We start from the raw sequence: 144,179 nt of genomic DNA, 5'->3' as shown, positions 1-144,179 counted from the left end.
CCACTGGGTTCTGATGGATATCTGGAGGGCGCACCACCCCACATCTAGGGACTATTCGTACTTCTCGAGCCTCCATGAGCTGCATGTCAGACTGGACGGATTTCTGGGATCGCCCGAACTGGTTTCGGCAGCGGTCCGATCTGAGTACCTGTCCAGAACCATTTCAGACCACAACCCCCTCCTGCTGGACCTTCGCTGGTTCTCCGGGACGCCGGCGGTGCCCACCTGGAAGCTACGACCCGAGATTCTTGAGGACAGTGCTTTCAGAGCGGACCTGGGGGATAAGGTATCGGAATATTTTGCGTCCAACGGCGGCACCGCGAGTACAAGGGCGTTAGAGTGGGACGCTTTTAAGGTAGTGGTGAGGGGTTACTGCATCTCTAAAAAGGTGGGCATGAGGCGAGTTATCCTAGCTGACCTAGATGCAGCGGACCGGAAACTCCGCGAGCTGGAACTTAGCCGCCCCGGGCGCCCGGAATTACAGGTACTCACGGCGGAGGCGAGGGAGAAGGTTGCGGCAGAGGTCGAACAGCTTCGCTGTTTTGACTACAAGGCCTATACGGTCCGGTCCATCGCGGAGGGGGACAGATCGAGCGCGTTGCTGGCATGGCTGGCCAACCCTACGCGCCAATCCTCATTGACGACAAGCATGCGTAAGGCAGACGGAACCGAGGTATACACTCAACCGGAGATTCTCAGCTGCTTCCGGCATTATTACGAACGTTTGTACCGCAGTCGCTCCGCAAGAGACCCTGACCGGCTCGATAATTATCTGCGCCCACTGGAGCTCCGAACAGTGGAGCAAGAAGTGGCGAAAGCCCTGGGGTCTGACATAGACTTGGGGGAGATCCGCGGTGCCATTAAACGGATGGCGAGAAATAAGACCCCGGGCCTGGACGGCCTGCCCGTGGAGTTTTATGCAGCTTATGCTGACCTCCTAGCCCCTAGGTTGTTGGTGGTCTACAAGGAGGCGAAGAGGCTGGGGCGACTCCCGAGCTCGATGTGTGAGGCGTTGGTGGTTCCTCTCCTCAAACCAGGAAGGGACTCGTCCGACCCGGGGTCTTACCGTCCCTTATCGATGCTGACGGTGGGCTATAAAATACTGAGCAGTATCTTGGCCTCGAGGCTGCTGGGACACATGAGTTCCCTGGTACATGAGGACCAAGCTGGTTTTATCCCAAGGCGTAACACGACTATGAACATTCGCAGGTTGTTCCGTTTGCTAGGGGAACCGTTTGTGGATGCCCCTTCCCCGGTTGTCTTATCGGTGGACCTAGAGAAGGCTTTTGATAGCCTGGAGTGGGACTACCTCTGCAAGGTGCTGCGGAGATTCGGCCTCGGTGAGGGCTTCATCAGATGGACCGCGGTTCTATATGCCTCTGCATCGGCCAGGGTTCGGGCGGGGCCACTGATTTCCTCACAATATCCAGTAGAACGAGGCACGAGGCAGGGGTGTTCGTTGTCCCCACTTCTTTTTGCGCTGGCGGTGGAGCCACTCGCGCTGCACCTTCGATCGGGAGCCCACTATATGGGCCTGTGGACGCCTTCGGGCCCGCACTACGTTTCGCTGTATGCAGACGACCTGTTGCTCTTCCTAGAGGACCCGCTCGACGCTTTACATGGAGCGGCGATGGCGCTCACGGAGTTTGGGGAGGTTTCGGGCCTCCGGGTGAATTGGTCCAAGACCTGTCTTTTCCCGGTTCGTAAGGGCGCCCCCGCCCCTCCTCTGAGTAGGGAGATTAGATGGGAACCCGACTGCTTTAAGTACCTGGGGGTATTCGTCTATCACGACCCATCCGACCTCCTGGATGGGAACATTGCCCGCAGCACTCGAGCCCTTCGAGGCTGCATGGACTTTTGGGCCACGCTGCCGCTCTCGGTGGCGGGACGGATCGCTCTGCTTAAAATGGTGGCGCTTCCCCGACTATTGTATTACTTCCGGACACTACCGATCTGGGTCCCACCGGCCACGTTCCGATTATTACGATCTATGATTGTCGGATTCCTCTGGGGCTCGGGCCGCCGTCGGGTGGCCCTCAGGACCCTGATGAGGCCGAAAGATGAGGGGGGGCTCGCGGTGCCGGACTTTGAAAAGTATTACCTGGCAGCGCAGCTCCAGACCTTCACCCAGGAGATCGCCCGGGAATTCCGGGGCCCGGAAGACAGAAGGGGGACGGGCATGGCCAGGCACGTTCTCTCCTTCATAGCGTTGCGACAACGTTTGACCCTGCGGGATTTATCGCTGGAGGAGCGGACTATCCGCCTGTGTTGGAATCGGGCCCACGCCCGAGGCCATCTGAAAATACCGTATGCGCCCGAAATACCTTTGGGGATGCTGACGGCCCTCCCCCATGGAGGCGATTGGTCACGATTGGCGGCCTGGGAGGACACCGGCTTACAGCTAGTTGGGGATCTGTATGAGGACGGGGCGCTCTTGTCCTTCCAGGATCTTATTGATCGCTTCGAGATCCCCCGAGGTGACTTTTTGTTGCACTCGGCCATTGTCCGAGCGATCCAGGCACACTGGAAGAGCGGGCAGGAGGAACCCGCCTTATCTCCGGTGTGCCAATACGTGATGATGTCTGCGGGCACGGTGAAGGCGGTCACTTGCCTTTACGGTAGATTGCTCAACGAAGGGTTGGCTCCTCTCACTACTTTGAGAAACCGCTGGGAGGAGGACATCGGCAGGGAGATCCCGGAGACGACCTGGTCCCAATTGGTGCGGCGAGCCTGGAAGGGCACACGCCACGCCCGATTTCAGCTGGTCCACTATTACGTTCTCCATAGAGCATATCTGACCCCAGTAAAAATTAAGCGATATTTTGCCACGAATTCGGCGGATTGCCCTAGGTGCCCAGCTCAGGAGGCGGACCTCCTCCACATGTTATGGGCCTGCCCGGGATTATCATCCTACTGGGTGGAAGTGGAGAAAACCCTGGAGGAGGTGACGGGGAGATCCTTATCATTTGATGCGGCGGTGGGACTCCTACACTGGTTCCCTCATACCCCCAAGAATAAAATTTCCAGCAAATTTATCGACCTAGGGCTCCTCCTTGCTAAGCGAGAGGTGACCAGGAACTGGAAGGCACAAGTTGGTCCGACAGGGAGCAGATGGCACAGCGAGCTCTTGAAGTGGGCGGCGGGGGAGAGCACACTGAGATACCAACTGGCTTGGAGGCAGCGTAATGAGAAGGCGCAGGAGGCAGCGTTGGAGTGGGAAATGTTAGTGCAGGCCCTCAGGGATTATTGCGCCCCCAGTGACTCTGAAGGTGAAGAAGCGACTCGCCCCGAGTCCCGATAAACATTTGCACTATTAGGTCTGTTGCTTTCCCCGTGGGTCCCATAGCAGATCCTGTTGCGGTTGCTCCCAGGCGCTGATGGCGGGGTTGGGTGGGGTTTACCTTGGTTAGTAGTATTTTGAGGGTGGGGGTTTTTCTTTTGGGTTTATAGGCTTGTTTGGAAAAGCAGATGACGGACAGTGGATTATCCGGACCAGCTCTTACATCCTGCTGAGCCCCCATTGAATTTCGCCGCCCGACCCCAGGGTTGTGGGCCGGATGGCTGTGTACGAACCTTACGGTGCGGGGACAGAGGGTTATATTTCGCTGATACTGCTTGTGATACAATGCTGGTCGATTTTGTAACGATTTACTAATTCCTGCAATAAAAATATATTTAAAAAAAAAAAAAAAAGGAGCTTAACGCAAAAGTGGAATTTCCGATTAACAAGGACACGTTACTCAGCCCCCCATGCTAGCCTCGCCCCGCCAAATCTACCCGATCAACAATCCCACTTCCCCTAATTGCACCAGGATGCCTCCGGCCATGCGTTTAGACAGGCAGCCCTGCCCGTCACAGAAACACCTTTCCCCTCTTGGACAGAACACCTACACCATACCATAACATTCTCACACAGACTCTCCTTCAAAGCTAAAAAACGCTTTAAACAGAATCTAATTAGGCAACACCCCGAAACACTTATTGTAGACACCTACCATTGCTCATCGAGAGGGCAAAGAAAAATGGACTTCATCTTTCACACCTCAAGACCTGACTTATGGATTACCATCTTTAACTCACTTCTCCCTGTCTCAAAAACCACCCTCAAAGAACACAACCAGAAACTAATTATCTCCCCCCTTAACCAACAGTCTCTGTCCGGAGATATCACCATCACCATTTTCCTGAATGGCACCATTCTAATTCAGGCGAAAGATGAAAACCTAGAGCTCTTCGACTCCCTCTTCCCCACTCTAAAGTCGGCTACTGCTCACTACCTTCACCAGCCACACTCCCCCCCCCCCCCAGTGGCTCCCCTCAAACCCCTAAGCCGCAGATCAGGCTTCCTCCACCTCAACGATCCCCTCCCCCCATTCTTAATCACGTCTCCAGTCATTCGCCCCCCCCCAGCCCCAGCCCCCAATTCCTTACTTGCCCCGGCCTTCTCCGCTTCCTCCCAACCTCCCTGATCTCTGCCCCCCACCCATCCAACTCCCAACCCTCCACTCCGCCAAGCACAAAACACCCCAGGTCCACAATCTACTGCCCACAGAGATCCTAGACCTTCTAGCAACTCCGAGTCACAGCCCCCTGCGCCAGTGAATCCCTGAATTCAGCCAGAAATTGCACAGTATGCAGGAAATCAATACATCGAATCCTGAAATGGCAGCCACTATTTACATTAACCGACTCCGGAATATATTGGACGATACGGTTCCTACCAAAAAAAGATCTACAAATAGAAGATCCGACTCAGCCCCCTGGTTTAACGAAAGTCTTAGACTAGAGAAACAAAGCTGTAGACGGCAGGAACGTAAGTGGCGCAAAAATTATGACCCTGATGAAAAAACCTGCTATAAAGAAAAATTAAGTAAATACAAACAAATGATCATTTTTCATAAAAGTATTTATTACAATAACCAAATTCTCCTTTCCAGCAAAAATAGTGGAAAAGATCATGAATACCCACGTTTCTGATTTCATAGATCTAAACAACTGCCTTGATGATTCATAGTTCGGATTCAGAAAGGGTCACGGCACAGAGACCGCCTTGATTAAGGCATCTGACGAAATTAGAATGATCATGGACCGAGGAGACGCCGCGGTGCTTATATTACTCGATCTCTACGCAGCCTTTGACAGGGTCCATCATACTATTTTGATCGACCGTGTCAAAGAAACTGGAATATCTAAAAATGCCATCTCCCTTCTCTCTTCCTTTCTTGCCAACCGGGAACAATCTGTGGCCTTGGGCAGTTATTCGTCTTCCCCATTTGCTCTTCCCTGTAGTGTCCCACAAGGATCCTCGCTAAGTCCAACGCTTTTTAACATCTATGTAGCAGACTTGGTGAGGATCATTAAAACCCATCGTCTAGCAGTAACATCTTACGCTGACAACACTCAGCTCGTTCTGGCAATTTACAACAATGGACTGGAAGTAGCCACAAACTTCCAGCAGGGAATGCTTGCCATCAGCAAATGGATGAACGAAAATTGCTTAAAGTTTAACTCGGACAAAACCGAGGTCATGATTTTCGTCAATCTTACCCCTACATGGTCCCCTATTTGGTAGCCACAAGATCTTGGACCTCCACCCATTCCAACTTTCAAAGTCAGAAACCTAAGGGTAATCTTTGACAATAAACTATCATTTCAACAGCACGTAAACACAATAGTCTCTGCATCATTCTTTACAATAAGAATGATTAAGAAACTTATGCCCTATCTCCCCACAAACACAATAAAAAACTTGGTCAGTACCCTGGTAATGTCCCGAGTTGATTATTGTAACGCCCTTTTGATCAATGCTCAAGAAAAGGTTTTAAATAAACTCCAGCTAATACAAAATGCCGCTGCCAGACTCATAACTGGAATACCCAAATTCAAGCCAATATCAAAAACTATTCGACAACTTCATTGGTTACCAGTGAGACAGAGAATCAAATTTAAGGCTTTATGCATAGCTTTCAAATCCATCTATGCAAAAGAACCAACGTTCTTAAAACACTCCCTCTGCCCCTACAGACCATCACGTACATTATGATCCTCTTTGGCTAATCTCCTTGAGATTACAAAAACCAGGTAATCAACATGGGGCGACAGATCCTTTGCAATTGCCACTGCCAAATTGTGGACTTCACTGCCAAACCAAATAAAAAAACACTGCAACTTTAAAATCCTTTCGTAAACAAATACAAACATGGCTGTCCAATCAATAAATTCCTACTCAGTGATTACTTTATCCATGCGCCAAGACACCTTCGGGTATTCGCGCGCTTAACAAGTTCTATTAAATAAATAAATAAATAAATAAACCCCCAATCCACTAGCTCACACCATCCCACTCATTGAAGATAACCACCTCTTCCAAAGGGGCCGCAACCCTCCTCCCTCTCGATTCCTTGGCCTCCTGATCTCGAAACCCGAACCTGATCCTCCCACCCCTAGTATCCCCCGAACAATAACTCACCACAAAGCCCCTCCCCCTCACTAGCCCTCACCCATCCAAACTCCAATCCCGAATCAGACCCTCCCTCCTCCATTATCCCTCCTAACAGCAACTCGCCTCAATACCTCTCTCCATCTCTAGTCCCCGCTAAAACGGATCCGGACCCTCCAACTTCTACTCTCCCCCCTATCAAGGTCTTGCCCTTTGCCCCTCTCACTCAAGGCCCAGTTCCACCCCCCCCTCTCCCCAGCTCTCATGACGACACTTCTAGAAGCCCAGATCGCCACGATGATCCTCGGACTGAAAGATACCCTTTCCTCCCTAGAGAAACTCCAGCTACCCCCCTCACGTCTCACCTCCCCACCTCCAGCAACCTCCCATCAGGAATGACTCCCTCCCCCCTAACAGGTCCCTGTCCCCCCCAGGCTCCCGGCCTACTCTCACTAAACCTCGGACTGAATCACAAGTTGACAGTCCCAGAAGAACTTCTCCCTCCCTCTCCCCCAGGAAGTGAGCTCCCTCGTCGAATCCTACAAACCCCCTCCCAACCAGCCAGCCCACGCACTACCCCCACACCCCTCACCCCTTTCTTCGATCCAAGTCATCGCTGGAATGAGGAGAGACCCTCCCCACCGAAAAGCCGCCGGACCTCCAGCCTATCTCTCCTCTTTACCCAAAGCGAATTCTGTCAGCCCAAACTCGAATACAGGCCCCCCCATTAACTGCATGCTTATCAACTGCAGATCCGCCGTCAAACATGCAACGGAATTAGCCAAAACCATCCTCTCCCATGACCTAGATGTAGCCTTCATCACTGAAACTTGGCTGAAAACTTTATCCCCTCCCATCTTGGACACGCTGGTGCCGCCCGGCTTCTCACTTATCCACAAAGACAGGCCCAAATGCGAAGGAGGTGGAATAGCAATTATCCACAAAAGTGACCGCTCCGTCACTGAATCCCCCTCCTTCCGTTATAACTCTTTTGAATGCCTTTCGGTCAACCTCAATTCGCCCTACCATAGCCCACTTCAATGACTTCTCCTTTACCACCCTCAAGGCAACGCTATTGAATTTGGCGATCAGCTGTTGGATCTGATCACTCAAACCGCTCTTAATAGCGACTTCAGAATAATTCTGGGCGACCTCAACCTAAGATGGAATGAAACTAAAAACCCGCTCATCCAATCTCTCACCTCCCTTCTACAAGATCATGATATGATCCAACACTGTTCAGAGGAAACCCACCACAGAGGAGCGATCCTAGACGTAATCATTGCAGACAAAAAGACAATATCGATTGACCACATCATCCCAGTGGACTGGTCAGACCATCACGCCATCCTCTTTCATATCAACCATCCGGCTCTATCCCTCCCACCCACCTAAACCTTCTCCAAGTGAGTCAGAAACATATCGAGAGTCCCCCCTGACAAGCTAGAAGATGCTCTTAGCTTACTCCTCCCGAACTCGACGGAGCTCCTCTCAACCACGGAACTCACCTCGCTCTATCATTCCAACCTGGAGCGCGTCCTGGATCAGCTGGCACCTAGAAAACTAAGAAAACCCAGAAGCATCCCCTCCAGGTCTTGGTTCTCCACTGACATCAACGAAGAGCGAAGACTCCTAAGAGCTGTGGAAAGAACTTGGAGGAACAGCCCCACCACCCTCAACCGGGCCCAACTCAAGGCAACTCGCAAAACCTACTTTAATCATATCAAGAGCAAAAAATCATCCTTCTTCTGCTCTGCTCTAGACAAGGCTAAAAAACGCCCTAAAGAACTCTTCAATATCATCAGGAACCATACCTCCATTCCTATGATAGACAGCTTAGCAGCGTCCAAATCCCAATGTGATGACTTTGCTAGCTTCTTCAACGAAAAAATTGCCTCAATTGACCGATCTTTCAGCGACTTGCCCACAGCCCGCACAGAGTCGCTTCCCACTGCGACTACCCACTTAAGGCCAGCAACCGCAGCCACTCGCTGGTCTTCCTTCCGACCTATCCAAATTAAAGCGATAAGTGATCTCATTGCCACCGCTAATCCCTCGTCGCACTCCCTTGATCAGCTTCCCTCGAGACTGACCAAAGACCTGAAGCTCACTCTAGCCCTTATCTGGGCCAATATCATCAACAGCTCTCTAAGCGATGGCTCCATTCCTGACTGCCTTAAACTAGGTCAAGTCACGCCACTCCTAAAAAAGCCCGGCCTTGACCCTAAGGTCATGAACAACTTCAGACCAGTTTCGAACCTTCCGCTCTTATCGAAAACTCTGGAAAAATGTGTGCTATCTCAGCTAACCCATCACCTAGAAAACACAAATCTTCTTGACCCACACCAATCAGGGTGCAGAAAGGGCTGCAGCACAGAAACCGCAATCCTCAATGTGATGGATGATCTACACATGTCGCTCGACTCCAACCAATGTAGCCTTCTCATCCTCTTAGACCTCTCGGCGGCGTTTGATACAGTGGATCATACCCTGCTACTTAATGTCCTCCAGAAGAGAGCGGGTTTGGAAAAGACAGTTCTCAAATGGTTTGCCTCCTTTCTCAACAACCGCCACAAATAATCTAAATGAAAAGCTTCGAATCGGACCCCCTCCCCATTACTAGAGGAGTCCCACAGGGGTCAGTACTCTCTCCACAACTTTTCAGCATCTACATGGAGCCCCTAATTGCAATTCTAAGGAACTCCAACATCCCCTTTTACCTCAACGCAGACGACACACAACTCTACCTGGAAACCACTTCGATCGCAAACATCCACAGACTGAACGGCACACTCACAGAGGTCCAACATTGGTTCTCATCCAACCACCTCAAACTTAATGAAGAAAAGACAGAAGTGCTCCTCATCTCAAATAAGGATGAAAACCCCCAAATACTTGATTGGCTCAAAGCCTTAAATGCCCTTAATGTTCCTCTTATACCTACAACCTCCGTCAAATCACTGGGGATCACTCTTGACCGCAAACTGTACATGAAAGAACACATCTCTAAAACTGCCAAAGGTGCTTTCCTTAACCTGAAACTTCTCTTAAAACTGGAACCCTTCCTCCCCACGAAAGACCTGAAACAGGCCACTCAGGCACTGGTACTCCAGAATTGACTATGGCATTGCTACTCTGACTGGAACAGCCAAATCACACCTGGGACCTCTGACCACTACCCTCAACGCCGCAGCGAGAATGGTCATGGGAACAAAGAAATATGAGCACATCACTCCGGCTCCTAATGCTAATGTTAATGTTAATGTTAAAAATTTGTTAAAGCGCAAAACAGCTGCCCCAGCAACGGAGCGTCCCGGCGCTGAACCTAGACAGTACCTGAGGGGAGGGGGAAGACCGCAGGAGAGTTAGATTACGGAGAACAGATGGGTTTTAAGTTCCTTTCGAAAGGTAGTCAGGTTGGTCAGGGTACGGATATGCAGAGGCAAGGAGTTCCAAAGTTTTGCCCCTAAAACTTTGAAAGAACGGCCGCCCATTCTGCAGAGCTTGGTTCGAGGAACCGTCACCAGGTGCTGTCCTAGCGAGCGCAGGGTGCGCTGGGAAGTGTAGGGGGCTAGAAGCGGACGTAGGAGTTCAGGACCGTCTGATTTAAGAATTTTGAATGCAGAGGTGAGAGTTTTGATCTGAGGTGGCTCCCTATTGACCAACGAGCCAGCTTCCACACAGCTTGCCTCACACACAAAGCCCTGCATACAGGTAAACCAGAATATCTGGCCGACAAACTCAAAAGAGCCGGTCAGTCTAGGAACCTCAGAAGCTCCAACATGCTCCTACTCATTCCTCTGAAATCACAGAAACATAAAACATCTAGTAAGTCCTTTGCGGGTAATGCTCCCAAGATATGGAACTCCATCCCCCCCACATCAGAATGACCGCCTCCTTCCCGAAATTCAAGATGCTACTCAAAGCCCTCTTTCTTGAGCGGGCTGGATCGTAACAAGAACCCCCCGTTTGACTTTGATAGATCTCTATCTCTATGCTCCCAGAGAGAGCCGGAAGACTCACCCGTAATCTCCGCCACGTTGTGCACTCATGTTACTTTTGTACAGACTTTTCTTCCCCCTGTGCTCCCTGCCCTGCTTACGTACAACTTGTCAATTTGATGCTTATTTGTATTTGGTGTGAAGCGCTCTGATACCCCCGGGTCCAGCTAGCGCTATCCTAAACTTAAATAAATAAGTAAAAAAAGACACTATTTTAGAGGGCGGCATTTCAAACAGTAGCCCACAGTCAGGAGGGTCTTGTGCCTTTACCAACAGTGGACAGAGTACAACAGAAGGAACTTGTAAAGAAGATATCTTCAATCCAGGATATATAGTTGAAGTAAGTCTTTATTAGTCAGAAGTGAAGAGACCTCCAGCTCCTTCCACAGCTTCCTCTGTACTGTCTGCTATTCACATCATAACATTCTAACCTCCTAGCAACATCCCCACAATTCCAAGAAGCATAGATCCCAACACATCTCCCCCCATTACAATATCAAAAGAAATGTACAAATGAAATATATAAAGAAAAATAAAGCATACAGGAACAAATAAAAGTCTATGGAGCATTACACTTTGCAACATTGCCACAGCTCCAAGCAGAACCATCATTTAGAATGAGAACATTTTTCTTCACAAACTTTACTTGTTTAGGTTGAGAATATTTGCTTTCACCTTTAGTTACAATACCACATTTCTTCGTCACTACCCAATCACCAACACATATATTCGGATCTTTCACCCTCATTCTGAGATTGTATGAATCTGTAGAATTACGCTGCCTACGGACAACACAATCTTTCACACTAGATCGGTCAACCCACACACATTCTTTGTTCTTCAGCCAACCCGGAACTTCCTTCAAACCAGGCTCACGCCCTATTAGGGAGACAAAAGGAGAGATACCGGTGACTGAATGTGGAGTTATTCTATAAGACAAGACCATTTTCTTAAGCTCCTCAGCCCACACCAAACCATTCGCTAATGACAACTGAATGTTCTCCATCAATAATCTATTGATCCTTTCCACAAGGCCATTGGCCTGTGGCCTAAACAATGCAATCTTCTCATGACAAATCCCCATGCCATCCAAAAACTTCTTCATCTGTCTTGATACCAGCTGCACACCATTATCTGATACCAAAGTTTTTGGAATACCTTCATTTAAAAATGTTCTTTCCAAAAAGTTTATCACTCTCTTAGTGTCAATACTTTCAGTGGACTCCATTACAAACCACTTAGAATGATAGTCCACAAGAACCATTATGAATCTATTCCGAGTACCTAATTTAGAAATTGGTCCCAAGAAATCAATCGCTAATTTCTCCCAGGGCCTTACCGGAAATTCAACACAGGAGAGAGAAGGCTGCCTAATGACTTTCGTTTTATCGCTAGCAGCACACGCATGACAATTCCTGACTAACTCATCAATCTCACCATCCATCCCTGGCCACCAATAGGATTCGCGAATCCTTCTCTTGGTCATGTTCCTTCCCAAATGACCTTCATGAGCAATATTCATGATCTTTGATCTAAGATTACACGGTGGCACCAAACGGGTTCTCCTCCACAACTTGCCCCCAGATACACTCAATTCACCTTCCACATTAGAATAACCCTTCAAGCGAGTGTCATTGGAGGATTCCTTAGACCACCCCCCAGAGACAAGTTTCATAACCAAAGGAATTATTTGATCATCAGCCATGGCAGATTCCCAATCACTTTTATCAAAAGCAAGAATCTCATCACAACTAATTGCAGGGTCTTCAACTTCTACCAGATCTACTAAGTCCACAGGCATCCTGGACAAACAATCCGCAATAAAATTTTTCTCTCCTTTCACATATTCCATCTGAAAATTATAATCAAGTACTGATAAAATCCATTTCGGTATCCTAGGGGTGACATTACCCTCCAAGCCTCTACCTCCTTTAAATAAATGTACAAGAGGCTTATGATCTGTACGCACTTTGAAGGGCAAACCCCAAAGAAAATATCTAAAGTGCTTAATTCCCCATGTGCAAGCAAGAGCCTCCCTCTCAATCACCGAGTAAGACACTTCTGCACCCTGTAACCTCCTAGATGCAAAACCTATAATCCTTTCCACACCATCAGATACCTGAGAGAGTACAGCCCCAAGTCCCACAGCACTAGCATCAGTGGTAACCAAAGTTTTGGCCTTAACGTCAAAATGACCTAAAGTAGGTGCATGAATAATTCCTACTTTCACGCGCTTGAAAGAATTCTCACATTCTTGATCCCATTCAAAAACCACACCATTCTTCATTAAACGCCTCAAAGGCTCAACCACATCTGAAAAATTCCTAATAAACTTAGAACAATATTCAGCTAACCCCAAAAAAGATCTTAGCTGATCTTTAGTTGTTGGCGTAGGAGCATCATTAATAGCAGAAATTATGCTTTTTTTTGGTTTAATACCTAAACCTGATATCTCATGACCTAGATACGTCACACAATCTCTCTTCAATTGACATTTTTCCTTTTTTATGGTCAGACCATTAACCTCCATACGCTCCAGAACTTGTGTTAAAATTTTATCATGATGTTGACAATCCTTTCCAACTACTAATACGTCATCCTGAAAACATACTACATTCTCAATACCTCCTAAGACTCTTTCCATCACTCTCTGAAACACCGCTGACGCTGAAGCCAACCCAAATGGCATCCTGCAGTAGCGAAATGCCCCCAGTGGAGTTACAAACGAGGTAAGGTGTCTTGATTTCTCGTCTAAGTCAATTTGGTGATAGGCTGCAGACATGTCAATTACACTGAATATCACACCACCACCCATGGCACTTAACATTTCAGAAATATTAGGCAATGGTTGCCTATCGACCCATATATTCTTATTTAGATCGCGTAAGTCTACACAGAGACGAATTTTGGTCCCACCATCCTTGGGCGCGACCACAATGGGGGCGAGCCACTCAGATGCCTCAATAGGTTCTATAATCTTCAGATCTAATAATTTATCCAATTCTACTTTCAGGGGTTCTCTCATCAAGTGTGGTAAATTTCTTACTTTATGAACCACAGCTACCGCATTTTTCTTAAGAATGATCTTATGAGAAAATCCTTTCGATTTTCCTAACTTTTCCGTAAAAACATTAGGAAACTTCTTCATCACATCTGTCTCAAAAGTATCAACATTAAGAACAGAGAATGAAGAAACAGGTTCAGGAGCATTGGGATTTAGTACAATTCCTAGATCTTTCTGGTGACGCCAACCAAGCAAGTTAGACCCTTGCTTAGTGAGATACACTCTCCCCCCAAAAATTTTTTATTTTGAAATGTGATTACCATCCATTTGAGACCTAAGATGTCAATGGTCTTTCCACCATATCCCACAGCTCTTATATCCGGAGAGGTCCAAGAGTTGAGATCCACATCACCATCCCAAATTTCTACATACATATCTTTGGACAACAGGGTATAAAGGCTTCCTGAATCTACCAGCATGTTAACATTTCTAGTTTGAGCATGCATAGGATCTCTAGAATCAAAATTGATTAAACAATGTGGCTTGTCAAGCTTATCAGTACTCTCCGTAGCCACATCAACAAGACAAATAGGGTCTTGTACGCTAGGACAATTTTCACTTAAAACCAGCCCATCTATACACAGCATTAAATTCTCAATATTTTCGCAAGAGTCATCAATTTCATTAACATATTGAGTCTTAGCATTGCAAGCTTTAACTACGTGACCCCTCTTTCTACATCCTCTGCAAATAGCATTTCTAGCTGTACAACGAGGACTCGATGCAATGTGTCCTGGAGATCCGCATCTCCAGGACACAAGAACTTATGGAGGATGGTAGTTAGACAACTTATTGCTTTTAGAATCAAACTTCTTAACAACTTTAGTTTCATCAACAAATGCTTGTGTTTGAGATTTTACACTAGACTCTGATTCCTTTGTCACACTATCTTTAGATATAGAACCAGAACATTTATCCATTTCTTTTATCCATAAGTCAGTATTTTCTATAGCTTTAACGATCTCAATAGCTTCTTCTAAGTTACAATCTTTACTAAGTAACTTCTCTCGCACCCTTTTATTATTAGTGCACCTGACGATCTGATCACGGATCAGAGAATCTGTCAAATCTTTAAACTGACAATTAAGTGACAATCCCCGCAAGGCTGCCACATAAGTTGCAACATCTTCATCTGCTTTTTGAACCCGACCAAAGAACTTATGCCTTTCTAAAAGAGTATTAATTTTTGTGATGAACCTTTTCTCTAGCATCAACATACTCATGTCATAGACATTAGCAGCATGACCATCTCCCACACCTAAAGATATCTCGGGCAAATCTTCGTATAATCTTCTACCTTCCACCCCCAAATTATGAAGAAGAATGGCTTGTTTGCGAACAGGACCATATTTGTCCGCACCAGATGCTAAAACATATGTGAGGAACAGTTTCTTCCATTCTTTCCAAGGTATTGGGGGTTCACCAGGAGTAGGGAGGAAGGAAGGGGGAGTAGAAAAGGTTTGATCGCCCATGGTAAATAATCAATAGCACCTTTGTAAATAATCAATAGCACCTTTGTAAACAATTAACAGCACCTTTTTCCCTTCTTTTTTTTTAAATCAAAGAAGATTAATACAGTAAATAAGTAAATACTCAAAGTAGAAGTAATTGCAATCCAATCAGGGAAGAAATCGACAGTTCAGCAGTATTGCAATCCAATCAGGGAAGAAATCGGCAGTTCAGCAGTCTAAATTTAGTTCAATCGGCAAGCAGGACGATAACGCGCTAAAGGGAAAACAGTCTCAAATATTAGACAGCACATAAACACATCTCTTGCGAAGAATCCCAAACAAAGATGGCCGCCACGTTGGATTACGTAAATGACGTCTTCAACATCACGGAGGTACGTAATCAAGCTGGTGATGTCCACAGGTTCGGAAGCGACAGCGGGTTCTGAAGCTTCTTAAGGCGGCGGTTTTGAAATCGCGCGAGCAAGTAAGCAGGCACAAGTTGAAAGATGCGATTTGAGAAAAATGTAGAAATCTTTAAAATCTTCCTTAAACATTCAGCGTTACCAACATAGAGATGAAAAACGCTTTAGCAATGTTCAAAAATAAAGCGCAAAGGTGGCAAGATAATGAAATGAAAATCTTGTCGCACAGCTGCCAGTCAAAGAATTCGAAATTTGAATAAAACTCAATCTATCTATCTACTTCCAGGATTTAGATAGAGAGCAGTATATAGGGTAAAATGTACATACCACAAGGTTGCTGCTGCCTTGAGAAGAAAAGTAAGAAACAAAGTTGGAGGAGTAAATTGTATACCACAGTCCAATCCAGTTGCAGTATCATCCAGGGGTGGAGGTCAATTCCAATCTCTGCCCCTGCCAGAGTATAGGGTTCCCTCGTCGCCAATGTAAAGAAGATATCTTCAATCCAGGATATATAGTTGAAGTAAGTCTTTATTAGTCAGAAGTGAAGAGACCTCCAGCTCCTTCCACAGCTTCCTCTGTACTGTCTGCTATTCACATCATAACATTCTAACCTCCTAGCAACATCCCCACAATTCCAAGAAGCATAGATCCCAACAGAACTGCTCTTTGTTGTTGAGGCAGAACAACAGAAGTGCAAGCCGCACCGGCTGGTGCTGGTCTATCTCTGAGCCTGCCTGTCATAGGCAGAGATTTCTGGGAGTGCGGTGACCCTATTTCTGCACTCCCCCAGAAGGAGGAGTTAGGGCTTGATGCTGTTTTTAATCAAGTTTCTAGGTGTCTGGCAGGTAGCCCATACGTTTTGATATCAGGTTGTACTGAATGGACGAAAAACAAAGCTCACATTTCCCCACTTTTTGCCCCATTACCGTACAAACCAAAACATGTTGTAAATGTTGAACTAGTTGCCACAGTAAGATTTCACCTGCCCCTTTCTCTTTGCTTGGCAACTCGGTTTCAAATACAGGCTCACAGGCAGTTAGTATTTTTGATTTCTAGGTTAACCATAAAAAAAACGATCGAGAAATCCTTGACACACAAAGCTCGGAAATTAAGGAAGGTCAAGGCGGTGTGGTTTGATGACCATTGTGCTCAGTCACTAAAAAGGCTGAAAACTTCACATGATGCTACACCAAGAGACGCTAGTAAGATCAGGGAAGAGCGCCACAACTACAAAACTGCACTCTCCACCAGGAAGAAGGAATTGCAGGATAAGGCATGGGCGAAATTAAATCTGGCCGCAGATACCAAAGATCATAAACTTTTTTGGGACACTGTTAATAGTCCGTTCTTGAAGAATGACAACATTCTTGAACTAACTTCGCATGTCAGCTGCCGGGCTTGGATAGCACACTTCACAGGGATTTTTAACTCTGATTTTACCTCTGGTTTTACTTCTGTTTCTAATTCCAATGTTTTAACTGATACATCAACCTGTTTTAAATGGGAGACATTATTGTTTTCTGTGACATTAAGCGAGGTGATTGAGGCAATTGAGAAGAGTAAGGGGGGGAAAGCCCCGGGACCAGATGGGGTCCCTGTGGACTTTTACAAATAAGAGATTACCCTATGGGCCCCCATTCTGACCCGCTACTTTAATGCTGCAATTGAAGATAAGTTACCAACTTCATGGGGTCAATCTATTATAGTGCCACTCTTCAAAAAGGGCTCTAGGGCAGAAGCACGAAATTATCGCCCAATTTCACTTTTGGACTCGTCATTAAAGATTCTGAGTCGAGTACTCTTGGTGAGATTAGAGTCCTGGGCAGAAGACAATAATATTCTTTCGCCTATTCAGTATGGGTTCCGAAGGGGTTTAGGTACTATGGAGCAGTGCGTGAACCTAGAACTTATTATCGGCAAGTACACAAAAGCCAAGGAAGGGAATTTGTTTATGTGCTTCGCCGATCTAAGTTCCGCATTTTATTTGGTGGAACACGCACTGCTCTGGCCAACACTACTTGCCATGGGCGCACCGCCCGAAATCATCCACCTCCTGGCTAGAATGTACAGTAATCTCTCAAGTAAGGTCAGATTCGGAACAGACGGTGAAGGTACCCCCTTTTTTAAAATTGGCAGAGGGATCCGACAAGGGTGCGTGCTTGCCCCTCTTTTATTCTCCCTCTTTATCAATCAGGTTGACCAATTTTTACAAGAATCTCATGCTGACGCCCCTATCATCAATGGAAAGCAAATACCCGTCCTTCTATACGCGGACGACGGGGTCCTGATTTCCAGGACCGCGAACGGGCTGCAGAAGTTAATTGAGAAGTTCCATATTTTTATTCAGGGCAGAAAGCTCAAAATTAACAAGGGCAAGACAATGACTATGACCTGTGGAAAGAAAATGAAGAAAAACAAGACATTCTTTTTAGATGGGGATAAACTCGAGGCTGTCCAATATTTCTGCTATTTAGGTATTACCTTTTCAGGAGATGGGAGATGGGTAAACGAGCAATCCTGTGTTGGTCTGAAGATGACTAGAAATGTAAATTGCATCTTCAGATTTGCCTCTAAACTGTGGGGCCGTAGAATTCGAGAGATGATCTCCATCTATAATTCAAGGTGTATGTCCTCTGCCCTGTATGGAGCAGGGATATGGGGATATAATCCTCAGATTGCCCTGTCCATCCAGCAGGAGGAAAACAAGTACCTAAAACGACTATTATGCCTCCCTGTTTCTGCCTCAAACGAGATTACTCACAGAGAGTCAGGCATAAATTATGTTACAGATCTGATTGCATTGCGTCCCCTGTCCCTATGGCGGTCCATATGGGCCAAAGAAGAAACCAGGTTCACCCAGGAAGTAATCATGGATTGTATTAAACTTGATCATCACTCGAAAATCCCCTGGCTAAAACATATTCAATCCTGGTATAAGACCCTCTTTGGGCAGGACATTTTTAAAGATATATTAACAGAATCAGTTTTAACAAAGCGTGACCTCAAATCCACTTACTTGGACCATGTAAAAGGGACCAGAATGAAGGAGTATGCAATGCAAAGTACGTTCAAATTATACATGGAGTACAACCTTAGTACAGGTCTCCCCTCCTATCTTACATTTGTCAGTATTAATTCCCATCGCTTTGTTCTAGCTCGCCTGAGGCTGGGAATAGTTCACCATCTAGTGGCTTTCCCTACAGTAAAAAAACCTGGGTTATGTCTGTGTCCATGTGATGGGAAATCCAAACAGAGCATCTGCCACTTTTTACTTTTGTGTAATTTTTATACTGGTTTTAGAAAGTTTTATCTGAAGCAATTATTTTTAGAACATAACATGTGCAATACAAGAGCCGCAATGCAATTGTTGTTTAACTTGGCCTCCCCGGATGTGTGTTATCGCGTGGCCACTTATATCTTAAAATGCATCTGGCATAGGAAATCAATTATCATATGACTCCTTTCCCCCCGTTTACTCCTTGGCTGTTACATTTCATGTCACGAATGTGTCTTATTCTATCTAATGACTTATCGTTTGAGTTACATTGTTTACACGTGTATCTATTTATATGCACTTTATATTTATTCTGCATATTTGCACCTGCCGAAAGTACCTTATGGTAATGACTGTCTTCCGGTTCTTGCATTTTTGCACTGGCGTTTTGCACAAACCTTTATTGTAAACAAATTGTTGCTAAAATGTTTAAAGCGATCAAACAGACGTTGCACTTTATCTTTAATACTGCATATTTGCACATGTCAATAGCACTTTATGCATATAACAGGTCTTTCCGATTTTGCACTTTAGATTGGCGTTTTTTTGCACTAACTTTTTCTATAACAACTGCTGCTAAAACGTATATAATGACCAAATCTAACTTGTACTCAAATGAGACATACCTTATTGAACTAAAATAAGATTGGCATGGATATCGATGTAATTTTAATTGTTTCATTATCTAACTTACATAAATATGATTTGAAACTGTACTTATGTATGTTGCTATATGGTTGTACTTGTACAAACCGAATAAAGCATTTTGAAACTTGAAACTTGAACTTGATTTCTAGGTTAACCAACAGGCGCTGAAGCCACACTGTCTGTCCACAAGTAGGGCTTTCCTCCTCGTATTCATGACTTCGTATGTTTAGCGCAGGTTTGTATTTTAAAGCAGCACAAACCATATATTCGAACTTTTGGGGCCTCCTTCGTATAATTGCTAGAGGTACGAAGCACTGGCTAGTCATAAATCAGCCACCAATAGGCAAGTCGTTTTGCAGCCAAAACCAGGAACATGAGGAATGGATGGTGGGCCTATTACTTTTGTGCCCAGCTGTCAAGTGCCAATCAGTGGCGTAATGAAAGTTGAGGGGGCCGCCCTGCAGGATACGTGGAAGGGGCCCCTCCGGTCTCAATCAGGAGCTCTCCAACCAAGGTATTGTGCTGATGGGGCCTTTGGAGTCCCCTTCCCGCACCATGGGTGGTACGGGTGCATATATTACGCCACTGGTTGGTGCTCCTGCTGCCTTCTCCTTTACAGTCGCTGCTGCTTGGTCTCTGCCCTTGGAGCCAAACATGGCTTCAATTCAGTAGCGCCTGGTTACCTTGTCTCTTCTTGTGACACTATACTTCTAGCAGGAACCCAGGCATTTCTAAATGCTTCTGCTGGCACAATGCAGGCCTTGTATTGCTATTTTCTTACACTCTAAGCTACGGCTGATTTGGATGGAGAGGGCATGTAGGAAGCTGGCTCTGTATATACTATACAAAAGTGAGGTATAGTGTGCACAGAGATGCTAGTAGAACCCCCAAGGTAGGCAGAGGTAAAGTTAGATAGCATTGTACTCTCTATTTGTGGTAGTGTGGTCGAGCAGTTAGGATTTATCAGAGAACAATGTTAAGCATTTGTTGTACACAGCATGTGATTTTACACATACAAAGAATGAACTTCATACCAATTGTTTTGTATAAAAATATTATTTTAGTTATTTTATTTTCTAGAACCAAACAAGCCTGGCACAGGTAAGCAATAAATACTTTACAGTAGTAATGCGGTTTGTAAATAGTTTGAATTTAAATTGTATATGCACTTTGTTTTGACATACAGTATTGTCACTGAGAAATGCATTGCTTTGTAGAATACAGTACATATACTTTGAATGGGCTTTTTAGTACAATTACAGGTAAGTTACTTTTGAGATTACTTTTCTTACACAGTGTAGTATACCTGGATACTACACTGGGACATTTGTTGAAAACAGGAATTTCTTTAGATTTACCAACTCCACACTTAAAAACTTTTCATTGAAAAACAGTTCATTTTATCCTATTGAGGAAAATAGTATTAATGGTTCATAAGTAAGTACTCTATTGTGGGAGTTGGTGTTCTGGGGTTAGACTCAGGGGTTCCCCAGGGTCAAGGATGCACTCACGTTGCACCCTCAGCAGCACTAGGGCGGCCAGGTGCAGAATGATGAGGCCCAATATTATCCAATGGGGGATAGGGGACCTACGGTTGGTGGCTGCAGACGAGCAGGCCACTGGGTTGTGGGAGCAAAGCTCCTGGACTTAAGCTCAGGGCAAATGGTGGGTTAGGTCAGCACAAAAGATGCACCCTCATCAGCACCGAGGTGCAGAGTGCTCTTTTGGTGTCAGAAGCCATGTAGCTTTCAATGGGGAGTCTCCAGTTTGCAAAAGCACTGCAGGCTCGGGAAGAAGGTCTCCTGGGTAGGACCACCACTTTGAGAGGTAAGCCGGGTGCAGGAGTGCCTTTATGTTCGGATCTTCCTACCATTTCCTGGTCGCAGTTGTGGGCACTTTACAGATTTAGGCTGGAGGCGTCAGCTGGAGACTTGAGGTAGGTCAGGGGGTCACCGGATCTCGGATCAGGATCGCCGGGGAGACCTCCTCGTGGTGTTTGCCCACTCGAGCTCGGACCATGGATGGCGAGTGCAGAGTGGTGCGGATTCGCGGTTTCCGACCAGGGCCAGAGGTTGGAGATGAACAAACCTGGTGTTCATGGTAGACACAGCCTTTGTGGTTGAAGGCAGGCAGGTCCTTTGGGATTTTCGGGGTAGCTGGCTGCGGGACACACAGGGATTTCGCAGGACCAGGTTCGAGGTGGAGCCAGGCCGGTAGGGCTGGGACAAGTCAGTAGGTGTCTTCCTCTGGTTAGCTTGGGCGCTACTGTTTGGTCCTTCTTCTTTTCTTGTAGTTGGTTCTTGTCTAAGGAGGTAAGGTTCAGGGGTGCCCCTGAATACTAGATTTTGGGGCGTTATAGGTAGGTAAAAGGTTGGGACCAATGGATCCCTTCCCTGGGGTAGGTACACCCCCTATTATGCCACCCTCCAATGGGAGGGGGCATAAGCAATTATGAAATTATGGTTACGTTACGTTACGTTAAAAATATTTATATAGCGCACGTTCACCAACGGTTTCATGGCGCTCTTGACGTAACGGCAGCTAGGGTGGAGGAGTTACTCGGGGATTGACTGGAAGAGGAAGGTCTTCAGGAGTTTTCGAAAGTGATCGTAAGTGGGACAGAGGCGGAGTGTGTTGGGGAGAGAATTCCAGGTGGCAGGTGCCATGGCAGAAAAGCTGAGGCCTCTGTGCTTTTTCCGCCTGGTTTTAGGGATAACCAGGAGGTTGTGAGTAGCAGAGCGGAGGTCTCTATGAGGGACGTAGCGTGTCAAGCAGGACGAGATGAAAACTGGGGCTGAGTCTGAAAGGGCTTTGAAGATGACACAGCCGAGTTTAAAGATGCAGCGTTTAGTGATGGGGAGCCAGTGGAGACTACGCAGAAGAGGAGTGACATGCTGGTATTTCGGCTGGCGAAAAATCAGGCGGGCTGCCTGATTTTGGACAAGTTGTAGCCGGTGGAGGTGGATAGATGGAATTCCGACATACAACGTGTTAGCGTAGTCGAGCCTGGAGGTGATCAATGCTAGGATGACCAGGATCAGAGCATCTCTAGTGAGGAACCTTCTGATCTTACGGATCCGCCTAAGATGGAAAAAGCAGGATGAGGTAACTGCATTAATTTGAGGCCTCATGGAAAGGTCCTCAGAAATGATCACCCCCAGACTCTTCACCGTGCTAACTGGGTTAGGTGGAGTCCCCAGAGAGGAGGGCCAAAAGGTGGAATTCCACGGGTTTGTGGAGCCTCCAGCTAGTACCAGCTCAGTTTTTGTAGGGTTCAGTTTTAGCTGACTGTGGAGCATCCACTCAGCAATGTTGAGCATGGTCTCTGTCTCACTGCCTGGGACCCACCGGCCGCCTCACGAGCAGGTCACGCTGCGCATGACAATACTGGCCTGCCTTGCCCCCACCCTATGCCTCACTTAAAGGTAAAGAATGATGCAAAATTGTTCATAATTTAAGGTGCACCTTGACTGGTTTTAAAATTGAATTTCAGATAAGAGAAGGTGGCAATTTCTAGACTAATGTTAGTTAATTTTCGTAACTTGCTGTTAAGTGAGTTGGGAATCTGTACAGTAAACCTGTAGTAGAAAATAACAGGCTTGTTTTATCTCTGTAAATCTGTTATAGACAGATACTGCAGTTAAAGCACAGTTTATTTTGTAGTAAATTGTTGTAAGTGAATCGTTCACAAATTTCGGCAGCCACATAGGCTGCCAGTTGACGTTTGTGCTTGTGTGCAGAGGTGTTTTTAATTAGGTGAAATTTTTTTAAAAAAAAATAAAGCATAGACGTTCCCTTGGTGTATTTCTGTTAAACCTAATACATGCTATTTACTACTAGTACAGTTATTCACCAACTTAGTGTATCAGTTGTCTCAAACTGAACTAATAGCATTCATCAACATTTGTTCCATGCATGGGTATAAGTAGAACCACAAACCCTAAAAGAGATGTTCAAATGTACAACATCAAATGTCTGTTTTATGTTCAGTTTATTAAAATTATTTAAACTCATATAATTAGTCAATATGAGCACAGTCTTTTTTGCCTGTATTCTCAAGCAGCTCATTCATTAACTATAACACATTTTACACATATAACACATTTGTAAATTCTATAAAGTAAGGTACCAAAGTCTTCTGCACCGTTAAAAACAATTACAAAACAATTATTAAAAACCACAAAGGTTAGTTGTCGACGCGTTTCGGTGGATTCTGCTGTGTGCACCACCTTCCTCAGGACAGTTAAAAAACCAACATAAACATCTGTAAATACAAAAAAGTTCTTTAAGAATCACTACGGTACATTTGGGATGACAATATATACATACATTATTGCGCTACTTCATCTCTTTTTTCACTATAATATTTGTAGTCCCACTTATATCACTTCATACATTCACCCTTCAAGGTAACTCCTCCACTTCCGGCTCACCCTGATTGTATAATCCTCCAACCACTGACCCACTCCAGAGTCTCTTTATGTGGCGCTCTGTTTTGTTGTCTCTTCCCCCCTTATTTTTCTTACTATACATGTTGTCTAGATAGTGTGTTTTCTATCTATCTTGACATCGTTCTCCATCATGCCTTCATCCTTGGGTATATACTGGCATGAATGCTGCTCTGCCTGTAGCTATGTTTACTGTTGTTTTAATTGTTTCATTCACACATATTGTCACAGGTGTTCGTAGGGAGTTAAGATTGTTTATACCTTTCTTAATTTCCACTTTAAGCAGAGAATTTCTTTACTCTTGCTCTATCATTATATCGTATGAGCTTCTGGGGTTTCGCTGCATCAGTTTTAGGTTTGATCACTAAAAATATAAAGCGTACACATATTCAAGCCACTATGCTGTTTATTTCATCATTCGCTCGAATGTTCAGCATAATTGGCCCTTCTGACCCTTCTTAGTTAAAACCAGAACCGCACTACGATTTCCTACGTTCTTCAGTCCATTAATAGATACCTCACATTCATGCCTATACTTCAGACGTCACCTATTGAGGAATAGTAAATTCTGTTCGGTTCTCATCTACCATGCTCCACATTATTCCTAACTATATGTGCTACACGTTTGCTCACCTTTCTTTATGATGCCTTTAAGTAATTTATTTCTTCAATCTTAAAGTTACACCCCGTCTGGGCTTCTTGTGTGAGGTATCTTGATTTCGACAGGAATTTTTTAATTATGCCGCGTCTTTAGGTGAATGCAAATTGTGTTGCTTTTCAGAATATGATAACACAAGAAGTGTACAGCAATTGTAAACTAAATAGGGGTAGAGAAAACAAACATAGGCGATAATGTAAACGCACAGTTTATTTTGTAGTAAATTGTTGTAAGTGAATCGTTCACAAATTTCGGCAGCCATATAGGCTGCCAGTTGACGTTTGTGCTTGTGTGCAGAGGTGTTTTAATTAGGTGAATGCAAATTGTGTTCCTTTTCAGAAGTGTACAGCAGTTGCAAACTAATAAGGGTAGAGAAAACAAAACATAGGTGATAATGTAAATACAAAAAACAAAATCATAGTGCTTCTGCCCGTTAAATTATTTCACTTGAAATCTATTTTAGAGTTACATAGAGTTGAGCTGATGCTGTGGTTGAAAGACTGTTTAAGCCTTACCTAAAATATCGTTGCGTTTTCAAAGTTTGCTTAAACTTTGATTGTTTGACAATACAAGAGATAAAAAATGGGTGAATGAAAGATACATAGGGCCAGATGTAGGTATCCAAATACCGGTCGGTAATGGCCGAAAATACTGATTTTCGGCCGTTACCGACCGGTATTTGGATACTGAGACGTAGGGCATCTGAAAATACAGATTCGGTAATTTTACCGAAGCGGTAATTATACTGAATCGGTAAATTTACCGATTTGATAAAATTACCGATTCAGTAAAATTACCGAATCTGTATTTTCAGATGCAGGTGGCACTGTTTACTGGGCTTTAAGGATTCGTTATTCACCACCAACTATTAGTTGGAGGTAAATAACGAATACCTGTGTATATGCAAATCTGTGCATGTACACCTCTGCCATTAGGGCATGTATGTGTGCCACATGGCACAGGTGTACATGCACAGATTTGCATATACACAGGTATTCGTTATTTACCACCAACTAATAGTTGGTGGTGAATAACGAATCCTTAAAGCCCAGTAAACATGCCCCTAAGGGAATGTATGTGTGCCACATGGCACACAAGCCCTAATCAGGGGTGCAACAGGGTGTCAAAGTGACACCCTGCCAGCCTTGAATTATTCGGTATTTATAGAATCGGTAATTACCGATTCGGTAATTGACATTCATTCCTATGGGCCTCCAGGCATTTCCCTTTTAAAAAGTAGACATTTACATGCCTACAGCCTGCTTCCTGGGTCACATGACTCGATGCAGCTGGCAGTTGGTCTATGTGTATTGCTCCCAGACAGTGAGATAATGGGGAATAGGTGTTGGCAGGATAGGTCATCTCTGACTCGATGAGGATGAGGACCTGTCACCTGCCACAATTGCACATTACAAAGGCCCTGTCGGAGAGCACTTACAAGAGGTTTGACATAAGTCTGTTGTGACACCAGACAAGCTGGAGCCAGGGCAGGGAGGCAAGACATTCCAAACACATCTGGGGGTGAAACCTTCAAACCTGCTCCTGCTTCAAAGTGTGTAGGATAAACAGGAGAAAACCCATAGACCGAGTTGGGATGGGTATATACTGTAAATAAGAACAATTCCCAACAGGTGTCAATTGGAAGACAATTTCAACAAGTGTATGCAATATGCATTACAAAGGAAAGAAATTAAGGAGTCACTGCAGTTTTTGAAAAAAGGCGGGTATTATTCACCACTTAAAGAGCATGGCGGGTCTGTTGCAAAGTTATACAGTTAAACAGCACTGTACACATCAAATGGGGTGACAACCCGGTGGCACTTGGTGAGGGTGATATATACATAAATATATACAGTGAATAGTGGTGATAGTGCAAGTGCTGGGGTGAAACAGCGTGGTCGGCGCGTAGTGACAATAGGTGAAATATACAGAGTAATGGCTCCAGGGATCAAGTTGTAATCACTTAAAACAAGAATGAGTCAATTTCCAGGAGTACAAAACAAGAAGGGCGCCATAAAATTAAGCTGTGTGGTCGACGGCGTTTCGATCCCCGTCAGTCGGGATCATCATCAGGACTGGGTTGTCGAGGGAACAGTGCTGTAGGGTAAGAGAAAGGCTAATCAATGGGGGTGGAGGTGGCCGTATTTGATTAAGGGCGCGCTAGTGGCTCGCAGTTAGGAAAGCAGCTGGGAGAGTAGGGCTGACCCTGTGCGTAAGATAAGCGCAGGTGGCATGCAGGTAACAGACAAGTAACTATGGAGTTAGCTACGGTGTCTGAAAAAAGCAGACACCTAGAAAAGCAGGCAGGTAACTGGCAATTAAAAGGTCTATTAAAGGTGCCAGACGGCTTGAATTACAGGCCGGGCCTAGCGCTGATGGACAGGCGCAGGGGCTGTATAAAAGTAAGAGCATATGGCAGTTAAATGGCGCAAGGGTAAACCACATGTTGGTAAGGGTAGTGAACTTACATGTCCGCCAATGGCAATTTCATGCGGATGGAGGGGCTGGTGTGTGAGATCCAATGCTGCACAGAGAGGGAGGCTTTAGTTAGAAACACGAGGGGCAAAGGAGTGAAAAGGCATATCCCCGATGGGTAACAAATAATTACCTGGATAGCGATTTGGACGGCTTGAGGCAGCGGGGGTGATCGGCGTCTGAGAGAGGGTAAAAGGGGCAATAATGAATAAGGTGCCGCCGGGCTGGCCGAGTCAAAGAAAGGGTCGCACAGGTTGTGCGAGTGGCTTACCTGAATAAATCAGGACATCGGGTCGGCTCATACGAAGAGCAGCTTCTGGCAATGAAGGCGGGAGCTGAGCGCGGTCCGGTGGCAGCGTTTAGAAAAGAAGCCGGGGGAGGGGGGCGGGGTGAGCGACGAGGCACTGCGCGCGCACTATGGAAAGGGGCGGGGTTAGGGGAGTGACTGTCGGTTGCGGTAGCAACCTGCATAAACAGGAAGAGCAAGTGGCGCGCGCTCTCTAGACAGAGGCGGAGCGGGGGGTGTGTGTGGCTGTAAGTTATGATGGCAACCACAGATACAGAAACAGACCAGGGTGTGCGTCAATGCCGGGTTTAAGTGCTAATGGACACGGGTCGGGGCAGGTCATAGTCAAAGGCGAGGCACCCGGGTAAAAAAGATGTTATTCAACACCCTCGAACACAGAGGTAAAGGTGCATGAATATAATAAAAATAACAACCTCAAATTAGGTAAATCAGACATTAATACTTATGTACATCAGACAAGGTGCATTAATGATTTACAATTAAACGCGGTGTTCAGCAATGTAAATGAGGGTACAATTGTTTCTACTATATAAGGCATCAAGTCTAAAAAGTAAGGGAAGACAAGGTCAACAATGTTACTAGACCTAGATTGGCATCGTCATATTATGTAAGTACGGGGTGGGCTTGCAAGACTAACATTGGTATGGGATACCTTAGTATGCAATGTCAGAGGCGAGAAAGGCTAAAGCAGGGCAACTAGCAGTGGACATGGAGATTTTGCAAGGATGCACTTCAGACAGTGATGGTATTGTTCCACTCATCAAAAGTGTTCAGCCCATGGTTGACTGAGTCCACTCGTGAAATCCATTTACATTCTGCTCTGTTGAGGAGGGCGGTCATGTTCCCACCTCTGATGGGTAGTGTGGGTTTTTCAATGACCGTCCATCTTAGATCTGTGTCCGCATGTGATTTATCCAGAAAGTGTGCAACTAGGGGAGCTAACAGTCTGAAGTGCATCCTTGCAAAATCTCCATGTCCACTGCTAGTTGCCTTGTTTTAGCCTTTCTCGCCTCTGACATTGCATACTAAGGTATCCCATACCAATGTTAGTCTTGCAAGCCCACTCCGTACTTACATAATATGACGATGCCAATCTAGGTCTAGTAACATTGTTGACCTTGTCTTCCCTTACTTTTTAGACTTGATGCCTTATATAGTAGAAACAATTGTACCCTCATTTACATTGCTGAACACCGCGTTTCATTGTAAATCATTAATGCACCTTGTCTGATGTACATAAGTATTAATGTCTGATTTACCTAATTTGAGGTTGTTATTTTTATTATATTCATGCACCTTTACCTCTGTGTTCGAGGGTGTTGAATAACATCTTTTTTACCCGGGTGCCTCGCCTTTGACTATGACCTGCCCCGACCCGTGTCCATTAGCACTTAAACCCGGCATTGACGCACACCCTGGTCTGTTTCTGTATCTGTGGTTGCCATCATAACTTACAGCCACACACACCCCCCGCTCCGCCTCTGTCTAGAGAGCGCGCGCCACTTGCTCTTCCTGTTTATGCAGGTTGCTACCGCAACCGACAGTCACTCCCCTAACCCCGCCCCTTTCCATAGTGCGCGCGCAGTGCCTCGTCGCTCACCCCGCCCCCCTCCCCCGGCTTCTTTTCTAAACGCTGCCACCGGACCGCGCTCAGCTCCCGCCTTCATTGCCAGAAGCTGCTCTTCGTATGAGCCGACCCGACGTCCTGATTTATTCAGGTAAGCCACTCGCACAACCTGTGCGACCCTTTCTTTGACTCGGCCAGCCCGGCGGCACCTTATTCATTATTGCCCCTTTTACCCTCTCTCAGACGCCGATCACCCCCGCTGCCTCAAGCCGTCCAAATCGCTATCCAGGTAATTATTTGTTACCCATCGGGGATATGCCTTTTCACTCCTTTGCCCCTCGTGTTTCTAACTAAAGCCTCCCTCTCTGTGCAGCATTGGATCTCACACACCAGCCCCTCCATCCGCATGAAATTGCCATTGGCGGACATGTAAGTTCACTACCCTTACCAACATGTGGTTTACCCTTGCGCCATTTAACTGCCATATGCTCTCACTTATATACAGCCCCTGCGCCTGTCCATCAGCACTAGGCCCGGCCTGTAATTCAAGCCGTCTGGCACCTTTAATAGACCTTTTAATTGCCAGTTACCTGCCTGCTTTTCTAGGTGTCTGCTTTTTTCAGACACCGTAGCTAACTCCATAGTTACTTGTCTGTTACCTGCATGCCACCTGCGCTTATCTTACGCACAGGGTCAGCCCTACTCTCCCAGCTGCTTTCCTAACTGCGAGCCACTAGCGCGCCCTTAATCAAATACGGCCACCTCCACCCCCATTGATTAGCCTTTCTCTTACCCTACAGCACTGTTCCCTCGACAACCCAGTCCTGATGATGATCCCGACTGACGGGGATCGAAACGCCGTCGACCACACAGCTTAATTTTATGGCGCCCTTCTTGTTTTGTACTCCTGGAAATTGACTCATTCTTGTTTTAAGTGATTACAACTTGATCCCTGGAGCCATTACTCTGTATATTTCACCTATTGTCACTACGCGCCGACCACGCTGTTTCACCCCAGCACTTGCACTATCACCACTATTCACTGTATATATTTATGTATATATCACCCTCACCAAGTGCCACCGGGTTGTCACCCCATTTGATGTGTACAGTGCTGTTTAACTGTATAACTTTGCAACAGACCCGCCATGCTCTTTAAGTGGTGAATAATACCCGCCTTTTTTCAAAAACTGCAGTGACTCCTTAATTTCTTTCCTTTGTAATGCATATTGCATACACTTGTTGAAATTGTCTTCCAATTGACACCTGTTGGGAATTGTTCTTATTTACCTGCTTCAAAGTGGGCACTAGGTATAAATAATGAACCCTCAGCTCCAACTCTTCAGTGCACCTCTGGAACTGTGGAAGACTCAGAAGAACTGCTGTGCTGCTCTGCAGGAAGGACTGCTACTCCATTAACTTGCTGCCATGTTGTGCTGCTACCCTGTTGCATTAGTGGAAGGGCTGGACCTGCATCTTAATCCCAGGATTACTAGTTTGACTCCAGGGCTAGTTAGCTGGCCTCCAGATCAGAGCCTAAGGTGCAGAAAAAGCTCCAACAACATTTAACCTAGTGACTGGACTATGTTTGCTGGCTGAGAGTCTTACCCAACAAGTGGTGTAACCCAAGTCATGAACCCTTGGAATTGGGCCTGAAGGTGGTCTGCCAGCCCAGCTGTGGTCGGAACTGATGCAGTGCGACTCATGTTCTCGCAGCTCCATTTCGGAACCATTGCAGCACAACACATCCCCAATGCCGGACGTCACAACCCAGGCTGCAGGCTTATCGATACCGCTGCTGCATAATGCAGGTCTTCGCATCTCAAGACCCTCATCAACAACATCCTCAACAGTGACGCAGGACTCCGCATTGCAGCCCCTCAGCTTCTACAGAACAGTCAGTGGACGACACATCTTCCACCAAGACTTTGCATCGTAAGCCCCTCATTGACAGCATCATCAACAATGACAAAAAAATCACATTGCTGCCTCGCAGCTCCGCAGAACTGCCACTGCATAACACATCCTTGACGCTGGATGTCGCAACGCTTTGCAGCTAGGATTTGAGGTACTTTGTTCAGCGGACTTATCTTGGTCCCTGTATCTGGTCCGCACTCCATTGCAGTTGGCCTAAACTTGTGACTTTGTCTTGGTTTGGCGTGTCAAGCTATCCACAGTTGGAGCTTTGTGCGTCTAGGCATTATTTTTACCTAATGCTTTGAAATGAATAATCTCGATTACTACTGATTGGATTGATTTTATTTTGGTCTAACATAATTTACTACATTTAACTCTGAATTGGTGTTTTTTTCCCCTTTTTTGTGTCTTCTCTTTATTACTGTTTTAAGTGCTGCATAAACACTTTTCACATTGCCTCTAAGGCCCTCTTTATAAAGTCGGTTGGACAGCAACCAACGGCCTGCCGGTTACGCTCTGACAATCTAGTGCTGTGGTCCGATGCGTGGCAGTCGGAGGCAACATGCGGAGGCACCAACCGACGATTCCGATGGGCTACATGAGCCTGTACGACCATTGGTTGGAATGTAATTCCCTAAAATGGGGAGGTGCCTGCTCAGGCACTGCCATAGGGATTATGATGTCTCTTTTAAACAGCCTTTCAATTACAGTTAGACTGCCATTGTAAGGCTGACAGAAACAGACTATGGTGACCCCTACCGTGGCGCCCGTACGGAAATTATGGTAACTCCTTCAGTAGAGTTTCACCTGCCTCAACCAGTAACCAATTTCCTACACACAGATAGTGCTATGTAAGAAATATCTAAAGCAAGAAGAGAGCTATCTTAGAAAGGCAAGTTCTCTTATATGCATTAGCAAATAAGTCGTCAGGTGGGTTTTTACAAAGCAGAAAAGTTATTCTTGTTTTTTTTTTTAAAGCAGCACAAGTCTTGTTTATCATTCACAAAGTCATGTTAAATCCAACTTCTTTGGACATGTTGATGCATGTTTCGTTTAACCAAAGTTTATGTGGGTCAACTTCTTCAGGTGGATGAGATTTACAGCATTAGCTTGTTTAACCACAATTCTGGCCCTGAATCACAATAGGACCAAGTAAGAAACAGAGAATAGTTCTTGGCTTCATCATTTACGCCAGCTGATCTGAATTCATAGCATCACACACACACCTGATGTACCCCCTGACCAACTCTCTCAAAGTACATGAAAACACAAGATACGAACTTTATACCAGTAATTCTTGCATGATCTAAGATGTACCCAACAGTCATATGAATGATGTGCAATTCTTTCATCATGAAATTCGAGTGTAACATTCACAAAAAAAAACTTCGTTCTCATATTAATTCACATATTACATCAAACATTAAAACAGAGGTGGATTCCAGGTTGAAACAAAGGTACTCAATATTCTGCCATTCTCAGGAAAATCCATAGGTCCATGTGGCGGTTAAACAACTTAATTCTCCAAATAAATCAGCATGGTGCGTGATAAACACAGAGGCCGGCAAGTTGATAAAATATCACATTCAACGGAGGAAATAAAAATCTCTCATCTAGCATTACCTTGCAAACTAGAATTTGCTGTTAGCATATATCTAATACCAGTGGCGGCTCCTCCGCTAAGGTGAAGGAACACCGCCCCACTGCCAGGAGCAGCAAAGCAAGGAAAAATAAAAAATTACGGAAATTTATTATCATTTTCTTTTGTCCTGCTGCTGCAGCGGAGCGTGAGGGGGCAGGGCGGACCTGCAGAGGATTAGTCGTAGACACTCCTGGGTGCAATGAGTGTTTGGTCGGCCCACTCGGGCCACCGAAAACAGTCCTGCACACTCCCCTGTTCTCCATGCAGGCTGCATTACAGTCTGCATGGAGAATATGTCCACCCCTACAGCCCCTAGCTGAGCACTGTGTCACAGCACTTAGACCAATCACACACTCCATTGGAGGACTGTGATTGGCTTAGTGGTGGGAGCTAGGCTGCTAGCTACCTGTTCTGACCTGAAGTTGGACACAGGCGAGCAGGAGAGAAGACGTGGGACCCGGCGGCGGCAAGGTTTTTAAAAAAATAATTATTTTTTGATTTCTGTCATTTTTTATTGTAGAAAAATATATATTTACATAACTAGCAGCTCGCAAGCCTCCCACCCTCCCAACCACACCCACCCTCCCATCTTTGAACCATGCTGGCCGCTCCTGTCTAATACATACTATTTTGCTTGGGGACACTACTGTAAAGACCAACATTGTGGTTGCCCATCTGCTTTGTGACATTATGGTCTATTCACGATCTGTTTTACTTACAGGCGCCTCTTAATCCCCTTGATCAAATGAAACCATGAGTCCTGTGCTAGGCTGCTCTCAAGTTCATGTGTAAATACAGATCAGGAAAATAACTTTGCTCTTTAAAAGTTATTTTAGTGAGGGCATATGGTGCCCACAATACATGACCCCTTGCTCAATCAAAATCTCAAACATGGCCACTTGCCCAATCAAAATCTCAAACATGGCCCCTTGCCCAGTCAAAATATAAAACATGGCCCCTGGCCCAATCAAAATATCAACTTTACTTCAATTCTCTGTGATCGTCACTCAAGTCCATGCATCTAGGTAGAAGGCTATTGTTACACATATGTTGAAGTCATAAATCCACATTTTATTTCTATAGCTGCATCTCACCACAATACACTGGGATCCCCAGCTCCCTAATTTATTTCAAAACGTGTCTTTGAAATTGTTCCTCGTCTTTTCACTCAATTGTTAATATTGAAATCCTGTATTCTGGCTCTACTATAAAATTTGCTCTATGTCTACATGTAAGTCAATGAGCAGATTCTGCCAATGACCTCTCAATCAATTGTAGAGCTTTCTGGTGCCATGAGATTTGACCTCTTCTGCCTCTGGAGTTCATCCACAGAATCTCAACCACTTTAAACGAAAGGGCGCTTCCATTAAATAACTAATAATACCATGGACAGAATGTGCATTGCGCATTTTGTTCCGTTTCAAACACTTTAGCACAGAAACTCAACATTCGCAGCACATCTGCAGCCTGGCTGTCTATTAACCAATACCTAGATGTTCAAGTTAAATGTCATTCTTCACAAAGATCTTGCCCCACACCCACGCGCACCAAAAATGAAAAGCAATCATTTGACAAACGTGATGATGAACGGCTAGACCAGCCTCCTCCCAGCCAGTCTTCAGCAGACCAACATGCCTGCTTCAGCAGAGAAAACATGAACTTACCTGAAACTCCGTCAGCTACCATGACACCACAATGAGCTTGCCTAAGACTGATTTCTACTCCCTTAAATCTTACACGCTGGTGAGAATACTTTAGGGCAATGCTACTGCACTACAATGGCCATTAAAATGCCATATTCCTGCAAAAGGCACTGCAGGGCAACAGCAGTTTTCATGTAAATTGTAGCAATGCTGCATCAGTAGGGTTTTCAGTGTGGCAGCCTTTTTAAACAATTGCCCCTACTGCCATCTCACCAATCCCAGAAATATGTCTTAGCACTGAATCCTCTCCTTTGTTTTTGTGCCCGATCAGACCTAAAACGCAGGGCAATCTTCTCCAAATCATCCAGTTGTACTTGTCAAGTAATCCCTGTGAAAACAAGACTTTTCCACAAACAGGAGTTCATCCACGTAAAGGTTAGCCTTCTCATAACCCCAACTTTCTGTAAAATGCCCACTGAAGATAAACACTAAAGGTCGCAAAATCACACACAAGCCTGAAGAGCACATGGGCCTGGCTTTGCTGACAAAACTCTCACCCCCAAATCACTTTACTAGTATGTAAAACATATTCGGTGCTCTTGTAGAAACAGAAAACTGACATGTTGCACCCTCCCCAGTTCCCGCACTTCCTTCACAGTCCCTCATGAGCCCAACCACTGTGTCTATGTTATAACACACAATGCAGCAATCCTGCTTCATGGAATTCCTAAGAGACAAACCCTTCAGGCTGCTCCTGATGGTGAATTAAACAAATGCCCTCTTGCAGCTCTTGGGAACAGTCCTAATTGTAGACATAAGCAGCTTTTTCAGTTTCGGGCGTGTCCCTGGCCAAGCAAGTGGCTTCGGACCACAGAACAGTATCTTGAACTCTCCCTTGACACCTGCCATTAGCAAGGCTGCCTCATCAAGGTCAGGCTACTGGGCTAGAAAATGGTTTATCTTATCAGTCCGTCCCATTTATTTGCAGGCACTGCCGCTTTTCTGTAGCAAACTGCACCACGAGGCGCTTCTCTTCATATCTCAAAAAATCCCTGCTTAAACGTACATGCAGGAATCACCGTACTAAGGATGAACTGGAAGTCTCTAATCAGTAGGGGCCGGCATTGCTCGTTGGTGGGGGATTGGGCACAAGGGGTCTCAGGGGGTTGGACTCGCAGGAGGTGTCACGGGGGTTGCGGTCAACTTACCTTTCCGCCACGCCGGGTCCCCTTCTTTTCAGCTCCTGCTCTCCTACCTCCAAGAGGATAAGCAAACAGGCAGCCAGGCACACTCCTCTAGGCCAAACACAACAGTGGAAGCAGCATTGTGATTAGTCGGGATGCCACCCAACCAGGGGCTAATGGGGTGGCCATGTTAAGCACAGTGCGCATGACTGGTTTGGGTGGCCCGAGAGGGCCGACCAGTCTTTGCACACTCAGGAGTGGTTAAACCACTCCTCCCCTGCCCTGCTCAAAGAACTGAGCATCCCCGTACATCCGCCTGCCCGAAATACTCAAAGAAAACATAAAATGATAATAACTCTAAGTTATTACCATTTTATGATTTGGCTTTCATGCACTGCGAGAAAGCAGTGGGGTGATGCTCCTCCGCTCTAGCGGAGGAGCCCCCCAGGTCTAATCAAAGGTCCATGTCAAGCTCTCACCAAATCATGTTACAGTCCTGCTCGTCGTTATCAACACCCACACCAGGTGGCTCTAGAGATCATGTTTGTCCTACAAATCAGATCAATGAACTTAAACAAAGAGAACCTTCCTAAGGGAAATCTATTGAGATGATGCTCACACAAATAGGCACGGATCAGATGCGCAGTTATCAAAATTCATCACTCAGATTCTTTTTTTTCTTTTAGATAAGACCCCAATCATGCTGAAATGTTCATAAATGGCAACCTCTTTGCTGGGGTTACTGCATGCTTTTCCCACCCTGCTGAACTACCTTAGTGGTATTTTTTAGTGTGATCTGTAGCAGGAATAATGGCAGTGACTGGCAATTCTGTAGTGATTCTGTAGTGGTTCATGAATTCTGCAGTGATTTCCTTACGGTCTACAATTCAAGGCGTTTCTGGATTGATATTTGGACTCACCACAAATCTCCTACCATAGGTTGATTATTAAATGACTGCTGTGTATATGATGATGTTTGAACTGTTAGCAGATCCTGTATTTGTTGTATTATTCTGAAATATTGTTTATGCAATATTATTTAGGGCTGTTAGACCTGTCCCTTTTTGCAGGGCTATCCCCAAATGTTTTGCCTTCCTCCTTACTTTTTTCTGACCTTCATTTTGGTGGTTTTAGGACTATGGGCACTTTACCACTGCTGACAAGTGCTAAAGTGCATAAGATATGATTGGTTACCACTGTTTGACATATTTGACTTGCAAGACCCTTGTAAAGTGGTATATCATAGACCCAGGGCCTGTAAATGAAATGCTACTAGTGGGCCTGGAGCATTGCTTGTGCCACCCACAGAAGTGGCCTTTCAAACCTGTCTCAGTCCTGCCACTACAAGGTATGTGTGTGCAGTTTACTGCCACTTTGACTTGACATTTAAAACTACTTGTCAAGCCTTAAAATACACTTTTATTAAGCATAGGTCACACTTTAGGTAAGATCTTGTTAGGCCTATGGGAAGGGTGCTTTGTAAGGAAAAGGTAGGGCATGTACCTTTATGTTTTGCATGTCTTGGTACTGACAGTATTTTTCATTGTTCACTGCAAAAAGGTCTTCTCTTTTCATAGGCTAGCACTGGGAAGTCCTGTATATACTTTTAAGTGGCAGTTCATGGTCACAAAGGAGTGGTGTTGCAATGTTTGGTATGTTTAGAATAGTAGTGATAACCCCTACCACCATGTATAGTTGGATTTTGCATTCATAATTTAGAAATGCCACTTTTAGAAGTGGACATTTCTCTGTTCTTCAATCAATCAATCAATCAGCGAATTTGTATCGCTCGCTACTCACCCGTTAGGGTCTCAAGGCGCTGGGTGGAGGGGGAGTCGCTACTGTTTGAACAGCCAGGTCTTGAGTTGTTTCCTGAAGGTGAGATGGTCCTGGGTCAGCCGAAGGTGGTCGGGGAGGGAGTTCCATATCTTGGCCGCCAGGTAGGAGAAGGATCTTCCTCCTGCGGTGGTTCTGCGAATTCGTGGGACGGTGGCGAGGGCAAAGCTGGCGAATCGGAGCTGGCGGGTGGGTGTATAGAAAGTGAGGCAGCTGTTGAGGTATTTGGGGCCCGTGCCATGGAGAGCCTTGCTGAGGAGTCTGAGCGTGATCCTCTTGCTGATGGGGAGCCAGTGCAGGTCTCTCAGATGGTCAGAGATGTGGCCGTGACTGGGGATGTCCAGGATGAGTCATGTAGAGGCGTTCTGTATCCGTTGTAGTTTTCTATGGAGTTTGGCAGTGGTACCAACGTAGAGGGTGTTCCCGTAGTCCAGTCGGCTGGTGACGAGGGCCTGGGTGACCATCTTCCTGGTTTCCGTGGGGATCCATCGGAAGATCTTTCGGAGCATGAGCAGGGTGTTGAAACAGGATGACGAGACGGCGTTGACTTGCTTGGTCATTGTGAGGGAGGAGTCCCAGATGAAGCCCAGGTTGCGTGCGTGGTCCGTTGGCTTGGGGGCGGTACCCAGGGCAGGGGTCACCAGGTGTTGTCCCAGGCCGAGGGGAATGGTCCCAGGATGAGGACTTCCGTCTTGTCTGAGTTCAGTTTCAGACGGCTGAGCTTCATCCATTCCGCGACGTTTTTCATTCCTTCCTGGAGGCTGGCTCTGGCGGTGGCGGGGTCATTGGTGAGGGAGAGGATCAGCTGGGTGTCGTCAGTGTAGGAAATGATGTTTAGGTTGTGTTGCCGTGCGATGGCTGCGAGGGGGCTCATGTAGACATTGAAAAGGGTGGGGCTGAGTGAGGATCCTTGTGGAACACTGCAGATGTCTTCGGTGTCTGTGGAGCGGAACGGGGGGAGGCGGACTCTCTGGGTTCTTCCGGCGAGGAACGAGATGATCCGCTCCAGGGCCTTTCCTTGGATTCCGGTGTTGCTGAGGCGCTGTGTCAGGGTGCGGTGGCATACGGTGTCGAAGGGTACTGAGAGGTCCAGGAGGATGAGGGCAGCTGTTTCCCCGTTGTCGAGCAGGGACTTGAAGTCATCGGTGGCTGCGATGAGGGCGGTCTCGGTGCTGTGGTTTGCTCGGAATCCAGACTGGGAGGGGTCGAGGGACCCGTTTGTCTCGGGGAAGGCGGAGAGCTGTTTGTTGATGGTCTTCTCGATGACTTTGGCAGGAAAAGGGAGGAGCGAGATGGGGCGGAAGTTCTTGAGGTCCGTGGGGTCCGCGGTGGGTTTCTTCAGGAGGGCGCTGAGCTCGGCATGTTTCCAGCTCTCTGGGAAGGTGGTGGAAGCAAAAGAGCTGTTAATGATGTCCCGGAGTTGGGGTGCGATGATGGAGTCGGCTTTGTTGAAGATATGGTGTGGACAGGGGTCGGTTGGGGAGCCGGAGTGGATGGTGTTCATCGTGTGGGTGGTGTCTTCGGTGCTGACCGGGATCCAGGCGCATAGAGTTGTGGTGGGGGGCGCGGGTTCGGAGGTTGGGTGCGTGGTCTGTGCGCCGATGCTGTTGTGTATGTCGGCGATCTTACGGTGACAGAACAAGGCGAGTGAGTCGCAGAGGTCTTGCGAGGGTGTGATGTCGTTGTTGCAGGCGCTGGGGTTGGAGAGCTCTTTAACGATGTTGAAGAGTTCCTTGCTGTTGTGGGTGTTGTCCAGTCGTTCTTTGAATGTTGTCCTTTTGGTGGTGCGGATCAGCTGGTGGTGTTTGCGGGTGGCGTTCTTGAGGGCTGTCATGTTTTCTGTTGTCTGGTCATGGCGCCAGGCTTTCTCGAGGGTGCGGCAGGTTTTCTTGGAGTTTTTGAGGTCATTGGTGAACCATGAGGCTTTCTTGCTGCCGGGTCCGCTGGGAGGGTTCTTCAGTGGTGCAAGTTGATCGGCGCAGTTGGTGAGCCACTGTGTGAAGTTGCGGGCTGCTTCGTTGAGGTCCCTCGTGTTGGTTGGAGGGTTCTGGCTAAGGGTGGTGGTGAGTTGGTCGGTGGTGATCTTGCTCCAGCTTCTTCCGGGAACCTGTTGCGGGTGGTGGTGAGTCGTGGTTCTCCTGAAGTTGAAGTGGACGCAGCTGTGATCTGTCCAGTGTAGTCTGGTGGAGTGGCTGAAGGAGATGTGCTTGCTGGAGGAGAAGAAGGGGTCTAGCGTGTGGCCGGCATAGTAGGTGGGGGTGTCCACCAGTTGCTTGAGTCCGAGGTTGGTGAAGTTGTCCAGCAGGGTGGTGGTGTTGCTGTCATTGTTGTTCTCCAGGTGGAAGTTGAGGTCCCCTAGGAGGATGTAGTCTGAGGAGGTTAGGGCGTGTTGGCTGACGAATTCTGTGATGGCTTCGCTGAATTGTGTGCGTGGTCCGGGGGTCTGTAGATGAGGGTGCCTCTGAGGGTGGTCTTGGGGTCGGTGTGTATCTTGGAGTGAAGGTGCTCGGCGGCGGTGAGGGTGTCGTTGGAGTTGGTCGTGATTCGGGTGGTGTTTCTGTGGACGATGGCGACGCCTCCTCAGGTTTGGTTGACGTGGTCCCCCCGATGATCTTGTAGCCATCCGGGCTTCATGTGACTCTTTTTGCTTTGCAGCCTATCTCCAATACATTATTGTGCTGGGTGACAGCTATGCTTTGTGCATTCTCTCTCCAGACAGCCACAACACAGGAAGGGGTAGGAGTGACAGGGTAAACATCTGCATTCATCTGCGCACTGATAGTCTTCCTGGACAGGGAGAGGAAGAGGTGGTTCACAATTACATGTCAATAGATTGTATCCTGCCCCCACACAAATGGCTGATGTATCCCCTGCTGGTTGCCAGGAACCGGAGCTGGGCTGAAAGGGATTGTTGTGCACTTCTGAAGGTTTGTTTGGAGTCACCCCCTACATCAAAGGCGTTTTAGAGTATAAGTACTGGGGCTCTTGTACCCGTGTTTTTGGACACTGTGGGACTTGTAACCAGATGCTGCTGGCTCTACATCTGCACATTGCTAATAGAACTGCTGTGATGCCAGGAGATACTGCCATTCTTGCTACTTACTTTGTTGTGCTGGCCTGCTTATTGACTGCTGGGCTGCAGGAGGTACTGCCACTTTGCAAACTGCCCTAAAGAGCTGGGCTGCTGCCTTCTTCTTGTTTATTCCCCAAATGTTCTCCAAGGGCTTATTGGCTTGCTCCCTGTTAGTCTCAGGATCACAAAAGACTGTGATGTGCTACTGTGATGAGACCAGCGGCCTAACAAGGGTCAAAGTAGGTTCATTTAAGTTTAAAAAACATATATATAGTACAAGGAGGCCAATAAAATGTTAAAATCGCAAAGTGACAATACTTAAAAAATACTTTTTTTATAACTGACGATAAATGGTGTAATTTCGAGCACATTTCTGTTTATGATGCAAAATACAAAGACTAAAATTGTAGACAATTGAGAGCGCTGGCTTTTTCTTATTTCCTTAGATTTAAAAACATAAATTTGAATATGAATGATGCCAGAAAAAGTTGCTATAGAATTCATAGAAGAATACAGTAGAAATTGAAATGTAAGCTAAGATAATCAAGTTCACAATAGCTTTGATTTGTACTCATTAAAGTGCCTGCATCAAGATATAACATTTGGCCAATCTTCATAGCACTACATTTATTTACTATTACCACAACAGTGAAAATAAGGTGTTTGACAATACCTTATTAGGGAGAGCAAAAGTGATGAAATTTTTGTCTATTTAGAATGTTTACCATAAAATCTTCCAGTGTCTCATTTAGTGCAGCCTTATAATAAAATAAAGTGCAGAGATGTGTTTGCATTCTTGCTTAAGGCATGGAAGGATTTTAGACAAGATTCAGCTGAATAACACAATTAAAAAAGCTTACTAGTTACACATGATGTCTCCACACTTATGTATTGCAGATCCAATGAGCAAAGAACAGTATAGCAGATAAAGTCAACTGAGGTATAGGTTAGTTTAAAGTGCCGTCTTGCCCTTGCATTTCCACCTTGTTTCCAGACTAAAGTGCAAACGTGTGTGCGCAAAATCAGCTGACGTGCATGAGGGTTTGGACAAAACTCCTCAAGAGAATAGTATAATTCAATTGACTTGGGTAAGTAATGCCTTGGCATCCGTGGGTTATAATTCCCTTGACAAGTGCCCAGATGTAATCAATGTTGTTACAAATTTATTCAAAGTGTCACTGTGCCATTCAATTCCCATAGTAGAACCAGACTGCAGACATATTGATTCCGGTTAATTTATTGAAGAACTAAGTGGCGGTCATTTGGTTTTTGCTGACAATAGCTGGTCAGCTTGAGAATACATTTTTGTAAAGGTTGCTATTATTTGTGGAGATTCACCTTTCAGCCAAAAAATTTAAACATGCTAATAAGTTATACTACTGTGTTTATTAAAGATTATTGTCAGTAGTGTCTTATGTTCGGCTAACAGGGTGTATTTAAGTGTTTGACATAGACCACAGGACAGATGAAGTAGCTTATTTTTGTAGAAAGATCTGAGTAGAGTTGTTAAATATAGCTGTGGACAAGGCAGCTTATAGGAGTCGATGATCATCCATGTGTGACTTATTTTGCTGAGCTCCTCTTTGTCTTTGTGCCTTGACAACCTACTTATTTGTTTATGTATTGTGCTCTTAAAAGAGTTGTGGGGTAGTGGCAAATCCCACAGCTCTATTGCTTTAAGGTCCTTCTGCGCCAGCTCAAGGGCCCAGGGCAGGTATTTGAATTTGTTTGAGGATCAGTTTGAATTTCTTTCCACATCAGAGCCCGTAATGTGGCTTCACCTGAGGCCCTTTAAAGCAACATATATTTGAGTAATGAGCCCTTTTGTGTTAGATCTTAGCTGTTCAGGTCGAATCTGAGAAGGTGATGCTTTCTTGGGAAGATGGAACAGGAGATCGAATACCTTGTTTTATGCAGAGATAAGTTAAGCCTAGAACTTTCCTGGAAAGGCTTCTGTCCCATATCAAGGTATTTATTACTGTGAGTAGTGGCAGGAAGGTCAGACTTTGTAGTTATCGATGTATTAATTGAAATGCTGAAATAATGGTAGCAGTACTTAGTTTCAGTGAGTTAAGATGGAGTTGGTACGACAGCCGATCTTGTAGCCAGATGCCAAGATATTTATATACCAAGCCTCGAAGAATTGATTGCCACCCAAGGACCAACTTGTCTTCTCGTTGATCATTCTGCCAAAAGCTGAAACCTGAGTTTTTGTGAGGTTGATAGTCATTTCGATTTTGAGGCAGTAACATTTAAGATGGTTAATTAACCTTTGTAGCTCAATCCTAGTCAGGTTCATCAGGACTAAGTCATCAGCATATTGTAGTGAGGACACTTTTCAAGTACCCAGGCTTTGAGGAAGGAAATTGGCTGCGGCTATGTATCTAACAAGGGTCAGTCGTGCCTGACCTCTAAAAGCAACTCCTGTTGGATTCTCAGCGTGTCCTGAGAAGCACTGAGGCACTTTTGCTTTCGTCAGAACCAGATGCCTTGAGTTGTGAAATTAACACGGACATGCCGATGGAAGTTTGCTAGCAGTTGCCCACCCTGTGACAACATGGGATTACGAGGGCAGGGAAGTTAACAACCGGGCTTATGCAGTCCGCTTTCTTTCTCACTCTAAAGGGCCCACGTTTCACTTGCTGAACACGGTAGGGCCCAGAATAACGACAGCACACTGCTGTCAATCATGATTGTCTGACACTGAGGGGTTGCCAGGAGGACTTCATGCCCCGCCCTCTGTGACGAGAGGCAACTACAGCGCTACCCATATAGTGTGCAATGTATCTCCTTCACGTGTCTGTGGGAGGGGTCTCTCCCCTGCGGAAGCCTGTGCTCGTCGCACCAGAAGTAAGACTCTAAGCCCCAAGAAAGAAGCGCTGCACTCATGGCCAGCGATGAAAGAACTGCTCTCCACTGGAGAAGGGCACTGTAATTAATAGTAACTACACTTGTAAGCAGCTGGATTTAACCCTAATGTGGTTATGATCCGTTTTCCTGTCGACGACCTGGGGGAATTGTTCTTTCCCTGCTACAAGGTGAGGGAAGTCCGCTTGGTTGATCCCTGTCTGGGAACTCTCACAAAAATCTACCATATTCAAATAGAAGTGCAGGTGCTTCTGGGCTTTGTTGGACCCGGCCTCATGGCGTGGTCACCCCTGACCCAGGCAGCTCCCCAAGACCCTGAAGCACCCGACCCTTCCCGCCATGACATACATCCCCGACACTGGGCTTCCCGTCCTCGTCCCCCATTTTCCTGGTAACCAAAGCCGAGGCCCATTTCCCTGCACCTAAGATGGCCGCCCCGGCCCCAGCCCGACCTCGGCCGACGGCACCATCCCTAGCCAGGGGGTAGAGCACTCCCTGTGAGCGAGAGAGGGAGGAGTAGCTTGGTCATACCTTCCACCTCCCCTCGAGAGATGAGTTTCGATCACCCATCCGGCCTCCCTGAGGCTGGCTCCAGGCCTGCTGAGTGTCTGGGATCCCTCCAGACCCAACTTGAAAGGATGACAGGCGCCGCCGAGGCGGAACCCCCATCAACCAGCCCCCAGGTGCTAAGACCTCCGCCTGCGAGGACTCCGGACATCAAAGGAGGGGAGTCCTATATCAAGGGTGGCTCTGGAACGATCAGGCAGTTGTATCCTGGACTACGAGAGCCCTGCTGACCTTGTCACGGCTCCTTTGCAACCAAAGAGACTACCAAGCCCTGCTTACTTCGTCGCGGCTCTCCTACAATCGGAAGAACTATCTGAGCCCTGCTGACGCTGTCGCGGCTCCTCTGCAACCGAGAAGATCTGAGCCCTGCTGACGCTGTCGCGGCTCCTCTGCAACCGAGAAGATCTGAGCCCTGCTGACGCTGACGCGGCTCCTCTGCAACCAAGACGATCACCGAGCCCTGCTGACGCTGTCGCGGCTCCCCTGCTACCTTGAGAACTCTTGAGCGCTGCTGATCTGATCGCGGCTCTCCGAAACCGTAAGACTACGACCTCCTTGCTCGAGCCCTGCTGATTCGATCGCAGCTCGAGGACTATTCTGGTCCGGCTGGACCCAAGATCACAACGTATCCCCCAGCTCGAGGATTGAGAGCTGGGCGCCGGATACTTTAACCTTTGAGACCGTCCCGCTACCCTACCACTACCAAGACTCTTTGAGCCCTTGCTCGCCTGTACTTGAGAAACTGCGGATCATAAAGATCCATTTTTACTTGAAGAGATAAAGAATACGTTCTCTTAACCTCTGTTGTGGTGTCTCTTTGTTGAGTGGTGCTAGTGCAGCGCGTACGATTCTAGATTCGGGATCCTCACCCTGAGGGTCTCCCGCCAGTGCTCGGCTGTGTTCCTAGGAGAAGTGGGTCCCAGGGTGGTCAGTTGCAAAATCTGCCCTCCCCTGAGATCGCCCTTCTAACAGGCCTGATATTTATGGGGTGAATTTTCATGTATTCTGTTTTCAACCTACATATTGGGAAAAATATTTTCAGTATTGCTATTATTCTGACCTTACAACGAGGGATATATTTAAAAGCGCATTCACCGTGATACTTGACAATTGCATAATTTGCAAGGTTCTTATTGATAAATGTAATTTTCGTCCTGTCTTATACATAATATTGAAATCTATTTTTACATAATCCTGTGTGTAGTCTCTTTTGTAGTGTTTTCATTGTGTTGCTGTGTGAGTGTGTTGCACAAATGCTTTACACATTAACTCTGATGATAGGCCTGCCTGCTCTTCACCAAGCTACCAGAGGGTGAGCATAGGTTATCTTGTGTGTATCTGACTTGCCCTGATTAGAGTGGTGGGTTCTGCCAAGCTTAGGTGTATACCTGAGTCAACCAGAAATCCCATTTCTAACAATGACTATTTACGGTTCAAGGTGAGAGGGACAGGTCTCACTTCTCTTTTGCAAGTCCTTTGCCCACAATTCTTCCCAACAGTCCTCTCCAGTCTCCCACGTGATGGGGTACAACCTCCTAGTGGGGGGCACCAAAGGATGGAAGAACCTATTACCAAAACCTGGTGGTGGCACGTTTATTCAGCACATCATTTTTAATGACCCAAACTCAAGAAAGGTAATCCTCATTGGTCCTTTCATCCCTGGGATAAGAGGAACATGAGAGGTTTGACCTGACACATATTATTATTACAACTAAAATCCCCAACCAACAAAGCTGAAATTAGAAGTTATTTAGGGCCTCTTGTCCCCATGACTGGAAAACTACATCCCAAAAGAGAGCTCTGATTGGGGGGGGGGGGGGGGGGGGGGGGGTTGTATTTTCGAAAAGATGTCACATGCCTGACAATTCTCTGAATTTCGTTTGAGTTTCATGATGTTTTTAATCAATAAGAACCCAGGTCTGTCTTCAAAAGATGGTGCCTTTTTCAACAGAAAAATGTGCGGAATAACAAGAGGCTGCTTGCCTCTTGAGAAGCATCAGTAGAGTTAAACAGCAATGTGTGTAGTTCCTCTCACAGAGGAAGTTAAGATTTAATGGTAAACTATGCCGTCTCCTCCAATCCAAACAGAATTTGTTCAGTGATAACCCTACTAGAGTATACACAAACACTGGAAGAAGGATACATTAAGAAGGGGTTGCAGAGGATCCGAAAAGTCTTGAGATTATCTCTGTGCATAATGTCTGGCAAGTCACTGCATAGCAGACCTTCTACCTCTCATCACTCTTCTGCTGTTGGACTAAAAAAGTGTACCTTTGGGAGGCTGCAATGTAGGGATGCAAATTGCAAAATGTTGGCAAGACACCAGTCTTTGAATTTAGTTTGACTAATCTTTGTTATAAACAAGACTGGTTCAATTGTTCCACTGAATCAAAGGTTGTATCTCCCCGAATACAATGATGTGTGGAATGAAAGCTCTGAATAGAAGACTTGGGTCCTCATTGAGCTTAGGTAGACCAACTCATTTAAAGAATCTCACTGTGTTTGTAGACACCTCCCCACTAAACAGCTGCTGTGAAAAATATAATCTGTAAAGGCAGGACCACCACATGCAATGGTGGAATTTTTACCACTTATAATATTCTGGAAGGTAGCTGCACATAACAAGCCACCATTATCAGGATAAATAAAAGCAATGGTCTTGATGCTCTGTATTTTCTCCTGGCATGTGGGTGGCATTTTAAATATTTATCTGGCGAGGGACCACGTGCCAGTTGCACCATCACCACCCTTCTGTAAATTAGGTCTTTTGTGTACTACTGACATGGAGCGATTGGCGCTCCTAGTTGAAAATGGACGAAGTGTGGTTATGCCCATAGTATGGTAGAGTTGTTAATGGAATTCATGTGAAACAGGGAGTTTTACTGGGCGGTGAGGAGCAGGCAGTTGTGCGATGCTGATAAACAGGTGCTGGTGTCCACAGATTAGGATGCACTTGAGAACAGGCTGGGGTAGGGGACCAAAGCGATACAAAAGGGGGTGGTGATGGACAGAGCATCTGAATCAATCAAGCACTCACACCCAGTCAATAGATCTGGCTTTGATCCATCACCGTTCTTTAGCCCACTCTGCCACCCCAGTTCAGACATGGCCATATGCAAATCAGTCTGACCCTGTGCCTCATGGGAACAGTCCAGCCCGAACTGCCAAGCCATGCCTTCCCTGGACCGGAAACAAGCTTCCGAGGACCAGTTTCTGGCATTTCAACCGTCTTCAACCCGGCTTGCTTGAATCCAGTGGCAAAAGTGAGCAAGGGACTCACGCCTGAGCATACCCTGCCAACTTATGGCGAACAAAGCGGTACTGGGGTAGGGGACCCACAGGTGAGTGACAGTGTACCTTTCCTGATTTCAGCTGAACCAGGGAATGAGGGTTGTTCTTCTGTGGAGCGTTAGGTAGAGTTGGGTTTATCAGGGATGCAGCGAGATTATTTTCACCTGCCCACACAGATGTGCATTAACTGCCCACGTGGCACACCCACCTTTCAGCATGTGAGCAGCAGTCGTTCACGGCACCACCGTAACTGGCAGGGGCGATTTCGTCACAGATGGGCACTCTGTGGCGAGACAAGCCCTGCATTCAAGCGACAATTTGCCCACTCTAATTAAACCAATTATATGAAGCGTATTTCTTAATTGGTCTGTGCTTTCGATAATTGTTGTCTACGCCTTACCAAGTGCTGAAGGTTTGCAACTTAATATTTTCCCGTTTCTGGTACATTCAGTTCTTGCATTTAATGGAAAGAACATTAAAACGTGTCCGCATTCTCACACCTTTCCCTCTCCCTTTCCGTCTTTCTCACTTACGAGCCTTGTATTTGCATACTTTAAACAGAAGGAACAGCATTGGTGACATTTGATCACTTAATCACACATCCGAATGCTGTCTGACAAACTACAATTATGAAAGCACATTTATTTATAGAAGTCTGCTCAGAAGATTTTCCTGCCACAAAGGACTGATCCCTCAAGACATTTAGAAATCCGTCTTCAGGTTCAGCTCTCATGCCCTTGACTGTCAATCTCCTATGCGTTAGTCTAACTCACACGTTGTTCTAGTTTAGGCGTGATGAGCTCACACACTTCTGTTTTGTCTCTTCACTGAGGCAAGAGTTTGGCTAACACTAGTGGTACAGTTCCCCCTATCATCAGCATTATTAATCCTACTGCATCACTGGTAACATTAGTTATACAGAGATGCTCCCTTTGGTATTCTTACCTGTTGGAACACCTGCAGGCATATGTACAAGCTCCTATCGCCATGGGAATGTCACTTTTTGTGACGTTTCCGTTGCAATATGGGCTTTGCCATATTTACAAGGCAGCGATAAGAAGCCACTTAACGTGGCTTAGCGCTGCCTTGTAAATAAGGCACCCTTTAGCGTGAAAGGAGGGGGCAGTTGGTGTTGCGCTGGGCGTTTCACCGTAACTCCTATTGATGTTGACGCTGTCCCTATTTACAAGGGCAGCGTAAATAGGAGGCAGCACCAAAATTAATACCAGGGATAACCTGGTATTACTTTGACGAAATGAGTAGAAATGCTTTATTTCTCCTTGTTTTTGCCTTTTTCATGTGTGCTTCCCTGCGCAGCACACATGGAATAAGCAAAATGCCTTGGATTGTTTATGTGTAGGAAGGTGACCCTTCCTGCACATAAACTACCCTTAAATAAAATTTGACATTTTGTAACTTCCATGTGTGCTGCATTAAGCATCACATATAGAAGTGACAAAACGGCATTTGAAGATTGTTTATGTGCAGGAAGGGACAAACTTCCCTTGCACGCAGACACCCTTGCACTATGGTGCAAGGGTGCCTGCGTTGGCGCTACACTGCTAAGTGTAGCGCCAGCGCAGGGAGAAATGCAAGGCTGCACCAAATCCTTGTAAATATGGTGCAGCCTTGTGTTTCTGAAGTGGCGGAGTGAGGCATTAAGCCAGAACAGCTAACGCCTCACTCCGCCACTTGCTTGTACATATGTCCCTAAATATTTTGTTCATTGTTAATCCTACCACCATCGCCATGTATACCTCTCATTATTTGGTGCATTATGGTATATTTTCATGATTTGTATCTGGTGCCACACGACACACTCAATGGCCGAGGAGCTTAAAGGGAAAGTTGATGACAGAAAGTGGCTTCGTAAGGTAATTAATAAATTATTGGTCCATTTTTAGAAATAGGTTCTCTTTCGAACTCATCAGCAGTCTTAGTATCTACCCTACTGATAACCATACACCATCCTCATTAGGTGAACACATGTTTATTTACAATTAGAAAGCTGAGATACCCCTACCTTTAGGCTGTCCACCCCCTTTGTGAAGCCTGGTATGCTGGTAACTTTGGAACAGTATAACATCAGCGTCAATATCTCCCCCAAGCCAAAGAGATGGGTGCAGAGTTCTATGACAGGGTGCGGTCTAGTAAATGTATGTAAATGTATTCCGACTTAGATAGCGCACGTATCACCCGAAGGCATCAAGGCGCTTGCCTTGGGAACCCGTCCTGGCTTTTCCCTGTGAGATAACCCATACTGGGCATCCCCAAGATGAAAGCCAGGCATCCCGCAGAAGGTGGGCCGCCGTAGTGGAGATTAAGCAAGCTATTGCCCAGAGTTTCAGCGTGGGACCCCATGATTAGAGTAGGCACAGAGGCGAGAATTATCGAGTCCGTGGACATTTTTGTGCTGAGGACCCTGCTGCGTCGGGAATTGAACCCTGGTCCCGGGCCAGACCTCTGCATCAGGGTCTGCCGCTCTAATCAGTGAGCCACACTCCTCCACTGGTGTTTCCAGCCACACTTTCTGTGTGAAATAACACTGTTCTATTGTGGCCTGTTGTGGAGAGCAGGTGGTGCTGTACTCATATGCTAATAGTCGGTTACTTATCAGCAATCGTACTGATGGAGCGTGGATAGCTAAACCGCAATCTCTTAGTGAAATTATCAAATTCCCCCACCGGTAGTATGGACCTATAACAGTCGTCTTGAAGCGTTCAGATGGAGCTAGCATCATAAATACATTTCTATCTCTGCAAGGCCAATGCGGATTCACAATGAAGACCAAGAATCAGGTATCTCAATCATGGTTTATTTTAAAACATTAATCCAGCCAGTGTATTTCCAAAGCAGGAACAGCTTTAAAAGGTATAAAAATAGTGTGGGTAGAACCGAAATGCTCCGGTAAGTTAAGTCGCAATAAAATGAGATAGCAAATAGTGACAGCTACTATGCACAGAAGACAGTTTGACGCGATCAGGTTTTCCATAAAGAAACCTTTACTTTCTAGACTAAGGAACTCTAAAGTGGATTTCTAAAGGGTGAGCATAAAAGGTAACACCATGAGTTCGACCTTCAGTAGAAGTTCAAAGAAAATGGAAGACTGTTCAGCATGAGGCTGAAAGTTTGTCAGTGATCGAGGACAATTATATATAGATTGGTGGGGAATAGTGCTGTATCAACTCGTTTTGGTTGGATTGACTGTAGGTGGTGGTAATATCTTGACAGTCTCAATTCCTCAAACAGTTACTCTTAGATTTTGGCTGATCTTTGACGCATAGGAGGCGCAAATATATGTGTGTGTGTTTTAGTAGTGATTGTGCGGTTTGGGTGTGATTGAGTGGGTGAAGATGCCGTGTTTCAGTAAGCTACGGTGCCTCGGGTGCTGCTGCCGCGCCTCGGACGCTAGATTGGCTGAGAGCCAACCTGCCCTGGTGGAGGGCTCACCTAATTTCGAGATGTATGTTAAGCATGGATTGACCCCAATTTTGTTCAACACTTTGTGGCATAAATATACGAAAAGTAATGTAGATTTGCAATGGCCGTTGACTGGTTCTTTTGATGTGGCAAAATTAGATTATTTGCAGGACAGATTATTTGCTAGGCGTAGCCGCCAGAGTATGTTCGATTCTTTGAGAGTATAGCAAAAGGAAGTAAGGGAACGACAGATGAGGGAGGAGAAGGTGGCTCAGAAGAGAGCAGCGCAGACGATGGCACAAAAGTCGAGAGAACACACTAAGAAAGAGAACGACACGCAGATTGAGCGCGCAGACAGACTCCATAGACTGCAAACGGATAAATGTTACGTAGCATCACTCTGCTGAGTTATGGTGAGCTCGCACCAGTCGTGAGCCAACCGAATCTCTTCATCCTTGCGTGCCGCCATTTTGCAGTGGTCACGTCTTATGTGTTCTTCCCTTTACATTGCCATCCACGTTTTTTAAAATTTTACCAGCACCTCAATAAAGTTATGTGCAGCGTTGTTTTCATCCTGACATACTACAGCTGCAGCTACTTATTTCTGATTCTGCTCACTGTTGCGACTGCAAGTTACTGTGTCTCTGTCCTATGCTGTCGCAGTGACATCCTTTCTTGCTTTTGTCAGCAACAGCTGGTGTTTTCATTGCCATTTCCCAGTGGTTTTATTTGAAAGTGATGTTCTGCATTTAGTGGGAGCTGAATGAAACGACGCCTTTGAAGATTGATATAACAGAGTTATGCTGTTTCTGGTGTCAACGATCGTTTCATGCAAGTCAGTACTATTCCTTTTGTTCATTAGTGAATGCAACGTTTGACTTTCAACTTTCTACAGCACTGATCCTTTGGTTCTTCTATTATCCAGATGACTACGGTGACTACTTTATCTATTTTAATTTGTTCTTTTATATTTTATGACTTGTAATTTTCTGTGTATTCAATTTCTGGGTAATTCTTTTTGGATTATGCTGTAATATGAGCATGCTATTTGCTTTTTTAGTGTGTGTAACTCTTCATAGATATAAGCCTGTTTAAGGTTATTTTCTGGTTTGTTCTTTCGCATATTGATACAACGGTACATTTTTCTTCTTTCAAAAGTATTTATTATTACATTGCTGCCCTTAATTCTTTTGTTTTGCAATGTGTGGCATGCTTTACTTTTGGTCTTCGGGTGTGTGTACCCTTTATAATTCTTAGGGGGAGGTTACTTACTTTTTACCGGTTCTGTGATTTATTACTTTCACCTCCTTTTCTTATATGTGTACCGCTCTTTTATATTCTTCTGTTTCTGTTTTCTTGGGGTTTACTTGCTTGAATTCATACGTACATTCTTTCTTCGTGTAATGTTTACATTCTTCTGTTTTAGGCCTAGTTTCTGATAGTCTTGTTTTTATTCGGTCTGTTGTTCATATTTAATTTCCACAGACAGTTATTCTACTTTTCTTCTTACCCTTTATTTTGGGGTGTGTGTAGGCGTTCAGCTGTTCTCTTATGATATTCTTGAGGGTTGCATCCTTGCTTCTTTACACGCACGTTCATTTTCTATCATACGTTTTTGTGTTTTGGTACTTCTCTGTTTGCAGCGCTTGTTAGCTGTTTTCACCTTTTCACTTAAACGTAGGGTTGCCTTGACATCAGGCGTTCTGGTTTTGTGCCTATTTTTCTTTTTTTGTCTTATTGTTTTCTATGATATCCTGTGTGCTTCCTGTTTCTTTTGATTTGTAATATTTTTTTCTTGTGTCCTTTCTTTGGCATACACTTTATCTTCCTTTCTCTTTCCTTGTGAGAATAGGGGATGGGTGTGATTCTCGTTACATTGTTACATCATATTTTGGATCATTCTGCTTTTGATCTTTTACTGCATTTATTTGTCAAGTGTTGTATTCATTTCTTGGTTCATCTTCTTTCATTGTTTTTTTTAAGTGTAAAGAAAGAGGATATGTAGTAGGGTTAATGCTCCTCTCTTTCTTCCCCTTGCTGTTCAGCCAGAGTATGTGTGGAATGTTGTGTATGTCATGGAATGTTGAATGGGTGAAGTGAGTCAGTTGGTGTCTGCAGGCTGAGCAGTTAGAAGGCTGCTCATGGTGGGGCGTACTTACAGGGTTACATACATGCCCACATATTATTCTGGCTACAACATCAAACTTCTGTAACCTGTACCTGAATAAAACTTCTTGGAACCACAACCTGGCCGCCTGGGGACTTTCATACTATGACAGATTGCAGTCTTGAAAGTGTTAGAACTTTTGACATTGGCCTTCATCATAATTCTATAGCCAAGTCTCTTTTTACAGTCAATTAGAATTGACCAAAAGATTTCTGGAACTTCACCCAGTTTTGCTATTATCGCATAGTAATTGCACGGATCTCCTGGTTTAGACCCCTCTCCGGGGAGTCTATCACATCTTCCCCTATTAAGCACATTCTTTTGACAATTGATGCAATGTTTGCAACGTCACACATTATCAAAGTTTGTCCATCTGTTTTTGTTGACTGCGTTATTAGTGCAGTAGCCGTAATATCTAGATTCCTACACATTGTATTCATAATTGCAAGGATTGTCTGAGTCAGCGGGGTCTCAGGTCTCTCTTGCCTAGAATGACTAGGAGATTTGTTGCTTGACAGTACATTTGTGCAACCAGAGGTACGTACTTTTTCGTCCAATACAAAAGATTGAGGTGTTTGAAGTGAAATATTATTGTCAGGAGATCATCTTGGATTTGAACTTTAACTTGAAGTATAGTGCTTATTGGCACAGGCCACGGGCTGTTCCCATCATAAAGGCATTGTGAGCTACTGTTACTGAGGACAGCCTATAGATTCTTCTCCAGTATCTCCGCCTCGCTATTGATTGGTACTGACGTAATGATGTTGATGCCCCATTTTACTGAATTTGTGAGCAACTAATGGCAGGCTTGAAATTTCACCATAGGTGCATTGACAGGCTCCTGTTAATTGAGCAGTGTACTGTTCATTACCATCCTCGAGGTCCTCGAGGATGGTAATGATCCGTGAGTTTCAATCAGAAACAGATCGCCGCTGGCACCAACTTTTGATGAGGGCAGCCTGGTGTGAAGTATACACATATATGGATTCCCGACCTGGATCATTTCCATCCTGTTTTCATCATTTACCTACTTAAGGTTTATTTTCATTGGCTACCTGTATCCTCAAGGACCAGCCCTTTATTTCAAAGTTGTTATTTTTTTCGCCACAACATAAGGTTTATCTTTGGGTGATTTCTGAATTACACATCACCAGAACGGAAATGTGGACCCGTTTTTTTCTTCTGTTGATGTTGCCACTTATCATTGGCTTCACAACTTTGTGGATTACATTTGATTCCTGTTGCCTTGAGATACGTCTCCCTTGCGCAATCCAGCGCTGTAGTTTTTAAACAATTTTAGAATCTTCAAGTGGCTCTCCAGAAGAAGGCGTGTCATATGCTGAAACACGCGTGGAGATCAACATCTAACCCATTTTGTTGTTTAAATTTTTTGTATTGTATTTTACCATTAAATGCGTATCTAATCTTTATAATTGTTTTTTATCATGTTATGCCCAACATGATTTGGCATATATTGTGATCATTTATATGTTTGATAGCAAGATTGTTTTTTATTTTGCTTCTCTTATGTATATTTTTGTCATAATAATAAATGAATAATAATTTTCTATATATTTTGTTGTTATTAGTTTAGTACACTGTAGTTTCTGTTATTATCTTTTGTGCTGTTGTATTTGTCAATATTGTAAACATGTCAGAAGTCTGAGACTTAATGGGGTACAACAGACACATTTTACACAGTTTACCCAGCTAAGAAATTTCACTGTATGTCATAATAACAATATAGAATGCCCTATTCTAATGATATAACATGGGAGCACAAACAACTCATATTTAATGGAGGACTTCTTATAGAAACAGAGTTGTTTCATAATATTGAAGGACAAATATTTCAGTACTCTACTACATGGCATAAGCATTAACGTGTGATTGACCTTAGCTATTCACATGCATCGTATACAATAATTAGATCTCCTCACAATAAAATCTTGACGTTGTCATATGTCTACATAATAAAATGCATTTTAAGCATGTTTACTCAGAAACTCAGAAACTTAAGGGGTTCATATAATCATTAACTATGAATTAATAGCAATAACGTTTTTTTAAATAATCAACATATTAGCTCATTCCAAAATGGCGCTAGCGCTATCAGTAATCTCGCGAGAGCACGAGATATCCTGACACTTAATTGCATATAAATATCGCTACAAGGTCATGTGTCCACACAATAAAATGTAATATAAGCATGTTCGTTTTATTATAATGAAGCCCTAATCACAAGGGAAAGGGGTTTACTATATCTTTAACAACTAAGCAATATGATTACAATTCTTTTAAAATCTTATACATACTAGCTCATTTTAAAATGGCGCACACGCTAGTAATATTCTCGTGAGAACACGCGATATGTCAACTTTTAAACACATTAAATTAACGGGTCCCCCACATCAACTACGTGCATAGAAACAAAGTTGGAAAATAAACCAATAATAGGTAAGACGGGGTAAATAGGGAAATGGATATTGTATTCTCCCGCAGATGAGGTTGTGTAGTAAACAGGTGCATCGTTTTTTTCATAGGAATTAGACACAGTAAAGAATCGAGAAGAAGGTATATTTTCACCTATCCGCTGTTTTACGATAACAGAAACACAGACAACTGTATCATTAGGAAAGAGCAGAGATTGAGTATTACATTATTTTCAAATTATCCCAAAGGAGGGCTGCTCCTAATTGGATATTGTGTATGTGATATAGGGGACGAATATTGACCACGACCAACATACCCTCGTGAGAACATACACACTCCTACAGTTGGAGATATAACAGTACGCCACATGGTAAGGCTTGTGGTAATAGATTATTAACAGCACTTATTAAATAACTCTAGTGTTGTGACTGTCAGCGTATATTTTATACAGGGTTCTAGGAATAAATTTAAAAGGAGTCACGCGAGCCTACAACACAGCAGTAAGAAGTATTCAATATTTGAACAACATCACAAGTCAACAAAATTACCCAAAACAATAGTTATGCTTAAACTCCATTTACGTTTCCCGACCATAATACTGTCATTCAATAGAAAGTTGCCAAAAGCACAGCACTTAGTAAGACATAGTCTTTACAGTAGTTCCCTCTATCGTTCGAGAATTATTTGATGCATATCTTTATACAAGGGCCACAGAATTAATCACAAGGATTCTTTCATGATGATCAATGACTTCTGACATGTATCACTCACTGTAAAAGAAACAATGAATAAGTGACAGAGGAATTGAATTTTGTAGAATGAATATAATCTTGCATCTGATGTACGTTGAGTAAGGAAATAACCAAATTGAAAAAAATGCATTTTAATATAAAGATGGTTCTGTAAATGTATTTCGACAAGCTCGACATAGAATTTAATGTATTTATTTATTCACAGGTTTTCCCCTGACGAAGGGACCATAAGTCCCAAAATGCATTGGGCTGAACACAGAACCCTCACGTCGTATACAAAATATTATGTTTTTTTAAATATAATGATAAATCGAACAATGGACATGTAGAAAAAACACTGTTGTTATAATACAAATTATGCAATGATGAATAAATTGTTAATAATGCAATAGAAATATCAAACTGTCTAATAGGTTATTAATTAATGGACAACTAGAAAACTCAGTTAGTATTTAACTACACTGCAGCGCACATTCGAGATCAGGTCACTCGAGTGGGATTTGACCACTTTAAAATTTTAATGAAAGAAGCATATTTGTCCTCTCTCTGGTGGCCATCATGACTTCCAATTGCAATGGCATATGGATAGTAGCTATAGGCTGCACTAGGGTCATTTTCGCTGGGAATGAGGGCTCTCTGCCCTCACCCCTTCCGCTAACCACTAATGCAGGCAACTTGGGTTAACTGCTTAACCACCTATAGTCACAACACTAGGGTGCCCGAAGAGGAGCTCAGGCAAAAGCAATACCACACCCCGGGGCACAAGCATACCCCATCACTCTTGTAGTGTAGGACTACGACAGTACTGCTGCCTCAATGGTCAAGCAGGCAACATCTCCTCCAGAGCCATAATTCATGCCAGCAATCTCGGAGGTATACACTACTCCCTTTGGCTTCACTTCCTCAATCCCTCGAAGTCTTTGTGGTTCAATAGGATTAACGTGTTAATGGCAGCAGCACAGGTCAGTATTTCAAGTCAATGTTCAATATTTACCTTGCCTGTGTGCTTCCACTACAATAAATGCCGCTCAAGGCTGCAACAACTAGCGACAATAAGCACAGACATCTGGTGTTGCAAAGAGGCTAAAAACTTGAAAGGGGTTACACCGGCTCCCCTTGTGGTGTAGGAGCAGCAGCATCTCTGTGATCAGTGCTTTAAATGGAACTATAGAAGTACAGGTACTCGCTATTTAGAGTGCCTGCTTGCTCCTGACAAGTGCCGGTACTCCCCCATTAAATGTTTTGTAGAACTACTGAGAAGTGCCAGTACTCTCCCTTTCAAATGAAAAAAGTGCAGGTACTCAGTAACGGACAGTACATGCCCATTTGATCACTGGCTGTGATGGTTAGTGCAAAACAGCCGACAGGCGTGGCCGTAGTAGAGTGACAGGATTTTTAAAACCGGGACATTTAGCAAAAGTACAAGAAGGACTACAATTTGGCATTAACCAAGCGCACAGAATGGCGGTGCTCATCAGCATAGAATTACGCAAGAGGCACTAAGAAAATAGATGAAATACATTTTTTAAAGGCAGCGCCATACTCTCTAAATTGCTTTCTTATAACAGCTGATTATTATCCCTGCTTTGGAAACCATAAAAATGCACATTCCACTGTTTTCAGTCGACTCTCTCTAAAAACCAGTATATGAGATCAATTACCTGAAGTCTGCTGGGACAGCTGATGGGAAACCAGGACTGTAGGAAAGAGGAAAATGGTGTGATGACAAGAGAGCTGGAGGGACAAAGAGGAAGCAGTGAAGCACAAGCCACACACCAGTACCCAGCAGCCACCTCCACGCCGGCGCTCACCTCCTGCAGCCCTAGTGGTATCTGTCACACAGAGGCATGCACGTGAAGCTCAGTAAGCAGGCACAGCATACAGAGGGAAAGGAGGGGCAGGTGCAAGAGCAACATTAGGGGCAAAAGGGGCAGGACTGCCTTGAGGCCATCCGGGTCTGGGGCACTGGCAGAAAATAGCAGAATCTCCTACCTGTGCCGACTACGCTGACTCTGCTCTGGCCCCTGCTTCGCTCTTCTACATCTCCACCTCTGACCGCCCGAGGTCTGACTCTAGCTCAGCTACGCTCTGCCTCCAGGGCCGGACTGAGAACCAAAACCGGCCCTGGCAAAGTGCTCGGCCGGCCCACTGGGGGTGCGACCGAGCTCTTTGTCGGGTCGGTTTTCGTCCGATTTTGTTACAGGGTCGCTTTAGCAGCTATGCTGCAAAGACGGCCCTTTAACAAAAATGGCCCCCTGGGCCCAAAACCGGCCCCCACCCTTGTGGGGCACCGGGGATTGCCCGGTGCCTGCAACAGCCAGTCTGGGCCTGTCTGCTTCAGAAGACCTGCTCCTGCCGGCAGCGGAGGCCAGAACAGTATGGGGGTGGTGTGGCAAGGGGCAGATTTGCAGTGGGTTAGGATGGGGTTTTGAAAAATAATTTAATTCACTTACCTGTTCTCGCTACGTCCCTCTTCTGCCTCTACTCGTGTCTCTTCCAGGAAGCACCCAGGCTTTCCTGAACCAATCACAATTCTGCAATGCCGCACTATGATTGGTCTGAGTGCTGTGACAGGGGCTGAGGGCTTGGGCTTGTACTCCACACAGGCTGTAATACAGGATGGATAACATGCAAAGTGCTCATGGCGCGTTGGCCGGCCTGAAATGGCAGGCCAAAGCATCATGCGCACTTTAGAGTGCAGTAACAACTCCTCCTACCCGACGTCACGGGAGCCAAGCCCCACCCGAGACAATACTACAAATAAAATGATAATAACATTAGTTATTATACTTTAACTTTTTTTCTTTTACACTGCTCCGTGATTATTGGGGCAACACACCTCTCCCTTAGCGTTCTCCTGCCCTTCATCCTGATGACTCTGGCATCTACTGCGACTCACGTCTCTGAGTACAGTGGCTGTTGTCGAACATGATGTAAGATTGAATGCTGTACATGACATAATGGAATAGCTTGGATTAACCCTAAAAAGTTCAAATGAAAGTTTGTTAAAGATCTGGGTCATCACATATCAAAAATAAATGTAGAACCGAAATTTTATTTTGCAAAAGCAAAGAAAGAGGTTTCTTCTCACACAAGATTGACCAAACAAGGTAGTTTCTGGGACCAGCTAAATACGGAACCAGTGTTCAAACCTCACTTTGCCCGTGAAACTCCATCCTTGTGTAAGTTTGGTAAAAAGGAGTGTTGTTGTATTGCTACGAGGAGACATAATGGATGTGAGGAGATTGCAGCATTTGCATCTGTGGCTTTTTGAGGGGGACAGCCCACTTATTCCACAATAGAGAGGGAAGCACTTGTCATGTAGTGGAATGTGCAGTATTTTAATCAGAAGCCCAAAAGCAAAGCTAGTTTGACCCAAAAGGCTAATGCTTTATTGCATGTCAGTGGTAAATGTGGTAGAAAACTGATCAAACGAATGTTGCAGGCCTAGGAAACCAAAGCACTGGCAGCTGTCCTCTACCGTGCCGAGCTCTGGGGATGGATCAAGGCTACTAGAATTCTGACAATGGAAAAAAAAATGCGTCTCAAATTGCAGCGTGGTCCTGGGACCCCGAAGCCCGAAGTGTCCTAAGGTATGAACTGGGCACGAACAATGCTGTGCTCAACCCCCTTTTGCAATGGCATGATTGAAAATGGACTGAACCAAAGCCTGCAATTTATCAAAGCAGTAATTCAAATATTGTACCATGGTTTACTCATATTTCAAGAACTTGAACCAGCTTAGAATGTTATATATTATGGACCAATCCAGAGACCATCTCTCCTCGACTAGGAAAATAACCCAAGACAGACAAGTATTGGTCACGAATCTTTAACAAGCATGGAGGTAAGCTTTTTACAATGTTTCAGGAGATTAAACCTCCCTCATGTTACAAGAAATATGTAGATCATTTCAAAGACAGTTATTGATAAAAGGTCTGGTTAAGTTAACTTCCTGCCTCTACCTTGATGTTTGTGCTAAACGCTCCTTTCATTTGCAACCTGCTCAGCAAGAAGTTCCTAAACCCACTTAATCACCCTAGAAGTTCCTTATTTCTTCACTACTCTATTTTATTCTCTTATCGCTTGTTGGACTTGGCCCTTAAGGCAGGTTCACCCCTAATCTTTTTGCTTTAGATCTGTGATCTGTATGGATGATTTTCTGGTCTGTGCGCACTTTTTCCCTGTGTCCCAGAGTAAAGTGCGTGCATGTAGTTAGGCTGGCCTGCTCTCCCATAGGAATGCATGGGGAATGTCTGTGTCCCTAGTAGTTCCTGATGCGTGGGGAGTGCATGCTCGAATTTGGTATGTGCGAGCTCGGGAGAATGAATGCTTCGCAATGGTGTAGGTGGCATGTGTGTGTCATGTGTAGAAATGCCACTTCTAGGACTTGGCATATTAATGTAAAATATGCCTGCCGTGTGATTGGCTGGAGCTGGCTGGTGAGCCTGGCTCCAGGAAGGCTGGATGGGTCTGCCCGGTGGTGAGTGTGAGATTAGCATGTTGATGGCTTGGGAGGAGTGCAACTGGTCCCTGATGGGCCTGGACTTTCCCCACACAATGCTGGCTCCACCCCCTGTAGTGCGACTGATGTCCCTAGCCCTGCCAGTGAATGAAATGGGTGGTTGAGCTATCAAGGGTACTTCAAAACCAGCTGCGACTGGTTTTCCCCCACCCTGCACCTACAGACAAAGGGATTTTACAGTATAAGAAGGGGCTGTGTCCCCATACAATTTATCTTTGGTTCTTCTTGTGGATCCTTGCCAGAGGGGGCTGCTGCTGCTGCTGGGGCCAGGAGGACCGCCACTTGGATTGTCTCCCTGCCTGGAGACCCAGTGAGCTGGCTCTGGCCCTGCCTTGCCCCCCTGCCTGCCTAAGAGACTTTGTGCTTGACTTTGTGCTGAGAGAGCGCTGCTCTCTGTCCTTCAGCGCTGGGGAGCGCTGGAATCCCTTGCCTAGCGCTTGAGAGCGCTTTATTTGGCTCCGAGTGTTGTGAGCCCTTTATTTTTGTCCTGTGGCGCTTTGGAGCGCCTGTCCTTCATTGCAAGCGCTTAGAAGCGCTTTGTGTGCCGCCGGTGCCCACCCGGCATCTGCCTGTAGTATTTTGTGAGTTACAAGCCGGTGCCCACCCGGCATTGCCCCGTGATCACCGCCGCAGCCCAGGAGCATCCAAAACTGTTGCCGGGCCGCTGCCTAGTGCGACCCGGAAGTCCCGCCTCCTGACCCCCAGGGCTGCGCTGCCATTGGCGGCCCCCGAGGAAGTCGGGCGGATTGCAGCGGGACGGCGCCAGGCCAAAGAAGCAGGAAGCGACCAGCGCGTCTTCCCGAGGCTCCCGAGTGAGAGGAGAGCCCCGGAGTGGCAGAAGAGCCGAGAGACCGCAGCGGAGCCCGCCCGCCTCCAGCACAGCCCGGAGCAAGAGAGCCGGTGAGTGGAGCGCGAGTGCAGAACCTGGGAGGAGGGCGTTGGGGCACATTGCCGGTGCCCGCCCCTCCCCGTCGGTGTAAAGAGCCGGCGAGGCTCTTGGGGGCATTTCTGTTTACGAGCCTTGAGAGGCTCTGGGGGCATTGTCTGTTTCTGAGTCCCCCGTGAGGGACTCCAACGACCGCCCTGATTACAGTTACGAGCCCCGAGGCTCGAGGGGGCAGTTGTTTTACGAGCCCAGAGAGGCTCCTTGGCCACATCGATTTAGAGCCCTGAGAGAGGCTCTGGGGGCATTTCATTTGTTTAGAGCGCTGAAGCTCTAAAGTGCCTATTTGCTTTGCGAGCCCCTGAGAGGCTCCTTGTCCACCTGTGTTCTTGAGCCCCCGTGGCTCCAACGTGTGCCCAGCATTAGTTACAACTGTCCAGCACTTAGTGGACAGTTGCTACGTTTATGCTTGTGGTTTGTGCTGCCTGCGCAGACCCCCTGACACTGAGACTCAGGGCATTCAGCCCCTTGCGAGGCCAGTTGGCCTGAGGGACAAGTTTGAGTGTTGTGCTATGTGCACCCTCCACATTGTAAGTTACTGATATATGTGATTCTTGCGCAAATGTTCTAACCTGCACCTCTGAATGTGTTTAATGCCTCATGTGCAATTGTTGATGTCCCATTTTATGTTTATCTCCTTTGCTGACCTGCTTAGGTGATTGTTTAGGTTTCCTTCCCTTTGCTAAAAGTGACCTGCTTAGGTGTTGGTATTCCTTCCTTAGGTCCTGATGATAAGGTCCTAGTTCCCTGCGTGATTTTCCTACAGTGTTTTAGGGTTGCGTAGGAGGTATTTACTCTTAACCAGTGATTACTGGTTGTGTGCTGCATTTACTATTTTTGTGCTAATCATTATATGTTTATGTGCTAAGTGTATACCTACAAGTATTATTTCTAACAAGTGCCTTCCCCTGACAGTGGTCCATGTGGCCCTGTCCTGTACATAATCCCTTGTAAATTCTGCCCGTGCCTCTGGCACATTGTAAAGTTTGTTTGTGTTATCTAATGTGTTTTTTACTATAATACAAAGGCTATTTTTTATATAACCTTGTGTGGAGTTTCCTTTGTGGTGGGCCTTGGGTGTTGTTGCTGGGGTGCGTGCGCAAATACTTAACTCATACCGCCTCCAAGTTTAGCCTTGCTGCTCGCGCCATGTTACCTAGAGGGTGAGCAGGGGTTATCTTGGCGTGTAACTCCCTTGCCCTGACTTAGGAGTCGTGGTCTCTGACTGACTTTGGCGTGAGCCCTGGCCAGCCAGGGACCCCGTTTCTAACATCGCTACATTGTTTTATACCTGCAATCACTGTACTTATTCTGTTTAATTTTGAAACCTGTTTTTATCATACTTCTTTTTATTGCTTTTTGACATGCTATTATATTCGATTGTTATTGTTTAATTTGTGATCTGCTTTTGTACTCTGTATTGGCACCATGCTTTTCCTTAATCAAATTTTCTTGAACTTAAGTTAACTTCCTGTAACATATTTTGTCTGGGAATTGGTCAAACAAGTACCAGTCTACTATTTGCAACTTCAGGCAAGCTGGTGATATATTGGTCTTGCACTTTATACAGGCATGCACTTTTTCTCTGTCAGCTAGGAGGTTATACCTACGCCCCCTTTTAAAGAAATATTTTAAGACATTTTAATGCTGCTAGGATCTATGCCTCCGAACTAACTGTTGATCCATCTTTAACCCAATGGCTTTCTATATTTGTGCAGCTTGGAAAGCATTGCGATTATCAGCTCATCAACGGACTGATATTGGACTATAGCGTCCATACTGTGACTCTTAAAGTTAATTTCGTTAGTCAGCTTTGAGTTACTGCTTGTGGCTTACATACATCTGGCGGATATCATAATATTGTTAGCAGTAATTCACTATAACGCAAGTATTTTGAATCATATGGGAACCTGCATCACACATACAAAGATGACTGAAATGCAGAATTTTCACAAAATGTACTGAAGGGAATTATTCTTAGATAATAAATTGTTCTGTATATTATAGGATACATTTAGTAACTTGAAACCTTTTTAAAGAGCTAGGCATAACTCCAGTGTTTTATTTGTATAGTAAAAGAACTTTAGTCAAGCACATTTGCACGTTAGGAGGAAAGAAAGTAAGATAAGTCTAGCTGTGGAGTGCTTCTGTTCAATCTATAAATCAATGTGTGTGAATGCCCATTACAAGGTCCTAACCATACCAAGGTAAAAAAGGTGTGTGTTCTTACATTATAGGTTGTCTACATATATTTGCTGTCTAGTTTAATGGGCTTTGGTGCCAAGTGGTGTTCTGCTATTGGGCTACTTTGAATTGTTGAGTTCATGTTTCAATACATTATCAAGAGAAATAAAATATAAATAAAAGTAAAAAAGACTTACCTGCTCCCTGCTGCTCCGCTCCTGTCAGCTCCCCTCCCCTCCGCCCTGCCTGCCTCCCTGCTTCTTACCTCGTCTGGAAGGGGATGGGTCCTCTACACCAGCATCACCGATAAACAGCTCAAGATACTACAGAACCTCCAAAATGCTGTAGCCAGACTGATCCTCGACATCCCCCGGCACCGCCACATCACACAACACCTCCAACAACTCCAATGCCTCCCAGTCAACAAGAAAATCACCTACAAGATCCTTATTCATGCCTACAAAGCTCTCCACGACGTAGGACCAGCAGACCTGAACCACCGCCTCATATTCCACGTGCCTTCCATACATCTCTGTTCCGCCCAGCTCTTTGAGACTCTCATGGGTGAGTAGCAGCACTTTATATGCCCCTGATAAGATTGATTGATTGAGGGTACAGGCACTACACCCAATCCAGATGCTGCTCTCACATGAGAGCAGCACCAGAATTTCTCTGAGCAGGCTTGTTTGCCGCTCAGAAAGTGCATTGGAGACTGTGCCTTTTCTCCAACCCGGCTGTATAACACAGCTGGGTTGGAGAAACTTAAGTGGGCATGGGTGTTTGGCCAGCTTAGGATGGCTGGCCAAACACACATGCCCAACTATAAGTGCACTCTACTCCTCCCTGACATTGCCGGCCTGGCCCGGCTCCATACTTATTGCGAGGCACAGACAGCATAAATAAGATTATGATAACTTTGTGCTATTATCATATTATTTAGCGTCTGCTGGCACGAGCCGTGGAGCGACGCTCCCAGTGCTTAATTTGTGCTGGTGCTTTCTGGTGCATAGCACAGGCACTTAATTATCAGGGCCTGGTCTTCACGCATTGCTGCAGATAACTGTTGAACTTGTGTTTAACTACTTCTTGTCCAGGCTCCGCAGTACTGTCTTCTGCTGCTCGTCGACGTCGTCCGTTTTCCGACTGAGTTCAGAGTCACAAGTCAGTCTTTCTGACTTCTTCTCAATGATCTCTAAGTTGATATGTTGATGAAGTGGCACTGGTAGCCCTTAGTTCAGTGTTTCCCGCCCAGAGGGCGGGACAATCAGTTGGGCTAATTTTGGTTCTCTGAACGGGTTGGGCTGTGCGTGGCAGCAGTCAGAGTGCGCAGTTTTTTTCAGATTGTAGATAGTGCACGCATTCGCCACATTGCCTCATTGCCTCATCGTGGTTCCGGTGTTCACTGTTTTCAATTACCCAGCGGACATTGGCGTTGAGCCTTTAGTAGCAGCCAGTGAGTACTGGTAACAGCTGCACCAGGTGAGACAGGGCTTGGTAGGCCTAATCAGTTACGTTACTTAAGCTGCGCAAGTGCGCAGCAGCCTAAGACAGTGAGTCACTCAGTCCAGATCCCACGTCCCACTCAATGTACTAGTCCCATTCCACTCCCAGTGAAGTGTGTTACGGGCGTGCCTGTGAGACTCAGCCTGCCTGGCCTGCCCTGGTGAAGCCAAGAGGCTTATTCTCACTGATATGTTTATGGCGTGACGGCCGTTAGTTCGGTGTTGCCGGCCCGGGCTCAGACTGGATTTGGTTCTACAAATCTGCGGGGATGGGGGTCACTCTTAAAATCCAGAGGAGGCTCGCATTGGTTGCAGATGCTTCTGGAAGCGCACCGCTGGCACTTTCTTGGTGCAGCTGGCGGCATTCTAGGAAAGAATTTCATCCTCCAGTTTGTCCTAGGCCCACAGGATGTGGCTGCCCCATAGTCATAAGTTTGGCTCAGGGTAAGTTTTGCTGGTTCACTTGATGCTCTGCATTTAATTTTTTTCTTTTTCATCATGCATTGTTTTCCTGCCTTTCAAATACTGTTAATCATGAAGTAGATTAAAGAATACTTTAGCGATTATTGCAGGCTTGTCTCACTCTTTCGTCTGCCCTGACAAAGTAATTTAGGGGCATATTACCAAGCAATAGCGATAATTATCGCTATTGCTTGGTTAGAGACAAACATTTACCGCAGCGCTGCGGCGATTTTTACCGCAAATAAACCTTGGTATTACCAAGGTTTAACGCAAATGCGGTAAAAATCGCCGCAAAGCATGAATATCGCTGAAAAGTCAGCGATATTCATGCATTAGCGAGCTAATGCTCTTAGCCATGTTATCCACCTCCCATTGGATAACATGGCTAAGAACTGCTCAGGGCAGGTGTTAGCTTTTGGAGATATTCCCGCTTAGCGAGAATATCTCCAAAAGTTGGTAATAGGAGATAGCGATGTTAGCGACTGTTTTCAGTCTCTAACATCTTGGCACGCCCACTTTGCATCTCATTAGTGATAAATATCACTGACATGCAAAGTGGGGCCCAAGATGGTCGCTATCTCCTACTAGCTGTCGCTAACTGGTGTTAGCGGCAGCTAGGTAATAGGGAGATAATTTTATCTCCGCTTTCTTGGCTTTTAAAGCCAAAAAAGCAGAGATAAACCCCCTTGATAATATGCCCCTTAGTTTTTAACACCAACGTGTTTATTATGTATCATAAAGACAGTGCTACCCTTTGCAAAGGTGACTCTCCAATCCAAGAACTTTTCATTTTGAGGGGTACACGTACACCCAAACGTTTATTCAGGCGCATAGATTGTATACTAACCTGACATGATATTCTTTCATGGGTCAGTGAAGTGAAAGCCAAAAATTGCAGAGCAGAAAAAGAGGGGGACACATAATCTGATTTACAAAATGGTGTAATTCCGATGGCGATAATCTTCCGAAACTCAGGGGTCAAATTGATGGACATCAGAAGTCTTCACACACGTGGGTGTGGCATAGAACTTTCTAGAGGTGAGACAGGCTGGGTTGGTAAATCGAGTGAGAGAGAGAGAGGTGATGGATTATCTATTTTTGGAGACACTGATGTGGATAGATATGATGATGGGGCTTTATCGATCAGTCAATTCTGAGGTTGGGGGGAATTACACATAGATTGATTACTTATGGACAAGCATTTGTTGTAGTTTGCTGTCCTACTCGTCCACCAAGCTCCTCTATTCCATTACACTGTTATTAGGAAGGGGGTATAGGTTGTTGATAATTGGAGGGACAGACCGAGGTAGCAGGCAGGGGGGCGGTTTGAGTCAACTGACGTAGTGCCTTGAAGGGCTTCAGGTTCAGCACATCCGGCCACCGGGAGGCAACGTTCACTCCATCAGCTAGTATGCACTGCCGCCTCTAAGTTCGACATTTTCCTCTGGCTTCCGTCTTGAACATTGTACCATTAATACCTGCATTTGAGGAGGTCACTGGCATATCCAGGTTGTCATGGGTTAGCAAAACGCTAAATTCAGTGGGGTCGGTTGGGCCTGTTACATTCCTTGGCCTATTTACCGCCACACCTGCTGCACTAATGATGATGGCACCCCAAGCCTCCCTCCTACAGGCACTTAATTCCTTAAAACTGTTGGGCCCTGTACCCTCCCTCTCTTAGAACTCTGGCCCACCTTGCATTAGTGTTTTTAAGGGTGCCATGGACCCTAATGGAAGCAAGCAAAATGGCTCCTGTATCCCCTCTTTGGTAGTAAAACAGCCACAAGTGGTGTGCATTGGTGCCATCACACTGGCGTCTGGCTCCTCTGACACTAACGTAGAACCAGGGACCCTAAGCTTGGGCTGTGCCTCTGACGCCTCTTGTACTTTGTCTGGTGCTTTTATGAGGCCGGACCCTTCCCACAAAAGAGCCATAATGCCCGTTTGCAGTTCAGCTGCTTCTTTCACTTAGCACTGACTATTTATTGAAAAATGGTAACATGATTTCCTTTGTTCATGTAACGTTTGGATTGTTCTACATTGTAGCACATGTCACGGAGCTCCTGATTTTGGCCATGTGTGTCATTTTAGAGGGTATCCAGGCCCTTGGGCAGGTGTGTAGGTGTGAGGTCCTTGAGGTGCTTATGTGGAGAACTAGATCTTCAGCTTCTTGCGGACCTCAAGAAGTGAGGAGATAGCTCTAATGTGTTTAGGCTTGTGGGTGTGGCTGGGGCTAATAAAGGAAGTGGGTGGAGCCTCTGGAGGTTGTGGGCAGAGTAAAGTGAGTGTGGCCTCCTAAGAAAACTTGAGCACCTGCACTTCATATTTTACAAATTAAGCACTGGACTCTCCTCCTCAATTTTGGAGGAGCCACTCCTGAACCTGTTATTATTTAGTTAGCACACATATTTGTGGAAAAGACACAGCATGTAGTAACAACCACTTAGACACCAAAATCAACCACACACATGTAGGAATAGCCAAAAGTAAGGAGTGATAACTAGCTTATTTTCCAAAGGTACAACAATCAACAAAAGTGGTACAGCAAGGTATAAAGCATTCCTTGGAGTAGACATAGTAGCCCATTTACTTACCTCTGCCATGGCCTCTCCCCGTGTCTGTTCATGTGTGGAACACTTCATCTTACTGTCTTGTTTACTGTCCAATTACCATGGCACAAAGAACCACAGGTATTGCTGTCATGTGTCTATGGGGGACTTCTGGTCCTGATGTTCCCATCCTACAACTGATTTCACATATTACTTGAGCCTTCCTTCATAAATTTCAGAAGGCAACCTAAGTGTTGACTTTTATTGCTTGAGCTAGCCGGCCTCACCACCTCTGACAGTGAAACACTTTTCTGAGTAACAAAGTCCATAATTATAAGGGTGTGGATAAACTGTCACAATCCATTTTAGTAGTGCTGACAAAGTAGTATCCTGGTGCTGAATGACAATAAAGTAGAATGAATGAAAGGTAGAGTGAATAAAGTAACTAAGTGAACCCAGAGTTTTTAGAGGATTCTATGGGCGTTTGAAAGGAAGACAATGTGAGGTAATCATTTTTTATTACATTTTGTGTTTGCTGTCATAGTATTTATTTATTTATAAAGTTTTATATAGCACGAACATGATCCCAAGGGATAACAGAGCGCTTTACAATATGATGAGAGGAAGGACAAAAGCAACATCTATATCAATATCCATTAAGAAGAAGGGAGAAAAAAAATACAGTACAAAATATAACCAGGAGGGTAAAACAGTAAACAGGTGTAGGCGGGCAGCAAGGGTGAGACATAGTGTACAATAAGGGGGAGCTGTATCAAATGGAAGAACAAAGGCAGTAGGAGCAATGTTAACAGGTCCGTGAGTCTAACCCTATTAGGGTACGAATTTGTTCATTAGGAATATTTTGGCTTCCACTTTGAACGCCGTCGATGAGGAGAATCTGCGAAATTCCGGTGTGAGAGAGTTCCAAATCTTAGGGGCAGCTCCGGAGAAAGCTTGGTGACTACTTCTCTTTTTATTAAGGATGAGTGGTTTCAGGAGGTGAGTTGAGACACTTCTTAAAGCTCTTACACCACAGGATAGTTTAGGTTTTTTGCGCAAGGTACGTAGGAGTGTTGAGGTGAAGGGCTTTGTCTGTAAGAACAGAAATCTGTAATTGAATTTGTGCTTCGAAGGGCAACCAATTGAGGGATTTTAGGACTGGGAATTATGATCTTTTTGCTTGGTATCTGTAACCAGTCTAGCAGCCACGTTAAGTCAAGCCCTTAGTGGAGCCAGGGTGTATTTGGGAAGGCCACAGAGGGTAGCACTGCTGTATTCTTACCTCGGCAAGACTAGCGCTTGGACCACTTGCTTGAAATCAGTTAGAAGAAGGAAAGGTTTGATATTTCTGCATGACCTCATCAAGTGGTTAGCTCCTTTGCATACATTGCTGATTTATTTATTTATTTATTTAGTATTTTGTAGAGCACACAGCTACCTCCGATGGAGGTGTCCCGGCGCTGAAAACATTATCTCAGAAGGATCGGGGGAGAAGGAATAAGGAGGGTTTAGATCTGGGAAAAGAACCAAGTCTTTAATTTTTTCTGGAAAAGAGGTTCTGAAGTCGTAAATCCTAGCTCTGTGGGCAGCTGATTCCAGAGTTTGGAAGTGACAACGGCAAGAGCCCTTCCTCCCGTACGCGCAAGACGATAACGGGGGATATCATGAGGCGTAGATGATTGGATCTGAGGTTACATTGTGACTGTGAGAACTTCATTCTGCGCAGTAGGTATGTGGGGCCTCGGTCATTAAGGGCTCTGAAAGCCAAGGTTCAGGCTTTGAATTGGATCCGCAGTCTTTTTGGGAGCCAATGGAGTTTGATAAGATGGGGTGAGATGGAGTGACGATACGGAATATTGTTAATCAGCCTGGCTGCAGCGTTCTGAACTCTCTGTAGCTGGTTAATGAGGTAGGATGGAGCACCTATATACAGGCTATTCGCGTAGTCTAGATGGGAGGTTATCAGGGCATGAACTACTGTTTTTCGCGAGTCTAGTGGTAAGTAGGGAATGATTTTTTTTAACATTCGTAGCTTCCCGAAGCAGGCAGAGGTGACTTTGCTGATTTGGGTTTTATAGGAGAGGGAAGTGTCGAATTGAAATCCTAGGTTTTGGGCTGCTAGGACAGGTACTGGGGGAAGGGTATAGTTCGGTCGGCCACCAGATATTAGGGGGTAAGGGTGATTTCTGATTAAAAAATAGGACTTCAGTCTTATCTGTGTTGAGCTTTAAATTGTTCTCAGACATCCATGAGGCGATCTTTAGCATGCAATGGCGAAAGTTGTCGAAAGATTTTTCAGAATGGTCTTTGAAGGAGAACACCAGTTGGGTGTAGTCGGCGTAGAAGGTCACTTTGACACCACATGATTCGACAATCTTCGCCAAAGGTTTAAGGTACACTTTGAAGAGGAGCGGGCTTAGGGCGGAGCCCTGTGGGACTCCCCAGATCAGCGGTTTTTTGGCAGAGAGAAAGGATCCCAGCATCACTTGTTGGGTTCTGTTTTTTAGAAATGATTTTACCCATAGCAGGGGAGGACCGCCGATCCCTGTCTCTTGTAAGCGAGTAATTAGTTTGTCGTGCGAGATGGTATCGAATGCAGAGGATAGGTCGAGGAGGACCAACATGGCCTCCTCTCCCCTGTCCATGCATTCCCTAATTGACTCGGAGACTTTAAGTAGCGCTGACTCGGTGCTATAGTCCGGTCTGAAGCCAGACTGGGTGTCATGAAACAAGGAGTTTGATTCCAAGTAACTCGATAGTTGTAGTTGGACAGCTTTCTCTAGTACTTTGGCGGGTTGGGGCAGAAGTGAAATCGGACGGTAATTGCTTAGACAAAGAGGGTCTATGCCTACTTTTTTTTTAATTGGGATTAGCAATGCGTGTTTCCAGGCAGCAGGGACAACACTGGTAGATAGGGAGGAGTTCCAGATTTCGAGTAGGGGGTTGATGATTAAGGGGGCAATTTCATTCAGGATTAAGGCTGGGGCAGGGTCTAAAGGTGAGCCTGATTTGCAATTCAGAAATAATTTCGTAGCTTGTTCCTTAGTGAGGGGTTGAAATGCTGTAAAGGCAAAGTTATAGTTCGAACCAGGGACTTCAGTACTGATGGGGCCGCTCTGATGGATGGTTGCTGCAATGTTAATAATTTTCTCTTCAAAAAAGTTTGATAGATTATCACTCAGTGTTTGAGACATGGGAACTGGAGCAGTAAGTGCATTGGGTTGAGTGAAGTCTTTCACTACATTGAAAAGGGTCTTAGTGGAATTTTTTGCTTTGGCAATGGTGTCAGAGAAGTAAGTGCTCATGGAGTGATGTTTGAGTTTACGGAACTCTTTAAGGCCTAGTCTGTAGAGTGCCTTGGCTACTGGGTCATAGTTCTGTCTCCAAAGTCGTTCCAGTTTTTTGCACTTGCTTCTATTTGCCCTGAGTTCTTGTGTGAACCATGGAGCAGAAGGTTTTTGTCCGTGGGAGGTAAGGGTATGTAATGGGGCAATTTTCTCTATTGCAGATGTAAGGTCATTGTTCAGAGTATGTACGGCTGCGTCTAGGTCGTCCGGAAACGGGTTGAGACTGTTGAGGTATGTTTGCTCTAAGGCAGTTAGAGAGAGTTTGTGCCATTTTCTGCCTTGAGTTCTTATGGCAGATTCCTGTTTATTAATATGGGATAGAGAAACCTCAAAAGGTATTAAGTAGTGGTCAGACCAAGTGAGAGGTAAAGGGGAAAGGATTTTAAGTTTCTCATGGTTTGAAAATATAAGGTCAAGAGTATGCCCGGCGGTATGAGTGGGGCCAGTTACCCTTTGTGATAGATTTAGATTTTGCATTGATTCCAGGAGTTGAGCAGCGCGGTTGCAGTTGCTAACATCCACATGATGGTTGAAGTCCCCCAATACCATGAAGTGGGGGTGTTTAAGGGAGAGATCTGCAATAACTGCCAGTAGCTCTAGGATGGCAGGTTGGGGAGTGTTACGGGGAATGTAGGCCAACATCCCGGAGGAGATGGCAGTGGTGGAATCTGTGATAGAGAAGTATAAAGCTTCTATAGGTTTGATGTTAGCAATTTTCCTTGTGGTTATTTTTAGGTGATTCTTTAGAATCACCGCGATTCCTCCACCTGGTTTGGAGCCTTCGCGGTTGAGACCGGTAAATCTGTAACCAGTAGGAATCGCTAGGGCGATGTCAGGGTTGGAAGAGTCTTTGATCCAGGTCTCAGTTAAGAATAGTGTGTCCCAGGGTGTAGAGGATATGACCTTTCATGTTCATAGTAGTCTTTCATATTACTTTGGTTCCTTTTGACATCTGATAAAACGTTATCATATTCAATAATTTCATTACTAGCATTTTTTTTCTTCCAACCATTCAGGAATCAGAGCAATCTTGATTTTCTGTTTCTTAATAAAACATACGGAGAAACGAAGTAGTGCTGTGTGGTATATTATGATATGCAAACATTTTGTTCCTCAAAAACTGTACAATATTTACTCCACTAGGTATCAGATTGAATAACTTATTTCATCATTTTGTTGACTCTCACCGTAGCACTACTGGATTGTAGACTATAAAGAGGTACAGTGTAATGTTTGATACCCCTACCCTCCAAACATTTCAACATTGTGTATGAAATTAACTTCATACCATTGTTCGTGACAAGATCAACTGGAAGCCCTTCCAGGGCAAATAACTTATCCAAAAAGTCTGTTGCCACCTGAGTAGTCATCTCTTCTACAAATTCATAGTAAACCCACTTGGAAAAATAATAAGTAAGTACTGTAAGATAGCTCATGTATCTTGGTAATTTGTGTCATGGGTCCATCAAAGTCTAAAATAAGCTCAGAAATGGAATATGGGTGAGAGGAACATTCATTAACTTCCAATGCTTGTTAGACAACAAACAACTTTCATACATGTGAACCGTTTTGTCAACCATTCTCTCCATACTCGGCTACTAAAAAGATTGTCTCAAAATTTCCTTCGTGAAAGTAGCACCTAAATGTCCACAATACACCAGACAAACAAACTAAGATCTCAAACTAATAGGAGGAACAAACCTAGAGCCTCTTAACACTGCACCATTTTGAACAGTTAATTTAAGAGAAACATGAAAGAAATGTAAAAGATCCCCGTTGAGACTTTTTACACATGGCTAACCGTAACATAAATATTGGAACACATTCTTCATAACTGAATTGCTCACACTGGCTTCTGCCCACTCTCCTTCTGAAATGGTTCCCTGATAATGTTTAACTATGTCAACCATAGCAATAACACACTTGCGTCAACAGAATCAAAATCCTCACACACATCCTACAAACAGCAGCGGTCCGTGCATGTGACAGCCATGGGGCGGTGGGGCTGCGTGCGGGGGGATTTGGAGGGACGATGCTGAGGGGAGATTAATTATTTATTTAATTTTCCCTCTGCATCGTTCCTTGAAATCCCCCCCCTCCACGCAACCCCACAGCCCCACTGCCCCACCGATGATGCTGCACAGATCGCGGCTGCCTGCAAACAAGACAAGCAATAAGCTTGCACATTCGTACCGCCAGGCAAAGTATGAGTGTCAAAACTGTATTCCTGTAATTTTGGTAAAAAACAGATATATCTTGAATAAGCTGAACCAAAATCATTCTCACTCAACAAATAAGGTCAAAGATTTGTGATCAGTACACAATGCACATTTTATACCCCATAGGTATGTTTTAAACTTCTGCATGCCCACAACCCACGCCAAAGCTTCTCATTCAATTGTGCTGTATCTCTTTGTAGCATCCTTGAGCATCCTTGATGTGATTACAGTGCTATTCTCAGATCGACCAACTGTTTGAGATAAAACAGCATCAATACCCACCCCACTGGCATCAACAGTGAATATACACTCATGTCCGAATCCATACATCTTGAGTGAAGGAACACTCATAAGAATGTTTGTTATATTTTCAAAAACACCCTGTTCCTTGTCAGATCACAAGAATCTTTCTTTTTTCCTGAAAATATTTTGAGAGGTTCCATAATGGTGATATAGCCCTGTGCAAAGTGAGAATCAAAGTCAATAAGACCCATGAAATACTTTAGCTGGTCTTTGTCCTTTAGACATAGTGCTTTCATCAAAGCCCTAATAAGATCAGATTAAGGTTTGATACCATCAGATGAAATTCTATTACCCAGATAATCAAACGATTCAGTAAAACAATTACATTTTTCTCAAGAACCGGTCAAACCCTATAGTTTTCAAATGAATAATATCAGAATGGAATTGTGTTCCTGAACACTGAGTGCAAAACTAAGAAGATAATTTTATAAAGCATGTACACAAAGTACATGCTTAAACAAATAGTACATTAATTTCTGGGAAGCACTAGTCGCGGAAGCCAAACCAGATGGTAATATCAAATATTTGTACACACCAAATAATGCTATAAACGTGGTTAATTTAGTATAATAGTCAACTCAATATTTCCAATTAGTACTCTACAAATGGGACCTTTATTTACAACCAAACCCTTACCTCCATCCACTAGTCCAGTGAACATCACATTCTCTTCTCTGACAACATTTTCTGGTTTCCTTTCACTAGGAACATAATCACCTACTACATTTTCTGCTCATTTCTTTCCTTAAGCTGGACAACTACTGGAATTACCAATGTAGGTAGAAACCCCACATCTAAAACAGGATGTACTACAGAAAAATAACTTTGTGTTCTTCGAAATTACATTCAATGTATTGTTAACAGCATTAATAGTTTTGCATTCCATGTCGGCTGTTTCATCTGAAATAACAAGCACCGAATCTGCAGATCGATCGATACCTTTAGCGAATCTAACTCTTTTATAGAGTGTGGGATTAGCACAGTACAGGGAAAGCTCCTGCACCTTTTTTGATGCACAATTCAAAACAATCTGATCACATATGCACTGATCGATAACGTTTTCAAATTTGCAAGTGCTTGCCAAACTGCACAATGAAGTAACATATTGCTCAATGTTTTCACAATGTGTGTGCCTGTGAGAACAAAAATTAAATCTTTCAACTACCACGTACGCTTCTTCAGAATTAGGCTTAGCCTATTCATTTCATTTCATTTCATTTCATGAAGCTTTATTCGGTGCATTAAAAGAACAATGACAATAAAAGCACATAAGCAAAATGATTACATAATTTTACAGATAAACAGGATTAAAAAATCATGCTTTTCCTAAGCTGCATTGACTTACAAAAAAACGTGGCAATATAAAAACATTTGTCCGGAGAATTCAATTCATAAATCAATTTCATAGCATCATCAACATTAAAAATGGCATATTTTTAAAAAATTTGTTTTAGATAAACAATCCTCAAGTTCATATAGAGAGTACAAATTAGCATAACGTGCAGGGTGCTCTGTTTCGAGTGACCATCGCATGGACATGGTCCAACTTGATGCTTTTTTAATTGTGGGAAAGCCACCAATCCATGGGCCAACCCAAGTCTAAGTCTAGTCAGAACAAATCTATGTGCGTAGCTTATTCATAAACATAACATGAGTATTTGCACGTTCACCCAAGGGTATCTAGGTGCTGAATAACAGATGTTTATTGTTACCCAACTCAATGGTACTAATGTTATCGATCTCACAAGGATGAAAAGACCCCTGGGATTTATTTGAACCTGTGACCACGAGGTCGAGCACAAGCCACTAAAGAGGGCACATTAATCCACTAAACCAGCAGACCCCGCTAAACATTCCATCCATCCCTTTCATCGACAGATAAAATGGCTAGTTTAAGAGGAGGTGAATGACTTACTGCATAAGTTATAATAAAAAAATCTAGAAGATATGAAGCCAGTGTTTTCATTGCTGCAGGGGTTTCCCTGGATTCTGTAGGAAAGGCGGTGGCTGTTGAAAATGACCACTTGCCATGCTGTTATAAAGCGGAGTTGCTCGCCTTGCTCCAGACTCACAAATGTAGAACATGATTAAACCAGTCTTGTAGCAACTAAACCAAGACGTGGGCACTACTAGATTACCTCGAGTAAGACTAGATATGAAAAATGCCAAGTGTGCCCAAAAACAAATAGTTTTTTTAAGCGCCCTTACCCCATTATGGGTAACCCAGACTAAAAACAACACCTCATCCTGAAGAAGGCAGCAGGGACCTTATGGGACAAGGGTGCACGCTAACAGATAATACCAACACAATAAGGTAAGTACATAGTATAGCAAAAACTCTGTAGTGCAGCAAAACTGGAATACAACAGCGTATACTTGGACCTAAATCCAGAATACAAAACAATAACTGTGTTTTACATGTGATCCCTAAAGGAACTTAAGAAACTTAAAAAAACTAATTGATAAATTACTGACAATTGATTAACTGATTTAGGTATTCATGCAGTCTGCGATTACCCAGGACTATTGTTTAACCCTCGTTAGTGATGCAAACCAAATAACCTAAATCAAAATGTTCGCCGTTGTGCTGCATTTATGTTCTGTCTATATGGATAAGCAAATGTGTGTTGTATTTACATTTTAGCAATGCCCTTCGACAAACCCCTGCCTGGGTTTTGGTCCAGCAATCAGCAGGTTATGGTCTTGCTGACAACAAAATATGCCGTGCCCCCTTAGAAAAAGTATAGGATGGATTTACAACCACAGGTTTCCTAAAGACCTCCCTCCATAGGAATAACCGTGCGGTAAAAATGTTGTCACTTTTGAAACATCAATCTGTTGTCAAAGTGCATCATCTAACTCCACTTCCTGACACCATGGAAAAACATAAATGCATCTTAATAAGGACATTCATTCACAAGATCCTAATAAAAATGTTATTTATACGCAAACAATTATTATAATTTGCTTGAAAGCACAGAAACATCATTCTTTGTGCCTCCGAGAATTAATCAATAATTATAAAACCTACAATATTGTACTCAGCAGAACTGAAGCCTGTGTGTATAGTTTTTTATAATACAAACTCTGGATTTTTTCTTTTACATGTCCCAGATATTATTTTAGTTCTGGTATTCAGTTTTGGTTTTATTCTTTGGTCTCACTAGTCACTATGAGCTTCTGGAAGCACCTACGTCTATTAAGCAACAGCTCTGTAGAACTGTATTTTATGTCACAAATGTATAATGTATTTAGGATGCACTTACCAATTTCAGACATCAGACTGTAAAAGGAGAGACAAAATGTTTGAGATTTTTCTGTTCTCTCATTACCCTCTGGAGGTAACTGCTGTTCGACAAGTGTCCTCATTGTAAAATTAATTTGCATGAAATATGGAACAAACATTTTTCACAACAAAGAACTCATTATTTGCAGCCTGTTTGAGTTACATTTAAATTTTATGAATTTTGGATGGTTCAGGAAAAAGCCTTCCCTAGTTCACCCATTGTATGCATGTATGCATGTGGTACTTGTATAGGGCAAACCTAATTTAAACAAAAGTTTACTTGTTCACTGAACGGAAGCCGGAAGCCGGAAGCCTTTTACTTGGCGTAGGGGTGGTTCGCTTCACAGCTCCCACAGGCTAGCAGGGATCTCTTAAATAGGGCAAGGGGTCCAGCACCAGGGTGGAAGAGACCATGCCCTCTGTCCCCGGGCAAAGTGGCAGCCCGCCAGAGTTTAAATGGCCTTTAAAATCTTTCGATCAATGCACAAAAAGGGATATTGCCAAACACTGGAACTCAAGGACTCCGCTAACCCCCACGGAGTAGAAACTTGCCATAGACTGGTGTGCAAAAATGGAGGAACCCATAAATGTGGCAAGGCGTTGCTCTCGAAAACACGTGAAAATATGGGGGAAATGGTGGGACTAGTGTGGTCTATCTTAATGAATGCACTGCTTTACACAATACGAATGCAGTGTCTGCTGTGTTATGTTCTTGTTTCAAAATCAATTACATTTTGATCATAATGGGGATTTGGGGGGGGTGGCCGACCAACGGGAGGCTCGCCCCCCCGGGGAAGTTTGGGGCACCAGGGGAGGGGGGGGGGGAAGCTTGGCGCAGGGGGCTCGCCGTAGCGGCGTTCTTTGGGCTGGTTGGGCTGGTTGGGTGGTTTTGGGCTTCTTTTGGGCTGGGGCACTACAAAACCGGCCATTTTGTGTCACCGCACACTGTTTGTGGTGCGGTGACACAGCAGCAAGGTCGTAGGCATTTTGGTGTCCCTCCCTCCCTCCCTTTAGACGGGTTTTTATTGCATGGTCCCGGGGTTTTCCTTGTCTGGGGGGGGGTCTGGGACATGGTTTCGAGGGGTTTTGTTGGTTGATGGTGCACTGGTTAGGGTTACAGTTGTGTTTTTGTCGCTGGAACCGGTGCGTTGTTGGGGCGCTGTCCTAAGGAGATAGGGTGGTGTTGCTGGAGGCCTGGGACTGTATGGTAGCGGTGGTGGGGTCATGGAGGTCATTAGGGGCATTTAGTAGAGGGGAGGTTGATGAGCGGATGTTGTTGTATTGCTGTTGCATTGTTCGGGTTTACATTTAGGGGTGGGGGGCTGTCAGGCAGTTGTTATTTAGTGAGCAGTAGTTTTGTTCGGCACAGGCCAAGGGGGACGTGTTATATGTGCACCTGATTCCAATAAAGCGGCCTTTTTCACACACTTCTGGTGTCAGTGTCTCTGCTTCCCCCCCCTCACCTACCGGTGTGCCCCAAATCTTTTTTTCATACATCTGCACATTATTCGACAAATTGTGAATTTCGTGAAAAGTGGAGCTAATTCAATAATCATGCAGAAAATGCTGCAGCTGCGTGATCACATAATTTTAATGACCCTCTGTATATCATATATGATAACTCAGTTTGCTGACCATCTAACATTGAAAAACTGTAACTCCATCTCCTTGTTAGCCAAGCAAAGCAACAGTTTTATTGCAGCACATTGGCAAACACCATGCATATAGTGCTCAGAGCGGGGAGTAGAGTAGGAGTTAGGATGTGAAGATACTAGCACATTTCAGCAAAAAGTACACCGACATTGGGGCCTGGGGTCAAAAAGACTAGGCAGAAGTACACTAAACTTGCGAAGGGAATATTCCAGCATTTGAACAGGAAAACATATACTGGCCAACATCGGGAGTGGCCCACAGTTTTCATGCTCTTCTGTGTGCACATTGCATACCCCTTAGAGTAGTTGCCAGGTGGGTACTCCAGTCTGATTTATATTCCCTATATCCTAATTGCTCAAGAGTGGTGTGTGCATTATTTGGCTGCACAATGCGTACCAGGTTTGACCTGGCAAACATAGTGTGTGTCAAAAACCCCTGTTGTGCGCAATTTGTGCCAGGGTTATAATTCTGATTCGTGTACAAATGGGAGTTTGTGCCAGAATCAGGATCAGTGCCCGACTAAGAATTAAAGCCACTGTGTGTCAGGAAATACAGTGTCACCCTGCCAAGTAAGACATTGACAAAGGCGTGGGAATGGAAAGTGGCAGGAGCTTGAAGTGTTTAATGCAAAGTTCCAATAGGAATCACAGTTAACCGCAATTTGCAAATATCGCACAACACTGTGCGACTTAATGCACGTGCAAGTAGTGCAAATCCTTGTGCCAAATGAAAACTGATGCAACAGGCAGGAAAAACGTGAGGTGTTTATGAAAGCCACATAGAAACCTAACACACTTTGCCCTGACCAACAAAAATGTAGACCGCAATACACCAACACAGAATGCCTAAATTGGCTTAAAAATTAATTCGAAAAGCTGCAGAGGGAAAAAATATGTCATGATGACCCTGCTTGGGTTACCAGAGGACGCAATCAACCAAAATTACAGCCCTAGCAGCTCAAAACCTCCTTGAAGAACCAGCATCATTCCTTGTGACAACAACAGACAGGTCGAATTGAATACGAGCACGCAGGAAAGCATTCATAGAATTATAATCATGATTCTTACATAGCCAGGCAGACTGCCATCATTGAATGCTTTAACAGTGGAGAGAACATACATGCCCTTATGGTATGTGAGAGAGCCCAAATTTGAATAAGAATTATGTATAGGCCATATTTACAAGCATATCATGAAACGTAGGAATGAAATGTATATCGTAACATGAAGTTGACACTTATAGTATAAAAGTCAACGGAAAGTGACAACATGGTATAGGAAATGTATAACTGTATTCATATTAGAATGTATTAGATCTAGAAGGCCGTATACGTAGTGGACTAATGTAGAAATGCCTACGAACAGTAGAACGTGCAGAGTAGAATTCAAATACGTGTGTAACTTTAAATGCAGAAACGGCGAGAAATGTAACATGGAGAAATGTGCAAGGAGCATACACATAACGATGTAACCAATGAGAATATAAAGTTATGTTCCATGTATAGGGTTTATATTCTATGTATGAGATTATATTCTGTGTGAACTTTATATTCTATGTAAAATCGTATTCGTTTAGAAGAAACGTATTTGCTAAAAGCGTTCACATATAAATGTATGTTAAAGGTTATACTGTGTAGAAGAAGTTTGTAGGAATGCTGGAAGAGTTAGGTCATTTGTGATTGTAACTTGACTAACCAAGAGTTCGCAGGAGCATAGTCCAATGTATGTAATTTAGTGGACTCGCAGGAGTCGTGAATAGTCTTCACTTGAAGGTGCGAGCCGAAGAGTCTAGCATTTGTTAGATTTAAGGTGACAAATGTCGAACGAAGTTTATTGCCTAAACATGAGAGGAGGCGATTGGAATTTGAGCTTTGTTTTTGAATGACCATTCACAGGATCTAGTAAGGTCAAAGAAATAATTGTAAGTTAAAGTCTTGTTTAAGTTCATATGACTTTTTGATCTGAAAGTGTCAAACTAAAGTCGCCAACAAGAAGATGAAGATGACATCTAAGGAGAAGGGTCAACCTAACGGACGACGCGAAGAGATGAAGCAATGGAAAGAGCCAGAAACTGACATCATCGGGGAAAGTCCGTGGTGGGCGTCAAGGGGCGTTCCACCCACACTGTGATTGTGTATTTTAGGGACAGCACCCCGGGGATAAGATAGCGAAGAGCTCAGAGAGAGAACAGCGAGAGGCAAGTTAGAAGGGTAGATGCCTTGAGCAGATGCGCTGAGAGAGATCAGAGCGCAAGGGAGCAGTAGGCCGAGGACCCTTAGAAGAGCGGATGGGTAGGCAGAGAGGGTACTGCTTCTTAAACTTAAGTTACCTTTAGAGGCTAAGAGAGTTGAACTTCTTTGGAAGTCAAACTGCTGACACCTTTTTTTAGGGAAGAAACTTGCGAAATAGGGATGTCACCTAGTATAGAGTAGGGACAGATTTAACTTGATTATTTTTCTCTTTCTGTAGATGACGCAAAGGAACCACTTTACATCGAAGCTTTAAATTGCTGAGTTTGGAATTGATTTTGTATTCTTTGTATACTTTGAGATTTATCCTGAGAGGATTGTAATTTGCATTCAAATTCGATTTTATATAAACCTTTAAAAACTTTATCAGTTGTAAGTGGTTCTTCAGAGTGGCGTCATTTAATGGGGCGGAACTAAACCTGTGTGGGGGTGGTCTTTTACTCAATGACAGATACTAGCGGTCCAAAAATTACGAATGAGATAAACTATTAAATTGATTATAAATTGATACCAAAATCTCATTCCCCGCAGTTGGTAGCAGAGTAATGATGGTTATCTTCTTGAGGAAGACGACCTAGGCCAGGTTTAGTTTACCCCAAGGTCCCTAGTCATCGACGACCAGAAGAAGAATCCCTGCCGAAGAAGGTGCTGACGGTGCGTCGAGAGAAAAGCAGCAGAATCGGTTGAGAGTGAGTATAAGGGTCATGCGTTGTAAGATTGCGGTGTTTTATGTTGTACCTGTGTTGTAATGTCAAGCGGAGTTGAATGCCTGTAGTGTGATTGAGGGAAGGTTGTGAGCGCGCGCAACCGGATAAAATCTTATGTCCAGAGGGCTTAAGTGGTTCGGGTGTATCGAACACCCAGAGTAATTTGTCTACCATTTAATGGGGGTCATGAGGTACCATTGATCGCCCGCAGACCGATGATAGGGGGAGCGTTTGAGTGAGTGTATGAGTAAACGCATGCTGGTCGTACGTTTACTGTGTGTAAGTAACCTATCAGTTGAGGCAAGCGTCCGACCGTAAGAGGAAAGACGTCTCGCCAGTTGAGGTGGCAATTACAGTTAGACTGTGGCCGTACAGTCAGAGAAAAGTGATCGCTTGGACGGAAGTAGTCATTTTTCGGCGTATGAATGAAACGCATGTGAGACCACGAGACGAGTTGAGAAACGACGGAAACTGCTGTAGAGGGAACAAGTGACGTCAGCGTAGAGCCGCGCTGAGATTGGTCGGTTAGCGTAGAACCGCACTGGGATAGGCTGATTAGCGAGAGTCGCACAGGGATTGGTGGTTGTCATCAGGACGTAAATAAGGAAGAGAATTAATAAGAGGAAAATCGTAGATCATCAAAAATGAAGTGCTTTAAGGGTTTAAGAAAGATCTTTAGGAAGAATAGAAGAAACTTATATGCCGGAGAAGAAGCTCCACCAGAAGGCACACCAGCTTATCATATGGCAGTAAAAGTAGGCTTACACTCAATAATGTGGATCTCTGAGTGGAATAGGCTAACAGAAGGGGAAAAGGAACTGATGTTTCCGAGATTCGGAACGTTTAAACTAGACGTGTTGAACCAACTGAAAGCAGTAATGCTTGCGACAAGACCTCTACCGAGGCCAACACAATTCGAAGCTCTTAGTGCATGGTTTAGAGCAGCGCACGAGAAGAGTTTAAAGAGACGCCAAGAAAGAGTGAGACGATCAGTAAAGGCAGTACAGGATGCCAAATGGGATGAGGAAGCTAAGAAGTGGAGAGTGCAAAAGATAGAAGCAGACAAACTGTTCACCATGATAGAAGCCACAGGAGAAAGGAAACCTCTAGAGGAGGAAGATGAGGAAAGCGAGACGGAGGAGGATGTGATAGAGAGGCTATTAACGGATAGACCACCTCCATATAGCGGTGAATCCGCAAGTCCCATATTACAGCAAGGGGACGGAGCTAGATGGGGAGAATATAAATCGATCCCAGTAACAGAGTGGGACGCTAACAAGAGTGAGGAAATACCCCAAGCTAGTTCCGAACAGAGAGTAGTGGGAAGATTCGTGGTCCAGAAGGTGCCAGAGACGCAATGTGCAAGGTCGTACCAAATGCCAGACGCTTTACAAGTACCTGTTACCATAGGCCCTATAGTGTCAATTTACAACCCAGAGGGGGTCCAGCAGGAGGAACAGGCACGATGGGACAGGGAAAGGGCAGAGATGGAGAATAGGAATAACACGATGAATCCTCAAAGACAGAGATTAGCACCAGTGAGTCGGAGTACCCCATTAGATTCCGCAACGGGTCCCTGGATAGAACAAAGGGGTCAAAGAGGATCAATGGATTTGAGGGGACCAAAACCGAAATCCTATAAGGAATTAAGGGAATATCTGAAAGAGTGGGGTACTGCCGAAGAGGCTCGGAATAAAAGTTTAGAAACAGAAGCTGAATGGAGAAATCAGGATAACAAGGTCCTCTCTCATTGTGGAGCTGGCGAAAGCAGCCCGGAGTGGGAGAGAGGGAGTCAAGGAAGCAGAGGAGATACTTGCCCTACTACTAGTGGCAATAGGCAAATGTGCGATGACAGGAGTGCAGGGTGTGGCGAAGTGCCTCGCGTCACTTTCAGTGAGGGAGAACGAAGGACGCAGGAATACCGAAACACTTTCAGATGTACACACCATGCTCCGGAGGAAAATGTGCAACATTGGAATCACGGGAACATGGAGAGTCGCGAAGGGTCTCGCCATGCGTCCGGTGATCAAGAACGAAGTCATGAGAATATAGGGAGTCGCGAAACGTCTCGCCATACATCCGGTGATCACGAACGAGATCGCGGAAGCATGGAGAGCCATGAAGGACCCTATCGTTTGTTAAGTGATACCAGACAGCAAGCGAGTTACAGTGGTTTAGAACAGCACGGAGGATCTTATCTTGTATCTGGAGAAACCGAATCGAAAAGACGGAATGTAGGGTTGAAGGATGGAGCATTGTTCCACCACACCCCAAGGGAAGATGGAAAGGCTTGGGATTTAGAGAGGTGGGAACAAAGAGATGGAAGAAAAATTCCTCATAACTCACCTGTGCTCAGGCGTAGGGCGCATAGTGGAGGTGAGAGGGATATGAGAGAACAACCTAGGACTGACGTACTGAAAGCTGAAATAAAAGCAAGACGCATAGATGTAATGAGTTTAAAATCAGACTTAGATTAAATAATTGACGGCACAGTGGCAATCGAGAGGTTAGAGCTGTACGCACCAGATGAGATACTGTTTTTATCCAAAGATGTCACTCGGAAAGCGAGAGCAGCTCATGAAAAGTTGTCTGAATTAGCAGAAAGGTACATGATAGACATATCACGAACTAAGGCTTTACAGGCCAACCATAGGCTGAATTGCACGGATCAAGATTTAGATGAGCGCAGAACGATCGGGCTGAGAGTACACATAAGGGAATTGGTCATGTGTATTAGGATATGGAGAGATCTGGATAGATGGGAGGAAAGATGGTCCAAGAAGGGATCTGTCAGACGGAGTACACTTGTGAAGTCTCAGGATACAGACTTAATGCGAATGGAAGCTTTTCCTTTGCGAGAAATCGCGAACGGAAACTACGTGCATGTACCATGGAGTAGGGGGGATTTAGCGGCATTCACTAATTCCTTCCCGAAGCTTAGAGAAAATCCCGTAGAGTGGTACAAGCAGGTAGAGAGATTCGTGAAGATCTCTAAGGTACTGTGGATCGATTTGAACACATTGTTCGATATCGTGGTACCCGGAGATTTGTGGGCGGCATGCAAACTTAGTATTGAATGGCCCACTTGTGAGCCTCAGAGAGATACCCAGACAGGTGGTCCATCAGACAGAGTCATGGAAAAATACGAGAGAGTAATAACATGGCTAAAAGAGAAAGTGCCGGTGCAAGACATAGACTGGGTTAAGATAGATCGAACGACTCAGGAGCCTAAAGAGACAGTTCACGAATACTATGAGAGGTTACTGAAAGCATTCAAGCAGTACAGTGGGTTAGACGTAATGGATCCTAAAGACATAGGACAGTTTGTGTCGAAGTTCGTTCTCGGATTGAGACCAGACATAAGCCTGATGATTCAACAGCATTTAATTTGCTGGCAGAACAAACCTTTAGATGAGATTCTGAGGTATGCAAGGTACTGTAGCGATGAGATAGATACAAAGGCGAAGAAGCTTAAGGAAAAGCTGATGTTAGTACAGATGCAAGCAGCTGGAAAGGGTGGACAGCGACAACAAGGAATAGGAACGCAAGCAAAGAAACAGAATAATCAGAGCAGAGAAGAGGAAGAAAGACCGAGACCGAGAATGGATATCGCAACACTGAAAAGGACAACCAGGTGTCATCAGTGTAACGAGGTGGGACATTGGAGACGCGAGTGTCCGTATAATATTGAGACAGGGGAATTAGAACAAGAGGAGGAAGAGGTACAGAATAACGTGGTTAAGGGAGCAACAGTCCCGAAGGGAAAGTTTATCAAAGGGGGGACTCAGACTCCTCGAGCCCCGTTTCCTCAACCGCCTCGAATTACGAATGGAGGGAAAACTTATAGACAAATGCCATTGTTCGTAGGAGGAGAAGAATGCTACTACGTTGATCCTCTTACAGGGCAACGAGTGAACAGGGAAGAAGACTGTACTTTAGGAGCAGCCCTGGAAGTAGATCAGAGAGGACCATACGTAGAAGCTGAAGTAGCTGGATGTCCTACGACCTTTTTGGTGGATACGGGAGCCACTCGATCCACGTTGAGATCAGCGGTAGTCCCAGGTCTGCCAATATCAGGAGAAATGATTCAGGTGGTAGGAGTCGCCAACAAGAGGATGACGAATCCTCTGACGGAACCAGTGTCAGTAAAGATAGGGAATTACAGTGACGAACATCAGTTTGTGATCTGTGATTCTAGCCCGGTGTGCTTGTTAGGAAGAGATCTGTTGTGTAAACTGAATTGCACAATACATTGCACACCTGAAGGAGTAGAAGTGCAGACCAACGATGAAGATGCCGATTTCAAAGTTGTAAATTCGCAGGAATGTGTGGAATTATATCCTACCTTAACAGTGGAGAAGCTTCCACAAGATTTGAGAGAGAAAGTGTCAGCTGAGGTGTGGGACTTTACTGGAGAAGAAATAGGATTGATCAAAGGAGTAGAACCAGTAAAGATCTTGGTAAGACTCAATGCCGAATATCCAAGAACACCACAGTACAAGTTGACACCAGAGACGATTGCAGGAATAAAGCCTGTGATCGAATCCATGATTAAACAGGGAATACTGAAGGAGATCGTGGGTAGTCCATGTAACTCACCGATTATGGGTTTGCAGAAACCTAGTGGAAAATACAGAATAGTGCAGGATCTTCGAAAGATTAATAATATTGTTGTCTCATGTTGTCCAGTGGTACCGAATCCATCAGTAATATTATTTCAGATACCGTTCCAAGCCGAATGGTTTACCGTGATAGATTTGTGCCAGGCTTTCTTTTCGATACCTTTAGATGAAGATAGCCAGTATCTTTTCGCTTTTAAGCTGGAAGATCGCGTTTTAACATGGTGTCGTATCCCTCAGGGGTATACAGAAAGCCCATCGATCTTTAATCAGCTATTAAAGAGAAATCTTGAAAGTCTAGTACTGCCCAAGAACTCAGTTCTAGTCCAGTACATAGACGACCTCCTAGTTGCGTCAGAAACAGAGGAAGCTTGCAGAGTAGACACCATCACCTTGTTAAATCACTTGGCCGAGAACGGGCACAAGGTGTCACCAAGTAAATTGCAATATTGTAAGACTGAAGTGCAATACTTGGGCCACAGGATTGAAAAGGGGAAACGGAAGGTGTCTCCAGACAGAATAGAGGCGATTATGAAAATGAACGCGCCTACAACACAAAGAGAGGTCAGGATGTTTTTAGGCATGGTCGGTTATTGTCGACAGTGGATAGCCAACTTCTCACTGAAGGCAAAACCGCTACTACAACTGACGCACAAAGGAGTGAGTGATCCGGTACCATGGGACAAAGACTGTTTGATGGCGTTTTTGCAGCTGAGGGAGGACTTATGTCGTGCCCCGGCTTTAGGAATGCCTGATTACACAAAACCATTTTTGCTTTACTGCTGCGAAAGAGAGGGATGCGCTTTAGCGGTTTTAGCTCAGATCCATGGAGATGCGCGTAGGCCAGTAGCGTACTTTTCGGCTACATAAGATCCAGTAGCCGCAGCGTTGCCCGGATGTCTCAAATCCGTAGCTGCAACGGGTGTCAGCATTGAACGTTCTGAAAGTGTGGTAATGGGACATCAGTTAGTGGTGTACGTACCGCATTCTGTGGAATTGTTAATGACCAGGACTAAGACTCAGCATCTGACGAATAGCAGGCTCACACGCTACGAGCAAGTCATACTGGCTGCCGAGAATGTGACCCTAAAGAGATGCTCCGTCTTGAATCCTGCAACTTTGATGCCACTTCCAAATGAGGTGGATGATGAAATTTTTACAGATCATGACTGCCTTGATGTGACTGAACTATGCACCAAACCGAGACCCGATATCGTAGATGAGCCATTGACTGACCCTGATGAAATTTTCTTTGTTGATGGTTCATGCGTAAGAGACGATATTGGTCAGCTGAGAGCAGCTTATGCAGTTTGTACAATTACCAGAGTCGTAGAAGCCGCTTGCCTGGAAGGAGTACACTCCGCTCAGGTAGCTGAAATTGTTGCTTTGACTCGTGCTTGCTTAGCAGGCGACAAACTTCGAGTCACCATATACACCGATAGCCAGTATGGTTTCGGGGTAGTTCACGATTACGGGCAGTTATGGTCTCAAAGAGGTTACATGACCTCCTCGGGTTCTCCCATTAGGAATGGAGAATTCGTGAGACTTTTGTTAGATGCATTGCAAGGACCATCAGCTATTGCGGTTGTCAAATGTGCTGCGCACACGAAGAATGTAGACTTTGTGTCGCAGGGCAATCGCTATGCTGATGAAGTAGCGCGTTACTGTGCAGAGCAAGGTTATTCTCACACTGATGTTAAAGTGGGGGGAGTACAGGAAAGAACTGAATTGACGATGTTGTTAGACACTGTAGATACGTGGGATGAGTTAAGGAGTGTTCAGGAGAATGCACCAGATGTTGAGAAAAAGGGCTGGGAAACAGCGGGTTGTGTGAAAGGCGAAATGAATTTTTGGGTTTCTGCCGATGGGAGAGCAGTTTTACCAAATGAACTTGTTAGTCCAATGGCAAGGAAATTGCATGGATCAGCACACATAGGAAGAGATGCCATGGTGAGAGTATTCAGACAAACGTGGTTTAATCCTAAGTTTAGAGTAGCGGCAGAAGCAGTATGTCAGCGATGTGCGATTTGTCAGCAACTAAACGTGGGAAAGAGAACACCAGTTACATTGAGTCACATTGGAAGGTCTGGGGGGCCTTTCAATAGAATGCAGCTTGATTTTATAGAAATGCCTCCATGTAACAGACTCAGATACGTTTTAGTGATTGTCTGCATATTTTCTAGATGGGTTGAGGCTTACCCTACACGTAGATGCGATACACTTACAGTAGCGAAACTGTTACTTAGAGAGTTAATACCGAGGTTTGGGGTGCCATCCTCTTTGGAATCAGACAGAGGAACTCATTTCAACAGCGAAATAGTGAAGATGTTGTGCTCAGCTTTGAATATTGATCAAAAGTTACACTGCAGCTATCGACCCGAAGCTTCAGGGATTGTAGAACAAATCAACAGTACAATCAAGTCCAGACTGGCTAAAGTTTGTTCATCGACATCCCTGAGTTGGCCAGACGCACTTCCAGTGGTTCTTATGAGCATACGTAGCACACCTGATAGGAAAACAGGCCTCTCTCCACATGAAGTGCTAATGGGGAGAGCTATGAGATTGCCATCGGTTCCAACTGCAGCGTTATTGAACATCACAGACGACTTGATCTTGGACTACTGCAAGGGACTATCTGATGCCATTAATTCTGTGTCCCTCCAGGTCCAGGCTGCAGAGGTTCCATCAGCACAAGACTTGTGCCATGACCTGAGTCCGGGAGACTGGGTCTTGGTGAAGAAGCATGTCAGGAAGAACTGCTTAGACGTGCGTTGGCGAGGACCATTTCAAGTCATACTTGTCACGAACACTGCGGTGAAGTGTGGAGGCCTGCCAAACTGGATACATGCCTCACACACCCGAAGAGTGCCAACACCTCTAGAAGAAACAGCTCCTCTCTCGGATGAGAATCCGGCGGAAAACGGAGAAGCCATAGAGGGGGAAAGCCAAGCTGTGGAGGTGATCGAAGAAGCTGAGACTGTGTCAGAACAAGTCGACGAAGGTCAAGACACTAGCGAGACCGAAGTCGCCTCAGGAGAAGAAAGTAACTGGGAGACTGAATCGGATACCGAACAAACTGAGAGTGACCAAGAGGCTGGTCCAAGAACAAGGAGCAGAAGAACAAGGAGTGACGAAGCCAGTTGGCCGGAGAGAAAGAAAAGGCCAAGCTCGGAAGAAAAGCAAGAAAGAACTCTTGTCCCGATCGCTGAAGAATCGGATCAGGAGGAAGAAACGACAGACTCAGGAACTGAGAGTCCACGAAGGTCGAGAAGGGTACGTGTGCCCTGCAGAAGGTACGCCACCCCAGAGTGGACTTATCTAGCAGATGTCTTGGGGACAGAAATCTGGGAGAGTGAAGAGTGTGAAAGTAATCGATCTCGATCCATTTGTGGCAGTGGAGATATGGATGTTGACGCCTGGACTCGAGACTGAGGGATTACTGACTTTCACACTTCCCATACCCCCATACTTGAGTCAGATCAAAGATTTAGTGCTAAACAGATTACAATTTCCAACATTTGGCCATCAAATATCAGAGGAAGAAGACAAAATCATTCGTTTTGAATTATTGGAACTTGTTGCAAGAGCTGCAGGTACGAGAATAATTGTTGATGTATAGAGACTTTTGTATATAAGCTATAAAGAAGAAGATAACCTAGCGCCGAGTGGAAAGAAGAATAAAATTAGGGATTACATTTAGAGGACGGAGAAGGGTTAGGGTTGTCTGTTGTTGAAAAAAAAAAATAAAGAGACATTGTTGCGAAAAAGAGACTTTGTTGATAAAAGAGCACTTTACAAACGGAGAAGAAAACGAAGCAAACGAAGGACTGAACTGATAAATTTTTTGCAAAAGAAAGAGTCACGCTGTTTTGACAACATGGAGAACGGCAACCCAAACAGAAAAGCTAGATGTATAATAGGTACACTTATAGCGATAGTAATATCTCTCATAATTACCGTAGTGACAATATCATACATAGTAGGACATGAAAACGATAAAGAAATAGCAGATGTAAAATTTGTAACGACTTTGAAACCTGCTCCTGATGGAAAGGAGGAGAGCAATGTTATACGTGAAAAGACGTTACTAGCAGATGAAGTTCGTAGATTACATGTAGATGAGTCACAGGGAAACTTTAGGTCAAACGCATATGCTAAACTGTTGTACGAATATATCGATGCCATGGAGGCCAAAGATTGCTACGTTTGTATGCAATTGCCGGCTTCTGTAGATGAGGGCATCCGATATCATCATCTCCCATTGACTTATGGGATAACATGTAGCTTACTGCTTAGTATATTTTATGGTAGAGAAGGGTTTGAGTACTACTTTTCAAACTATGATTCGGTACTGCCTGAAGTTCCGAATTATAAGCAAATGAATAAGTGGGACTATTACAAAAAGGAGGATAGACTAGCCAAATTCTTTCTTCCTTGGGATACATTAGATACTTCATATGCACGCAGAAATAATCTAACTTGCAAAGTATCAGAGACTGAGAAAAAGTTCATAGCACAAGTAGATGACCGATACAGAAGGCAAAAGATTCTAAAAATGTCAGGTCAGTGGAAAACTGATTGGACCGAAGAAGAGAAGGCACATAAAAAGAAAGGAAGCAATGGTCCAATAGCATTGGATAGAACGCAGAAAGGAAAGTTATGTTTAACTCGAAGCAAGACATATTATGAGAGTGAATTCGTAGGTGAAGTAAATTGTGAGCATGCTTTTAAGTTAGAGTATTATACGAAAGATTTTATGAAAGGGATGCAAGCTATTCCTAATGTATATTTTGTATGTGGGAGAAGTGCCTATGTAAAACTGCCTGACAATTGGTATGGTTCGTGTTACTTGGCAATTGTCTTCCCCAAAATATACCATGCAAAGGATTTAGCGGTCATAGAAAGAAAGGCTTCGACAAGAACGAAAAGAGAAGTAGGAGATGCAGAAGTAGTAGGAGACGTATTTGGAGCGATGTTTCCAATGTTAGGTTTAATACTTAACGATGTTAAGATCAGGAAACTAGCTACAGTCGTAGATAGATTATCTGCAAGTACTGCAAGGTCATTAATGCTAATAGAAGGTGAGATGCAATCGATCAGAGCAATGGTTCTTCAGAATCGACTTGCTCTTGATGTGATATTAGCAAAAGAAGGCGGAGTTTGCAAGGCTTTGAAGGTTCAGGAATGTTGTACTTATATTCCTGATAATTCAAAACCACTTGAGAAAGTTATAAGAAACATCACACAGATTCATCAAGAAATCGAAGATTTGACAAAAATAAATGTTTGGGAAAAAGTAGGTAATGGAGTAGGAAAAGTTGGAAGTTGGTTTGCTAACCTTGGCAAAAGTATAGTGTGGTACATATTAAAACCTGTATTAATAGTATTAATTTGCATAATTACATTGTTAGGATTTGTGAAACTATATAAATGGTATAGGACGAACCGGTTACAAAGATCTATGAGAGAGCAGGAAAGGAGATTAGCTGCTTTACAAGATCAACAATATAAAAGCTTGAGGGCACTTGAAATGATGAAAAGAGGGAATGATGTAACTAGTTCTGTTTAAAAGGTGTTATTCAAATTGCTTTTAGTGATGACTCCTAAAAGTCATCAAAGGGGGGACTGAGAGAGCCCAAATTTGAATAAGAATTATGTATAGGCCATATTTACAAGCATATCATGAAACGTAGGAATGAAATGTATATCGTAACATGAAGTTGACACTTATAGTATAAAAGTCAACGGAAAGTGACAACATGGTATAGGAAATGTATAACTGTATTCATATTAGAATGTATTAGATCTAGAAGGCCGTATACGTAGTGGACTAATGTAGAAATGCCTACGAACAGTAGAACGTGCAGAGTAGAATTCAAATACGTGTGTAACTTTAAATGCAGAAACGGCGAGAAATGTAACATGGAGAAATGTGCAAGGAGCATACACATAACGATGTAACCAATGAGAATATAAAGTTATGTTCCATGTATAGGGTTCATATTCTATGTATGAGATTATATTCTGTGTGAACTTTATATTCTATGTAAAATCGTATTCGTTTAGAAGAAACGTATTTGCTAAAAGCGTTCACATATAAATGTATGTTAAAGGTTATACTGTGTAGAAGAAGTTTGTAGGAATGCTGGAAGAGTTAGGTCATTTGTGATTGTAACTTGACTAACCAAGAGTTCGCAGGAGCATAGTCCAATGTATGTAATTTAGTGGACTCGCAGGAGTCGTGAATAGTCTTCACTTGAAGGTGCGAGCCGAAGAGTCTAGCATTTGTTAGATTTAAGGTGACAAATGTCGAACGAAGTTTATTGCCTAAACATGAGAGGAGGCGATTGGAATTTGAGCTTTGTTTTTGAATGACCATTCACAGGATCTAGTAAGGTCAAAGAAATAATTGTAAGTTAAAGTCTTGTTTAAGTTCATATGACTTTTTGATCTGAAAGTGTCAAACTAAAGTCGCCAACAAGAAGATGAAGATGACATCTAAGGAGAAGGGTCAACCTAACGGACGACGCGAAGAGATGAAGCAATGGAAAGAGCCAGAAACTGACATCATCGGGGAAAGTCCGTGGTGGGCGTCAAGGGGCGTTCCACCCACACTGTGATTGTGTATTTTAGGGACAGCACCCCGGGGATAAGATAGCGAAGAGCTCAGAGAGAGAACAGCGAGAGGCAAGTTAGAAGGGTAGATGCCTTGAGCAGATGCGCTGAGAGAGATCAGAGCGCAAGGGAGCAGTAGGCCGAGGACCCTTAGAAGAGCGGATGGGTAGGCAGAGAGGGTACTGCTTCTTAAACTTAAGTTACCTTTAGAGGCTAAGAGAGTTGAACTTCTTTGGAAGTCAAACTGCTGACACCTTTTTTTAGGCAAGAAACTTGCGAAATAGGGATGTCACCTAGTATAGAGTAGGGACAGATTTAACTTGATTATTTTTCTCTTTCTGTAGATGACGCAAAGGAACCACTTTACATCGAAGCTTTAAATTGCTGAGTTTGGAATTGATTTTGTATTCTTTGTATACTTTGAGATTTATCCTGAGAGGATTGTAATTTGCATTCAAATTCGATTTTATATAAACCTTTAAAAACTTTATCAGTTGTAAGTGGTTCTTCAGAGTGGCGTCATTTAATGGGGCGGAACTAAACCTGTGTGGGGGTGGTCTTTTACTCAATGACAGATACTAGCGGTCCAAAAATTACGAATGAGATAAACTATTAAATTGATTATAAATTGATACCAAAATCTCATTCCCCGCATATGCATGTGTAACACACATGGGCACAAGAACATTTTGTGATCAGATGTGGGCCGTCATGCGACATGTGTAGTGCTTCGAGAACTGCTCTACACTGTTGACCAGAGTTATGTATTACCACACAGCCCCCTTGTGACTGCAGCAGAAGGAGCATCCAACATAGCACAAGAGGAGACATACAAAATCATGGAGAGGTGTTTCGGCATCCTTGGATCAAGATTCGGATCCCTAGAACTGTCTGCTGGTTCACTGCTGTACAGGCCAATAATGATTATAGCTCTTCGCTGCATTGGGTGGAATGTCACTTGATGAGCACTCAGACAGCAACATGCTGATGTCACTGACGCAGGCTGCAGCACTTATTGTGAGTCATGGGGTAGAAGGATCAGGAAACAAGATCAGGCAGAATCTCTCAGTCTATGCACACATTTTAAATGTCGTGTACATTAGCAGCAGGCCACATCTCTGACCTCAGCTGGCGAACGAGGAAATGCCCATGAGAAACCTCTTCCTCATGTCAACAATAACAAAAAGAAGTTGTGTCCCTCGTATGTAGCCTGCCTACTCAAAACCGGCACAGGCACACATGTCTCGTGAATTACAAAACATTTACCATTAATCAACATATTATTAACCAAACATTAATTGATAAGAAAAGTATTGTAAACAAAATATATGTCAGCAACATCTGATCAGTGTTCCCTTTCCTACAAAGGTTAATTGGTGTGCACACGGTGCTGTCCCTTCATGAGGTTTGGTGAGCCATACAGAGACTCAGGGGCAGCCTTTACCGTGAGCGTTCAGAGGGGCACAAGGAGCTGTCTGTACAGGTCATGCAGCAATCTAACTCTGAAATGTCTCCTGCGAAGCAGCCCCACTGTGTTTGATCATTATTTTATTTAGGTTTCGCCTGCACAGTGCTTGCACTGAACTTCAAAATCTATTGTTTTTAATATAAACTTTCCTGGCTTCTCATTGGTTCCTGTACGTGCCACTTACCTTTTCTCAATTTCTATTGGCTGTATCATTTTTCCTGTATTTACCAATGCTTTTTCCTCGCCTGCTTCTCTTATCAGCTTCCCGCAGCGGAAATACTGTTAACATCTGCTTTGGTGGAACTATATTTTCATAAAGTTTTGACTTTTACTATTGCAGCATCTTTATTTAAAACGTTATCACCCAGAGAGATTAAGTGATTTGCATAGAATCAAAGGATGTTGAAAGTATACATGCCAACATTTTAACTTCGATAAGAGGGAGACATATGTGTGGGTGGGAAGACCTGAAAAACGTGTAACCCGAAACAGGTCTGGCGTAACACAAAAATGTATTGCAGGCAGTGGTGGCTGGTGACATTTGAAAGTGGTGAAGCGTAAACTCACCACTGTACCGTGGTGAGCGAGCGCAGCGAGCGAGCCCGAACATCTTAAGGGGAGTTTGTGGGCATTCTCCCCCAAGAACATTTTGAAAAAAGAGTAGGAAAATGGTGCATTTTCAAGAAAATTTGAGAAGCAAGAAGGTGAATAAAGCAATTGTGAAAGTGCAGTTATTACATTAATAAAGGGCTGTCATATAACAACATGTAGAAAGTAATGTTTTTGAAGCTAGGCCCTGCCAGAGCCACGCACCTCTGAGCAATATACACGCTGTGTGCCAGCAGAGCCTAGCGTCAGAAACATTTCTATCATTATGTTTTTGAAGCACGGCCCAGTGCTGGCACTCAGTGTGTATGCTTCTCAGAGGTGCATCATGCGTGGCAGGGCCTGTAGCTTCAGAATGAGAAACATTTTCTGCACCAGTCTGCGTTCTCACTCTATAAACACTAACACTCTTTGAAGTGCAGAGTCACTCTGCACTTCAAAGAGTGTGAGTGTTTAGAGTGGGAACTTGACCCGAAGGTAATTCAGAACTGCTTTTGATGAAGGCGCACATTTGCTTTGTGCGACTGTCCGTTAATTGTTCCAATTGCCTCTGACGGTCAAAGATAAAATGTACGATTGGGCCATAGAGACAACGACTATTGAAACTATAAACAATAGGCTTGATTTGCAAGGTAATTTGCGAGTTTCAGAATAATACTATTGTAGTACTACATCTCAAATAACTAAGTGCTATTTGCCAAAATCCATGCTGTAGATTTTCACCTCAATCTGCAGACTTTCTCGGAGGGCTCTTACCACTACTAATAGAACTCAGGCACACGCAGACCTATTACTTTGTAGTATGTATGGGAGTAGCCAGGGCGGGGGAGTGCCAGCAAAATGAACAATACCTACTACAAAGTGGGAGAAAAGAAGGGAAAAGTACAAAAAGTAAGGGGGAACAAGGAGGGCCAGGACCATGTATAAGCACAATTACAAAAGTGTAAGGCAGACCAGGTGCTCATAAGTTCTGTCACAGACACCCCCACACATACAAGGGCACAGAGAAACCATATAAACACCCATCCAAACACAAATTACATAAAACATACAAACTTGCAAACCTACTCACACACACGCAAACCCTTTAACTTGTATTTGTGGTATCCGTTCTAGAAGGGGTTTCACTATGTAAGTGATTCTGAAACCAGCTTGTGTTTTGTCTCAATGTGGTGGTATTTTACCCTCGGTGGGAACAGCATACTGGAGACAATAAACATAACAACCGGGCTTTGTCACCTGAGGTGGCGTACTATGCCAATTCCCTGTCAGCTTTGCGTGTTGAAATAATTAACCCATTTTGCTCTGACACCACACCAACATGTGGCAAAGTCAGATGGGCTGGATGGTGGCGCGCCCGGAGGTGCAGTGCAGGGAACAGCCAACCATGCTACCACAAAATTTCTTAGGGGCGCAACAGGTGGTACTAAAAGAAATGTTTGGCAAATAGTCCATTTGCATGGATGAGTTCCAATGCATACCTAGAATGTCTAGCTAGCCGTGCACTGTTTGCACCGTGCACTAATATACACATTGAATTGTCCGGAGACTGCGGTTGTGTTCGCACACTGCACACGCTCTTTGTGGGATCTTTATCTACTTACCTTGGGTGGTTCCTTGGGTCCCCAGCAATTTTATTCCTCTTGACTGTGTCAACTCGAGTCGTGATTCTTAAACCACTTTCTTCATATATATATTTTGGTCCCGCCCTGGGACTCACTGTGTATTCTGTGCTACTTACATCATTTCTTTGCTATGTGTTGTGTGCATTGTATATATCTCAGGGTAGGAGATGTATGTGTGCATTATAGAGTACTGTATAATAAATACACATATTTATAAGTACATTGTGTGGTTCTTTATATCCAATCTATACCTATAAGTTTGCATACTGGTAAAACAAGCTGCTTTACACTCCTTCTGGACTAAGCCTTAAGGCTGCTTTCCACAGGTATCTCTTAGATAACATTCTAAGGTTGTCTAAGACCTCTAAAACAACTGTATGGGATTGTCTGGACTGGTGCCCACTTACATAAGTGGACATCATATACCAGGCCGGACTCTCACAAGAAGTAATCACGATTTAAACAGACAAGCCATTTACACATCAGGCACTACACAGTTTTTACTTATATTAATGCTTCGTTTTTACCTTGTTGTTCATTTTTCATATAGCAGAACCGACCTGATGGTACGGGAGTGCTTTACATGAGCACCAATTACATTACACAATGTCACTACTCGTTGTTTATAGGGAGATTAAGTTATTTGCCCAGAATCACAGGATGATGAGCCAACTCCAGGACTTGAAACTGGTTTCCCAGTTCTAACTCTGTAACTCTCGCCCTAACACCACATCATGAGTATAGGGAAAACCGGAATTTCTTTTTTGGCGCTAAAAAAACTGAGTTTTACACTCTGTTTTTAGGTGCACTAATAATAGGTAAAACTGCCAAAAATGTTGATTCCTGTCACATGCTCCTATCTCCCTCCCTCTCCAATAATTAAGGCCAAAGCAGTAAGCTTTTGGTGTCTGAGGTAATTCTTAGAGATGGAAATTAAAGTGCGTGGGAATGAAGACTGGCATCAACATTTTAATGTTGGTAGCTTTACAAAGTGTTCAAGCAAAAACAGATTAAAACACATTTTTCTCAAGGTTATTTCTCACTTTCCTCACTTTTATTTTTTTTCGTTACCTTTCTTTAACCTGTGTCAGGAGCCCGCCATAGCAGGCCGAGGCCTTTTGAGTTATTTGAGGTTTTTTTAGCACCTGAAGCAAGTCATTCTGTAATTTCTGCTGCATCCTGTGAAATCGGGTTTCTGGATGCTTGAAGAGGGAGGCGGGAGACTTACCTTCAAATCGGTAGTCTCCCATCTGAATCATGAGGGTTGACATGTCTGAGCTGCGAGGCGCCACCGAGACTCGAACTAGGATTTTCAGCTTTCGATTCAGTAGCTATGGCCGCTGCCCAATTACAGTCTTCATATCAGCTATCATACCCATGTCATTATTGAGCTCAGAAGCCATGTCCTCAATGGCCATCGCAATGTAATTCACTGTTGGACATCTGTGTTGCTCATCAACGAAACAAGCATACAAGTCGTTATGGTATGTTGTGTGCTATTATTGCATTCAAGTATTCTATGATGTGTGGGATCACTTTTAAATCAGCATCATGCCTGTTCGACCATTTTCTTCAACACTGGCAGTGTGAGTTTGACATTAGATGATCGAATCATCAAACTCAATAAGACAACCTTGTGTTTTAATACACACCCTCTCAAGTGTTCATTTTGTGTTCAGAGCTTTACCAGTGTCTTTTTTGGATGGTACTTTAGCAGAGTGTCCTAATGCTATGGGAGTAGTCGTTTATTCCTAATGTGATTTTGTGACTGTCTTCACCAGCAATATCACAGTGCCATCATCAATGAAGAGATGAGTTTTTGGCTGTGGCATGGCAATGTTTGTGGTATGTAGATACTGTGATGTGCTTTCCTCATGTGTGTCTTCAGTTCCAAAATCAATCTGTTACTGTCCTAATATGGGTAGTACTTTACAAATATAAATGCACATGGTTTACATTCACTTGACTAATGGAGGTGTAACATAGTGTCCCATGTAGCTTTCAATGCTTAGGAGGGACTTGCTCCTGTAGGGGTAGCTCGCGGATGATACATTGCAGTGGCCCCAGTATGCATAGGTGCAGTGGCAGTCTCAATGAATGGAGTGCAAGCTGTAAACCATACATTTTCGATGGTGAGGGTGTATATGAGGACATGCATCTAACACTGAGGTTGATAATAAAAGAGAGTCAGGGAGTTGATAGTAGGAGAGAGCCTTGCTAATGTTCTCATATTCTCATTCACATGTGGGTAGATTCCACAGCAAATAGAAGGGATACTGGGCCAGATGTACGACCCTTACAAGTTGCGAGTCGCAAAACGAGGTAATTGCAATTTGGGAATGGCTAGCACTCCCACGGATGGTGGCTGCTGGGGTCCGCAGACCACCATGTCTGTGATTGCTTTTTAACTAATTAATCAAAAGGGAATGGATCACTTATCCTGTAATGTTACCAGGGTCTTAGGTACTGACCGTCTTAAAAAACCCTCATTCATGAACAGTGGGACGGAGCTGTATATCTTGAATATCTCTGCTTCAGTAACTATGTGAAAAGAATCATCATGGGGACACATCATATGCTTTCCTCCAACTGGAAGGAAACCAACAGGTGATTACAGTAGTGATCAGAAACCCACTCCCTCCCTTCCTCTCTGAACCCACTGACATCAACTGCGGAGTACCCCAAGGATCGTCGCTCAGCCTGACGTTTTTCAACATCTACAAGGCCCTCCTCACTGCCTTCGTCAGACAGCACGGGCTCAGTTTAGTATCTAATGCCAACGACACCCAGCTCATCCTCTTGCTTACAAAAAAACCCAAGAGACCAGACTTTACTTCCATGAAGGAATGAAGGACGTTGCAGCCAGGATGAAAGACAATTGCCTGAAGCTCAACTCAGAAAACTAAGGTCCTCAACCTCGGCCCCTCCACCTCCGCATTGGACAACAACAGGTGGCCATCCACCCTCGGGAAGTCACCCACCCCCGCAGACCATGCACAAAACCTCAGCATCATCCTCAACTCCTCTCTCTCCATGAACCACTAGATCAACGCCGTCGCCTCCACAAGTTTCAACTGCCTGCGCATCCTGCGCAAGACCTTCAAATGGATTCCCCTGACTGTAGACAGACCGTCACCCACGCACTCATCACCAGCAGACTGGACTACGGCAACGTCGTATACGCCGGAATCAACAGAACTCTTCTACACAGACTCCAGGACATCCATAATGCCGCAGCCAGACTCGTCCTCGGAACACCATGCCACGAGCACATGACCCAACACCTGAGAGACCTCCACTGGCTCCTCGTCAAGAAGAGGGTCACCTTCAAGCTCCTCATCCACATCTACAAGACTCTCAACAACATCAAACCCAAATACCTCAACAAGAGAATCTGCTTTCATGTACCCATAAGGAACCTCCGCTCCACCGACGTTGCCCTGGCAGAGGTCCCTAGCATCCACAGACACAGAGCAGGTGGGAGAGCTTTCTCCTACATCGCAGCCAAGACCTGGAAAGAGCTACCAGTGAACATCAGACGCTCCCCTAGCCTGCACACATTCAGGAAGAACTTCAAGACATGGCTCTTTGACTGATCCGGAGGTGCCCCTCTCCCCCGCCCACCCCAGCGCCATGAGACCCTCACGAGTGAGTAGTGCGCTTATAAACCCCTGATTGATTGATTGAAAGTGAAGTGAGTTTAAAATTACCTCCTTCTCTCCGAAATGAGCCTTTATTATATTGGAGATGGGGCAAGGTTCAAATAAAGAAGTGGTGTGTGTCTGAAAGGGCTACTATTCTATAGCTCCAACTATAAGAACGTGAGTGGTCAACATGTTTAGCCCTTACGGTGCCTTGTCGGTGAAGAGGGATTTCTTCAGGACCGGATTGTGGCATGTAACTATTTGGTGATGTGCTGAGGTAAGCTGTGCACTTAACCTTCTTCGCAGTGAGCGACTGGGTCACTGGGATGTTATTGGTCTATAGTACCTTTAACTTGTTGTTCAGAATTATTGCTTCCTCAGGGGACGAGCAAAGATCAATGCTCATTGTCTCGAGGAGTAGAGGTCACGACTTGTGCTCACTCTGTCTTCTGTCCCCATCTTACACTGGGGTTGATAATAGAGGAGAGTCTGGGAGTTTATAGTAGGAGAGAGCCTTGCTAATGTTCTCATATTCTCATTCACATGTACATAGATTCCACAGAAGAAAGAGGGGATATTGGGCCAGATGTAAGACCCTTACAATGTGCGAGTCTCAAATTGCTTTGTTTTGTGACATGAAAAATGAAAATTACAACAATGACTCAGACACTTTTTGCGATTCCTAATGGAGTCGCAAATTTCCTGCCTCTTTCATATTCATGAGGCAGTTGTAATTTGCGACCCCATTGGGAATGGCTAGCACTCCCAGGGATGATGGCTACTGGGGTCAGCAGACCACCATGCCTGTGACTGCTTCTTAAATAATTAATCAAAAGGCAATGGATCGGGAGGAGGAGCTACGCGGGCATCGAAGATGGTCGCGTGAGCAGAGAGCTCCCGAGACCCGCACCGCCCTCATCGATCAATCCTTTCGATATCCTGATTATTTTGAGGGGCTTTTGAAGTACTACTCTTGCTGATACTGCTGCACTTTCCAGCGCCGGGATCGGACTCTGGGAACCATTTCTACGTCGTCCTACGTTTTCTGGCCTAGCCCCGGACGAGACCGGGGTCTCTCGTGCCCTGGATGTCCGAGATGTAATTCAACAACAACGGTCGCCTGACATCTGTTCAACCGGTGACGTTGTCACTTTCACTTTCGGTTTCCCTCTGTCACCGATCTGACTACCTAGGAAGCACTCCATATCCCTGGCTCTGGTAGTCTACCTAGCTGTGCTCTTTGACTATAATCCTGGACCGGCGGATGCGATTGTCTGTCTAAGTCCTCCTTTGGAGACCAGCGGATCGCTGCCATTTCCACCAGGTCCAGGAAGACCCTTCGGGGTGCTGATTCCAATATGGCGGCTAAACCCGAGACGGAGAAGCGCAGGACGAAGGTGACTGTCCGTGGGGGATCGGTCCAATCCAACGTAATGGACCGCTACACTCAACCAAAAGCCTCCCCCAATGCTGCCGGCCGTAGTCTTGAGGACCCGAGGACGGACCTGGTAGCTACATCGGAGGTGTCTCTTCAAGATCTAATGGCCGCCATTGCTGGGATCAAGACGGACATGGACAACAGTATGAGGCCATCGTCTCTAAGATTGACCCGGTGGCGGTGGATGTTACCCTTATTAGAGCTGACCTGGCCAAGACCAATGAGAGGGTCAAAGCCTTGGACCTCAAAGCCACCAGTCTGGTTACCGACATGGCGGAAGCACAATCGGAGATCGGTAACTTGCGGGCATCACGCGATTTACTGGCCAGACGCATGGAGGAGTATGATAACAGGGCCCGACGGAATAACATTCGCCTCGTCGGGGTGCCGGAGGACAGTGGTGCCGCTTCTATTGATCTCTTGGTCGAAGAATTAATTGTGACTAAACTTGCTCCCGCAGGCCTCAGTAAGTTCTTTGCGGTCGAGCGTGCGTATTGCTTCCCGGGTGGACAGACCAAGCCGGGGGCTCCCCCGAGGCCTATTCCACTTTCGGGACCGAGACGCCATCCTTCAGGCCTCTCGTAGACATGGTCCGCTGAAATTTGAGAATAGCTCCATTTCCATTTACCCTGACTTCACTCCGCAGGTGCAACGGCAACGATCGGGATTCCTGGGCGTGAAACGTCGACTGCGGGATTTGGGACTTAAATACGCGATGCTGTTCCCAGCTCGCCTTCGCATCGAGTATAGAGAACGTACTTTCTTTTTTGATCAACCGGACAGTGTCAGCGACTGGTTGGACTCATTGCCCAAGGAGGACGCCGGGAGCGGAGGCCCTAGGGGCGCGGACGGAGGTGCATCGGCACAGGAGTGACATTTTTGGTTCCTGAGGTTCAATCCTGGGTCGTAACTTTTATAGAGTATTGTCTATATGCTTTTAACGTTAGGCTCGGGGGTGGGGCGGGGTGGGATTGTCTCTCCCTTCCTCCTCAGGGGTTCTTTGTGTAAAGTTTGATGAAGGGGCGACAGGCACACTGCAGTTTGGGGTGGCTTCTGAGTCAGCAGGGGTGCAGGGTGGGGGATGTTGTAACGCGTTTTTGGTTGGGGTTGGGAGGGGGGTTCTGGTTGTTCTCTGTGTTTTGTATATGGTTTCTCACATGGTATATTTTCATTTGCTTGTATCCTTAGTACTGGGGATCTGGGAGGGGGCGGCTAGGGGGTACTACAGGGATGGGGGGGGGTGATATGAAAGTGCTGTCTTGGAACGTTAATGGTCTGGGAGACAGGATTAAGCGTGGTATTGTGCTTCAATTTATTAGACGCCATTCTTCTGATGTAGTTCTGCTGCAGGAGACCCACTTGATAGGGAATGCTTGTAAAGCCCTGGATCGCAGAGGTTACCGATTGGTGGCACTTGCGGGTTTCACTTCCGGTTCCCGGGGGGTTGGCATAATGGTAAAATCCTCCATGGCCTTTGAGATAGATGAAGTCACACTTGACGACCGGGGCCGATATGCTGCTGTTTCGGGGAGGTGGGAGGGAAGGCTGATTGTTATTGTTGCTGTTTATGTTCCTCCGGGACTCCAGGCTACTACATATGCTGATCTTCGTAGGACCCTCCTTGGGCTTCCAGACGGTGTCCTTATAATGTGTGGGGACTTTAATTCGGTGGTTTCGGGTGAATGTGACCGGCTACCCCCCAGGGTTTTGCCTTCGTCTCAATTGTGGCTGACTGAGTTGATTGAGACTTTTGGGTTAGTGGATGTCTGGCGGATGTTACACCCTACACAAACCCAGTATACTTTCCACTCAGGTGTCCACGGCAGCCTCTCGAGGATTGACTATTTTCTGATGTTAACTGCTAATACCTCCTTGGTGCGTGGGATCCGACACCTTCCCAGGGGTATTTCCGACCATTCCCCCCTGTTGCTTGAGGCATCGGTGGGAGACTGTTCTGGAGGCAGGGTCCCCCCTATTCATCCCTTGCATTTTAGGAATCCTCAGCTTCGTTCAGACCTGGTTCAGGCCGTTGACTTCCCCTACTATCCTTTGGGAGGCTTTTAAGTCCGTCCTACGGGGTTCAGCGTTGTCCTTTATTGCGGCTGATAAGAAGATTAGGAGAGAAAAGGTGTTGGCTCTTGAGGCAGAAATTACTTCACTTGAAAGTGGCCTGGGTGGTGACGATACCCCTGCAATTTTACACTCCTTAGCGCTGAAACAGGCAGACTATAGGGCCCTGGTGACTGAGGCTGCTAAAGTGATGCGTATGAATTAGCTGGGCCGGCTTTATGATGTGGGCGATAAGGCCAGTAAGTTGTTGGCGTGGTTGGATAAATCTGAGCGACTGAATCGTGTAGTGCCCGTGATAACTCGTGAGAATGGAGTATGTGTGACTGATCCGGGGGAGATTGTCGAATGTTTTGTGGACCATTTTCAAACAGTATATGGGTCTGTGAGTGATCGAGATGAGGCTGACTCCCGCTTTCTTTTGCGTGACATCGCGCTTCCCTGTGTGTCGGAGGAAGATAGCTCCGCACTAGATGCACCTATTACGGTAGATGAGATTGGCATTGCCATTCGGTCCTTGCGATCAGGTAAAGCTATGGGGCCCAATGGTTTACCTATCGAGCTATACAAACTACGTCCGGACAAAATGGCGACCCATCTGCGCGCAATGTTTGCTGATGCTTTTGAGGCGGGCAGCCTTCCTCCCGACCAGCGTTTGGCCACTATAGTAGTCATCTACAAGGACGGCAAGACTCGTGATCGGTGCACCTCATATCGCCCTATCTCGTTGCTTAACGCCGAGCCTAAGATTCTGGCTAAGGTCCTTGCTAATCGCTTACTGACAGTTATCTGTGACTTGATCCATCCGGATCAGTCCGGTTTCATTCCTCATCGGAACACGGCGCTTAATCTCCGTAGACTTTACAGCGTTCTCGCGAGAGCTGGGACCCTTACTGAACCCGCTGTCGTGGCCTCCCTGGATGCCACGATGGCTTTTGATACCATTGAATGGCCATATTTGTGGACGGCCCTTTTGAAATTTGGTTTTGGCCCTACCTTTATCGCGTGGGTGCGACTCCTGTATGAACAACTGTTGGCCCAAGTCGTTGTTAACGGCAGAGTTTCTGGACCGTTTGCATTGGGGCGTGGAACCCGACAGGGATGCCCGCTCTCTCCGCTTCTCTTCGCCTTAGCGTTGGAACCACTGGCGGCGTGGCTTCGATGAGAGCCCTCGATTAAAGTGATCCAGTGGGCACCGGACCTGGAGGACCACGTCTCACTGTACGCAGACGATATTCTGCTTTATTTCACCTCACCTCAGAAGTCCCTTAACGTGCTCTTTGATGTTCTTACCTCTTTTGGGAAGAACTCGGGGCTCGTTATTAACTGGACCAAATCGTGTGTGTATGTTATAGCGGGGGAGCTGCCTCCGCTACCTCGTAGATTCCCGATCCTGGTAGCAGAGTCTGGGTTCAAATATTTGGGGATTTTCATTTCCATGGACTCTTCTGTGCGATATGATCGTAACCTCTATGCTCCTCTTCGTCACCTCAAACAGGATGTACGGAGATGGCGTGGCTTGCCTCTGTCCCCACTGGGACGCGCAGCACTTTTTAAAATGATGTCCCTTCCCAGATTTCTGTATGCCTTACAAATTTTTTTTGACCCTGTTCCCTCCCGTTACTTTCGCAAGGTTGAAGGTCTTCAGAGGCAGCTAATTTGGGACGGACAAGCTCGTATCTCCTTATCTAAACTCACGCTCCCGTGGCAAGATGGTGGCATAGCCCTTCCGGACACCAGACGTTACTATTGGGCGTCACAGCTCAGCGCGATTTATCACGCCTTTGCTATGGATAAAATCCTGTTGCCAGGTGGTAACTTTAATAGGACCCTATACTCGAAGGCACCATTCCGCCTTCTGACTGGACCTACGAAATGTGCTGTGCGTGCATGGAAAGATGCGACTGTGGCCACAGGTTGGAGTGATAGATTGACGCGAATGACACCGTTGTATGATTCAGAGCGGTTGGGGGGCCTGTGGCGAACGAAAGGGTTTGATAGATTGGAATTGATCGGTATTAGCAAGGTGGAGGATCTTTGGGCCGGTGGCACAATCAAGTCCTTTGAGGCCCTGAAGGTGGAGTATCAAATGGATGACAGGGAATATTTTCATTATCTTCAGGTGCGACACGCCTTGCTCTCTGTCTTCCCCCCTGGGACGGAAATCTCCCAATCATCCCCTCTTGAGGATCGGATTCTGGACGGCCATGTGCCTGACAGCACGATTTCTCTAATTTATAAAAAACTTATCAATACCAGGGCTGATCTCCTGGTGAGGCTTAGGACTTCTTGGACGGCAGATGGCCTCGAACTGGATGACGAGGACTGGCAAATGGCGATTTCCTCCCCCAAGGAGGTGGCCGTTCCGGCCAGCCTTCGCTTTGTGCAGTTAAAGATCCTCCACCGAGTTTACATGATTGGTACGCGTCTGGTCCGGATGAGGTTCTCGAATGATGGGCTGTGTAAGCGTGGATGTGGTATGGATGGCACCTTTCTTCACATCCTATGGGAATGTCCAGTGATCGCCGCTTTCTGGTCCAGAGTGCATGATGTAATGGGGCGAGTCACCGGGGTTTCCCTCCTCCCTGAGGCGAGGCACTGCCTGCTTAATGTATGGGAGCCTATGGATTGTACGGCTGCTCAGACTTTTTGGATCACTCTGGGCAACATGGTTGCCAAGAGAGATATAGCTCAACTCTGGGGCTCCCACAGACCACCTGGAATAAGTGCTTGGAAAGAAAACATGGACTGGTGCATGTTTCGGGAGAAGACGGTATATGAGGCTCGGGGCCGGCCCGGGAAATGGGGTAGAATTTGGTCACAATGGAATGAATACCGAGGAGGCATTTGTACCCCGGCACTTGATTTTACGGTTAACATCCTCTCGTCCCCGTAATTGACGTTCCTAAAGACTGACTACTATGCCTCTTTAATAATCCTCTTCGCCCTCTCCCCGCCCCCCCCCACAAGGTTGCCCCTATTCTTTTCAAAGGATTTCCCCCTCCCCCCCTCCCGTGCCCTAGACATTGTTCTTACCATGTGAGTGTTTGTGTTGTTTGTTTCAAATGTCATCAAAATTATAAAACGAAACCTATGTTATCCTTTTCCTGATGTTGGATGCCAATACACCGTAGTGATGTTATTTCTGGCTTTTTCCGTAGCGCAAGGTGGCCTGGAATGCTGTCGATTGTCATAGCGGCCGGCCCGAATGGGTTGTAGGCAGACGCTGTGTACTGTGCATACGATAATAAAGGTTTTCTAAAAAAAAAAAAAAAAAAAAAAAAGGCAATGGATCACTTGTCCTGTAGTTTTACCGGGGTCTTAGGTACTGACCATCTTAAAAAACACTCATTCACATACAGTGGGACGGAGCAGTATATCTTGATTATCTGCGTGAAAAGAATCATGGGATCTTATCATATGCTTTCCTCCACCTACAGGGAGACCAACAGCCGATTACAGTAGTGATCAGAAATGAAAGTGAAGTGAGTTTAACATTACCTCCATGCCTTCTAAATGAGTCTTTATTCTATTGGAGATGGGACAAGGTTGAAATAAAGAAGTGGTGCGTGTCTAGAAGGGCTACTAATCTATAGCCCCTACTATGAGAATGTGAGTGGTCAACATGTTTCAGCCCTTACGGTGCCCTGTCGACTCGGAGTGCTTTATTCAGGACCAGATTATGGCATGTAACTTTTTGGTTATGTGCTGAGGTAAGCTGTGCACTTACCCTACTTCGCAGTGAGCTAATGGGCCACTGGGTTGTTATTGGTCTATATAACCTTTAATTATCTTGTTGTTCAGCGTAATTGCTTCCTCCGGGGACAAGCGCAGATCAGTGCTCATTGTCTCGAGGAGTTGAAGTCACAACTTGTGCTCGTTCTGTCTTCTGTGCCCATCTACTGGGGTTCATAATAGAAGAGAGCCTGGTAGTTGATAGTAGGAGAGAGCCTCCCTAATGTACTCATATTCTCATTCACATGTGCGTGGATTCCAAAGCAGACAAAAGGGATATGGGGCCAGATGTACAACCCTTACAATTTACCAGTCGTAAATTGCGCTGTTTTGGGACTCCCAATTTGCAATTTTAACAATGTCTCAGACACTGTTTGCGATTCCTAATGGGGTCGCAAATTTCCTGCCCCATTAATATTCATGAGACAGGTGTAATTTGCGATCCTATTTGGAATGGCTAGCACTCCCAGGGATGGTGGCTGCTGGGGTCAGTGGACCACCATGTCTGTGACTGCTTTTAAAATAAAGCAGTTTAAAAAAAAATACAGACTATTTTCCTCAAAGGAAAATGGGCTGCATCTAAAAAAGAAAAATGAAAAGTTTCTGTTTCATTTTTAAGAGTATACAGTGATCCATGGGGCAACTGCATGCTCGTAGAAATAGTTTTACTGCCAGTCACAAAGGGGAAGGTGTCCCCTGAAGACCCCTTCTTGATGCGAGTGGCTTACCGCCTACTTGAAGTAGGTGGTAAATAGCCAGTGTTTTGCAACCACAATTGCGGTCACAAATCAATCGTACATTTAAGTGCGACTCGCTACGAGGAAGGGATGCCCTTGGCACGTCCCTTCCTAATAGCGAGTCGCAAACCCTATTTTGTGAGTTGTTAATCAGCTACTGAATAATCACGTTGTAAGGAATGTTCAATAGTGTAATGCTTTCAAAATGGGAATGTGCTCAACATATATCTCTGACATTCACATACCTTGAAAAAGCCACTGAACCTGTATAACCTTTTTTGTAATGTGCTCAGATACTACATGTCTGGTCTGTCAGATGCAAACTGTAGCAGTGAGAGATTCAGGATTTAGAACATCTAGAAATGGTAGTCTGATCCACAGCTTAGCCTGCTTCATTGCCTCTAAAGTGCCAATCGTTTTTCTGAAGAATGCAGAGTTCTTCTTCTGCAGTCAAGGTAAATATATAAGGACCTATTCATACAGGAAGATACACAGGTGTAAATTTACTCAGAAGGCGTGGCTTGGACGACAAAGGAGATGGTCGTCTAGGTCCGTTAGGTCCGCGAACCCTGCGAAACTAAGGCGAATTTAACCAGCCAAACACGAGGATCTAACCTCGAAAAAGCAACCAGCGAGTTATGAAGATTGGGGCTATAAGGCGATAAGAGCTGGAGGTCTCGAACGGGCTCGAAACAAACAAAACAAACTTGAAAGAGCCACTGCAGAGAAGTGAGGAGAGAAGCAAGATGGCGATCGGACGGAGATAGGAAGATCCGAAGACAAGACAAGTCGAACAAAGGGGCTGTACCCACACCGAGCGACAAGCCAGGAAGCCACGCGCTGCAAAACACCAAGTAGCCGAAGTGTGTGAGCACAAGCGGGGGCGGAAAAGAAGAGCAAGAGAAAGAAAAAGAGGCGCTGAGAGGCTCGAACAGAGAGTGCAGAAGGCGGAAGAAAGAGAAGCCGAAACCGAAGCCTAAACCACACGGGACATACCCGAGAAGGTACGCCCCGCACACTTACCGGAGAAAAGCTCGGTAAAGGAATCGAAACTGAAAGCGCCGGCTGGAGGCAGCCATTACAGGAGGCAGAAACGGAAGGACAGAAGCGGAAGGGCGTGGCCTAAGGGGGAGGAAGCGGAACCACATTGCGGGGCAAGGCGCAAAGAGAGACAGCCCCAAGCGGCCACGATCAGAGCCGGAACCTACAACCCCCCCCCCCCCCCCCCGAGCTACGTGATCGTGATCGGGAGGAGCGCATAATCCAAATACCGACGCCGGAGTCTGCAAACTCCAAGGCGATCATGCGGAGAGAGGAGGAGAGAGGAGAGGAGTTGCACAGCCCCCACGATCGGCGCCGGAGTTTACAAACTGCTGCACAAGCAGCCAGAGCCCACACGCCACAACCTTTCGGAGCAAAAAGATCCTAAGGGGCACAAATGCGCACAAATGCGCCAAACCGCGGCAACTAGCAGCAAGATACCGTGCATAGCAACGCGCTAAAGGAGCTTTTTGGCAAACAATCTGGCAAACCCAGCAACAGGAAAGACGCAACAGGCGATTTCAGCCAGCACATAGGGTGCACAAACTCGCACAGCAACGCGCAGCGACGCGCTGGGCAGCGCCAAACAGCAGCAACTGCCAAAATGCCGCAATTAACAACAAGACAACGCGCACAGAAGCACGCTAAGGAAACAACTTAGACTTTGACCTGGCAACGAAGTGGGTGCATCAGGTGATCAGAGCCTGCACTACGCACACTGCTAACAAAGGGACGCAAGAAGGAGGACAACAGCTAAGAAGCAGACCAGCAGAGGCGAACGAGACAAAGCAAGCGCTGGAGGGAATAAGGACAAAAACAAAGACTCAGCACATCATAGTACCAAGCCGTTTCCGCTACAATTTTGTAGCGCAAGCCACAGAGCAAGCACAAGCCAGACAACAAGCAGGTACAAGGACAGAAGACGGATCGCGCAGTCTGGGCAAATCACAGCTACAGAGGATGGCCGAAGGAAAAAACACAAACGACCTGAAAAAGCAAAAAAAAGACACTATGGAGTCCCCGGCAAAGCTCAAAACGGAGACTGCAACACTAGAAACAGTGTTGAAAAGAATCAACGAAGTTAAAGATGTTGCAAGAGAAACTAAAAAGACAATAGACAACATGCAACTAGAACTGGCTGCAATCCGGGCTGACCAGCACAACACAAACACCAGACTGGAGACGGTGGAGGGTAGGATAAGTGAGGTTGAAGACGCAACAAGTAAGAACACCAAGGCCATTGAGGAGCACGCAAAGATAACCAAGGCAATACAGAAGCAGCTGGCGGAGCAAGACGACAGAGCAAGGAGGGGAAACATCAGAATCCTGGGGGTCCCAGAAGGCCTGGAGGACAAGGAGAAGTCCTGCGCAGCAATGCTCAAAGACATGCTTCCCAAACTCACTGGCCTGAACTTTGAGAGGCAGTTTGAAGTCAACAAAGCATACAGAGTACCGGCGGGGAAACCAGCCACAGGGAAGCCGCCAAGAGCAATAATCTGCTCCCCACTAAGAGCAGATCACACCAACGCGATCTTCGCCTTTGCCAGAAAAAAACAAAACCTTACATGGGCGAGCTGCAAGATTGTGCTCACACAAGATTATTCAAAAACCACGGTAGAAGCCAGGAAAGGCTTCCTAGCCATGAGAGAAGCACTGCGGAAAAGGAACCTCAACTACTCTTTCACTGGACCTGCCCGTTTTAAAATCACGGACAATTGGAGATCAATGGTCTTTGAGGACCCAGAGGAACTCAGACGCTACATGAGAGGACCACCGACCGAGGAGATGGACGCGAAAGGCCAAAGTGCCCCAAAAAGAAGCGCCTCACCAAGCGACGAGAGAAAATCGTACGGAAACTTTATAGACGGAAATAGACCCTAAGAATCTACCTCAAAACCAAGAACTTTGATCCACCTCAAGACTCCCAGCCTAAAACCTAGGAGACCAAGACAAACAACACTAAACTGACACCTACCTCATAACTCGAACAAAGAAACTCGAAAGGGCCAGGCGATAACAACAAAGACAATTTTTAAGCAGGAAGGAACGCCAACCCAAAGAGATTGCACAGAACTCAGAGACTTAGGAACGGACAATCGTTGATCAATGAAGGAATACGGAATCAGCAACCAACCTACCTCAGGTGGACGCGGAGCAAAGGAACTTTGTTGACGCACACCCACTATGCAAGTAAGGGGGGGAGGGGGGAGGGAGGGTAGGGGGGCAGGGGAGGCGGAGGGGGATGCGGGGAACACACACATGGGATGATGCTATTTTCTTCTCTTTTCCTATGTTTCTACCCCATTTTTCTACTCCTAGAGAGAGCATACAGGGCACCAAAACACAGAACTGAGACAAGTAGACAAAGGATCCAAACAGACAGCCAGCTCAGTAAGAACGGAAGATGACACACAACACGCACCACAAGCTCACGACGGACATCAAGCTAGTGTCAATGAGCGTTAAAGGTCTCAACCACCCAGTTAAAAGGAGAAAAGTCCTAGAACACCTGGCCAAGTTAAAAAGTGATATCTATGTCCTGCAGGAGACAAGGCTAGGGGAAGAAGACATAGACCGCCTAAAGCCAGCTGGATAGGTCACGTAATAGGATCACCAGCAAAGAACAAAAAGAACAAGGTCATCACAATACTTAGTAAAAAGTCAAATCTCACACCAGTCAAGTCAAAGAAAGACACAGAGGGCAGATTACTAATCACCAGCCTGCTCAGGGGGGAGGAACCTATACATGTGGCAAACATTTACGGCCCCAACACCGAGGATGAGACATTCTGGGAACAGATAGGCAAGGAACTGGAGGCACTACCTTTAGGAGAGCTCCAAATAGTAGCTGGAGACATGAACCAAGTACTGGACCCAGCCATAGACAGGCACCCACAAAGACAGAGCCAGACTACACAGAGGGGCAACCCGCTACGGAACCTTTGCACAAAATTAAAGCTAGCAGACCCATGGAGACTACAAAACCCAGATGGAAGAGAGTATACCTTCTACTCAAACCCACACAACTCCTACAGCAGGATTGACTATATACTCATATCAGACACACACACACACCTCATAGAGCACACAGAGATTGGCCCGAGAACGATCTCAGACCACTCTCACATCTGCCTAACACTAACGGGCAAACACAACGAACGCCCGACACGAAGATGGAGGTTCGATGATGACCTACTCAAAAACACAAACAGCGGTGCTGAAATAGAACTAGCCATAAAAGACTACCTCAAAAATAACGACAGCCCAGACATAGAAACGCTATGGGACGCACTGAAAGCAACGGTACGAGGAACCATACTCAGTATTAAGGGAAGACAGAACAGAGAGAGAAGCAAAAAGATAACTGACCTAGAGAGAGAAATCAAAAAACTAGAATCAGGACACATAGCCAACCTAGAGGACAGGAACACCCTCACGACCCTAACAAAGAAAAAATACAAACTGAACAAGATCCTTAGCGAAAGGGCAGGGACCTGGATTAACAAATACAAAGCAATAAACTTATGCTTGGCAAACAGAGCAGGTAAAGCACTTGCATCGTACCTCAAAGGCAAACAGAGACCGCACACAATGGCGGCCGTCAGGGACAACACGAACAAATCGCACACGACGAACAAAGGAATACTCGACACCTTCAGAGACTTTTACGCGCAGCTCTACAAAAAAGACGAGATGTTAAGTGCAGATGGGAGGAAAGAACTCCTGAAACACATCACAACACCAGAATTGACGAAAGAATAGAGGGAAAGACTAGACTCAGAAATAACAAGCGAAGAGATAGAAAGAGCTGTCAAAAGTCTGAAAGATAAAAAAGCACCAGGGCCAGACGGTTTCACAGCCAAGTTCCTCAAACACTACATCACTACACTTCGGCCAACGATGAGGTCAGTGTTCACGAGCTGTGTACACAAAGGTTGTATGACGCAATCGATGGCTGAAGCCAACATTATAGTGATTCCAAAGGAAGGCAAAGATACACAACACCAGTAAAACTACAGACCAATTTCACTCATTAATGTAGATTGTAAAATCGATGCCAAGATCCTAGCTACCAGACTCCACACGTACCTACCCTCCCTCATACACTGCGCACAAGTGGGATACCTGAAGAACAGGATGTCCCACGACAACACAAGATTATTATGCCATGAAATAAATCACGCGACCAAAAGCAACAAAGCGGCGGTCATGATCGCCCTTGATGCGGAAAAAACATTTGATAGAGTATCGTGGCCATACCTAGACCAATGTATGCAAAAATTCGGCTTAGGCAACAACTACAGGAAGATGGTAATGGCCCTATACAACAAACCAAAAAGCTCGGGTGGTAATGAACGGAGGCACGTCAGATCTGCTAGACCTAAAACGGGGAATGAGACAGGGCTGTCCGCTATCTCTGGCCCTCTTCCTACTGGCAATAGAACCCCTACTCAACATGATATGATCAAACTCAGACATTAGGGGTATACCTGTAGAGGGAGAAACATTCAAATTAGCAGCATACGCGGACAATGTCCTCGTTGTAACAGAAGACCCAGAAAGGTCTATAAATGCTCTAATGGACACTATAGATCAGTATGCCCAGGTATCTGGGTACAAACTCAACAGAGAGAAATCTGAGTGTAAACCACTGAACATCCACACCAACAAGACGGCACTGGGGCCCTCTGGTCTGACCTGGCAGAGGAAAGCCATTAAATACCTGGGCCTCCTTTTCGAAAGAGACCTGCGAACCACTTTAGACCAGAACGAACAAGCAATCTTAAACAAAATCAAGGAGAAGCTCGAGGGATGGTCACCCAAATTCACTACATGGTGGGGGAGGGTAGAGACTATCAAGATGATGGTCACACCTGTGGTTAACTACTTGCTCAACATGCTACCACTAACTAACACATCTGACTTTCACAAAAAATTGGACAAATTACTGAACACATTCCTATGGAGAGGAAAGAAACCCAGAATCAGCCTCCAGAAACTCAGACTGCCCAAGGCACTAGGAGGACTTAACATAACAAATTTCAAAACCTTTAAAGCAGCCTGCATGGCAAAACAAGGCTTGTACTGCCTATCCCCAAAGAGTGACTACACCCCGGCCTGGCTCTCCTTAGAGTGAAGTCTGCTAGGGGAAATGGAACCCGTAGCCCTACTCACGGCGACGAAACACCCCGCAATCAAACAAAACGCAATCCTAAGGAACACAAGACTGGCCCTACTAAGAATAGATAAACTACTAGACACAAGCGTCAGACAAACTCCGCTAGAGTCCCTCTGGCACAATCCTAGAATAAAGTACAGGAACAACACACTAGACATGCACACATGGTACCGACACGGCATAACAACGGTAGGCCAACTACAGAACAAAGGAAATCAAACAGCCTTTGACACACTCAAAGAGCAATACAAGTTTGACAGCGCAGAGCTCTATAACTTCCGTAAAATAAGGGTGGCAATCGCCAAAGCAGGCATAAACAAGCTCACCCCATCAATAATACAATACGCCACCAGCCTGAACATAATAGGACACCAAGTACCGCACATATACAGAGCGCTGTGCCCCAAAACCTCTAAACTAAATAACAAAATTATAACCCATTGGGAAGCAGTGGCAGGGAGAGAGCTCAGTGAGAAGGAAAGGGCAGACCTCTGGTCTTCCACATCGAGGAGAAAGGTGACAACAACTCTAGATCAGACAAAATTCTGGCTGATACACAAGGCCTACTGGACCACAGCACGCCTAGCCACCATGGGTATCAGAGAGAACGACTCCTGCTGGAACTGCAATAAGCAGAAGGGTGACCTGGCACGCCTCCTCTTCCACTGCACCAAGATCCGGAAATTCTGGGACTCAATAAATACTCTAATCAATGACGCAACAGGCGCCACACTAACACTGGACTTTCACTATCTAGCATTGGGGTACACCGACCCATCCATAACATCCGAAAATGACAGGGACCTGATTGACCTCCTGCTCACAGCGGCGGTTAAGACGGTGTTGAACAATTGGAAAGACACAGCAAAGGCCACTTTTAAAGCCTGGTTCAACTGGGTCATATTCCTATGAGGAGCCGACACCATAACAACCAACAGCCTACCGAACTCAGGAAAAAAAAGCGAGATGTGGCGTTGCTAGACAACTACCTGTCCTCTCACAAGCCACCCTGAATGTCCAGACTGGGCAACACTGCATAAACCACATGCATCACCTACTCTGCGACACAATGTGCCTCCTCTCTCTCTTTACTCTCTATATCTCTACACCTCCCTTTTCTCTTCACGCCACCAGGGGAGCGAAAAGACAATCAGACAGTCTGTATGGGGGAACGGGGGTAGCCTGAAGGATTGACAAGAAGAAGAAGAAGCAAGCATGTGAACATGAACAAACAGACACAAGCCAATCGAGACAATGCTTGACACCCCCCCCCCCCCGGCGTTTTTTCCCAGTCTTTTACCATCTCCCATGTGTTTCACTCTGCACCATGTAAATATACTTTTTTTTCAATAAAAAATTACTGAAATAAAAAAAAAAGAAGGTGTAACTCTATACTTGTTTTGCTATTAACTATTTTGGAGTGTAGATTTACATCCTTCGAATCCACTACCTTAAATCATGGGGAAAAGCCTCACTACAACAAGATTTAAGAGTGTGAAATTACAATCTGCAACTGTGCACATATAGTTGGAAATCTCCGCTACCATGACAGACAGCTCTGTATGGGAAAGTATAGGAAAATTATTAATGCTTATTATTCCTTAAAATATTTTTTATGTAAAATGATTTAACATTTTTAATTTCAACCTAGAACTAATAAAATGACAATACAGCATGTTAAGTCAACAAATTGAATGTGAATTACATAATCAATTTAAATACATGAATTTAATGAATTAATAATAATGTTTCGACAATAAAAAAAAAACCTCACCCTCACTAACATTTTTATTTTTAGTTATTATGTAGAAAATATTGATCTAAATGTATGCATATGTGTGGTGCAGCGGCCAGGGTGGCTGACTCCGGACCACGGGGGCTCACGGTTTGATCGACAGTGGCAGGTCAGCCAGCATCTTGTGACTCTGGGCAATAGCTCGCTTAATCTTCCCGATGGCCCTCAGCACCAGGGCACCTTGTCTGAGGTAACTGCATTCTTTACAAATGCTGGTAATATTATTATGCATAATATTATATATATATATATATATATATATATATATATATATATATATATATATATATATATATATATATATATATATATATATATATATATATATGCAGAGTGGGGCCTTCCTGTTGAAAAAGACCAAAGGACTCCTCAGGGATACCAGGTAACCTTTTATTTGGGCGCAGGTTTAACAGCATAATGCATTATATATATATATATATATATATATATATATATATATATATATATATATAATGAATTAATATATATATATATATATATATATATATATATATATATATATATATATATATATATATATATATATATATATATATATATGCAGAGTGGGGCCTTCCTGTTGAAAAAGACCAAAGGACTCCTCAGGGATACCAGGTAACCTTTTATTTGGGCGCAGGTTTAACAGCATAATGCATTATATATATATATATATATATATATATATATATATATATATATATATATATATATATATATATATATATATATATATATATATATATATATATATATATATATATATATTACCTACTGGCGGTCGCCAGTAGGTAGTTATAGTTAGGATTTTTTTCAATGTTGAATCTCAAAATTCTATTTGGATTAACTTTGGCGCCGGTTGACGAATCTGCCTGAAAATTTCCTCAAAATGGCCTCGCGGCGCCCGGTCCTTCCCTGAAAGTTTGGGGGGGATTTGTCAAGCAGGGGCTGAGATAAAAGGGGGGTTCCAAAACATGTTTTCCCCATGTTAATTTCCATAGGGCGGTCAACCTCACTTTTAGCCCGAACGGCTGAATGGATTTCCACCAAAAATTGTAGGGACTGGTAGCCCGATGTGCCTTTATTATGTCTCACGATATGTGCTTCAGTGGATTTTGAGTAATTTATGTTCAAAAAAATATATATATCCATGGCAGCGCCCCGGTACGCGCACCAGGGAGCGCTCCGGGCGTGCCACGCGACTTGCGAACGGAAAGCTGATTGGCTCTCGGGTGTCTGTAAACATTCGAAACCGTCCGGAGTGGTCGCCATCTTGTGTCTCGGTAAAATCGAGACATAAGAGGTGGAAAAATCAAAGGGGGAAATGACCATAAGGGGGCAGGGATAGACCCTCCCTGACCCCCCAGGTTTGATGTGGGGGCCATAAAAGGGCCCAGCGGGGCAAAAAAAATGTTGTTTTTTTTTTATTTGCACGGGGGGAGCAGACCGGGGAGCGTACCTTGGGGAAAAAAGAATGACAGACTTTTCCAAAAATTAAGCCTTTTTTTATAAATTGGAGGTAGTTCTAAAAAGAACTGGTTTTTTTCTTCTTTTTTTTGTTTTAAATTTTTTTAATTGTTTTATTGAACATTTTGTTCTTTTTTTGGGTTTTCTGAACAGTTTTATTTTTTTTTGTATTATTCATGGGGAGAAACGAAAAAACAGGGAATTGAAAATGGCTCAACTGGAGCAACAAAAAAAAAGAAAAGAAATAATTAGGGTTGATTGGGGCATTTGTGGTTGTCCCCAGCAAGGACGATGAGCTTTACGCTCTGTTCTTCGTAGGAGATGGTCTTCCCACAATATTTACAGATAATTCTGAAATCTGCAAATCGTGGCTGAATGCAAGGCATCGTCTCACGTTCCTCTGGTGCTGACGGAGTGGGTTGCTTCCTTTTTGAGGTGGTGCTTGTGGATTGGGGAGGGTTACTTGCCAGTTCCCTCATCTGTGCAGCAGAATAATTTATTGGATGCTTGCGCTGCATGTGGCGTATCATTGTGTTGTTCCCAAATGAATATTTCTTATTCGGGTCTCCCCTGGAAAGTTCCACGCCACAGATTCTGCAAGTCACCTTTGCTGCATTTACTTTTTTCTTCCCCTGTGGGATAGAAAAAAACTCCCAAATAATGTGTGGTCTTGGCTGGTATGGGGTATTTTATTCCTGAAGCCATCTTGAACTCCCCTCCTCCTCCTCCTCCTCCTCTTCCTCTTCTTGTTGACCACCAATGATATCTTGAGGTGGTCCTCTTGGTGGTTGTGGTGGTGGTGGTGGTGCAGATGCACCAGCTGCTGCTACTACTGAAGCCATTATATTGATCAAAAAGATACAGAGAGGTACAAACAGGTCTTCCTAAGTCAAAGGACAAAGTCAGAATAAGGAAAAAAGGTGGGGTCTTTCATCCTTTTGAAAAAAAATGTATTGAACCAATGAAAAGTGTTATTTTTAGGTCACATGACCAGGGGCTTCATCAGTATGAAACCAAAACTGTTATGAACCAATGAAAAGTGTTATTTTCAGGTCACATGACCCGACGCGCTTACGCTACGTTCCCCGGGGCGCGTTGCGTAAGTGCGTCGGACGCCTGCGTTGCGCGATCGTATTCGCTCGAGTGCTTCCGGGTGCGCTTACGCCGTGTGTATCACGCGGACGCGGCTACGCGATACGTCACGATCATGTTTTCATTCGCGATATTGGCGCTTACGGGACGCTCCCCGGTGCGCGGCCCGGGGCGCTTCATAAAACTACGCTTTCCGGGGCGCTCACCGGGGCGCGCACCAGGAGCGCTCCAAGGCAAAATTGTAGGGACTGGTAGCCCGATGTGCCTTTGCTATGTCTCAAGATATATGCTCAAGTGGTTTTTACGAAAAAAACTTTGAAAAAATATATATTTGGCTACATTGGGCTATATATATGTTAGAGCCCAAATGTAGCCCAAATGTAGCCCAATGTAGCTCAATGTAGCCCAATGTAGCCCAAAGATGGCCACCAGAGACAAAAAAACAAATGTAGCCCAAATATCAGCCAGATGTAGCCCAACTATAGCCCAATGACAAAATGAACCAGAGTGTTCTAAAGAACAACTAGAGCGCTAACAGTCTTACTTATAAAGTGAGACTTATAGTTAGGAATTAGCATTTAAAAAACCTTTGAAATTCACTGAAAAAACCATAGGTTTCACACCAGTTATAGTTAGGAATTAGCATTTAAAAAACCTTTGAAATTCACTGAAAAAACCATAGGTTTCACACCAGTTATAGTTAGGAATTAGCATTTAAAAAACCTTTGAAATTCACTTCAAAAACCATAGGTTTCACACCAGTTACAGTTATAGTTAGGAATTAGCATTTAAAAAACACATATGCTGTCTTCAAAACACATACAAACAGTGAGTCAGTCACCAACCCATGCAGCCACTTATACACAAAGTGAAACACTGATACATATATTTAAATATTTAAAAATTAGTCGCCAATATATGTATTCACTAAGATACACTTAATAAGCCAGTTAACCAATCAACTTTTTTTTAAAAAAAAACATACATTAAGACACTTATTCAAACATTTATTTTTCCATTGACCTTTACATATACATAACATATTCATTTTTCAGAAAGACACACATTCACTGGATGGTGTCATCAGTGATGTCATGAGTGATGTCACTGACCATGTCATGAGTGATGTAATATGTGACGTCATCAGCAGTGCATTGCAGGCGCGCAAGTTATAGTGAGTCCAACTAACTATAACGTGTAATTTCATTGGTTTTATGTCAGTAAAATTTCCAGCTAACTATAACTGGTGTGAAACCTATGGTTTATTCAGCGAATGTAATAGGTTTTTTAAATACTAATTCCTAACTATAACTGGTGTGAAACCTATGGTTTTTTCAGTGAATATATATATATATATATATATATATTACCTACTGGCGGTCGCCAGTAGGTATATATAGTTAGGATTTTTTCTCTATGGGATTTTTGAAAATTCTATGTCTAATAACTTTGGCGTTTGTGGACGGAATTGGCTGACATTTTCAGGAAAATGGAACATTTTGTTTCTGAGCAGCCCCTGACAATTTGGGGGGGTTTCATCAAGGGGGGGCCGAGAAAAAAGGGGGGTTCCAAAACGCGTTTTTCCCATGTTAATTTCCATAGGGCGGTTGGCCTCACTTTTAGCTCGAACGGCTGAATGGATTTGCACGAAACTTGGCAAAATTGTAGGGACTGTTAGCCCGATGTGCCTTTGCTAGGTCTCAATATATGTGCTCCAGTGGATTTTGAGTAATTTAGGTTCAAAAAAAGATATATATCTGGGCGGAGCCTAACCACACATCTGATCTGATTGGCTGTCAGCACTTCATCCAAGAAGTGTTGGCAGCCATCTTGGGACCAATATACATGATAGCACCTCATTAAAAAGCATTGTAGTTAATAGAGGGTTTTAGGACTTTAGTTACATTATAAATCATTTGTTGATGGTACCATACTCGTTTTAGGAATTGTGGTGGGTTCTAAGGTGATTTTACCATGTGAAAAAACCTTCTGCTGTGATATCATGAATATTGTTTGAAAGAAAACTAATATCTCATGATTTTCCCACAGTGGTTTGGAAGGGGATCTATAAGCTAAACTGAAAGCATATTTTCTGTAAATTCACATTATCTTTCTCAGTCATGTGAAAATGAAGTCTGACATTCTCAGTAAAACATGTACATCCAACAAGGACAGAGACTGTCAGTTGATTCCTTTGTGTTCTACTGCAGCCTCCTAGAGTGTTCTAAAGAACAACTAGAGCGCTAACAGTCCAACTTATAACAAAGGTATGGCACACCTGAAGCCATCTTGATTGGAATAAAGTGGTAACTCTTAAAACATTTAATTTAAAAAGAAACAACATGAGGGGGTATATTTTGCCATAGAAAGTATGATTAGTGCTGCAGAATGAAAAATTAGGGCACATTTTGAGTGACTTCTCAAATCCTTTTCTATTTCATTAAAACATTCTGACATGCAGTCTCCCAAAATGGCCACCAGAGACAAAAGAGCCCAAATGTAGCCCAAATATCACCCAGATGTAGCCCAAGTATAGCCCAATGACAGAATGTCCCAGAGTGTTCTAAAGAACAACTAGAGCGCTAACAGTCCTACTTATTACAAAGGTATGGCACACCTGAAGCCATCTTGATTGGAATAAAGTGGTAACTCTTAAAACATTTAATTTAAAAAGAAACAACATGAGGGGGTATATTTTGCCATAGAAAGTATGATTAGTGCTGCAGAAAGAAAAATTAGGGCACATTTTGAGTGACTTTTCAAATCCTCTTCTATTTCATTAAAAAATTCTGACATGCAGTCTCCCAAAATGGCCACCAGAGACAAAAGAGCCCAAATGTAGCCCAAATATCACCCAGATGTAGCCCAAGTATAGCCCAATGACAGAATGTCCCAGAGTGTTCTAAAGAACAACTAGAGCGCTAACAGTCCTACTTATTACAAAGGTATGGCACACCTGAAGCCATCTTGATTGGAATAAAGTGGTAACTCTTAAAACATTTAATTTAAAAAGGAACAAAATTAGGGGGTATATTTTGCCATATGAATTATGATTAGTGCTGCAGAAAGAAAAATTAGGGCACATTTTGAGTGACTTCTCAAACCCTCTTCAATTTCATTAAAAAATTCTGACATACATTCTCCCAAGATGGCCACCAGAGACAAAAGAGCCTAAATGTAGCCCAAATATCACCCAGATGTACCCCAAGTATAGCCCAATGACGGAATGTCCCAGAGTGTTCTAAAGAACAACTAGAGCGCTAACAGTCTTACTTATGACAAAAGTATGGCACACCAGAAGCCATCTTGATTGGAATGAAGTGGTAAGTCTGAAAACACTCAATTTAAAAAGGAACAACATGAGGGGGTTAATTTTGCCATAGAAAGTATGATTAGTGCTTCAGAAAGAAAAATTAGGGATCATTTTGAGTGACTTCTCAAATCCTCTTCTATTTCATTAAAAAAATTCTGACATGCAGACTGAAACATGCACTTTGAATACCAGCAGCAGACGTCCCTGGTGAGCAGTAGCTTTACTACAGTGATCTAATGTGCAACTAGAGTGCTAACATTCAGAATTTATGGCAAATGTGTGACACATCTGAATGCCTTCTTGATGGAACCAAAGTAAACAAGCATTGAAAATGCAATAGATCTCGCCCTCGTTTAAGTTAAAGCCATTCTGTTTGTAATGAGGTGGCTTTTTAGCTTTGCTTTTATTAGTGTTTTTTCAACTTTCATGTAAATAACATGCATCTGTATGCATATAAGTATATGTATGCATGCATTTATGTTTGTATTTATATAGATATACAGATGATATATGTTTATATATGTATGTATATATATATATTCACTGAAAAAACCATAGGCTATAGACCATATATAGTTAGGAATTAGCATTTACAAAACCTTGAAAATTCACTGAAAAAAACATAGGTTATAGACCATATATAGTTAGGAATTAGCATTTACAAAACCTTGAAAATTTACTGAAAAAACCATAGGTTATAGACCATATATAGCTAGGAATTCGCATTTACAAAACCTTATTTTACTCACACAAAACCATTGAAATTCCATATATAGTTAGTTGCACTAACTATATATTGCGCACCCGCAATCCACTGCTGATGATGTCACATATTACATCATTCATGACATGGTCAGTGACATCACTGATGACATCACTGATGACATCTCAAATGACATCACTGATGACAACATCCAGTGACTGTATGTTTCTGTAAAGTTAAAATATGTCTTACATATTGAAGAATGAGTGGATGTATAAGTGTCTGGATGAAGGATTTAGTAGGTGCATGACTGACTGTATGAGTGAGTGATTAAATGTGTCTCACTGAGTGCATGGGTTAGTGACTAAACTGTCTTAATTTGTGCATCATTATGTCTGTTGTTCTGTAAACTGTTGCATGTGTTGATAAGTAGCTATATGAGTAACTATATGGGTTATTGATTGGTTGCCCAAGTATTTGTATGGGAGACTGAGTGTGTGTGTGGGTGGCTGGGAGGTGTATGACTCTGTGCATAGATGTGTGAGCAGTTGATTCACTAGATGTATGGTTTAAAAAGTGCATGTGGAAACAGCTGTATGGGCGGTTGACTGTGTGCATGAGTGTATTGGTGAGTGAATGGATATCTCAGTGCTACATGTCAAAGTAAGTACATATGTAAAACACAGTACATGTGAGAGTTGACATATATAAATAACTGTGCATAAGAGCCAGTGAATGTGTGAGTGGCTGTATGGATCATTGTGAACTTGTATCAGGGATTGTATAAGAGAGTAAATATGTGTTAGTTATGTTTGAATAAGTAAAGTTTGTATAACTGTATAGTTGAGGAAATGGAGGTGTGATTGATTCTTTGCATGACTGACTAGGTGTGTGAGTAACTCCATGGATGAGTGACAGTCTGTGAGTGTCTGTTTAAACTGATTGTATCTAAGGTTATATTAGAGTCTGAAGAGGTTCATCGTATTATCACATGAATGATATCATCAGTGATGTGATCAGTAATGTCAAATGAGATGTCATCAGTGATGTCATCAGTGATGTCATTTGAGATGTCATCAGTGATGTCATTTGAGATGTCATCAGTGATGTCATCAGTGATGTCACTGACCATGTCATGAATGATGTAATATGTGACATCATCAGCAGTGGATTGCGGGTGCGCGATATATAGTTAGTGCAACTAACTATATATGGAATTTCAATGGTTTTGTGTGAGTAAAATAAGGTTTTGTAAATGCGAATTCCTAACTATATATGGTCTATAACCTATGGTTTTTTCAGTGAATATATATATATATATATATATATATATATATATATATATATATATATATATATATATATATATATATATATATATATATATATCCAAGTTTCGAAGTTGCTCCAAAGGGTTGCGGTCGGCCCCGTGGGAAGTGGCGTGAATGCCGGCAGAGCACGCCGGAAACTTCAATGCTTCGTCTCACAATTCACCACGCTCTCAGACAACAAGTTAACGCCAGAGATCAGCAGAGTCCAAGGGTGTTTATTGACACCTTACTACATGTTTCGGCTTACGAGAAGCCTTGATCACGTAAGTTTGTGCAACGCATCTGTACAGCGTAAATACTATACAACAACAGAAACAAAGGACTCAGGTCGCATATCAGAGGGCAAAAAGTGTGTCGGCCAAGTTGGAACGTTCAAATTATGCCGGTAATGCGTCTTACCTCACATAACAAATGCACATGCACATAATCATTAAGTCTTGATCATGTCAAAATTATACATCTTAACAAAACATAAATAAATGCATATTGTTTACATGTGCACAAGCGAGACAGGTAAAGTCTGTGCTGATACTCGCATTAAGTGGCCATGCTGCATCATATAACGGACAGAGTGTGAATGTCAGTATTGTGTTGGAGGTGACCAACATGCATGGCAAAAATAGTAGAATATTATCCCAATGGATGAAAGTGTCTCAGCCAGTTACTAGGTAAAATACCTGGGTTCCAAGAGTGCCTACAGGGAATTGTGGTAGGCGGCGAAGCGCCAAAGTTCTATCAGGCGGCCTGGTCACAAAAAATCAAAGTCTGTAAAGTGAAGCCAGTAAAAGGCGTGCTCTTATCTTATATCAGGAACGTGAGAGGAAGTTGGCTGGTGCAGGTGCAGTGAAGGGCCTCAATCCCAGTGATGTTCCTGTGAATTTAAAATAGCAGATGTTAAAATCTAACATGAAAAACAGCGTATGCATGAAGTCAATAAACCTGATAGTAGGCGCTAGGAAGAGGAAGAGAAGGACATATAAATCATGTTACATCACAGCATATTAATGCGATATAAACAAGAAAATGACAGGGTATTTAGACATAATCGTCCTTGAGATGAATTGCCAATTCTTCGTCATGGTTCAACCCCCCCGGGGCCTTAGTTTGGAAATTGATTATGTGTCTAGATTCCCTCTGTCTCATTTTGAGGACACGGTTCCCACCTCTGGGATTTCTCTCTATTTGTTCCAGAATGAAAAATCTCATAAGAGTGGGGTCAGAGAAGTGAAATTCACTAAAGTGGCGTGCCACAGGGTATTTCGCATCCTTGTGGATGATTGCACGGTAGTGCTCCAGGATGCGTTTCTTTGCATGGGCGGTGGTACTGCCAATATACCAAAGTTCGCATGGGCAGACAATCACATATACTACAAACATGGTGTTACATGTCAAGAATTGGGTGATCTCTTTCTTTAAGCCATTATATTCCACTTTTTTGACTAGAGTGCTACTCTTGCAGGCTTTGCAATGCCCGCATGGGAAGTACCCCTTAAGGCCAAGGCCTTTGTTTTTGGAATAATCAGTGATGTCACTGCGGACACATATGTCCCTCAGGTTCTGGCTTTTTCTATAGGTGATGCTGGGTCTTTCAGGGATGAGATTGCCTATAATGCTGTCACTCTTCAGAATATGCCAGTTTTTGGTGATGATTTTCTGGATCTGCTGAGATTCCTTGTTAAAGGTAAGGATAAGTCGTGTGACACTGTCACCGGGTGAAATGTCATCCTTGACAATATTGCTAAGGGTATCACAGCGCTTGACAGTGTCAGGTTTCTGCTTGGCCTTTTTGAGCACCCACGCAGGGTAGTCACGCTGTTTAAATCTATCCAGCATGTCCTTGGCCACCAATTGGTAGCTGGCATCTGTGTTGCAATTTCTCCTTGCCCTCAGCAACTCCCCGTAGGGGATGCTCCACTTCAGTGGTTCAGGGTGGCTGCTGAGGGCATTGAGAATGCTGTTGCCTGCGGTTTCTTTTCTAAAGAGTGATGTGAGAATCTGATTGCTGACAATGTCAATTCTGACATCGAGGTATTCAGCCATGTCTTTGCTTATATTGCTCGTCAATCCAATGTTCTTGTTATTGAGATTAAGACGATCAATAAAGCCAGAGGCCTGTTCTTCAGTGCCCTGCCATACCAGGAAGAGATCGTCGATGTATCTCCACCAGGTGATGACATGGCTGATCTCATCTATGTATGATGGATCCGCAAAAATCTCTTGTTCCCATTGTCCCATAAAGAGGTTCGCAAAACTTGGGGCAAAGCTAGAACCCATCGCCGTCCCTGTCTCCTGCCTGTAGATCTTACCATCGAACAGGAAAAAGTTGTTTGCAAGGCAAAATGCCAACATTTCAAGGAGCATTTTGTTATGCTCTCTGAAACGTAGTGGACGATTCCTAAGGAAGTATTCACAGGCCTCTAAACCCTGTTGGTGGTTAATTATAGTATAGAGGGCCTGGACATCCATGGTGATGAGGAGATAATCTTCATTCCATGTGAGGGTGTTAAGTTTGGTCAAAAAGTCTTTAGTGTCTTTTATATAGCTGTTGAGACCCTGTACCCACTCTTGGAGGTAATGGTCAATGTACTTAGACACATGTTCTGTCACACTGCCTCTGGAAGAGACAATGGGTCTTCCTGGAGGATTTTCTCTACACTTATGGACCTTGGGAAGAAGGTATAGGACGGGTAAGGTTGGGTTGTTATTCCTCAGATATCGATATTCCTCCCATTCAAGTATTCCCTTGTCCCTCCAGCACTCCAACTTGTCCCACATAGAAGATACACTGTTGTTATATGATTCAAAATCACTTAAAGCATAATACTTTTCATCAGATAATTGTCTTAGGGCTTCCATTGTATATTGCTCCCTATCTAAAATGACAATGTTGCCCCCTTTGTCTGCGGGGCGTGTGACGATGGCCTGGTCGTCTGTGAGAGAGTTAAGAGCTTCTCTTTGGCTTTTGGACAAATTATCCTGTTTCCAGATTCGTTTTTTGTTCTTGGACCTATGGGTGCTGAGCTGTTTGCTGACACATTCATGGAATGTGTCGATGGCGTCATGTGCCATGATGGGGATAAAAGTGGACTTTGGCTTGAAAGTTGAGGCTGAGCTACTGTCAATAGTAAAACCTGCTTCACAGAGGAGCTGTGTGTTGGTCATCTCTGGTCTAGCTGGTTCTTCTTGGACAGACTCACTGTTAGGCAGGACAGAGCTGTGTTCTAATTCAGCAATGTTGATAATGGCATCAATGTCACTTATTAAAAAGGTATCTGTGTCACCTTTCCCATTCACAGTGTCCTTGGTGTACGGGCGATTTCTAAGTTTGTGCCATTTTTTCAATTTCAGCTTGCGAATGTATTTAAAGAGTCAATTCTAGTTTCACAAAAATTAAAAGAATTTGAGGGGCAAAAGGATAAGCCTAAACTTAACACAGTCTTTTCAATGTCAGTTATGGCTCTTTTTGAAAGATTTATGATAGTCTTATTTACCGTTGTAGCTTCCATCATTGTCCTCTTCCAGAGCGGGTTTTCATGTGTCCCACGTTGCCCTTTGTGCTGCCTCTTCTTCCACCTCTGGAAGAGCCTCTTCCCCCGGTTCCTGCGCCTCCTCGTCCTCGTGGACGACCTCTTCCCCTTGTCGGGCTCGCTGGTGTTGCCGGAGTCTCCTGACTCGTCCGCCTGCTCCGGCGCAGGTGACGGTACTCCTCTAAAAAATTCGTTTTACGTGTAGATTTCTTTGCCTTGTTTGTCTCCTCGATGGAAATGTTTGAGACATCAGATTCTGGTTCACTCAGTGTGAGAGAATTCTCTTCCCCTCCTTGTGCTGTGGATTGAGCGGCTTTCTCTCCATTTTCATACAGATGATCATATTTCTGGCTAAAGGTAAGGATACGGCCTGTGTCATAGTCTTTATAATCACGGTCTAGTTTCCTCTCTTTGCGAGCTTTAATATCCTCCTCATATTTCTTGAGGTGGTCATTCATCTCATCCACCATTTTGGTTACTGTGTTGTCATCAGCATGTTTCTTGATGTCTTCCATCAATTCTGTTATTTCTTTCAGTAACGCATCCCTGTCTATCCAGGCGTATTTAACTAGAATTTCTAGCATCCTTCTGGAACTGCTTGCCGAGTTTTCCGACCATTCGGCAAGCATCTCAGGGTTCGGGGCTTCATTATATATATATATATATATATATATTTATATATATATATATATATATATATATATATATATATATACACCCACACACACATATATATGTATTTATATATATATATTTATGTGTTGTGTGTGTGTGTATATATATATATACATATATATGTCCATATATATATTCACTGATAAAACCATAGGTTTCAGGCACTTTGTAGTTAGAAATTAGCATTTACAAAACCTTATAAATTCACAGAAAAATGCATAAGTTTCAGGGACGTTAAAGTTAGTGTGACATTTCACTCGTACAAACCATAGAAATTCCCCGTTATAGTTATTTCAGCTAACTATAACTTGCACTCCCGCAGTGCACTGCTCATGACGTCACATATTCGATCATTCGTGACATGGTCAGTGACATCACTGAAGACATATCAAATGACATCACTGATGACATCACCCAGTGAGTGTGTATTTCTGTAAAGTTTAAATATGTTTTATATATATGCCAAGGTGTATTGAAGAATGAATGGGTGTATAAGTGTCTGGATGAAGGATCTAGTAGGTGCATGACTGACTGTATAAGTGAGTGATTAAATGTGTCTTACTGAATGCATGGGTTAGTGACTAAACTGTCTGAATGTGTGCAACAGAATGTCTGTTGTTGTGTAAGCTGCTGCACGTTTTCGTCAGTAGCTACTTGAGTGTCTATATGGGTTATTTATTGGTTGCCTGAGTATTTGTATGGAAGACTGAGTGTGTGTGTGGGTGGGTGGGAGGTGTGGGACTCTGTGCATAGATCTCTGAGTGGTTGATTCACGGGGTGTATAGGTTCAAGAGTGCATGTGTAAAGAGCTGTATGGGCGGGTGAGTGTGTGTATGGGTGTGTTGGTGAGAGATCGGATGTCTCAGTGTACATGTCCAAGTAATTACATATGTAAAAGGCAATGTATGTCAGAGTTGCAGTTTATAAATGACTATACGTGAGAGTCAGTGATTGTGAGAGTGGCTGTGTAGATGAGTGTATACTTGTATCAGTGATTGTATACGAGAGTAAGTATGCGTTAGTATATGTTTGAATAAGTGAGGTGGTGTGTGTATATATATATATAGGTGAGGAAATGGGAGTGTGATTGATTCTTTGCATTACTTACTAGGTGTGTGAGTAACTCCATGGATGAGTAGCGGTGTGTGAGTGTCTGTATAGGTGTATGAGTGCATATGATAGTGTTGTATTGATAAGTGACTGTATGTATGAGTGATTGTATGGGTAAATGAGTGGATGTGTGTGTAGACCTAGGTATAAGTGAGTGTGTATGTAGTTACTGGTATTGGTGTGTCGATGTAGTCTGAATTTTACAGTGGGTGTATCAGAGGTTATATTAGAGTGTGAAGAAGTGAATCAGATTTTGACGTGGATGATGTCATCAGTGATGTGACTGACCATGTCATGAATGATTTAATATGTGATGTCATCAGCAGTGCATCAAAGTGCATTATGGGCATTGAAGGACTTTGTGTTATCAAACTCAGAGACATGTTCCTTTAAATTAACCACATGGTTTGAAAATGGACCCTCCCAATGATTAAGGCTGATGCTGAAACGCGTCTGGAAGTGGTTGTATTTTGCCGCCCTGTGTCTATTAAAAAGCGCTCCACCCCTGATGTTGGTCTTGGCGTAATACTGTGCTCGTGTACATGAAGCAGGCTGCTCTGCCCTGCCAGCCGAGACTGCCCTGCCAGGGTCGGAGGCCCCCCTACAAGGAGCAACTTTTGGATGTTTAAAGGTGGGGGCATGACTCGCTCGCCTTTCCAGAAATGGATGAAGGATTTCCTGAACAACTGCAAGGCGAGTAAGGGAAGTCAAGAAGGGTATTCTACCTCTTCCTGATAACATCGGGGACAAAGCGCTTTTAAGACTGTATGGAATTAGTAGCACCGAGGAGCACGCATTTGCTATGATAATTTGCTCAAAGTGCATTATGGGCATTGAAGGACTTTGTGTTATCAAACTCAGAGACATGTTCCTTTAAATTAACCACATGGTTTGAAAATGGACCCTCCCAATGATTAAGGCTGATGCTGAAACGCGTCTGGAAGTGGTTGTATTTTGCCGCCCTGTGTCTATTAAAAAGCGCTCCACCCCTGATGTTGGTCTTGGCGTGTTACTGTGCTCGTGTACATGAAGCAGGCTGCTCTGCCCTGCCAGCCGAGACTGCCCTGCCAGGGTCGGAGGCCCCCCTACAAGGAGCAACTTTTGGATGTTTAAAGGTGGGGGCATGACTCGCTCGCCTTTCCAGAAATGGATGAAGGATTTCCTGAACATCTGCAAGGCGAGTAAGGGAAGTCAAGAAGGGTATTCTACCTCTTCCTGATAACATCGGGGACAAAGCGCTTTTAAGACTGTATGGAATTAGTAGCACCGAGGAGCACGCATTTGCTATGATAATTTGCTCAAAGTGCATTATGGGCATTGAAGGACTTTGTGTTATCAAACTCAGAGACATGTTCCTTTAAATTAACCACATGGTTTGAAAATGGACCCTCCCAATGATTAAGGCTGATGCTGAAACGCATCTGGAAGTGGTTGTATTTTGCCGCCTTGTGTCTATTAAAAAGCGCTCCACCCCTGATGTTGGTCTTGGCGCGTTACTGTGCTTGTGTACATGAAGCAGGCTGCTCTGCCCTGCCAGCCGAGACTGCCCTGCCAGGGTCGGAGGCCCCCCTACAAGGAGCAACTTTTGGATGTTTAAAGGTGGGGGCATGACTCGCTCACCTTTCCAGAAATGGATGAAGGATTTCCTGAACAACTGCAAGGCGAGTAAGGGAAGTCAAGAAGGGTATTCTACCTCTTCCTGATAACATCGGGGACAAAGCGCTTTTAAGACTGTATGGAATTAGTAGCACCGAGGAGCACGCATTTGCTATGATAATTTGCTCAAAGTGCATTATGGGCATTGAAGGACTTTGTGTTATCAAACTCAGAGACATGTTCCTTTAAATTAACCACATGGTTTGAAAATGGACCTTCCCAATGATTAAGGCTGATGCTGAAACGCGTCTGGAAGTGGTTGTATTTTGCCGCCCTGTGTCTATTAAAAAGCGCTCCACCCCTGATGTTGGTCTTGGCGTGTTACTGTGCTCGTGTACATGAAGCAGGCTGCTCTGCCCTGCCAGCCGAGACTGCCCTGCCAGGGTCGGAGGCCCCCCTACAAGGAGCAACTTTTGGATGTTTAAAGGTGGGGGCATGACTCGCTCGCCTTTCCAGAAATGGATGAAGGATTTCCTGAACAACTGCAAGGCGAGTAAGGGAAGTCAAGAAGGGTATTCTACCTCTTCCTGATAACATCGGGGACAAAGCGCTTTTAAGACTGTATGGAATTAGTAGCACCGAGGAGCACGCATTTGCTATGATAATTTGCTCAAAGTGCATTATGGGCATTGAAGGACTTTGTGTTTTCAAACTCAGAGACATGTTCCTTTAAATTAACCACATGGTTTGAAAATGGACCCTCCCAATGATTAAGGCTGATGCTGAAACGCGTCTGGAAGTGGTTGTATTTTGCCGCCCTGTGTCTATTAAAAAGCGCTTCACCCCTGATGTTGGTCTTGGCGTGTTACTGTGCTCGTGTACATGAAGCAGGCTGCTCTGCCCTGCCAGCCGAGACTGCCCTGCCAGGGTCGGAGGCCCCCCTACAAGGAGCAACTTTTGGATGTTTAAAGGTGGGGGCATGACTCGCTCGCCTTTCCAGAAATGGATGAAGGATTTCCTGAACAACTGCAAGGCGAGTAAGGGAAGTCAAGAAGGGTATTCTACCTCTTCCTGATAACATCGGGGACAAAGCGCTTTTAAGACTGTATGGAATTAGTAGCACCGAGGAGCACGCATTTGCTATGATAATTTGCTCAAAGTGCATTATGGGCATTGAAGGACTTTGTGTTATCAAACTCAGAGACATGTTCCTTTAAATTAACCACATGGTTTGAAAATGGACCCTCCCAATGATTAAGGCTGATGCTGAAACGCGTCTGGAAGTGGTTGTATTTTGCCGCCCTGTGTCTATTAAAAAGCGCTCCACCCCTGATGTTGGTCTTGGCGTGTTACTGTGCTCGTGTACATGAAGCAGGCTGCTCTGCCCTGCCAGCCGAGACTGCCCTGCCAGGGTCGGAGGCCCCCCTACAAGGAGCAACTTTTGGATATATATATTATTTAAAAAAGAGGATTTTGGAACACATAAGGGCAACCATACACAAGGACAGAAGCAATGCAGTTGCCAAACACATGGAGTCCCATCACAACAGTGAGTGGAAACACCTGAAGGTTTATGGGATTGATACAGTCAAGAAACCAGCGAGAGGAGGAAATCGAGAACTGATTTTGAGGAAAAAAGAATCGAGATACATCCTCAAATTACGAACTATTAGTCCGTTTGGTCTGAATCAGAGTGAGGAGATGTACATACATCTGGATTGAACTCACAATAACCTGGAAGATTAATATCCATCAGGTCTAGATCTCTGCATCGTCGTAAACAGTTTTTACAATCTTCAGTTTTAATTTTTCAGTTGGGGTGCACTATCAGTTTATGCATGGACACAAATAGAAGAGAGATGATACAAAGCAGTTTACATGTGTAATTTATCATAGCAAGTTGGTGACAAAGAGGCCAAAGTAATGTTTCCAATTAATAACTAAATTGTTTGGAGTTCAATTAGATAATAAGAAACATGGCTATAAGCACATAAGAAAATTATATTTTGATTAAGAGCTGAATACGTTCTTTTGCCACTGGAGGCATTAATGAAATGAAACTTGCTAATTATTTTTGAGCTAAGTCAGCTAATTCTTGTTTAAATTAATGTGAAATCAACATTAGAGCACAAACTGGTACTTTCACAATTAATGTTATACACCAGTATATAATTTTGGTGTTTAAAAGCAAACCAAGTTGAACAATTCACGTTTTGTAAATACTCACTGTTTGGGTCAGAAGCACCACAATGACCAGAATGCCTTGCCTGGAGGGAAGGGGGAGGGCATGATGACAAACATATGTTTTATAACCTATTGAGTGTGTGAAGGTCGACACCGTGAACAAGATCTCAGTGGGAGATCGAAACGCGTTGGTGTTTGTAACGTTTGGGAGCTCAATCTGGAATAAACGTTAATATTGCAACACAAGAGGTTTTGTTGTGCGATCCAATTCCTTTCCAAGTGAGAAGAGTGTGATAGATATATATATATATATATACACCCACACACACATATATATGTATTTATATATATATATTTATGTGTTGTGTGTGTGTGTATATATATATATACATATATATGTCCATATATATATTCACTGATAAAACCATAGGTTTCAGGCACTTTGTAGTTAGAAATTAGCATTTACAAAACCTTAGAAATTCACAGAAAAATGCATAAGTTTCAGGGACGTTAAAGTTAGTGTGACATTTCACTCGTACAAACCATAGAAATTCCCCGTTATAGTTATTTCAGCTAACTATAACTTGCACTCCCGCAGTGCACTGCTGATGACGTCACATATTCCATCATTCGTGACATGGTCAGTGACATCACTGAAGACATATCAAATGACATCACTGATGACATCACCCAGTGAGTGTGTATTTCTGTAAAGTTTAAATATGTTTTAAATATATGCCAAGGTGTATTGAAGAATGAATGGGTGTATAAGTGTCTGGATGAAGGATCTAGTAGGTGCATGACTGACTGTATAAGTGAGTGATTAAATGTGTCTTACTGAATGCATGGGTTAGTGACTAAACTGTCTGAATGTGTGCAACAGAATGTCTGTTGTTGTGTAAGCTGCTGCACGTTTTTGTCAGTAGCTACTTGAGTGTCTATATGGGTTATTTATTGGTTGCCTGAGTATTTGTATGGAAGACTGAGTGTGTGTGTGGGTGGGTGGGAGGTGTGGGACTCTGTGCATAGATCTCTGAGTGGTTGATTCACGGGGTGTATAGGTTCAAGAGTGCATGTGTAAAGAGCTGTATGGGCGGGTGAGTGTGTGTATGGGTGTGTTGGTGAGAGATCGGATGTCTCAGTGTACATGTCCAAGTAATTACATATGTAAAAGGCAATGTATGTCAGAGTTGCAGTTTATAAATGACTATACGTGAGAGTCAGTGATTGTGAGAGTGGCTGTGTAGATGAGTGTATACTTGTATCAGTGATTGTATACGAGAGTAAGTATGTGTTAGTATATGTTTGAATAAGTGAGGTGGTGTGTGTATATATATATAGGTGAGGAAATGGGAGTGTGATTGATTCTTTGCATTACTTACTAGGTGTGTGAGTAACTCCATGGATGAGTAGCGGTGTGTGAGTGTCTGTATAGGTGTATGAGTGCATATGATAGTGTTGTATTGATGAGTGACTGTATGTATGAGTGATTGTATGGGTGAATGAGTGGATGTGTGTGTAGACCTAGGTATAAGTGAGTGTGTATGTAGTTACTGGTATTGGTGTGTCGATGTAGTCTGTATTTTACAGTGGTTGTATCAGAGGTTATATTAGAGTGTGAAGAAGTGAATCAGATTTTGACGTGGATGATGTCATCAGTGATGTGACTGACCATGTCATGAATGATTTAATATGTGATGTCATCAGCAGTGCATTGCGGGGGCGTGAATTATAGTTAGCTGAACTAACAATAATGGGGGAATTTCTTTGGTTTTGTAGGAGTGAAATGTCCAACTAACTATAATGCTCCTGGAACCTATGCTTTTTTCAGTGAATTTCTAAGGTTTATTAAAATGCTAATTTCTAACTATGCCTATAATGGTAGGATATGTGAAGAAAGAGGAAGAAAACGCAGAAAGAAGCAAGACAAATGCAGAAGGAGGCAACAGAAGTCCAGAAAGACAAAGAAAAGTGCAGGAAGAAGCAAGAGATGTGCAGAAAGAACCAACAGAGGAGCAGAGAGTGTTCCTGTGCCTCCAACTTTTTACTGACGGGTACTGGTGGTAACTGACTCTGAATAACCAGGACCGGATCTAGTGCTATTCTAAAAGGCACTTAGAATACTGTAAAAACATCTACATACACTAGGGAACACTATGCATTGGGGTACCCCTGTAATTAGCATGACCTCCTCTGTATTTGCCATGAGTTAGTGCCTGGGTCATTGCCTGGGGTTTGGCGGAGTGATTGGATAAGTACATGTTGCATGCTGGGTGATTGGAGGAGTGCATGGGTAGTGACATCGCACTGGCTGGACTGCACGGGAACTTTTCAGGGTATTGTAGCAGTGCATGAGTTAGTGCATGGGTCATTACATGAGTGCATGGGTAGTGACTGGATGATTAGAGTGCTGCAAGGAGAGTGCATGGTCAATTTATAAGTGCTTGGGTTTTAGGGGAGTGAGTGCATAAGTACACATATGTCACATCAGACCCCTCCACCCCCTTCACCACTGTGCAAACGCACCCCCCTGGCGGGTTTTACGTTGGAGGATTAATTCTCCTTGAATCCTGAGGTCCCTGGGGGCCAACTAGCCCACCAGGTACCTCCAGTGAGCCCCACAGAGCTGCATTGCAGAGAGGTGGGCAGAGGCCATGCCCCTTTTTACACCTCTCTGCAACACAACTCTGTGGCGCTTACTGGATGTACCTGGTGGGCTAGTTGGCCCTTAGGAACCCTTAGGATTCAAGGGGACTTAATTCCACAACTTAAAACGTGACAGAGGGGTGTTTGCACACTTGTCACTCAGGCCATAACCCCTCCTTGCACCACTGTGCAAACGCACCCCCTGGTGCATTGCAAATAGGGAGATTAAGTCCCCTTCAATCCTGAGGGTCCCTGGGAGACAACTAGCCCACCAGGTACCTCAAGTAAGCGCCACACGGCTGTGTTGCAGAGTGGTGTAAAAAGGGGCGTGGCCTTGGGCCACCTTTCTGCAATGCAGCTCCCTGGCGCTTACTGAAGGTACCTGGTGAGCTAGTTGGCCCCCAGGGACCCTCAGGATTCAAGGGGACTTAATCCCCAATCTTAAAACACACCACAGGGCACGTTTGCACACTTGTCACGCACCTCCTGGAGTGTTGTAAATTGGGGCATTAAATCTCCTGAGTCGTGAGGGTACATGGCGGCCAACTAGCCCACCAGCTACCTCAAGTAAGCACCACAGATGGATGCAGAAAGGTTTTCAGAGGCCACGCCCCTTTTTAAACCTCTCTGCAACGCAGCTCTGTGGCGCTTACTGGAGGTACCTGGTGAGCTAGTTTACCCCAGGGACCCTCAGGATTGAAGAGGACCTAATCCCCTAATTTACAATGTGCCCCCCACACAGGTTTAGATATTTTTTTTTAAAAGCCGGGGGGCTGTCCTCGGAGCAGCAGGGGGTCCGTGTGCCCCCGTGAATAATCAATGATAGCCCGAGGGTGGCAGTACCCGGGCCTTAGTGGGGCCTTGGAGGCCCCCTACACATTAAAAAAGTAGCCCGGGGGTGGCAGTCCCCGGGGCTGCGGGAGGGCACTGGCAGGCCCCCACATATATTTATTGCAAATGCCCCCAGGACCTGGCCCACCCGGGGGCTTCTTTTTAAAAAAAGTTCAGCGGGATTCGCGACCCCAGAGTGAATTTTGCTGATTTTTTTTAATTGCTTTTTTGGCCCTAGGGATCCTTGTTTGACCCCCTGAGCGGACCTAGGGGGTCAGGGTGTTTCTACCATGCCCCCTTTTCTTGTTTTTTGGTTTGTTTTTATCTTTTCTTGTGACTAGGTTCTACCGAGTCACAAGATGGCTGCCAACACTTCCTGGTTTGGAGTGTTGACAGCCAGTTAGAATAAAGCTTGTGGTCGGGAGGGTGTGCGGATCCACCGTGCCTCTAGATAGCGTTATATAAATCTTTTTAATTTCTCAGCAACTACTGAGCGGATTTACACCATTTTCAAAAAGGTCACATTCCGAAATAAGCACTACCTTTTTGGTAAATTTGGTGTAATTCCTTACAGCAGTTCGGACTGTAGCCTTTGCTAATGCTTTTGACTCTTATTATTTGTATTTCTCAAAAACTACTAAACGATTTACACCATTTAAAAAAAAGGTTGCTTTCTTTTTGCCAAATTTGGGGTAATTCTGTTCAACAGTTCGGGCTGTAGCTAAATTTCCTGTGGTAATTACAATGGAGAAAACAAGTTTTGGGACCCCCCTTTTTTCTCAGCCCCACTTGACAAATCACCCAAAACTTTCAGGATAGAGCTGACCTGGATAGACTTTTTTGGGGGGAGAATTTCGTGAAGATTAGTCAAACAACGCCAAAGTTATTAGCAAATCAAAAAATGCTTTTCCTATGGAAACTAGGTTCTAACTACAACTACCAATAAAGAAGAAACAGGTGTGCACCAGGCAGCACAAATTCCACTCCAGGACACTACTAGGAAGATAAACCTTTCATGCTCCCTGTGCCCAACATCATTACTTTGGAGGTATGTCTTTAGAAGCTAATCCGTTGGCTCGCAGCTCTCTACCTTTGCGAGCTAGTACGGTGCTGTGCCTATATCTCTGCGAGCTACTACACTGCTGTTCCTTTGGGAGCAGACGGCTCGTAGTACTGCCTCAGTGAGTTGAGCGGACAGGCCGCAGTTGTCCCTCTGCGAGCCTGGGTACGAACTGTTCATAATTCTCATTATATGAGCATTGAAAAGCCATTTTGTGATTCAGTCTGTCAGCTGGCATCTGTCCGAGGCATTTCTGAAACATACCGGAGCTCTGTCTGTGAGAGATACCCCTTTCACGCTGCTTCTCCTCACATCAGCAGGTAATGCACCCTCTACATAAGTTGATTATAGTATAATTAATGTGAGTGCTTCTTTCAATTCATTCATACAATGCACCCTATTCCCACATCACCAGCATATCATCAACAACCTTCTTGGGCCCACAAGTCTCCCTCTGCGAACCACTGGTGGGCTTGCAGCACTTCCGGTCCGCCTTCTGGGACATGCACTTTTACGAGCAGCCCACCGGCTTGCAGGTTTCTGAGAAGAGATGCGATGGAGGCAACATGTATGTAGGTCGAAAACCCAACACTACTACAACATCCCTCAGCAGCTGCTCCTAGTCCGCCATCCCCGCTCACCCCCCACAAACATATGTGACAGGAACGTTTGGTGTAGTGTTGCAGTTTAAATAAAAGACATGCTTGTGAAGTTCGACAACTAAGAATCTTAGTACAAATCAACAGAAGAGTGACAGAAAAGGAAAATTGGGCGAATCAAATGAGGGAATAGATTACTACCACCAAAGTAGGAATGATAGACAAATACACGCACAGTGCTAGAAAAAGAGCCCTCAGGCACCAAAAGACGATTGGTTGCCAGTTGTCGTCATTGGGCTCTTGTTGAAAAAAAGAAAAGGAATTCTATCCATCAATAGGGAACGAGTGAATTAAAAGAAGTTCTGGCTACTCCCCAGTGAAGAAAAATGATTTAATACAGAGGTAGCTCTGACTTCATTAAAAACATAGTGCAAGACGGACATAGACCCGGTTGTGTAAATTTGAACCAGGGAAGTCCTATACAAAGTTAGGGGTCAACATGTTTCTGCTACGAAAGAGCCACAGGTCAGCTTAGCATTCATCAGGACCAAGAGAAAGTAAAAGTCGCCTTTGTGGGTGACGCACTCTAAGGCGCCGAACCCAACTAGGGCGAAAAGAAAACGAAAAGGTTACAAACTTGAAAGTAAACTAAGCACAGGGACTTCCTCGTGCGTACACTCCAAAGTGTGAGGGCTGAGATATTCTAAAGTATCATGAACTATACTCCTTAGGCTGGTGAAGGGGGGAAATCTTCACGCCCGGACCATTTGTATCCCGGCGACTGCCCTCCATTAGACCTACTAAGTCCTCATCCACCGCCTGAAAACTAAGAATCTTAGCCATGTATGGATTTACATATAAAACATTTTATTAAAACAAAACAACAACAAATAAAACTATGTGTGTAAAACATTTTATTAAAACAAAACAACAAATAAAACTATGTATAGCCAAGGCGTATCATCTCTTGACAATTTGTGAATCACAGCCTGCCAGACAAAAAGAAAACTAAGATGGTGCATTATGCGTCCAGCAAAGGAGAGAGAAAAAGAGGAAGAGTTAGATATAAGGAAGATAGAAAGAGAGAAACAGTGTGTGAGAGAGGAAGATAGAGAAAGAGTGACAGAGAGAGGAAGAGAGAGAGCGAAAGAGAAAAAGAGAGAGGAAGACAGAAAGAAAGAGTAAGACAGAAAGAAATACATAGAAAGAGTGATAGAGAGAAAAAGAGAGATACAAGGAAGAGAGAAACAGTATGAGGGAGAAGAGAGAGAAAGAAAGAGAGAGGGAGAGAGAAAGACAGAGAAAGAGAGGAAGAGAGAGAGAATAAGAGTGAGTGAGAGAAGGAGTGAAACAGTGCAAGAGAGAGGAAGAGAGAGAGAGAGAGGAAGAGAGAGGGAGAAAGAGTGAGAGAGAGGAAGAGCGAGAGACAAAGAGAGAGAGAGGAAGAGAGAAAGATTAAGAAAGAAAAATGAGTGATTTACAAAGAAGAGAGACAAACAGTGTGAGAGAGAGGAAGAGAGAGAGAGAGAGAGGAAGTGAGAGAAAGAAAGAATGAGAGAGAGAGGAAGAGACAGAGAAAGAGAGAAAGTGGGAGAGAGAGAAAGGAAGAGATGGAGAGGGAGTGTTGACACTGGAGAAAATCTTCGCAGCTCACCTTTGTGTCACTGGTGTGTCTCCAACTGCGTGCCGGGACATACTGCACCCTCAAGTTTAGTTATCTGAAAGATAGTATAGATTTAGTAATTGCAGACTCTATACAACTGCACACGCGTAATTCACTGTTTCTGGTTTGGGCACCCAGGATGCTGCATTCCATCCACTTCCACTGCCCAGAGGTGTGTAACAGCCGCTGAGCACCTAGGGCCATAATATCAAGAATGGCAATAACATTATCGCCGCTTTAGCGGCAGGAAACTGCCACCAAAGTGGCGATAAGGGGCTTGATAATATACCCTTGGGAATTCCCAAAGAAGCCCAGGTTTGATGTCCTTCACACCAGAACCTGGGCTTCTACGGGAATTCTCAAGGGCATATTATCAAGCCACTTATCGCTGCTGCTAAAGCGGTGATAAGTTTATCGCCGTTCTTGAAATTATGGTCCCCAGTCTGGTGTAGTCCATACACTTGCACTGTCCAGAGGTGTAAAACAGTAGCTGCGCACCCAGGCTCCTGTACCCCATGCACTCCCACTATCCGGAGCTGACTGCCTGCCGCTGCGCATTCAGGCTGCTGCACCCCATCCACTCTCACTGTCCGGAGGAAAGTGCCTGATGCTGCACAAATAAGCCTCTCTGCTCACCTTCCGCCACCGGCGTGTGTCGAAGAGAGTCAACCACGTGCCGAAGGAACCTCCTCAGCCTCAGTACACACCATGAACAGAGCTCAAAATTCAGAGTAGTTGTTGATTGCCAGGATGGCCAAGCATCATCGCAGGTTGTACACGTGTTCAGCTCTGGTGGTGTTTGGGTGGGGGGGATGTCAATTTGTCAATCAGAGCCTGTTAGATAAAAAGTAAAATAAGATTGTGCATCCTGCGTCCATCAAAGGAGAGAGAGAGAAAGAGATTTAAAGAGGAAGAGAGTGACACTGGAGAAATCTTTCGCAGCTCACCTTTGTGTCACTGGTGTGTCTCCAACCACGTTCCGGGACATAGTGCACCCTGAAGCTTCCACATTTGAAAAATAGTACAGAAATAGTAATTGTAGGAAAGACCAGTATGCAGTAATGAAAAGACAGAGACGGTAATTCTTTTAATGTGCATTGATCCTCAGAACAGGTTTTGTAAGTAGTAAGTATAAAGCAAGAATGACTGAACCCCCATTAACTTCTACCTTCCAACCTTTTCACATTCAAAACATAACATTCCCAAAGTGATGCGTTGCAGCCACGATCTGTGAGAGCCCATAGTTGGAACTCAGCATCGGCCCGACGCTTTGGCAGAGTGTATACAAGTGTGTATGCCTAAATCGCTCTGCCGTCTTTCTGCATTCAGGGTGCTGTACCCCATCCACTCCCGCAGCCGAGAGCTATCTGCACGACGCTGCACACCAAGGCCTTTCAGCTCACCTTTTCACGGCCACCGCACCCTCCACATCATGCAGCTCCGTTTGGTAGGTAATAGGTTTCACATTTGCTACTGAGTCTTGATACGGCCATGGCAGAGGACATACTAGTGCACCTTTCATCATCGCAGGTTTTACACCCGCTCAGTGCTTCTGGTACTACTGACTCAGTAAGAAGTGAGTCAACATACTCTGAACTCTAAAATGGTGCAGAGCACATGCACTCGGTCTTTTATATTAGCAGGGTCCCGTGTCCTGTGACGCCTGTGCTGGATGGTTGTGGTGTGGGTGTATACCAGCCGTGAGGGAGTGGCTGTGGCATCAGTGTTACCAGATTGGGCTAGATCACGCACAATTGGGCTATACATTTCCGGTTGTGTGGTGAAATTTTGGTTTCTGCTAGTTGCCAGATTATAAATATATATACAATGCTCCAGCAAAGTAGTATGTTGAAGCGCTTTATTAGACAAATATTTACTTGGCATACTGCTGCAACATCAATTCCAATGCACTCACCGCCTGCTTGACGCTGTCCCTGCCCCTCCTTCCATTAAGTAGCAATATTGGGCAACTTTGGGCTACTTTTTGGTTGGCTTTGGACTATAGAAAGCTTTAAAAAATCTGACAACACTGGATGCAGGTGTCCGTGTTGGAGTGCTACCGTAACCCGTGTTGCAAAAGTCAGTGGGCCCGATTCACAGAACTAACTTAAGACAAAATCCTAGTCTTACTACCATTTTGTTATTCACAGATGGCACTTACTATTTTGGTATTCACAGAAGGCACTTACTCAGGTCGGTATTCACAGAAGTTAAGAGTCCTAACTTTAAGACTCCTAAATGCCTTCTGTGAATACCGGAAGTCTTAAAGTTAGGATTTTTCTCAGTTTAGGAGTAGTAAAGTTAGGAGTCCTAACTTTAGGACTCCTATATGCCTTCTGTGAATACCGAAATTCTTAAAGTTAGGATTTTTCTCAGTTTAGGAGTAGTAAAGTTAGGACTCCTAAGCCCGATAATGAAGCATGATATCCTTTAGGGTGTGTGAGGGCAACTAAGAAGCAAGACTTGGCCCTCCCCTTCGGGATTGGATCCTTGATACTGGTTATGAACCTCTGTCTTTCTCCCTTTTTCCCTCCCTTTTTTCTACCTCTCCCTTATTCTAGTCTTTACCTCCTCTTTCAGATTGGGTGACATACTCCACCCTACACCAGGAACAGTGTACCGTATGATCTAGCAATGAAGGACATGACAGGTATACTTACCCGTAATTCCCATGCTAATGATGTGGGAGTATTCAGTTATGTGAAGAGCACATGTTGATTTATCAAGGTTTATTTACTGACTGATGACATGCATCAGAGAGTGACATACAGAATTGTGACATACAGAAATGTCGTAACACACAGAAATGTAGTGACATACAGAAATGTAGAGGGCCCGATTCACAGAACTAACTTAAGACAAATTCCTAAACTTACTACTTTTGGTATTCACAGAAGTTAGGATTTTGTCTTAAGACAGACTTAAGACAGAATCCTAACTTAAGTCTGTCTTAAGTCTATCTTAAGACAAAATCCTAACTTCTGTGAATACCAAAAGTAGTATGTTTAGGATTTTGTCTTAAGTTAGTTCTGTGAATCGGGCCCAGAGTGTCTACACTCAGTAATATAATGGAACTTTTGTTCGCGAGACCAAAAGGTACTTGATGTGCCTTCCCATTAGGACACAGGTTAAACCACCTCTTCACGTAATGGAGATTCCACCAGCCTCAACAACCTGCAATGGTCTATTGCCTTTAAGGTATGCAATGTAAGAATGGTGTTCTCACTGGCACCAAGCTAGATTGGGGATGCCCATAGGCCTAGCTTATTCATTATGCTGTGGATGTTTGTAGACAAATCTTCCAGATATTTGGGCCAGATTGTCCCAAGTCTACTTTTCTGTACCACATGTGATACATAGCAAAGCTAATTAATACAGCTTTCATGAGACTATTTTGATCCATCCATCCATCCATATCGATTTATAGAGCACACAGCTACCACCAACAGCGGTGTCCCGGCACTAAAATAGCAGCGTAGTCAGACAGGGGAATGGGGAGCAAGCTAGGGCAAATCAAACGGCCATGTCTTCAGCGCCTTCCTGAAAATGGATTCTGATTGTGCTTTACACAGATATTCAGGCATGGAATTAAAGAGAGCAGCCGTTCTGACTGCGAAGGCTGCCTGCCAATCCTGGCTTTGGAAAAGAGAGGCGTGTGGAGTAGCACCTGAGAATTGGATCGCAAGATCTGGTTCTGGTGATATTTCCGAAGTCTCTGTTTAAGATACCCTGGACCTCTATCACTTAAGATTTTGTAGGCAAGGGACAGTGTCTTGAATTTGATTCTCCTTTTTACTGGGAGACAGTGAAGGCTGCGCAGATGAGGAGAAATGTGATGGCAGAGGGGCACATTTCTAATGAGCCTTGCTGTAGCGTCCTGGATTGTCTGCAATCTCTGGGTAAGGTAAGCAGGGTGACACAGGTACAAGCTGTTAGCATAGTCCAGCTAAGATGTAATAAGGGCATGGAGTATTGTTGCCCAACAGTCCACCGGCAGCCAGTGGAGGAATATTCACAAGGCTTTAAGTTTCCAAAAGCAAGCTCTGGAGACTTGACCAAATCTGGGCCTTGCCCGAAAGTTTAGAATCAAATTTAAAACCTACATTTCTGACTGAGGTGACAGGGACAAGAGGGGGGTTCAGCTGCACCGGCCACAAGAGATCTGCCTGTGGAGGCAAAGGTTAATTAAAAAAAATCAGCTCAGTTTTGTCAGCATTTAATTTCAGGCAATTGTCTGTCATCCAGGAGGTAATCTTAGTGAGGCAGTGCCTAAAGCTGTCAAACGCGGTTTTTGCAGTGTCTTTGAATGAGAACACCAACTGTGTATCATCAGCGTTTGAA

Source organism: Lissotriton vulgaris, chromosome 2_2 (assembly GCF_964263255.1).
Source record: "Lissotriton vulgaris chromosome 2_2, aLisVul1.2, whole genome shotgun sequence".
Lineage (NCBI taxonomy): Eukaryota > Metazoa > Chordata > Amphibia > Caudata > Salamandridae > Lissotriton > Lissotriton vulgaris.
The sequence above is the reverse complement of the archived record's forward strand: the minus strand, read 5'-3'. Positions refer to the sequence as shown.